We start from the raw sequence: 121,896 nt of genomic DNA on the forward strand, positions 1-121,896 counted from the left end.
TGCAGTCAGAGTTGTCCTGAACTCCAATCCATCAGTCATGGCCAGAAATTATGGAGCAATATGTTTTGACAGTAGAGCAAAAATAATCATCATATCAATGTGCAGATGTGGGACTGATTCACAGTGTGTGTTGGTGGCAAATTGATGTCACTGTCAGAAATTATGCAGCAATTTGTTTTTACAGCTACTCAAGTATCAGACTTAGTATAGTATAAATCATTTTAATGAACTAATTTCCCTCACATTTTTATATAATTTTGAATCTACAACATTTTATTTTGAAAACCGAATGTAGCCAACCCATTTGGGTAGGTTCAGTTGGTTTGACTATGGAGAAAAAAATGACAGGGGGGGGGCCTGTTAGCAGTTCGGTGTTGTCTTGGAAATGCAGCCCTTGGTTGTCTGTCAATTTGGGAACAACAGGTGGCAGTGTCACAAACACCTAGGGGGCCTCGGCTGTTGCAGGAATTCCCTTCTCGGATATCGAGCAATGCAAACGCTCACGACCTCACCATGGCTGCTAGCGAGTGTGTAATGTTAACTTAAAGTTCTCCAAAAAAAGACTTTTGCATAAACTCAAGTGAACTCCGAAGAAGAGCCTGATCTCAAGCCATGTATTGCAATTACAAAGGAAATCCAACCGCTAACCACACATCACATTGGTACTTCCTTCCTTTTCAAAAACCCCATTAGATTGATTCCTTTATTATAATTGCCTCTAACAGTGGATAATGAAGCAATTATGAGCTGTTTGGTTCCTCAACACACCATGGTCTGCCTGTAAACCACTATATAGGGCCGCATATAAAACTGAGGACAGCAGAGAGAGAACAGAGGGAGGGAGACGGGGGGGTGATGTAGAGGAAGCCGCCGCCAAGTGGGCACATGCCAGCACCAAACAAACTGGCCCGCTGATACGTGTCTTTGGTCGGGGAGCGAACAGAAAATGGCACAGACCCTCAACTCTGATCTCACTGACCCCTTATCGTTCTCCCTCCGTTTATCTATATTGTACTCATGTCCTTTTTATTCTGAGAATACTGATCTGGGTAGATGGACTGTATCCGGTGACATGGACAGACCGTATCCGGTGTATCAGGTCGATGTTTGCCTCTTAGATCCAGAGTCATCCCCGGCTGATGGGGTAGAAAGATTTCAGGAGCTGTAGGCAGTGTAAATTGAAAGAAATTGTAGGTATTAAATTTGGGTGTAAGTCAAACCTAATGGTAACATGCTGGCCCCTGGGAATCCAGATTTAATTGAGCCTTAGCTCAACTGCGCTCCATTTCTTTTAATGTGCTGCATCTAATCTGGGAGTTTTATTCGTAGCTGAAATCATTAGTCTATGAATGGATTTGTCAACTCACAGAAGAAAAAAAAAGCAAACTTTCTGGTTCCAGCTGCTTAAATTAGATGTTCTGCACCTTTCATCTGTTTTATATCCTTGCAAAGGGCTTTGGGGTTTGGACTGTTGGTAAAACAAAGCAAGCGATTTCCCCATGTTTTAGTTATTCGCTTATTATGTTGCTATTAGTGGACATTCTTCTGTATAACGACCTATTTTCTATGTGGTACTGTGCTTTCATTTGCATTAAAACCCTTAACCGACCCTCAACTTGTCTAAGCAAACTGGCTATAAAAATTCCCTCCCTCTCTTTCAGTCTGTTCCTTCCTCCTCTCCACTTTTCTCCTTTTTGCATTTTGATGCATGACCAAACACACTTGCACGGATGGCTGAAGTCATTGAATGCACGGATCAATCCATTGCCAGGAGGAGCACTGGTTAGACACGGCGGCTACTACCCTAATATTAGCAATTTCAATGATGACACTCGATGCACGCAACTGAGGGGGAACGTGACTGACAATCAGACGACCGCCGAGGCGTCTCAAGCTGTGCGCCGCGCAGAGTGTGTAAACATAAAAATGTAAATGTAACATGGAAACGCTTTACTTCTCGCTGCTGCCTGATATCGTCATTTAGCTCCGATTGCCCCCGCAGGCCTCTGTGGGTCTGTCTTTACAGGGTTTTTTGGAAATCACTCGCTTGCCTCTTAGTTCATTTTTGTATTCGTTTTTGAATTTTGCCGTCGAGGCTGAGAGAGATGCTTTCCATTAGAGAACACTGTCACCACATCGTATTTCTTCCGCCAAGCTGTAAAACACGCACAGAATCAAACAATGGTGGAGTAGCTGAGGAAAAAGAAGCTGTGGCACCGCTGATTCTCATCTAGACATTATCTTAAAATATTGATTCATATGTCTATTAAGATGCATATATTAATTATTAACTTAAAATGCTGTAAAACTTCATTAAGCACTGCAAGGCTACTAGAGTGTGCACAAATGAATAAAGACTCCATTTAAATGATGTCCTTTTTCCCCCCGAATACACAGCACCCCCTCTCTTTAGCCTCATTTAGTCTGGATGTATTTCCGTATGGGAGATGTCAGGTGATTTTAACAATACCTGATCTGTCCTGTGCCTCCTGCAGGAAGCTTCCTCTTTAGGCTTTTTCCTGTTGAACTGTCCATGTCTATTACAGACCACGTCCTGTAATTTACTCATTTGCCTAAATTGCGAAGGAACGCAGTGAGTATTTCCGTCCCTGCCTCCCCCTGTTACGTTATTCCTATCCAAATTTAGTTTTTGTCATTTATATACCATACCATATGACAGCAGTGCAGCTGAGTGTATTTTTGTACTTATTCCAATGGGGTGATGCATTCAGGGAGGCGTGCACATCCTGCCATCCTTAAGATTAATCGAAACAACAAATATCACCCATATTTCATTCCTTTATTTCACAAGTCACCGCTAATTTGAAAAAGCGTGGCTAAGCAGCTTGGTGTAAAGAAGACAAATAGGGATCCATACTGTCCACCAGCAGCTTCTGTGCAGCGCATCGGACATTCCCACAAATCGAATAAATTACATAAATCAGACGTCACTGCCGCTTTTGGACTTGTAACACACGGATCAATAACCGACTATGTAATAACAGTCTATTTGTCCACAGAAAGACACATTTCAAACGTTACAACAACCTCAAATCCTGCCAGGGAGCCAGTGAATGCAAAATCAGCCCGTCCTGTGTCCAAAGTCGATTGCATACGTCTAATTGCAATCAGTATCTTCTGACGAGCACGGAGTCTGGGAAAATAATTGATGCCGAATCGGTAATTGGACAAGATGTTTGCTGTGTGATACGTGCGAGTGAGCGTGCATGCGTCTGCCAATGTGTTTGCGCGTATGCAGTCGGTGATTAAAGGCTTTGCCGTGTCATCTGGGCCCAGAGGACATTAGCAGCAACACCAGCGAAATGAGAGGGGAAATAATAAACAAACTTCGGTTCATTTCGCATGCATGAGCTGCTGCCTCGCGCTCAAATGCTGCGTTTGAGCCATTTTCACATCTTTGGAGCAAATAAAGCCACAATGCCCAAGTGGACGGAGTTAAGATAACTTTTTGATAGACACAGCGATTGTTCCAAAACCAATGTCCCCAAAATACATACACGGGCATCTCTTGGGTTGATGGCGTCAACAGAGTGAAGGTATCTACAAGCAGACACTGGCATATAGGGCTCAGCGGTATGGCCATGTAACCTTATCATGATACAAAAATGATCATGATCAAATGTCAAATCTCTTTTTCAATTTCAAGTTTAAAGACAGTTTGTTGTGGTTTGAAATAGCAAATCACAAACGTTTAGAAAAGATAAGGTTGAGCATTCAAAATCATTACATGTTATAACCCATTCTTGTCTTATCTCATTTAAGAAACACCAAATTGGAGCAAGTCGTGTCTTGACCACCTGCAACTTGCCCAGAACGCTGCTGCAAGGCTGCTGACCACATCCAGCACGATGACCCACACCATAACCATCCTATACTCTTCAAATGGGCTTCCTCCCATTGAGTTCAGGATTCATTTTAAGGTTCTCGCTCCGTCATAGGGAGCACTCCATGGACAGGCAGCTGTGTACGTCTCTGACCTGCTTCCACCGTCCGTCACCAGCAGGGCACTTTGGTCCTCACTGGTCGTCCCTCACATATGATTTAAAAAAAAGGAAAGGTGATCGTGCATTTGTCATGGCTCCTCTTTCCTTTTAGAATGAAGTGTTCATTGCGTCTAATGTTACTGAGGAAGGCATTTTCAATTCTGCCTGCTTCAAAGTCCCTTACTAAAAATAAGGCCATTTTCCCATCAACCCTTGTCTCATGGGTGGCAGTCTACATTTCATCTACCTCCATTTACTCCGCGCTGGAAAAAAGATGTAGCCTTCTCCATTAAACCAGTAGAAAATACCATATTACAGCCCGAGTGTGTGTTATACAGTGAGACTATGAAATGTGCACTGAGATCAGTGGTTATCTGTGCAGCCTCCAGCTGTTCAATTCTTAACACAGATCGAGCGGTTTGCATCCTCTGGCATCTACAGGGCCGCTCACGCTTTGAAATGTACATTGAAATATTAACATGTGGCTTCACTGAGCGAAAGTGAACTCGCATAACCCCTCCGAAAAACCTCATGACTCATAGGAGCCCTCTCGGGTTTAGACGCCGCTAACCCCGAGCGCTAACCCACCACCGCTTTGATGGTGCGATAGATGCCATGCTGATTGTTGTACGAGGAGAAAAAGCGGTTCCCTTCCCTGTGTGTCAGCAACATTCCCCGGCCGGAGCCAAACCTTCGCCAAGACACGCATGCACACATACACCACAAGTGGTTATGCAAGGAGAGTGACACACACTAAGCAGAAGTGAATCCAAGCACTACACAATACAAATCACAATCCCAAAGCCGGAGCTGGGAGGACTCCTCGGGGACACAGAGAGGATTTAATATTTTCATAATAACATGTCGTATTGTGCAACAGACAAATAAAGTGGGGGCAGATCAGCGTTTCCAGAAGTCGTTGGGGGCTTTGCTACCTTGACATTCTGTGAAAGACAGACAGCACAATGAGGCAACTGGGTTAAAGGAACGTGTTCGCGCGCCTTGAACGCCACCAACAGCCAGGTTCAGCCTCCGAGCGGAGATGTAATTCTAATTGGGACCGAAGCTCCCAGGTGACATGTCAGGAAAGCTTGCGATGTCGAGGAGTTGTGCCTTGAGAGGATAGCGCAGTGCTTTATGTTGGAGACTGCAGAAACAAAGAGGGCCCTGTGAAATGGAAATGAGCTCTCTTGATCTCCAAGGTGGATACAGGTATATGGATATACAGGCCATGTACTGTAAATGTGTGTACAAGTGCAACTCTGAGGAAGTCCCAGCCAGTTTGTAACAGATGTGATAGTAAGGGAGGGTCTGGGTGTTTTGTTTTGGTATTTGTACCGTAGACTATATATAAAGATGGACGACATGACAAAAGTGAAGCCAAAGTGTCTTGATTGCCACCTGGCAGAGGTGGGAAGTACTAAAGTAGAAATACTTAGTTACAATACTTTTAACAAGTAGATTTGTCATCTATACTTTACTAGTACAACCTTTTACTCCCTACATTTTATATCTGTACTTTTCACTGCTTACATTTTCAAAGAAGGCCCGTTCCTTTTTTTATTTTGCATGATCGAGTACATGTCTCCTTCCCAACATCAAGACAGATTTCAACCTAAATGGAGAATAACACAGAAAAGAGGATTCCTTGTTCTGTATCTATCAGTGCAGATCAAGCACAGTAAAACTAATAGTTTTTTCATTTTACTTGAAGAGTTGTTCAAGTGAAATAGTCTTTGAACTATGTTAATGTGACATTAGTCTCAGTTTAGCTTTGCACAGATACAGCCGGAAGAAAACCTTTGACCTATATACCTGGAGTACATTCCAGAACCTGTACTTTTATACTTTTACTTGAGTAAAGAGGTGGAATCAGTACTTATACTTTAACTTGAGTCGTTTTTAACACGTGTCTACTCCTTCCACCTCTGCCACCTGGTGGCTGGATGAAAGATGGCAGCGTTCATATCCAGGAAATTTTGGCTTCATTTTTGAAAAGCGGGAGGAAGTGGAGACGCATCGTCCATCTTTATATAAAGTCTATGGGTTGAACACTGATCCTGTAAGTGTAACTTCAGCTGTATCAAGCCCCTTTAACTTGTGGATCGTTCCTCTAATGGAGGTGGTGGCTTTTTATGTGACTGCTGGCAAAAGTCTGTCTTCATCGCCCTGCAGTCAGCATGTAATGTGCCTACTTCGGTACTTGCATTTCTGCGACAAGATCATTAAACCGCCATGCCATACATCATTTCTGATTCACTCCGGAGAGGGAGGGGAAAAAAACTGTACGATCCAGTCCGAGGTCTCCTTTCTCTGTGTCTAATACGCACCCATTTCAATATTGAGTTCAGCTTAAAATGAGTGGGGAGATGAATGAGTCTCATGTAAATAATAACCGAGCTCGGATATTTCTCCTTACCTAGCTCTCAGCCCGCCACGTTCACGCCGATGCGTTATCAATCTTCCAGCAAATGACGTGAAAATGCAGATTCACGCCATTTGTGTGGTGCACAACAGCGATGTTTCATATTAACACATTAGCATGAGCCAGGGTTGAAAGATGCCCCTTTGGCCCTCAGATGCACTTACTGCACAGGAGAGGAAGTAGTTGCAGATTCTGTTCTCTCTTCCTCCACTGCAGGTTCAAGCCTTGTGTTTGTTTTCATCTCTTGTTCTACTGTATCCTGTTGCTGCCACGTCACGGGCACTTTTATTTATTGGAGTAAAGATCCCATTGTCAGCTCTGATAATCAGAGGGAATGTAAATGCTGCTGTAAAGCCAATGCTCGGCACTTTTTAACAGCGGTAATGAATTAGCATCAGATTAATTCAGGGATCAGCTGGTCTGGATCACAACGGCGGTTTGCCGTTGAAGGATGGAGGCGTTTAGAGCGTTTGACACTTTAAACCTAAAGAGAAATAAATCTACATTACAGCTACAGTTAATCTGAATTACACGCGAAGCCTGCCACAGGGCACCACACTCCTCCCCCCCCCCCGTTCTGAGAAGGAATAAACGAAATCGAAGGGTGGCAGTTTAAATCCCCAGATTGGCAGCGGAAATGTAACAAAAGGGTAAAAAAGAAAAACAAGCCACTACTCAACTATCTGCGTATGAGCTCACTGAAAGTTGAAGAGCATGTTTGCATGTTTGCACTCAGCAGCTTTCAGCAGACTGACAATGTGTGAAGCTTGATGTGGGATGTTGCTGGTGAGGAAAAACATGCACTCGGTTGACTTGCTGTGGACCATTACCAGTCAAAAGAGACACAGGGCAAAGGAAGCTGAGACAGGGACAACGACGCAGGAAGGAGACTCCTCACTAATATGAGTCAGAGTCTCGTCTCATCTCGTACCCTTGTTTTAATAGCAGGTGACTCTGAGGGATATGCAGGGTCCTTCAACACATCTCTTTCATGATTATCTCTCTACCTAAAAGCCCGGCTCCAGGACATAAATACTTCACCCACCCCTCCATAGTGGTGAGTAGATAATGAGTGAATTTAAATTTGGGGGTGAACTGTCCCTTTAATAGCTGTCCAGAGCTTATGTAACCCAACCCAACACTGACGTTACTATGACGACTTTGAGCCTCTATGAGACTTTAAGGATGCTGTGAGGTCAAGTAGCAGCATTGCAGCTTCAATGAAACAGTTCATAACTGTAAATCGGACTTAACTTGATCCAGGGATCCTTGAATGATGGTTTTCTATGAAGTAATTATTCCCTCAAACCTCAATCTGTCAAAAAGTTTTAAAAGTGCTAAATGTTTTCAGTAACTTTGGTTCTCTTGCGTCCCTTCTAGCGTTCTGTCTCAATATTAGTTTGCATTTTAATATTCATCAATAATGAGACAGAACACATATAAGCATCTGGTTTGCTTTGAGTGTGCACAGTTCCTTTACTTTAAAAGTTGCATCTTTATGCCCTTTTTTTTTCACCTGGATTTTTGTAGCTCTGATTAACATTAATTTCACCAACATTAAAAAACAAAAGAAGACGTCCTACGTATAAGTGAATGTCGTTTCATTGACTATGGACGTTTTATACAACCCAGCTATACTGTACCTGGGCATATCCACACTCTGCATACTTCTAGAACACGGAACAAACTTTGTACTTGTGCTGCCACACCAGCAACCGTGCCGACAGAAATCCCAGAGAGAGTTTTTTTTCTAATTTGGTGACAAAAACTGACTTGATAAGTTGGATTTCTTTCAACCACCTGTTTCTTGCCTCCTACCCATTTCCTCCCAGTGCCTCCCCCCCACAGGGAGGACCAGGATCGAGTCCTGTCCTAAATCTTCACTTTCGACACCACCCTTACAATTTCTCGTTGTAGTGGAGAATCTATCCTCAGCTCCCGGCAGCTCAGGGACGCAGCGCACTATCTGTCATGACAAGTTAATTCAGCATCCTCAAAGAGCAGCTTCACAGGCCATCAGTGTCATGAAGCTCTCTGCCCTGAACGCTCACTGGTGACAAATAACCCCCCCCCCTCATAGCCTCCTTTGTGTCTCTCATTATTCTTTATATTCTCTCTGTCTGAAGACACTGAGAGCCTCTGCAGAAAACACACCAATGAGCCATTTGTTTCCTCCACTCTCGTCTCTGTGTTTTGATTACAGGCAGCTTTTGTCTTCTCTTCTCCTTTTTGTGAGGGAATTTAACACTGAATCCTCTGCTGGTTTCAAAACTGCTTCTCGTCAACTCTTCCGCATCCGCAAGTAGAGTTTGCAAACAGTTTTTTTGGGGGGTTTATCACACATTCACTGCTGGTCAGACAGCGGTGCACGGCGTGGCAGAAGAATGTTCAGCTACTGATCAGTCAGCTTTGAGAGAAACAAATTATTTATCCATGAGCGGCGCGCGCCTGCAGGTACTACTTAGGGTTTGATTACTCAAACGAGCCTCCTCCCTAAAACGGCAACTGAGCTAATCGATGCTGATGAGAGCGTGTCACTGCTTTCTATCAAAGCAGTTAAACCCTCGTCTGCGGAGGTTCGTCCGAATCTAATTCAATCTGCCACTTTAATTGAAATATCTTCAGCCGCCATTGATCTCAGTGAGGAACTTCCCTCGTGATCCAACGGAGACATGACACAAGGGCACAGAGAGAGGTTGTAAAATGAAAGCTGTGACATGAAAGAGAGGGAAGGAAGGGAAGCGAGGAGATGAGAGGGGAGAAAGAACGTTCTTGTGTCTGGTGAGGAATGCAAAGAGAGTAAAAAAGTCAGTCGAAGAGGAATAAAGGAAAAGGGGGAAAAAGAAAAGAGCGACAGTCTGATCAAAGCCGTGCACGAGGCGGAAAGGAGCAGACGATGGGAGCGACAGCCTTAATGGAGAGCTGAGCGGAGGGGCCGAGGCTGGAGATGGGGGTCGAGCCCTTTGGGGGCTCACTGCCGCCTCTGTCGGCTTCACGCAGCACAGCTGACTGCTCACAATCAACCCCAAATCAACTGTGCAACCCAAACACACAGCTGCACCGCACAGCCTCGCCTACACATGAATGCTCTGCTCCTTTCTAACAAGTGGGGACACAAATGAGATTTGCATTTCGCTCCTTACGCCACCGAGAATGCTGAGTTACATTTTTCAACACTAATGCATGAACAAAACATGAGTTTTCACCCTTTTGTTCGTAACTAAGATTCAGAATGTGGCCACGCATGGAAACTTTAAGGAGTCACACCTATGGACAGTAGGTGCCAGGAAGTGTTGAAGATAAATATGCGGCATTAATGCTGGAGAGGAAGCACAACAAAGTAACTCAGTAAGAGTTGAAACATTAGAAATTAGCTGAAATTATGCAAAGAAAAACCAATTATCTAATTATGCCAGAAATCTCTGTCTGTCTGGGGAACGCATATCTCGAGAACCGTTCGTCTTATCGCTTCTCACGTTTCGGACGACAGCTCACGACCTGAACGAGGCAGCGTAGCATCTTAAAAGGCCAAACACTGTGGACACAAAGACTATTACCTGACTTGGCAACTGCACAGCCTACCTGCTGCTCTTCAGAGGAAGCATTCACCGGTTAATGACTTCTCTTGGGCTCCTTAAAGTGCTTACTTAAGCAGCCCCATTCACCCTTCCAGACTACATCTAACCCCCCTACACGACCGCAGAGTGCTGGCACGCCGTCACGCCTGCCCACTGGGCTGTTAGTGAGCGAGGCTTAGACAAATCTCTTTGGTGAGGTTATTAGTATTCCCCGGGGGATCAAATCCTGAGCCCTCTCGATTCTCCTGCTCCTGGATGAATGAATGAGGGGGTTAACACCACCAACGGGCCCGCAGCCAGCTCTGGCCTCACACCGCTCCTGTGGGATGGGGACACCGGATGCCGCCGCCTCTCACTTGGTTGCACAATCAAGGAACTAATCGCTGCGCCTGACTTGGGCGTGTGATTCAATTAGGGCAATAAAGAAGCCGTTATTGTTGTCTGGAACCAATACGAAGGGTACAACATGACCAGAGCCAACTGTGAAATCAGAAGAATCTTGAGGAACACACTCATGGGCAACTTCAAGAAAAAAATGTGGATTTCATCAACTCACGACAAAATGACAAATCGCAGTGATTTCCAGATAGTTTACACTTATTTCATGTTGTGTGGCGTGTACATCCCTAAGGGTACTTGGGTTTGCTATGCAATCCATTTTAGAATTTGCAATATGATTAACTATGGATTTTTTTTTGTAAAGGAATATATGCCCCGATTGGTTTCTTATCAGAAAACTTTTTTACAGCCTCATACAGAGAAAAAAAAATCGATGCTGCAAAGCCAGTCAATCTGTTCCGCCATCCATTATTAAAACCGTTTCAGGCATTCAGGAGAGCGGGCCGCCACTGATGCTAAATAGATTAGGATGAGCCCTAATCCAGGCGTGTGTCTCATAAACGCAGACCTCAGACAATGCTCTTCCCCTCAGGGGGTAATTTCAGTGACTTAAATGAAAACCAAGGAGCACCCACATCCCGGGGAGGCACCTCGCAGATGTTATGAAGGAAGCAGAGGGGGGCAGAATGATGGATGGAGCTGGAGGAGGGCATGTCCACAGCACATCAGCAGTAAAGTTTGTTATCAGGGAGGGAGGCACCACATTGATGCCTGGTGATGGAGGGGGACATCCTCTGCCCTCAGTTTGCAGCAGCTTCACTTTCTTTACCTGACAAACATTGTGGCAGCTGCGAGGACTTGTCAGCATCCAAGAAAATGAGATGAAAATGAAGCAGGTTGTTCCTGTTGAGATTATCCTCACCTCTCATTCCCACTTTTCCCCCCACTCCCGGCTCTGTCACTTGCACGGTGTCAGTCTGGGATCACGCATTTTACGCATGGCTTCAGGAATAACGCGCCAGCAGCCCGAAACCCGCCTTGTTGGTCAGGGCAGGAACCTTCTGCAGAAGAGCTTTGGTGTATTTTACACCCGACAACCAGCCACACTCACACGCATCAGGTGCACATCCCTGTGGAACCGAACAGCCCGGCGGCGCACCGCTCCAAGTGGCCGAGGCTGCCGTTCCTCGCAGCAGACCGGTGATGGATGCTCTCACCTGGTTTATGGAGCTGCAGACGGAGGGAGGCTCTCTCCTCTTTATCCACACATGCGGACCCAGGCAGGTTTAGAGAGGAGGCGCAGCGTCGGGGGAAGAAGAAGATGAAGAAGGAATTAAAGCTGTTTCTCTCCTGAAAGGTTGTTCCTGGAGAGCGGAGGGGTGAGGCGGCGGTCAGCCCGGCTGTCTGCGGGAGGAGAGGCTCTGTGCTCAGGCTGAGAGGGGGCGGCAGCAGCCTGCGAGACCCCGGAGCGCCAAGCCCGTCTGCGCGCTCAGCCGGGAGAGTGCAGCTGCTCGGTCCGACGCGAGGTGGCAGTGTTGCACATCAGATAGCCGGCAGTAGAGGCATGTGGGGAGGGTGCTATCTATCTATCTTTCTATCCATCTATCTATCTCTCTATCTATCTGTCTATCTGTCTGTTTGTCTCTCTATCTAATATGATTCCAGGAGTTTTAGGTTTAATGTGCTTAAATGGGACCCTTCTTTCCTGTTTACCCAGTTTGTTACTACATACATATTACAACTGGCAAGCATGCATTGTTTTTAACTGATGACAAATAAAATCATGTTGTAATCAAAGTATAGAAACAATGGAAACACTATAAGGTAGATTTAAAGCAAAATGACACATGGAACAGCAGCAATAGACATAGAGCAACGTTTACCCCAGTGCATGATGGGAAGATGTAAATGTTTTGAAAAGATCAGCACTCAGCCTGACAAACACTCTACAGTCATGTTTGATTTCAAACAGTAACAGTGTTGAGTAGTTTAGGGATTGAATTTATGAATTCAAACTTCAGACTACATGCTTCCTCTTCTAATTTCAATTTAGTGCTTATTGAGAACAGAAATGCTATTTTAAAAAAGCAAAAATCTGTCATTGTTCAATACTCTTGAGTGTGTGTGGTTTCCATGGAGACCACCTTGATGATAACAAAGTTGTGAAATTGAATTTTTTTAGAAGACTGTATTTTCCTGCACACCTGAATACCGAACCAGAAAAAAAAACACACACACACACACGCACACAAACAAACGCACTCACTCACACATCTATCTGGCCTGCTCAAGCATTCCAGTCTAACTGACGAAATCCCACCAGCAGAGGGAACCAAATTAAAGTAACAATTTCTGCCTCTGTGGGTTAGTGTAAATTGGGGTTGTGCATGTGTGTTTATGATTGTTGTCCGGGCATTACTGATGCTGTGGGGACCTAAACCTGTTTACAGTCCCTATAACGTAAATCAATACATTTTAAAGGTAAAGACAGTTTTGGGTGTGAGTGAGTGAGTGAGTGAGTGAGTGAGCGAGTGAATGAGTGACTGAGTGAGTGAGTGTGTGAGTGAGTGAGTGAGTGATGGGTGAGTGAGTGAGCGAGTGAGCGAGTGAGTGAGTGATAAGCATATTCCCATCATCAACAATGTGTGTGATTTCAGTAGATCTCCTTATTGGAAACTTTGCTGACGACCTGGCAACTGCCCCTGTCACCTCATGTCCAGTCATCATGTGTGTCGGCACAGAGAGTTAAAAACCGCTTCGACAGGAACGGGATCACCTTTATTTTGACAGGTATATGACACTGATTTACGTACTTGTTACTTTAACAACTGTTTCCTGACATGTGATATGTGACCTGCAAAAAGACGAGTGCCGTCAATGATAAGGAATGTTAATCGTTGAGATAGTTCCAGTGGGTCAGACACAGGACACGTGTCAAGGTCATCGAGTTGTTGGCTTACATCAGCCAAATCCCCACGAAATGGCAAGAATATGTCTGCACAGGACTTTCATGAGAGGAGGCTTATCTAAAATGCCCCAAAATGAATATGGCTCCTGCTCAATCCGACACCTGTGATGCTTAATACATTTTAATTTCGACTAATCTAGTTTTGCAATGTCCTTTTCAATCTCAATCGGTTTACCTGCCTGGCATCTCTCAAATTGATCTTTTTCATAGTTGCAGAAATCACCACTATACTATTAGATTTTTGAAGTAATAGTAATAGTTCTGCTATCAAACTTTCATTCAATTTCTGGATTTGAGCAATTAATTGAAGGAATATTCCAAACACACTGAAGCTAAAAAAAACAAGAACCAAAGATGCTTTTTCTTACACATTCACAACAGCACAAATATTAAGACGAAGCATGACAAAAGGTCAGATTCAATTGTTTCCATTATCATTTATTGACAAAGAAAGAATTACACCTACTGGCAGGAAGAAGTGAAACATACAGACATTGTGTACAATACAGAAACATCTAGGAGAGAATCACAACATACTAAGCAGAGGAGATAAAGGAAAACTTACACCAAAGATTCTACCTTGAGGATTTTTTTTTTTATGCTCAACATTTATGAATTGTGTGCACTGAATAATCTGAAGACAGGATAGAATTTTCCAGATCGGTGCACATTAAACATCTGCCACACTCATGACATTAGGGGGTGCATGTCATGAGCAAACGAGAGGTGGTGACGACCCAAAGCTGGCGCAGGTCATAGGACACGTGTTTGACGGACATGCACATTGGGACGTAAACCCAAGATGTGCCTTCTCTGCGAGAACTGCTGATGCCACGTCTGATGAGAGGAAAGTCATACACGTGTGTTTATGAATAGACATGAACTGACAATGAAAGATTGAGGTTGACTTCTGATTTTCATTTTTTGCAAGACAGAGACATGTTTAGAATACTGTGCTCTTGTGTTTCTTGGTCTTAAATTATACGTACTGCAATGATGTGTGCACAGTAAAACACATATTTGTATGTAATATATGAGACTCTGAGGACCACTGACTTACCTTTGGTAGAGCTTGCCCCTTGTACTCACTCCAAAAACGTTTCCGTCTGTCGCCACTTCAATCATTTTCATTGCTAGCCCTGACACGGTTGTCCAGCTACTTGTCCTGCAGGTGGTTGGTGATATTGCCTGTCATAAGAAGAACACATACATGGTGATGATGCCATGATCTCTGAGTGAGTACAGTTAATGACAATATGAGATGCTACAGCGACTAACCTTAGAGACATAAACACGGGAACTTGTGTCAACTCCCCAGCATCCGTACAGTGGGCCACAGCTGTAGTACTTCAGCTTTCTTGCAAGGTAAGTCCAGCCGACACTGCCCACTCCAGTGTAGCCCAAAGCATAAGCCTCTCTCAGACAGTAGGCGAGATAGTTGGAGGGCCTTACCCCGACGACCTGCCCATCACCACCAGCATCTACCTGCTGCATAGTCAGACCTGAAGACCAACACATAGGTCATTATATTACCATTACAGTACTATAATACATAGGTACGGGTCAATTAGTCGTCGAGCACTGTGTGAACAGTAAATGTGGAGAATGCCGTAGCTACAATACATTAAACCGTAAACAAACAACATGATGATCATACAAACACAATAATATTAATAGTTACCATTGACTTGTTTAAAGTTTCCAGCTACCAATTTGTGGACCCTGTTTGAGGCGGAAGTCCCCCATGTTCCTGAAGGTCCCACTGTGACATGCTTGAGGGCGGTTGTGCCCAGTCTGTACCAGTTCCGTCCACTCAGGAAATAGGCCCGTTTGTAAATGTCGGTTGCAACCACCTTTCCCATTCCAGCGTCAACCTGATCGGCGTTGAACAGCCGCGGAGCCTCGGTGCATCTCCATGCTGTGAAGACAAAATTCGGTTGCATGTGAGTGGAACCATTATTTTTTGTTCAATGGGAGAAATAAATAAACAGTTTCAACAAACGATTAGGAAACAAACAAGATTTGAATTTTGACTGACCATGACTGACTGCCAGGCAACACAGCAGCAGGAATAAGGCCGCAACAGCTTTCATGTTGTCTTTGTGCTCTGCAGTGCAATTCTGGATCAACTTCTCGCTTCTCTCTGTGGAGCTGTTGTCCTACCACCCATCTGTTTAGAGTAGCGTATATATATACTCTAAACCCATTCTAAATTCCAACCAAAACAGGTTTTCCAGGAAGTAATCTAAACATTTACCAGTATGTTTGTCGAGAAATATTCAACCCGTGTGACATCTTTGGAAGAAATGCTGCTGAGGTACATTTTGGTAGTTGCCCTAGATTGGTTTTCGCTGTCTTCATACCTTGACTTTCCATAAAACCAGGAATGTTGTTTCAATTTGCCGCAGTCTAGTCACACGTGACGACCCAAGAACCCTCTTTTCGGATGAATGCAGTGCTGCAGTTTTTAAACTGGCTGCGGATACATAAAAAGAGCCAAACTTCCACCAAAGTATTAGTGGCTTTAAAAAATATATATGAATTTTGATTGTGAAGTCATAGATATGCAAACAAGTAGCATTTGTTTTTGTCACACATTCACTTGCAGTGGATGACCTAAATACATTTCTTGTTGAATTAAATTTTGTAACAAGGAAATATTTGTTTAAATGGGTGAACCCAAATGCAGAACTGGGTCACGGACTGATGAGGGTTGAGTGAAGCTCAAGACGGGTGGATATGAGCTGGTTATGGAGAGCTGTGTTGTATGGTGAGCTCGGCAGGCAGAGTCCAATAGACAGATATACAAAATAAAGGAGGCAATTTTGAAGCTCAAGGAAAGAAAGATCATTCAGAGACTAAATTAAAGAGAAACATTCAAAATTCTACTTCAATCACAGATGGATGTAACAAGTGGTGTCTTTTTACCTGTCAACTGTGTTGTAGTTCCTGACGCCCAAAATCTCATTATTTTGCCACTCTAGAATGAGAATATTCATTATTTTATTATCACTTTATGATGTTGGACAATAATTAAAACGTTTTTTTTATAAAAATGTACAACTTTAACCCAAAAGGGGAAATAAACCTTGAAGAAAACATTTAAACGCACATATTAGTGTGGCTAATATATGGAAACGATAAAGAAAGTGAAGATTGAAGAAGACATACTGTATATAGGCCTGGGAGATATCAGGAAATGACTTCACAGCTTATCATCATGATAGACAGGTGCAGGTGACTCAAATTAAAGGAAAGATACAGCTAAAACATGTACAGATCTGTGCATTACATGACAGAGACAAGAAGACACATCCTCACAAATCAAAGGACGAAATTATCAATTTCTACTTTGGCTTTAAGTTGGAAAATCCAAAAAGTTTTATGGTTCCACGTGGTGTTTGAGACGACCCCACTCCCCCTCTGAGAGCTAGGGACCTCAACAGCCATGGCCTCCAAAGATTTGGTGTTTGCATGACCAGCCTGTCTGTGATGCGCGGTCAACAGGTATTTGTCATTTATAATCCTAATGGCATCCATTTATTCTTTTCTGCCTTTCGACATTGTACACCTGTAATGTTTGAAATTCATCCCCCCCCCCTTTATTTTTCACCTGCGGCCACTCGGTGTGCTGTCATACTCCTAACATTCATATTCCAGTAACACACGAGACAGGTGTAAAGTTAGAGCCAGAACAGGTTCTGCAGGCTGTTCAAGAAGCGAGAAGAGAACCTTTAGTTTTACCGTTCCCACTCATCTCATACCGACACTTCTAATAAAGGAAACAAAAAGGCTTCAGAGGTACAAGTTCTTCTTTCACTTCGATTTTTCTTTTGTTTTCGGACTGGCTTCCACTAAAGTAGGACTCCTGTGATGTTTTGCAGCAATCCAGTCCAATGCTTGATGATCTGACATTTGCGATGAATGCAGTTGCAGTGCAATGTTCTGTTAGAGCTGGATGTGGGTCAGTGTGTGGTGTGGATACACAGCAAAAGTCAGACTTGCCCATGAAAGCTAAAAAGATCATGTGTTGTTCATACACTGGCTACGGTGGTCAAGTTGGTCGAGGATGATTAACAGTGGAAAAAGTCTTGCTAACCTGTTAAAGCAATTAACCTGGACAAAATAAAAGTGTTTTGAGTGTTTCAAGGTGTTTAAAGTATTTGTAATCGTAAAATTGTGATTAATGGACAGTTAATTAAAAATGTAAAATTAAAAAGGAGCTGCAGATGTCAAGTTTACATTTGATATAAAATGTTATCAATGTGACCATCAAACTTTTCAGTTTCCTCTGGACTGCTGCGGTTTATAGTGGTTTAGCTAAATCAATAAAAAAGAATCTTATTAGTGATATTTGAAATAATGGTTCTTTTATTTCATACAAATCCCAAAAAGCGAATCTCATTTTCTATACAGTTCAATCCCAGTTTTACAGTTGAGGTGGTCCGGGCATCTCAGCAGGTAGACCCAGAATTTGCTGGAGGGATTACATGTCCCATCTGGCCAATTAGGAGCTGGGAGGTGTAGTTGGGGAAAGGGAGGTCTGCTGGAACATGTGGTAAAAAGATTTCCTTAAAGTGTTACTTCTCTAAGTTCTACCCTTAAGTTTTGGCTGACGTGTCTCCCCCTGAAAATGAAATTTAAAAAAAAAGAAACGCCTTGAGAATGCAGTGCGTGGAGGCTGGGCTAAGATCCCCACCCATACAACATACCAATTAGGTTGCTAAAGCAAAATTATCTAGGTTGTCTCGCTGGGAGTGGCAGCCCCAGCAGCATCGCAAACACTTTTCAACAGAAATGTCGTATGAAGTAGAGGCCCCTCCTCGCCTGCTGAGTTTCCAAAAAGGCCAAGGTCACGGCCGTCCCGAGCCGTTTGAACTGCCAGCACAGGCGGTTAACCAGGTTGGCTCCACAGCAGGTTAAAGGTGTGGTTGAGCTGTGACCTTGCTACTCGACCTAAGTTAACTGGTTAAAATCATTGGTTGGTAACAGTAAAAAAAAAGCTCATTCTTGACATGTGGAGGGATGGAATAGTAAATCAGCAGTTCCTGATAACCCTTGTGGTGTTTTGCATGCACAGATATTCTGAGATGTTAACGCACCGTGTGTTTTCATCGACTCACCGGCTGCTGTGTGTTTTGCATTCAGACTGGCTTCGAAAATGTAACAGACAGACACATTCAGTAATTGTTCTGCAATGAAACTTTTATTTGATTTTCCAATTTGAAGATTTAGTTGAAGAAACATTAAAACCACACAGACCCTAAAAGAGAGGTTTTCAGCAAAGTTACAGTTCTTTTGTACATTTTGTTTGGAGGATCCAACAAGGCTTACATTTTTCTTTCTTTAAAATACCACATTCACTACAGCACAAATATTTAAATGCAGGGCAAATATCTGATGAAATTGCTTCAAATGATCCCTAATTAACATTGTGAGTACAATAACTGGCAGGAAGAGGTTCAACATGCATGAAAAAACAACAATGCAACATTTGTTTGTCTCACAATTAAATCAAATAACATTTTGCTTGATTGCAATTTACATTACATACTTGTTTTTGTCACTTTTTAAATGTGCTCATAACCTCCTTTTTTTTTTTTTAAATGCTGATAAGAGATGTTCTGTATTGATGCTGAAATAAGCAGAGGAGATAAATGAAAACTTACACCACAGATTTTTAAATTTCGGGAAAAAAATCAAATCATCTGAAGAAAAGAAAGACATGGATGCGAGCCAAGACAAACAGAGTTTGGTGCTCATTTGTCATCTGCCACACTCATGACATTAGTGGACGCATGTCATGAGCAGACGAGAGGTGGTGACGACCCAAAGCTGGCGCAGGTCATAGGACACGTGTTGGACGGTCATGCACATTGGGACTAAACGCCAACCTGTGCCTTGTGGGCGACGTGCGCTGATGCCATATCTGATGAGAGGAAAGTCAAACACATGTTTTTATGAATAGACATGAACTGAGTGCTGTGATTTTCACTCTTTATATCTAAGGTACAAGTGTTGCATGAGGAACGCCGCACTTTGCTGTTTGTAAGCTTGACACTAAGTGAAGGAGATGACTCAAGTCTCGGCCGAAATCTTTACAGTTTTGAAAGACAATTGTCAATTACACCACTGTAAATATATGTTGACTTCTGATTTTCATTTTTTGCTCTTTCGTTGCCAGATGTAATTCCATTAAAGACAGAGACATGTTTAGAATACTGTGCTCTTGTGTTTCTTGTTCTTAAATTATACGTACTGCAATGATGTGTGCACAGTAAAACACATATTTGTATGTAATATATGAGACTCTGAGGACCACTGACTTACCTTTGGTAGAGCTTGCCCGCTGTACTCACTCCAAAAACGCTTCCGTCTGTCCCCACTTCAACCATTTTCATTGCTAGCCCTGACACGGCAATCCAGCCACTATTCCTGCAGGTGGTTGGTGATATTGCCTGTCACAAGAAGAACACATACATGGTGATGTTGCCATGATCTCTGAGTGAGTACAGTAAATAACAATATGAGATGCAACAGCTACTAACCCTAGAGACATAAACACGGGACTGTCGGTTAACTCCCCAGCATCCGAACCGTGGGCCACAGCTTAAGTACTTCAGCGATCCAGCAAGGTAAGTCCAGCTGAGACCGCCCACTCCAGTGTAGCCCAAAGCATAAGCCTCTCTCAGACAGTAGGCAAGATAGTTGGAGGGCCTTACCCCGACGACCTGCCCATTACCACCAGCATCTACCTGCTGCATAGTCAGACCTGAAGACCAACACATAGGTCATTATATTACCATTACAGTACTATAATACAAATATATAATATAAATATATAATATAAATGTGGAGAATGCCGTAGCTACAATACATTAAACCATAAACAAACAACATGATGATCATACAAACACAATAATATTAATAGTTACCATTGACTTGTTTAAAGTTTCCGGCTACCAATTTGTGGACCCTGTTTGAGGCAGAAGTCCCCCATGTTCCTGAAGGTCCCACTGAGACATGCTTGAGGGTGGTTGTGCCCAGTCTGTACCAGTTCCGTCCACTCAGGAAATAGGCCCGTTTGTAAATGTCGGTTGCAGCCACCATTCCCATTCCAGCGTCAACCTGTTTGGCGTTGTACAGCCGCGGACCCTCTCTGCATCTCCATGCTGTGAAGACAAAATCATGATTTATCTGAGAAGGGTAGAAAAATGGAATAAAACGACGATTCAACGATTAAGACTGTGATAAGTCAAATGTGAATCTTGACTTACCATGACTGACAGCCAGGCAACCCAGCACCAGCAAGAAGGCAGCAACAACTTTCATGTTGTCTCTGTGTTTGTGAGTCTATGGTCTGCAGTGCAACTATGGATGAACTGCTCTGTTCTCTGTGGAGCTCAGTTTGCCTTATATACTTAATCTGGGCTGATACCAAATTCCCCACCAGAACTGGTTCTGCAGGCTGTTCGGGGAATCAAGGAGGAAATTTTTATTTTGGAACGTTTACAAGTATGTTTTCATTCATTTCAAATGTTTAGCCAGTTTGACTTGATCAACACTAAACCAGGAATGTCATTACATTTCGTGGCACTCGAGTCACAGGTGATCATTCAACATTAATGAGATGCCATCTTTTCTCATGAATGCAGTTGTGCAGTTGTTGAAAAGGGTGTGGATACACAAGAAGAGCCACAAATAGAAGAGGCCGCTTGCAATTGTAAAAAATCTCGGATGCAAATACACGAAACATAGGGAGCTACACGTTGTAAAAAAAATGAGTGCAATATCCTATGTCTATTTCCAGATCTAGAAAATAACAGCGGTGCTTGTGTGGATTTATCAACGAAATACATAAGTCTCTGCCATGCCTCTTTCTCCTCTTTATGTTTACTCATCTTGCCCTCTTGTGCACTGGCAGATATTTACTGGCAGCCGCATTCCACTCGTCTCCTCCTCCTTTCCGGCAGCAGGTTTTGTTGTTTTCCATACTCATAACTACACAGTTTAACACAACAACAAGACTGATGTCTTTACTTTTCACAAGTCTAAATATGAGAGGGCTTTTACTTCAGAACTTGGAGAAAACCATTAACAAACTGAAACTCTACTCCTCTGTGTGACTGTCACTGCCTGTCAGTGCCCAGCTCCTCTCTCCGAGTTGCCTTTACTGATGACACATTTGTGAAACATCTCCATGAGCACTTCATTACTTTCTTATACCAACTTGCATAAAAGTTCACTGGGGTCCTTATACTTAAAATACTGGACATCTTTTCATCTTCACAGGTTATTGACAGTTCTAGTAGAGAAGCAACACACAAAAACCAAAGAAAAATGGGCATAAAGTATATGCCCATTAGATTTGGTTTTCCTAAAGAAGCAGATGTGTAAAAGTCGAAAACATTATGAAGCCCGATCCATGAAGACTTAATTTATCTCCAAAGTGATACAGAAAAATGCACCATGGTAGCCATTTTACATGCAAGCGAAAATAATGCACCTAAAACCTAATTGTTTGGGGTAAGTTAATCTTAAATATTATAGGAAAATATCTACATTATCATTCAAAACGACCCACATATTTGTGTATGAGTTTTAATGTAACCAAGCATTCTGTGTCATATATACACATCTGACATTTGTAACAGTGGAAACGACTTGAAAATCGGAAGACTAGTGAACAATGGGGATTGACCTCCTTTCTTACATGAGCTGTAGAAGGCGCAGCTGCACGTACCAAGGTGGCCCGGGTTAGATTCAAGATTCAACCGTGAGATAAAACACACGATGTGTTTATACTGAGAGTTAAAGCAACATGTCAGACACACCCTTTGTTTTTAGTGAACTCTTGAGCTGCCACTTACAGGAAGTCAGTAAACACTGAGATTACATCGCTCTGAGGGAGAGAGAGAGAGAGAGAGAGAGAGAGAGAGAGAGAGAGAGAGAGAGAGAGAGAGAGAGAGAGTGTGTGTGTGTGTGTGTGTGAGGGACAGGGGTTAAGGTAAACTGCTTACAATGCTGGCACAATGAACGTTTGATTTTTATCCTGTCATTTTAAATATTAAAACAAATTTGTCAACGTTTGTAATGCTGTGTAAGTGTGTAGGCAGTGTATTTTGTGTTGCTTTTTGGGGTTTATTTTGTTGCCGTTGGACTAGTTTTGATTAGACATTGGGCCAGTGTGCAGGGTGAGGGAGATGGCATCTGCAGTTGACCTATTTGGCCTGTAGGCAAACTGAAGTGGGTCCAGTGAGTCAGGGAGGGAGGAGGTGATGAAGGATCTGACTAACTACTCAAAGCACTTCATGATGGCAGAGGTGAGTGTTACAGGGCGGTCGCCGTAGGCAGAGGGTTTGGGGTTTCTAGGGAGTGTGTTAATCCGTTGAAGTGATCTACCCACATCGGCCTTTGATATAACAGGCGGGCAGCGGTCCTCCTGGGCCTCTTGTGCCTCCACAGCCGGGGAGCTGCTCTCAAAGCGAGCATAGAAGGTGTTCAGTTCATCTGGGAGAGATGCAGACACTACCTTTTGTGGTCTGTGATGGTTTTTAGTCCAGCCCATGTTCCTAGTGTTGGAGCCCTGGAAGTGAGACTCCACTTTGTCCCTGTACTGTCTCTTTGCACTGCTAGTAGCCCTCCGGAGCGCGTACCTGGACTTCCTGTACTCCTCTAGATCACCTGAGTTGTAGGCATTGGTCCATGCTGTAAGTTTGGCATGATCTGATTTGCCAAATGGGGGTGAAGCCAGAAAGGTGTGTAAGCATGGTTGAGTGGATTCTCACCACACGTAGGACAGCTGATGTGTTAAAGGGGACATATCATGCAAATTCCACTTTGTTAGTGCTTCTACACGTTAATGTGGGTATCTGGCATGTCTACCAACCCAAAAACTCTGGAAAAAAAACACTCGCGCGTTTTGTTATGGTTCCTCTAAGTCAGAAACGTCATGCTTGAGTGACTGGAATGAGCTTGCGCCTGGCTGTTCACACGGGACGCGCATTTCTCCGCGATTCTGCTTTCTCCGCTTGTTGTTGTACCCATTGAATGTCGGGGTTCGGGGGTAAATGATGGTCTTCATAGCCCCCCCCACCCCTCTCTTTCTCTCTCTGTCTGTCTGCTTGTGTGCTTGTAGTGGATGGGCAGAGGGGGACATTTAATTATGTGATTGGGAAAATTAAAACTCCAGGACAACAGAAGGGGAATACAAAGTATGGGATGCATATTTGATAATTTATATCATATAAAATATGTAATTTATATCATTTAAAATCATGGGGGGAGAGGGGGGAGGGGGGAGCTGGCTCACTAGCATTTAAAGGAACAGGCACTCAAAACAGGTCACTCTGTGGAGGGCTGTTTTAGACAGGGTAAAAAGGGTGCTGTTTTAAATGATCCTTGTGGTATTTTGACCAAAGTATGTTACAGACATTTCATTAAGACCCCAAGGAACCATATCAACTTGTGGTAAAATGGGCATGCTATGTCCCCTTTAATAGTATCTCGGCAGGACTTTTCTTCAGCTTGGCGTTAAAATCCCTGGCCACAATAAACGCAGCCTCCGGCCATGAGGTCTCTGTTCTGTCGACAAGTGCATGCAGCTCGCCTAGGGCCTGATTTCTGTCAGCACCTGGCGGATTATACACCGCTGTTATAAAGGCGGTATTCACAGACGTTAATCTGTTCACCGTCCTTTTACATTCATATACACAGCTCTCACTTTATGAAATAACTGTGGATATTGCCCTGATCATCGTTGTTTTATTTCTTGTTTTGACATGCTCTATGTGCCTTAGAATTGAAGAAGTGTTTAAAACTACAGACTGGCTACACAAATAGTACGGGCAGACACAGAACATTCAGTAATGGTTCTAGCATCAAACCTATTTTAGTTCTTGATTTGAACATTGAGTTGAGGGAATGTTAAAACCACACTGAACCCAGAAGAAAAAAGGTTTGCGGGGAAGTTACACTTCCTCAGTACATTTAGTTTGGAATAGCCAACAGTGCTTTACTTATTTAAGACCTCATTCACGACAGCACTAATATTTGGACACAACGTCAGATGAATTTGCTTCAATTATCATTTATTAACATAGAAGAAAGTACAGGAAAAGGTTATCCATGCTGGGAATAATCCATTCAATACACATGTTACTGTCATTTATTTGTTTTACAGTTCAATGAGTTGGAATTCTTTTTAAACAACTTTGTTTCTCAGTAATTGACGGTCTCATTTAAATGCTTATCAGAGATTTTGTGCAGTGATGCTGAATCATTTAAGAAAGAACCACAATATATTTACGAATCAAGTACTTGCAGCAATAGTTTTCACTGATTCCCAAATAAACAGTAGTCTAATGAAGAGAGGATGAATGAAGTTACACCAGAGATTTTAAAAAGATAGGATATAAGTTAAAAGGGATGAAAGCCAAGACAGAGATTGATGCACATTAAACATCTGCCAAACTGATGACATTAGTGTGAGCACTTCATGATCAAACCAGAGGTGGTCACAATCCAAAGATTGCACAGGTCGTAGGACACGTGTCTGACAGGCATGCACATTGGGACGTAAAGCCAGCGTGTGCCTTGTCTGCAACGGTTGGTGATGCCAGCTCTGTTGAGAGAAAAGTCATACACGAGTATTTATGAATCGACATGAACTGAGAGCTGAAATTAGAGGCAAAACTTTACAAATTCACTCTCTATATCTTCGGAACAAGCTGTAGAATTGGATGAAGAATGCTGCATTTTACCACAACACTCTGCTGTTTGTAAGCTTGACACTGACTGAAGGAGGAGCCTTCAATTTGGGTTAAAATGTTTCTTTCTTTGAAAGACAATGGCCAATTACACCACTGTAAATTTATCAACATGTTGAATTCAGATTTTCATGTTGTGCACTGTTGTGCCAGATATAGTGCTGTTAAACACAGAGACGTTTTTGGAATACTGTGCTTTTGTTGTTTATGTTATAAAAACTACAATGACGTGCACAAAGTAAAATATACGTTTGGAAGTAAAATATAAGACTGTGAGGACCACTGACTTACCTTTGGTAGATCTTGCCAGTTGTAGTCACGCCAAAAACTTTCCCGTCTGACGACACTTCAATCATTTTCATTCTTGGCCCTGACACAGCTCTCCAGCCACTAGTGCGGCAGTTGGTTGGTGATATATTCTGTCATAAGAAGCACACATACATGGGGATGTTGTCATGATCAATGAGTAAATGGGTAGAGGCCAAAATGAGATTTCACTGACGCTCCAGTGACCAACCTTTGTGACCCAGATCCTGTAACGTTTGTCGACTCCCCAGCATCCCCACTTTGAGCCACAGCTGTAGTACATCATCTTTCTTGAGAGGTAACTCCAGCTCAGGGTGCCTCGTCCACAGTAGTCCAAAGCTGTCTTCTCCTTCAGACAGTAGGTGTTATAGCTGCCGGATCCTACTCCAACAATCTGACCATCACCGCCAGCATCCACCTGGTACATAGACAGACCTGAAGACGAGTCCAAGAAGAAGAAGTTCAATGCAAACATTGGGAATCTGTCCAAGTATAATTATTGTACTGAACCACCACTGCAATGCATTATACAGTAAGAAAACCAAAATCAATGTCACACACACTGTATTTACTTATGTGAAATGAATAATAATTCTAGTTACCTTTGGCAAGGCTGAAGTCTCCAGCTACATATTTGTACACCTTGTTGGCGTGGCTACTTCCCCACACTCCCCCAGCTCCCACTGAGACATGCTTCATGCCCATTCTGCCCAGTCTGTACAAGGCAACTCCACTGAGGAAGTACGTCCGTTTGTACTTGTCTGCTACAACCACTTGTCCCATTCCAGCATCAATCTGCATGGCGCCATACAGCCGAGGACCCTCCCTGCAGTTCCATCCTGTGTGTGGAAACATTGTATTTCTTTTAAGATTAAAAATCTCACTAAACACTGTTTCAACAACTGTGACATAAAATCATCTGACAGTGACTTACGGACGGGACGAGGACCAGGACGAGGACGAGAGGTAGGACGAGGACGAGGACGAGGACGAGTGGTAGGACGAGGACGAGGACGAGGACGAGAGGTAGGACGAGTATAGGGACGAGTAGTAGTACGATAAATAGGACCAGCAGAAATAGTAGTCCTACTAGTAGTAGTAGTAGTAGGAGTAGGAGTAGGAGTAGGAGTAGTAGTAGGAGTAGTAGTAGGAGTAGGAGTAGTAGGAGTAGGAGTAGTAGTAGGAGTAGGAGTAGTAGGAGTAGGAGTAGTAGTAGGAGTAGGAGTAGTAGTAGGCCGACGGGTGTGAGCAAGACTGACAGCCAGGCTACACAGCACCAGCAAGAATGCTACGACAGCTTTCATGTTGTCTCTGAGTTTGTGAGACTCTGCAGCACTGAAATAATATCTCAGCGGAGCGGCTGTCCTACATCCCATCTGGTCTGTGTGGCTTATATACTCTTAACCAAGGCTGAATTACACCAAAATCTGGTTCAGCAGGAAAAAAGTGTTGCATTTAAAACAATTATCTGGATAAGAACAGTCATGGGTTTAGACATTATGAAAGCCATAATGATAAAATTATGTACGTTTTGCTTGTGCTCACATAAGATACGCTTAAGAAGTGTGTGTGTGTGAGTAAAAGGTTAGTGAACTAATGACACATGTGTGATTAATGGAAATTGCACAGTATTAAGAGCAGAATGTTATGTAACTGTTGACTACACCTGCAATTTGGATAGAACTAGTGCCGTGCCCGTTCTAATGGGCTGTTCTCTTGTCCTAAGGTAATAGTCCGGAACTATTAGTAGTACTTGTTCTTCTTCTTCTCCTCCTTGGTTTATTGGCAGGTGGCCAATATATTTACATAGGGAGTGGGTCTCGCTTCTCTGGTCATTGCCATGTTGCATCGCCATGTTTCTATTGTAGTAGTGAACAGACAAACTACAGATTCCCTTTCGTGATTGAACATTGATGCAGCAGCTTAGATTTGACAGACAAAGAAGAACCAGGTCCCTAAAAAAACATAGAAATTGGATGGGGAGGTTATTAAGTTTGTTGGAGGGGCCAAGTTTAACCACGGAGTAGCTGCTTCACTTCCGTCAGCCAATGCAGGGACAGCCAGTGAGGAGCCACTAAAACCAGTGACCGGCGATGCATCCGCACCCTGATCAATGTCGGGGAATCAAAGCCAGGGAAATGCATATAATGGAACTTGCGGCCATTCGTTCATGAAAGCATCAACTCCCAGTGATGCTCAGATCGTGCAGGGACAAGAAAAGTGGGCACTGCGCATTCTCCACTGACACAAACAAGTGGCCGGAAAGTAACCACATCCAAGCCACTACAGCAGGGGTCTTCAACTAAAATTGCAAGAGGTCCAGACATCAACCATCCTCCCCTTTTGGGGTCCGGATAATTAGAGACATACAAATATGGGCTCTGACTAAATCAGCTTAATTAACATTTTTATTGCACACGGTTGCTTTTGTAACAATACAAAATCAAACACAAACTGGCAAAAATACAATGCCTATTCTGGACAAACATGAAACAAAGTGCAATAAACATTTTTTCTTGGAATTTGCAGATAGGCCTACATTCCTTTTAACCATAAAGATGTAACTTCCTCAAAGACAAACATATAAAGTGCTTTAAGTTGAACTGAGCTTAACAACGACTTAAGGATTGAAGCAAAAACTTCTTAGAAAAAGGAACAAGAAATACTTTTCATAGTTTCATTCACATGTGGCCTCGTCAAGGTGTGTACTGCCACTTTACTGAGACAAGGGAAAACTTTCTCAGTTACAGTCTGTAGCCAGAAGCTGGCAGCATCACTAACTCCACACTGCTCTTTCAGTACTACATTTGCTTGCAGATCAACAAGTTCCATCTGTAGAGATGCCATATCTACCCACTTGAAGGTCATTTTAGCCTCCTGTGAAAACGTGGTCACATTTTTGACAGAAAAGGATGCTGAATGAAAAGGAGGGCCTGTTCTCCCAGGCTGAAGTCATCAAAACGATCACTGAAGTTTCCAATCAGTTTTTGTATGAACTCAACATGAGAAGAAATATCTCTCTCACCCTGAATTTGCTTCATTGCTGGAAAATATGTAAAGTTCTCTTGGAGATCCACTTTGAAAATCTCCAACTTCCGCTGGAAAGACTGGTAATTGCCAAATCACACACAGAGTTGTTCTTGCCCTGCAGTTTTAAGTTGAGGTCATTTAGGTGTGAGGTTATGTCAACTAAGAAGGCCATAAAATCCTTTTTTCTCTCATCTTCCAAAAACTGAGCAATCTGTCTGGCCTTATGATTCTTCTGTTGTTCCAGGAACATTTTTATTTCATTTCGAATGGCCCAAACGCGTGCTAGAACTCTGCCTTTGCTCAACCATCTCACATTGCAGTGCAGCAGTAGGTCATTTGAATTTGCATCAACGTCCGTCAGGAATTCTCGAAGGAGGCGATGTTTATGTGATGACGATGCCCTGAGAAAGTTGATAAGTTTCATCACAGTATTCATAACCTCTTCATACTCTTCTGAAAGAGCAGAACAGACTGATGGATAATGCAGTGATGTCATGGAGGGAGCTCCATCGGTGGTGATGGACACAACATCTTTCATACTGGTACCTCTCTGTGTTAACATTTCTTTTATAGCTAAGTATATGTCTTCCCCTCTGGTGTGTGTTGTAAGTGCTGTGATGCCTAAAATCTCCTCACAGAAATCATTCCTCTCTGCGTGGTAAAATCTGACATATACCAAAAGTTGAGCATTGTCACTAATATCAGCTGATTCATCAACTGCTAAAGCTATGCACGGTGCACTCTTAACAGCAGCAGTGAGCTGTGACTGAACATCCTCTCCTAATATTTCTGCGCGTCTTGTGGCTGAGAGGGGGGGGATTTGTTGAATTTTTTCTGTCAGTTCACGTCTTTCTTTTCCATCCAGAAGTGTTTCGGACACAGCATTCATGCACTCTTTAACGATGCTCCCATCTCTAAAGGGATTTTCATGTTGTCCCAAAATCCACTGTATTCTCAGCGAACACTCGTATGTCCGCTATTGTGCGGAAAGGGAATGAGAGAGGACCCGCGTAGATCGCTCATACTGGGCTTTGAGCTCATTTATTTTCCACGTCCTTACCTCGGACTGCTGCGGGTAGGAGTCTTCAAAGTCTCTGTGTTTGGTTTAATAATGGCGTTTTAAATTGACGCTTTTGACAACCGCAACAGACTCAGAGCAAATGAGACGCACCGGTCTTGTTGAGCTCACTGCAGGAAGAACAAACACATACTTTTCTGTCCACTCTGCTGGGAAGACTCGGGTTTAAACGTCAACTTTCCTAACTTTTGATAACGCCATATTTCGCCTTCATCCGTGTGTCTCCGTCTGCATGCTACACAGTATATGATAGCAACACATAGGGCCCAAGCGGCTCCACTGGGCTGGCGTCATTATGCCTGATTAAAGTCTCTTAAAAGTCAAACAAGGCCGAGGATGTATTTATACTTTTTTTTTTTTAATGGAGAGTCGTGGTCCAGATGGAAACCTCTCGCGGTCCGGATTTGGACCGGAGTCTGCCAGTTGGTGACCCCTGCACTACAGCTTGTGAAGTGTCCACTCTGCGTTACTGGAACCTTTTTGCTTGGTGTGATAAAGGGAGGCGAATAATCAGGAGTCAGAACCTGGTTAGCTAGCTCCAGCGGGAAGCTAGCTCCAGTAGTGGCCACAGGCTCCTGGTGGCGTTAGCTTTCTTCGATTGCTAAATGAACGTGCTAGCTTACAAAATAATTTTAAAATTGTAATGGTGTTTTTCCAATTTGTCGTATTACCAACAAAAAGATTTTCTTTCATTCCTTGTTTGATTCTCTTTCTTTTTGCATCCTGATGTTTTTTATTGGAGGTGCATATTTTTGAAATAGTGAGTGGGAGTCCTCCCCCAAGAATATTGGAATGTACTATTTACCATTATCTCAATTCTTTAAAGGTTTTGTTGTCTTTCATTACAAAATTGAGTGACTCAAATCAAAGGATGCCAGAGAGACGGTTTGTCTGTCCTTTGCAATTGTTATGTTGAGTCTTGGTTACTTAGTTTATTAATTTATTTCTTACCTCAAATCTTTGTGTTACGCCTCAACAGAATGGGTAAAGCATTAAAGAAAACACCATTTATTGATCGACTTCCGGTTATTCGAATCAACAGGACTCTGTATGACAAGCCCACTCAGGCAAAGTGTTGAAACATTTTTACCAAAAAATTCACCATCCACATCAGAATTGGTGCAGACACAAATCAGGAGACGTATATAGATAAATGAGTTTTTTGCTTGTGGTATTTAAACCCAGTAAGTCACAGTCAGACTGGCATCGCCTTTACAGAACTACATAAAGTTGAAAAAATATTATATTTATGATTAATGTGACTGTTTTTAACAGGATCATTATTCCATGCAGCTGGCAAGGTAGAATGATCCAGATGGGTGTGGTTGTATTGTAAAAGTGTAGCCTGTTCTTGCCAGCTTTTCCAGGATTACCAACCCTAGCTTTTGGGGACTGCTGGGCCTTCATTGAGGTATGCTTCCTACTGACTGCCATTCGAGATGTTTTTATCATCAAAGAATACAATTTTATTTGTATATCCCATAGTCACAAATCACAAGCTGCCTAATTGGGCTTAACCAGGTGTGACATCCTCTGCCCTTAACCCTCAACTAGAGTAAGGAGAGTAAAATAAATAAAAACCTTCTGCAGTAAACAAAACTCTCACAGGCAGGGCAGAAGTGCAACAGCTAACTAAAAAGATTTTTAACACCTGAGCCGGGATGATTTACACTGTGGATTTTGATCTCTCATAGAAAGCATTGTGTTTTAATCTCTTACTGTGAGTGAGGACAATTGACATCTAAGGTTACTGCCATGTTCAAGAAAAATGAATCAGTATTTACCATGATGTACAAAGCAGGGTGAAAATGAAATAACATGGTATGATAGTCTGTGACGGCTAAAGTTTATAAACATTGATTTTTCTTGATTCGGGAAACACTTGGAAGTGATTCTGCTATCAAACTTTATCAAATTTGCTGATTTTGAACATTTACTTGAAGGAACGTTAAAACCACACTGAAACCAAAAAGAAAGGTTTTCAGCAAAGTTTCCCCTCTGATTATTATAGATGCAGCATCACAAAAGTCAGATGAAATTGCTTCAATTATAATTTATTGAGAATAATTTAGTAGAAAGTCCACCAACTGGCAGGAAGACGTTAAACATGCGTGAGATTATTCAGACATGACAGTTACAGCAGAGATTTAACACTGTAGAAAAAAATCAAATGCTAATCATTTATTAACTGTGTGCACTGAATGATTTAAAAGAAAATGAAGAACTTTGAATGGATGACAGCCAAGACAGACTGATGACATTAGTGTGAGCACTTCATGATCAAACCAGAGGTGGTCACAATCCAAAGATTGCGCAGGTCGTAGGACACGTGTCTGACGGGCATGCACATTGGGACGTAAAGCCAGCGTGTGCCTTGTCTGCGACGGTTGGTGATGCCAGCTCTGGTGAGAGAAAAGTCACACAGGAGTATTTATGAATTGACATGAACTGAGAGCTGAAATTAGAGGCAACACTAACAATGTTTATAAGCTTTACACTGATTTTAATAGGAGTCATAAATCCTGGAAAGACTATGTTCAATTACACCAATGTAAATGTATCAACATGCTGACTTCGGATTTTCTTTTCTTCGGATTCTGACTTTGCTGCTGTTATTTTTGTTGTTTATGGTATAAATGGTATAATGGTATAAGACTGTGAAGACCACTGACTTACCTTTGGTAGATCTTGCCAGTTGTAGTCACGCCAAAAACTTTTCCGTCTGACGACACTTCAATCATTTTCATTCTTGGCCCTGACACGGCTGTCCAGCCACTAGTGCGGCAGTTGGTTGGTGATATATTCTGTCATAAGAAGCACACATACATGGGGATGATGTCATGATCAATGAGTAAATGGGTAGATGCCAAAATGAGATTTCACTGATTCTTCAGTGACCAACCTTTGTGACCCAGATCCTGTAACGTTTGTCGACTCCCCAGCATCCCCACTTTGAGCCACAGCTGTAGTACATCATCTTTCTTGAGAGGTAAGTCCAGCTCAGGGTGGTCCCACAGCAGCCCAAAGCTGTCTTCTCCTTCAGACAGTAGGTGTTATAGCTGCCGGATCCTACTCCAACAATCTGACCATCACCGCCAGCATCCACCTGGTACATAGACAGACCTGAAGACGAGTCCAAGAAGAAGAAGTTCAATGCAAACATTGGGAATCTGTTGTGTTTTTTTTTATATTGACCAAGTATAATTATTGTACTGTGCCACCACTGCAATGCATTATACAGTAAGAAAACCAAAATCAATGTCACAGTGTATTTATGTGAAATGAATAATAATTCTAGTTACCTTTGGCAAGTCTGAAGTCTCCAGCTACATATTTGTACACCTTGTTGGCGTTGCTACTTCCCCACACTCCCCCAGCTCCCACTGAGACATGCTTCATGCCCATTCTGCCCAGTCTGTACAAGGCAACTCCACTGAGGAAGTACGGCCGTTTGTACTTGTCTGCTACAACCACTTTTCCCATTCCAGCATCAATCTGCATGGCGCCATACAGCCGAGGACCCTCCCTGCAGTTCCATCCTGTGTGTGGAAACATTGTATTTCTTTTAAGACAAAAAAATCTCACTAAACACCGTTTCAACAACTGTAACATAAAATCATCTGACAGTGACTTACGGACAGGACGAGGACGAGGACGAGTGGTAGGACGAGGACGAGGACGAGTGGTAGGACGAGGACGAGTGGTAGGACGAGGACGAGGACGAGTGGTAGGACGAGGACGAGTGGTAGGATGAGGACGAGTAGTAGGAAGAATGGTATAACGAATGGTAGAACGAGTAGTAGGACGAGTGGTAGGACGAGTGGTAGGACGATGGGAAGGAAGAGAAATGGGATGAGTAGTGGGAAGAGTAGTAGGACGAGGAGTAGTAGTAGTAGTAGGAGTAGGAGTAGTAGTAGGAGTAGGAGTAGAGTATAGTAGTAGTAGGAGTAGGAGTAGGAGTAGTAGCAGTAGTAGTAGGAGTAGTAGTAGGAGTAGTAGTAGCAGTAGGAGTAGCAGTAGTAGGAGTAGTAGGAGTAGCAGGAGGAGGAGGAGTAGTAGTACGAGTAGCAGTAGGAGTAGGAGGGAGTAGTAGTAGTAGTAGCAGTAGTAGGAGTAGGAGTAGCAGTAGTAGGAGTAGAAGTAGTCTGAGCAAGACTGACAGCCAGGCTACACAGCACCAGCAAGAAGGCTACGACAGCTTTCATGTTGTCTCTGAGTTTGTGAGACAGCACTGAAATAATATCTCAATGGAGCTGCTGTCTTACATCCCATCTGGGCTGTGTGGCTTATATACTCTCAACCAAGGCGTAACTACACCATAACAGGTTCAGCAGGAAGTGTTTCATTTAACATAGTCATCCAGACAACAACAGTCATGGGAGTTGGCATTATGAAAGCCCTAATGTTATGGAGGACAGTGTTTGTTGTCAGGCAAATTAGAACAATGACATGGCAGTTTTGTTTGCTTTCTTATAATGTGGTAATAGCAATTCATACTGTCCACCCTTAACCATAAATCTGTTTGGGTATTTCCCAGCTAAAAACATAACTACTTTCGAATGTAGGATATTATTTTACTAGTTATGGATTTTACATCAAATGGATGATGAATTGAATTTTCCACAATGTGCGGTGAAATTTGACAACAGCATGATGATGCTGATGATATTTCAACTTTTTGTGGAAATGTGTTTTTTTACCTCAAGTCAGATGAGACAACTGATAACTCTCTAATGTCATCCGCGGACTATGAGCCAGCAGCTGATTAGCCTCGCTTAACATTAAGACTGGAAGGAGGGAAGGGGACATCAGCTAGTCTGGATCTGTCCACTCACCTGCACCTGTAAAAATTAGGATATGTTTTGGGATCCCACCTCTAAGAAAGGGTTTGCTCATAAAGACAAATTTTTACCACATATGTAACACGCATTGGGCCTGATCTACTAAGATCCGAAATAAAGAGTGCTAAATTGCGTGTGCATCATAACAGATTGCACGTTTGGTTGGTGGGCGTTTTTGCTGGAGATCTACTAAAATAATTGTGCATATGATAACAGGTGCAAACATGGTAGAGGCAGTAGTATTTAAATGAGTGTTTTGCATGGGTTACTGGTTTCCGCCATGGAGCATCACGGAGAGCAGAGTGACCGCAAGCGCAAAGCACAATTTGAATGGAATTGGAGGCGTTAGTGGAGGAGGCAAACAAACATGTCGTTGAGCTACAGCAAAGAAATATTAATACAACACAAAGAAACGCGATATGGGAGAGTATCTGCGAGAAGGTGAATGCTGTGGATAAAACAAAAAGAACAGCCGATGAAATGAAGAGAAGATGGCAGGACATAAGAAGAAGAACAAAAGAAAAAATAGCTCATAATGAAACCTCGGCAAATCAAACAGGTGGGGGGGCCGGTGGAAGAGATGCCTCTGACCAATATTGAGCAGCAGGTGCAGTTCACTTTCTGTGGCACGGGGGTTCAGGCACGACACTCAGGCCATTGTAGTGCACACACAGCGCACAGCAGGCAGCTGGTCAGCGCTGTATCTGGTCTGACGATGGCCGTCAGGACCCTGGCAAGTGGGATCGAAGATGGGGTACAGGCAGTGGTGAGGTCTCTTCATACAAGCGGTCCCACAACGAAGCAGCCGGGGACTGGAGAGGGAGAAGAGCGCACCGGAGGAGATGAACGCACTGGAGACAAGCGCAAGAAAACTTGCGAAAAAGAATACCCCCAGTTAAAAATGTAATGTTGGCAAAAAGAAGGAAATAGGAAGACAAAATGAAACTCAATGTAAGTTTTTCTTTCGGCTTGGGGGCAATTTTCTGTTCTTTAGTGGCTGTGAATGCTCAGTTTTGTTTGGCTGCAGCCATCTGTGCGCAACGCTGTGGCGATTAGCGCCTTCCTTTCAAACGTATTAAATATAGATGTAGTCACAATCCCCGCAATTATTTTCAGGCTTTGTAAATCACGATGCGAGTGCTAAATTAAAGTATTTGCATCTACTCCTCCCAATATTTTGCACACTCAGGTAGAAATGCCAGATAATGCATATTCATTGACGCAAACGTACTAAATGGACAACGCGTTTTATTCTGCATGCAGTCCTCAGTGCGCACCGTTAGTAGATCATCTTGCATGTTTTTTGCGGGTGAAATATAAGTTTGCACACGTTTTTACACGCGGAAACATTTAGTAGATCAGGCCCATTATGTTTCGGGTCTTATTTGAATGTCGGGGCTTGCGGACACTTGGATGACACCATAGGAGCAGCATGGAGGCATGTTTGCAGGGCAGAAGTGCAACAGATAACTACAAAGATTTTTAACACCTGAGCCGGGATGATTTACAATGTGGATTTTTTGGGATCTCTCATAGAAAGCATTGTGTTTTAATCTCTTACTGTGAGTGAGGACAGTTGACATCTAAGGTTACCGTCCATTTTCAAGAGAAAACCCTTAATTTTTTCCTATCAGTTTTTACCATGATGTACAAAGCACGGTGAAAATGAAATTACATTTATAGAATTTTACATAAATCTTATGGATTAATTAAACATTATTGTAAAGTTGTGGTGAGGACATTGTCAAAGAACAAATGATGAAAGCCATCACAAATAAACTTCGTAATGGTATGAAATCAGTTTATATATCATAGTCTGTGATGGTTAAAGTTTATAAACATTGATTTTTCTTGATTCGGGAAACACTTGGAAGTGATTCTGCTATCAAACTTTATTAAATTTGCTGATTTTGAACATTTACTTGAAGGAACGTTAAAACCACACTGAAACCAAAAAGAAAGGTTTTCAGCAAAGTTACCCCTCTTCGGTACATTTTGTTTGGAAGAACCAACAATGCTTCACTTCTTTCCTACTTCAAGTCCACATTCTCAACAGCACAAGTACAAGATTATTATAGATGCAGCATCACAAAAGTCAGATGAAATTGCTTCAATTATCATTTATTAAGAATCATTTAGCAGAAAGTCCACCAACTGGCAGGAAGACGTTAAACATGCGTGAGATTATTCAGACATGACAGTTACAGCAGAGATTTAACACTGTAGAAAAAAATCAAATGCTAATCATTTATTAACTGTGTGCACTGAATGATTTAATAGAAAATGAAGAACTTTGAATGGATGACAGCCAAGACAGACTGATGACATTAGTGTGAGCACTTCATGATCAAACCAGAGGTGGTCACAATCCAAAGATTGCGCAGGTCGTAGGACACGTGTCTGACGGGCATGCACATTGGGACGTAAAGCCAGCGTGTGCCTTGTCTGCGACGGTTGGTGATGCCAGCTCTGTTGAGAGAAAGGTCATACACGAGTATTTATGAATTGACATGAATTTACCAATGTAAATGTATCAACATGCTGAATTCGGATTTTCTTTTCTTCGGATTCTGACTTTGCTGCTGTTATTTTTGTTGTTTATGGTATAAATGGTATAATGGTATAAGACTGTGAGGACCACTGACTTACCTTTGGTAGATCTTGCCAGTTGTAGTCACGCCAAAAACTTTTCCGTCTGACGACACTTCAATCATTTTCATTCTTGGCCCTGACACAGCTGTCCAGCCACTAGTGCGGCAGTTGGTTGGTGATATATTCTGTCATAAGAAGCACACATACATGGGGATGATGTCATGATCAATGAGTAAATGGGTAGAGGCCAAAATGAGATTTCACTGACGCTTCAGTGACCAACCTTTGTGACCCAGATCCTGTAACGTTTGTCGACTCCCCAGCATCCCCACTTTGAGCCACAGCTGTAGTACATCATCTTTCTTGAGAGGTAACTCCAGCTCAGGGTGCCTCGTCCACAGTAGTCCAAAGCTGTCTTCTCCTTCAGACAGTAGGTGTTATAGCTGCCGGATCCTACTCCAACAATCTGACCATCACCGCCAGCATCCACCTGGTACATAGACAGACCTGAAGACGAGTCCAAGAAGAAGAAGTTCAATGCAAACATTGGGAATCTGTTGTGTGTTTTTTTATATTGACCAAGTATAATTATTGTACTGAACCACCACTACAATGCATTATATAGTAAGAAAACCAAAATCAATGTCACACACTGTATTTATGTGAAATGAATAATAATTCTAGTTACCTTTGGCAAGGCTGAAGTCTCCAGCTACATATTTGTACACCTTGTTGGCGTGGCAACTTCCCCACACTCCCCCAGCTCCCACTGAGACATGCTTCATGCCCATTCTGCCCAGTCTGTACAAGGCAAGTCCACTGAGGAAGTACGTCCGTTTGTACTTGTCTGCTACAACCACTTGTCCCATTCCAGCATCAATCTGCATGGCGCCATACAGCCGAGGACCCTCCCTGCAGTTCCATCCTGTGTGTGGAAACATTGTATTTCTTTTAAGACAAAAAAATCTCACTAAACACCGTTTCAACAACTGTGTCATAAAATCATCTGACAGGGACTTACCGACAGGACGAGGAAGAGGACGAACATGAGGACGTCTAGGAGGCTGAGTAGAAGGACGAGCGTTAGGAACACGACTAGTACCATGACTGACAGCCAGGCTACACAGCACCAGCAAGAAGGCTACGACAGCTTTCATGTTGTCTCTGAGTTTTTGAGACTCTGCACCACTGAACTTCTGAATAATATCTCAGCGGAGCGGGTGTCCTACATCCCATCTGGCTTGTGTGGCTTATATACTCTTAACCAAGGCTTAATTACACTAAAATCTGGTTCAGCAGGAATAAGCATTAGCATAAAGTGTGCCTTTAAAATAATCATCCAGATTATAACAGTCATGGGTGTTGACATTATGAAAGCCTTAATGTTATAGAGGACGGTGTTTGTTGTCATGCTAATTAGAACAACGAGGTGTCTTGTTTGCTTTCTTAAAATGTGTCAAATGCAATTCATACTGTCCACCCTTAACCATAAATCAGTTTGGTTATTTCACAGCTAGTAACATAACTACTTTCATGTCTATGATATTATTTTTACATCAAATGGACGATGAATTGATGATTTGTCACCGAAGGAATATTTCAACTTTTTGGGTAATGCGTTTTTTTTACCTCAAGTCAGATGAGACAACTGATAACTCTCTAATGTCATTAATGGAATATGAGTCAGCAGCTGATTAGCCTCGCTTAACATTAAGACTGGAAGGAAGGAAGGGGACATCAGCTAGTCTGGATCTGTCCACTCACCTGCACCTGTAAAAGAAAATGTACCACATATGTAACACACATTATGTACGTGTGTTCTTACAAGATACGTAGTTTGTTTGTGTGCGTGTGCGTGTGTCACATTGTCGCACACACATTCTCCTCCTGCAGTAGTCGCTGATGTCGTCTCGTGAGAACTCGTAAGTATCGCAAGAACTCATGATAACTGCAGTTACTGCAGCAGTTACTAGGAGGAGGGTCAGAGCGGACATTTCGGCCAAAAACAGTGTAAATGATGCAATTTCGGGTCAAATTTGAATGTTGGGGCTTGTGGACACTTGGGTGACACCACAGGAGCAGTAAGGTGGTATTTTATGCTTTTTTTATGTTGTTTTTTTATGTTTGAAGGAGTGGTGGCCTACTTCAGTCGTTTTGGATTCGGCAGCCACGCTGTTTTACCCCTGAAACTCAAAACGTGTTTTGTTGACTCAAACACTTCACCCACCACTTCCGTCGGCATAGGAGTGAGTAGATAATTAGGGAATTTAGATTTTTGGGTGAACTATCTCTTCAAGAGAATATATGCTATATTAACTAAGTTTGAGAGATGAGTAAGGAATTAGGTAAAAGTTGCAAATAATAAGGATGAAGTGTAAGCCAAAAGAACTGATGAAGTATGAAAGTGTCCTGAGTCTGTGTGCGACCACGGTTTTTCACCCGAGGGGGTCGGGCGGACGTTCCTGGGGGCGGTCACACTGGGATCTTCTCTTTTGGAGGAGAAGCAGTGATTCTGCTTTGTCTAATTGTGTAACATAATGTCTAGAGGGTGAGGTCACATATTCTATCTCCATCATGACCCAATAACATTCACTGTATGGAAAACCAAAAGATTAAACAATGCAAAACACAAAGTGAATAACACGAATGTAGATCATCTGTACATAACCACTGAAGGATCAGTATAAACAACATTAGAAGTTATTTGGATAAGAGTATAATGAACCATTATAACATTAATAAACATTACTAACATTCAGAAATGCATGCAGCTATATGGTAAGAGAAATAAAACATTAGTATGTTTAAATGGCAAATGTGTAGATGCACGTTAGAATACAGACTTTCTGAAATCTCAAATTAGCTTTCATTAAAGCTGTACAGTGTTGGAATTGTATCAAATTACCTGAAATCAATTAGAAAACAATATTAAACACATCACAGACATTTTTAACATTATTCTCACATTGCTTCAGACATTCAATAAAATGAGCTGGTTCTCAGTTCAGAGTGGAATGTTGGTTTTATGGCCTTTCTCTGTATCTCATCTCCAGATGGGGAAAACCGGAAAAACAGAGGAAAGGAGTAGCTTGCTGACCCCGTTCAGCCAGTTCCATCCAAATATTACACAGTGCCAGTCATAAACGTGCTTTGTCAGGTTAATGGCACTTCGTTTGGACGAACAGCAACTCTTGTTTTTGGTTCCCTGTCCAGAATAGAGGTTTTATGGTACAGTGATTGGGAAGAGGTCGACCTGCAGGTCATAGGATCTGGTTTTCCACATCTTGGCTCAGTGGGGCCTGGAGCCAGACCAGGGATATCTGCAAAATGCAGTTTTGACATCGACAGTCTGTACAAGAGGGAGAACATGGACCTTATAGGAAGTGACACCTCCAGGAAAGGATGGAAACACCTTAATAAAATCCAATAAATGTTCTCATACTCTGCAAATCATCAAACCAGTGTTCTTTAACATTCAGAGGCAGCCGTGATTGGGAAATATGTATTATCTCGAAGTATTAGTCAGCCAAATGTTTGCCTTCTTTCAAATAGTGACATGAAATGAGGGAAAGAGATGCTAGAGAGGTCCCCGGCCGCCCCCGAACTAAGAACTCAGTGGTCCGTGGTCAATGTCCTAACCCTAATGCCGCCCCCTACATTTTCATGGACACCGTTGTTGCTGTGACATGTGAACAACTTGCGCTCTGTTCTTTTTGGCTTTGCATGAAAGGATCTTTCATACTTGGTGCACTTCTTTAAAACAATTGCCAGCTGAGTCCCATTAAGTCCTCAAGCATTTGAAACATCTTGCTCAGCAAGTACTTCCCAAAAATGAAACAAAGCTTATATAAACATGGGCGATGACAGAGCAGAAACAAGGAAGACAGAAAGAAACGGGACCGGTTTTCAGATGTCAGCCGTCTACACACTTGTAGGAAGGCTGATGTGATTTACAACACACAGACCCTCGGGGGTACGCAGATGCAGCAACCATGAATTAGTCTTTAGTCACTTCTAGTGCAGTGCCTGTTCTAAACATGCATACAATCGTCAAATTTGCGGATGACACCACAGTATTCGGACGCCAACACCACCAAGAAAAAAAGAGACCAGAACCTGCCCCCCTCTTCATCAATGGGGACAGAGTGGAGAGGTTCTCCAACTTCAAGTTCCTAGGAACCCAGATTTCCGAGGACTTCTCCTGGTCAGCAAACACATTGGCAGTGGTGAGGAAGGCCCAGCAGCATCTACACTTCCTGAGACTGCTCCGGGAAGAGCAGACTGAAGGAGAAGCTGCTGGTGACCTTCTTACCACTCCGCCATCGAGAGTGTGCTGGCATACTGCATCACAGTGGTATGCCAAAACAGGAGAGCTCTGCAGAAAGTAATTAAAACAGAAGGAGAAAAAAAATCATCTGCTGCTCTCTGCCCTCCCCGGAAGACATCTCCATCTCCCAGTGCCTCAGCAGAGCCAGGAAATCCCCAGAGACTGTTTCTCACCCTGCACACCCACTGTTGACTCTCCTGCCCTCTGCTAGGAGGTACAGGAGCATTCAATCACAGGCAAACCGACTCAAAAATAGTTTTTAATCCATGGGCCATCAGATCATCGAACCACAACATTGACAGTTAATATGCTTTCGAAAACAAATTAATCGTTAGTGCAATACTAAACAAGTGTAAGTAGAAAACAGTGTGAAGTAGATAACATGAACGTAGGTCCGTCAGATATGCGTTCCACTTAAATTCAACTCCATCCAAATCCCACAGTGATTGAATTTCAATATGCAAATCAGGTGGAAGAGGCTGGCGGACTACCTTTCAGTACCAATGCCAGCATCACTTTTAGTTTTAAAAGGGCAACATTTGTGATTTTTAAATGACCCGAGAAGTTTCACGTTTTTACGCATCCATTTACAACCTTCACTAATGTGTTTTGCCTTATGAACATAAGATATCAAGATACTGATACTAAGTGTAAACGGGTTCACACTGATGCCTGCTCTGTTTAATAGGCTCCACTGAAACATGAAATGCTTGATCACATACAACTAGGCTTCAACACATGAAGCATGCATTTATCCCAGCTGTTGACTCTCATTAAAAGACAAAGATGTCTGCTACCAGTCTAGTCCTGGGCAAAGAACATTGCATGTCGTACTACGTGAGGGAGCTCACCCATCTCAGGTATTAAGTTTTGTAATTGTTTGAGCACTTGTTGCCAGAACTGGGTGGATGGGTCAGGGAAAGTCCTGTGTAATGCAAGAGGTGAAAGACAATACTTCCACACCCATGCTTGTTGTTGCACTACTGGCTTGAGGCACCTCCTTTTTACCCTGACTTCATTTTAAAACACCATATTAGTACAATAGTAACGCTACTAAATCCCCTCAAGCCCAAATATCTGCATTGAATGAAAGTAAATTATGAGTGTCACTAAGACCACTAAGGCCAAGGCTCAAGAGTCCCCTTAAATTCAATCAACGCGCATGAAATCGCACACACTCTTAGATATCAGTTGTCTAAGTAAGCCTTTTTTCCCCCCAAACAAGATCTGCGCAAAAATGACATTACACCCTGTCTCGCAATGCTAAACAATATGAAAAGAGATCCCGACTATCAATTCTTAATCAAAATCCACTCCATAAGTGAACAGGTTCTTACTTTGCCCACACTGCACCCTTCCACCAAGTTTCAATGACATCAGTTCAGTCATTCTTCCATAATCCTGCTGACAGACAAAGAGCACTGAAAACATAACCTCCTTGGTGGAGGAACTTAGATATGCCTGTATCAAATTCTTAAAAATACTTTAGCAATTTAGAAGAAAGGTTGGGTTTACATCGAAGGAAAAATCATATATTTTTTGCCATGATAATTTGCTCAAATTCGCCAAGGACCTGTGGCAAGTTTTATGTTATAGGTCTTGACCTTTCGATATTAGATATCAAGACTGTTGGTTGATGGCCATAATGGTTATTTGATTGAACCCATTCATCCCACAAGTATATCTGGGTTCGCAGGTATACCTTCATAACTAAAATGTACAAGCTAAGATTTTATTGAGACAATCCATGAATGTCCGTATATTTTATATGGTAATCATATAGCACTTTTCTAGTCTTGATGACCACTCAAAACACTTCAAAGTAAAGTTTTTGCAATTTACCCATTCACACACACACATTCAAATACAGTGAATCTACAGTATGTGCAGCACTTTGAGAAATTTGGGATTCAGGACTTTGCTCAAGGACACTTCAGCATGCGGAAGGGGGAACTCTGCGATCGAGCCAATGACCTTTTGGTCGCATGGACAACGGCATACGACCGCTCCACAAGACCCTCCACTGGTTTTACACATGTAGTTCAGTTTACCAGTATTGAGCAGTGTTTTGTGGAAACAACTATATAACATTGTCCATGGCTCTAAACAGAGCTGCATTAAATAACCCAGATGGCCTCACATTGTGCCTGAGACTAATACTGAGCGTGCTTAGGAAGCTTGAAAAGTTTGGGGTGGGGGCTGCTGATGAAAGATGCTCTCAAGTTCCTTTATGGTGGATCTACACTGCATCTGTTGTGGCTTGGTCCATGCAAATGAATGGCAGTCAGGACATTTCAGGCTCTTTTTATCCTCTGTCTCTTGGTGTGCCGCTTTGAAAAAATAAAACCGCTTTAAATTAGCTTTGTTTACTTTGCTACAAGCAATACATATACAATTCCAGTATGAATGGACCATGATTTATTATTTTTATTATACGTTGCAGACCATTAGGTAGCAGTTCAGTTCAAGATATTTGTGAAGGCAGTTAAAATGACACACCCACACTGACAAGTGTGTTTCATCATGGAGGAGTTTACACTGTCATTATCAAATTATCCTCATTTAAATTAGACACTAGGTCAATGAGCATTTTTCCACCCATTAATTGCCAGAAGTGGAACAACAGGTACCAGCTGACTACAGTTGAATTATAGCCCATAATTTATGGACTAATGACTCTGGAGTTAGGGTGTTAACTTATGTGGGAACATTGTACCAGTACAATGTGTATCAATACATGGTAGAAACAAACTTAAACCACAACTCACCCCCACCCAAGTAAGTGTATGCTGACTGTCGCACCATAATCACGTAACACATAATGACTCAATCCATTTCGCTTTAGTTTCACCTCTATAGGGCCATTTTAAGATCCAATATAATGGCTATAAAGATTCCCACTGATTGTTGTCATGTTATAATCAACTAATATGCACATCATCACATATAATGATGTACTGTAGTTCATTTTTAACAACTGGTCAACTATTCTTTTATCAAAGGGTATGTATGCAACCTACTAAACTATAACGTGGACATTTCAGAGAAGATGGGGGGATGACTTCTGCATCGCTTAAGAAATTCTATCACCAACAGACAGACACTGTTCCTTATAATGATCCCCCAAACCAGATGTCACTCGGTTAACAGTAAATCCGTTTTTGACAGTTTTGAAGTCACTGAAACGGGGAAGGTGTTTTCCCTCAGTAAGCAAGCTTAGCTTTTTACAGCTCCGTGAGGCCTTCTTGCATTTCAGGGAATATGAATATAGCACAAGATAAAACAGTGTTATGTTTTATTACAGGGTAACTGCAGGGTAAGCAAACTGTAATCTGAATTACACTTCTCCCCTTTTCTCTTTTGTCACAACATATGCTCATATAAGTGGTGGATTTAGTTCATGTTTAGTGAATGATGAACATAGATTTATCAACAACAAAGTGATGTCAATCTTACCATCTTCCTCATGATAGAGCACAGAAGCTCTGGCCATCTTCAATTTAGTATCAACAAAGAGCAGGAGCCACAAATTTTGAAAATAAATCTAGTTTAAAAAACTAGTTTAGTGAACAATCCAAATCTAACCCTTAAGGCATACACCTTGTGGACTTTTTTGGCCATTTCAGTTTTCTTCATTTGATCATTTTGGCTGTGTTAATGTATATATGGCTTGAAATTTCCCATAAATTCATGCATTCCACGTTTTTATGCTTTCATTCTGAGGTCCTGGCTTCAAATTTATATTTTTTACTATTTAACATCAGATTGACCCATTTTTCCCATATTTGGCATATAGGTCAAATATGAACTATTCCCTGGTCTCCTGTAGTGGCACTATTTCTGTTTCTAATGAAACCCATAAACCTAATGTTTGCAACTGAAATGATGTGTGTGTGTGTGTGTGTGTGTGTGTGTGTGTGTGTGTTGCTACTCATTGACATATCCAAGGCTGTGATAATCTCACAAATATAATGCATGCATACACGCATTTCCCCCTAGTATTTGTCATATGGAAAATAATGCTTTTTAAAAAATGGTTAGAATAATTAAAATGAATGAAAACTTGGTATTTATGATCAGGATTGATGTTTACTAAAATTTAAGCATTAATGATTAAGTCTTAGAATTATACTAAACACACGATATAACGCAAACATACACTGCTCTTTCAGACAGCAGTTATATAAATGTGTCAGAGTGAGGGTCACTAACCAGAGCAGGTGGACTTTATCTCAGGCTGACGTCCTCTGGCGTACTACAGTTTCATAATGAACATAAAATAAGTATCAGCCCGTGCTGTCTCCTTCTCACACGGACACACAAACGCATTGCCAACACACCCATCTATACAGTCAGACAGAAAAACAACATCATTTGGTGGGATCTCTCAGGACGGACGTTACCACCAGGTCCAAGACGCCACTTGTCATCACTTGGATTGCAAATCATTGGATCCCTCCCCAGACAGCTCAACACCTAATAAACCCATAACTCATGTGACCCAGCTGACCCAGGTGATGTCCTTGACAGTGACTCTCAGGTGACACCACTGACTCTGAAGGCGGTAACAACCCCACGTGCAGCAGTTGTTCCGCCCTAGCATGGCAGGAGCGCCACCTAATTGTGTTCTGAGTTTTGTCTGTGACTCCGGGATGCCAACATGCCATCCAAAAATCAACCACAGCTCTGCAGGGCAGTGTAGCAGGATCTTCGTGTCGGAAAAGGTTACAGGTGCAGAGCTGTGACATCACTCTCATACGACTTAATTGACGCGATTACTGGATTAATTACCTCAATGATCATTATGCAGGTTTGACTGGTTTTGTTGTGTCCTTAAACATTCATGAGGACAGCTTTTAGGAAGTGATCGGCTCAAACTACAAATTGTATAAAAATATTGTGTGGGCAGGGGGGGAAAAAAGCTTTTTTGGACCAATTACTTGTGTGAAAATCCTGACATGACCAGTAAACTTAAGTCAAGTGAAAGATCGAGGTTGACTTTCCTTTCTTTCTCATTTTCCCTCCTCATCGTTCTTCCGCCTCTTCGGCATCCCAGTCCTACATATGGTTTCATGATGGAGTTTTTGCTCATCCCCCTTTACCACCTGCCGTGTTCACCCTTACGAGTGCAGTGCCCATTCCAAACCTGCCTGTTTGGAATTGGCTGTTTACTTGTTAATGCTTTGGAGCTACTTCAGAAGTCATAAATGAATACTAGTGAAGAATTATTTCGTCAGTCCCCTCTGGATGATGTGAGCATTAGAAATAATGTTGCTTCTCGTTTACCACTGGATGTTTTTCTTTTTTCGGTATATGTCCGACCTGGGCAGATCCATTTCACTGTAACATTAGGCAGAAGTCACTGAGCTCAGCCTCCTGCAGGCCTCCCACTCCCCCCATTAGCCATACATCACACAGGTGAACCCCCCCTTCAAGCAGCTGGCTGGCCAGCTCGGAGCCAAATTGCACCAGATTGCTTTCTCGTGTTGGTGGTGGAATTCAATCACATTACATTGTGGATGAAAATGTAAAGTATTATCATTTTCACTCAAACTGAGGGAGAGGCGTTTCATAGAGGAAACTTCTCCGGTATAAACAGGTTCCAAACTATTTATCAGTGATGATTCATATCATGCGTCATGTCTCAGTACACTAGCTCTTTGTTTCCTCATGTTTTTTAACATTTACAGAGGGAGATAGGTTTGAAAGAGTGTGATGTGGTAATAAACAAATTTGTGGACTTTACCCTTCTACCAGGTTTATACAGTATATCATTCCACTTCGCTATTGATCGTCGTTTTACTCGTCCCTTTTACACAAGGCAGGAATCACACACTGTAAAATGTACGAACAGGAGCGTCTGGATAAAGGGAGAGTCAGAAACCCAAAGCCATTTTGTTACATGCACTTCTCTGATTGAATGTCTGCATTTGCGATCTAACGTAATGGAGACTCAATTCAGACTCGAGGTTTAGTGACTTCACTAAAACACTGGACTTGAACTGCACCTTTCAGAAAATTGGTTTCTTCCATTTGGATTAGATACAAAGAATATCCTGTCATTCTTGTCCTGCTTCCCATCTCTACAGCTCAGGGCTCTGTTTTCCTCCCGTCGCTCTGCCTTGAACCTAAATAGCACAAGACATGGCTCAGGTGAACAGCCTCACGTTTTATGGACTACTCGGCTGGTATGTATTAGGTGTAAAATCATAAATCCTAAACGTTATTAGAAAGTGTGCTGTGGAGATTCAGTGTATACATAGACTGAGTGCATAAACTACATTCCCGCTCTCTCTCTCTCTCTCTCCCTCTTTCTCTCTCCATGAAGCTCGGAGGTAAATCATAGCTCTCCGACAGCCCCGGCTTAAGACTGATGGTTCAAGGTGGCAGACGCCTGAAGCATCGTCCGGGGCTGGCGTCCTGGGAGGGGACAGAGGCTGATGGAAGGGGCCTGCGTGACTTGAGGCTCAGCAAAGGTCCTCGGGGGACATAACAAATACCTGCATACGGGCTGTTTGTCCATGTCCCACGAGTCTCCAGGCGCCCTCTGATGTCAGAGGCCATCTATCACAGCAGCAAAGGTCTAGCTGTGCCAAGTATGTAACTGTGCACAGCTTCTTTGTCAGCCACCTCTGTAACTCACACACCTACACATTTACATTTCATCTTACCTGCCAGCCATTTATTCTAAACACACTGAAGAAAGAACATTTATTAACCACTAAACATACCCAATAAAAAATAGTTTGGTTACACACAAATGAATCATGTCTTTTCAAATTAAAAGGTAGCAATTGTGTGAACTAGTGCAGTGGCCATTCTAAACCTGTTTGGTTGGCCCGTGTTAATCGTCCGGAGCCATTTGAGGATCACTCCTTCATTCAAAAGTGAGTCCTCCTCAAACAGTTCTGCAATATACTGTCACTTTGTATTGTTTAGGTGCAGGACGTTGTGCGCAGAGCTTTTTATAAACACTCTATGGTGCGGAGTGAAGTTAGAAAACTTTGTGCTCATCCTACCTGGTTTAGAAGATGACTGAAGATTTTATAGTCAATTTTTTTACAATATGAAACTGAATTTGCTTTATTACTGGAGCGGCTGTGGCTCGGGAGGTAGGGCGGGTAAGGGAGTATAGCGGGTCGTCTTCTAACCAGAAGGACGGCGGTTCGATCTTAGTCTCCCCCACCACACACGCTGCAGTGCCATTGGGCAAGATACTGAACCTTAAATTGCCCCTGACAGACTGATCTGTAATAGAGAAAGTGCTGCACATAGATGCACTGTATGAATGTGTGTGTGAATGGCAAAACTGGTACTGTAAAGAGCTTTGGGTGGTCAGCAAGACTAGACCAGAATCGGGCTCTTTGTGAAAGGGTGTGTCTCTGCACATGAAACTCCTCACAGTTCCTCATAGCATCGGAGCCACTTGTCATTAGGCTGCAACAACAAGGAAACGGTGACTTCTCAGTAAAGGTGCGAATTTAATTCTTAACTTTACACGTCTCGGCTCTCGGAAGTCATGAGGCGAGGCTGGGAACCTTTTTCCTCTGTAACAAACAGAAGGTTCACGGTAGAGAGGTAGAATGAAAATTACCATATGGAGTTTCATTTAGGATGGAGGCTCTTAAAGACGACAGCAAGACAAACAGTCTGGACTGATTATCTATTTGTTTTTTCTTATGTATCATAATAGCAATAAGCTGCCCATACCTCTCTTCCCTTCAGATTGATACAGATTGTTATATGGTATGATTTTTTCTACATATTTCCCAACGCTTCCTGATTTAACTGGACATTCATGTAGAGAACTATTCAAAAAAAGTCCACGTAGAGTTTCTGTACGTGTTAAAAAACACAGAAACTTCTGTTGGACTTAATGACATCATTTTACCAGGCAAATAAACTTTGAATATTTATTATATTTGTCAGAAAGGCAAAGGATGGAGAGCCGAAAAGTTGACATTGCGAAATGATAACTTGGCGAATAGTTTAAAGGGTACTCTCTCCTACTGTGGGTAATTATACTGCCACCAAGTGGTCTGGGTGGAAACTTCTCTAGCAGAGAACGAGTCTAATCAGGAACCGAGGGAAACTGACTTCTTTAAGTAAAACGGTAAAGCTCTTGCAGAGGATGAAACAAAGATTACTGTAAATACAATGATCCCACACCTTGGTGCAGGTGCACAGATTCTGTCGGGCTTACTAATAAATGTCGGATTGTTATTCTAGGATTAAAGATTTATAAGCACAAACAACACCATTTAAACTATTATTTAAAAAAATCTAAGTAAGGAATCCATTTTCACAACAGATATTTTCACACACACACACAGAGAGAGGGTAAAGATGGATTCATGCTTCGATGATAATAATTTCTATTTCACATAGTATCTATTGTACATGGAGCATCGGCTAAGTTAAATTAAATACTGGTCATTCTTTTGCTTTTGGCTCAGAGGTGAACAAAATGTGTTTACAGAGAAACTTCTTGGATGCGACTCTTCTGTTTTGCTGAACTTGAACACGTCAAAAAACACACTTGCTGACCTAGATGACAGATGACTCTTTTGTTTTTGTCCCTCACATAACTCTGTGAAGCTGCTTGACGGCTATTGTAAAAGGAGGAGGAAGTCGCAGAAGTAAAATACTTTCATTGTTTGTGTAAAAATCTCGGTCACCAGGACTGGATTTTCCAACCCACTTCTGAGAAACGCCACGCCGAGGCAGTTCCCGTCAGGCCCTTCAAATTTGCATTTGAATCATGATATCTCATAAAATGAATTTACAAGTCTGAAAACATAATCAAAATCAATGTTGCATGTATGCTGTCATAGTTGTATGAAATTGACATTGTAAAGCTAAAAACAGCCCAAAATTGTATGTAGGTCAACTCCACTTCATACAATCTTTAGTAGAATACAAGATTTGTTTAGTTTTTTTTGGAGATTTGCATCAACACGACACAAGAATAAAATAATGTTTTTTTCCCCATTGTCATGAAACTCTTGAATAATTTAGCCCAAACCAACAAATTGAAACATGATAGAATCGCATGTGAGATTTGAAATAGACATTTTCCTGAAAGTCTTTCTATTGATTTAAGAAAACAGCAGAATTATCTGTTGAAACTATCGCAAAACATTAAAAGTTTCTAAATTCGTATTTTATTTCATTTCTTGGATTTATATGGGCTTCTATGTCATTTTATAGAAATACAGTACTTATTTACATATTTATATGAGGTTAGATTTTATCATTGCATTGTACCTTGTTACTTTTACTTAAATTTCACCTGCTGTTTTCTCCTTTATTTATCTTGTTCACCGCTTTATTTGATCACATTCATGACAATATTACACTTGTGTTTATTGATGTATGGGCTCAATGCTTTTCATATGCCTGCTGTCATACATGTTCCAAAATTTGTTTGGAGAATTCACACGTTTGTGAATTTAATTTCTACCATCTTTTATCACTTGGAAAGAATTTTGTGCTTAAGCGTGAAACAAGTTGTAAGAGCAAACACTGAATGAGGAAAGAGATATTTTAAATCATCTGCCAAAAATAAAAATAAATGCTCAGAACAAAGAAGAAATGAAAGCTACACCCTTGAGTTACAATAGGATCATTTAATTCACAACAACTTCACCCTTCTTCCCCTAATGACAGACACACCCACACCCACATGAACTTGTCCACGTCTGCTGAGTTTTGTGCCTTCAGGCTATGACTGAATGCTTCATGTGTCACTTGGCAGTCAAAACAAAGAACAACAGTGTCTTCCTGGTTTCCGTGTTGATGGATTGGTGTTGACCGCAACTTGTGATCTTTTGTTTCTCCAAAGCCGGTTGATGACAAGTGAAGCTGTTTTTGCACTGCACCATTCTTTCACAGAACGAGAGAGAGACCTACATGTGTCGCCCATAAACAGTTGTGTATCTGTGCTCTGGTGTAACATAAAAACAACTGTGTCAATAATATACAGCTCAGCTCAATGACCTGCTCATTTCCTGAAACCATAGCCTCATAACCACGGCCCGGCAGACCGGCAAAGATTTGATATTTATCAAACGTCACAAGCCAACTACAGCCGCCCAAATATTCAATCACATTTCCATTAGTCACAAGTGGACGCTCTGGGCTGGAAAAAAAAAAGCCAATGGAAGCAAAGACAGAAACATTTGATATTAAACTGCTAATGAATATTTGAACATTTCAAATCCACTCCAACTTATGGCACTGAGACATTGAACTTTGAAATCCAACCGGGTTGACTTCAGGCCATGTGAATTCCCCTCAGTGACACTAACCCAGAGGGATCTTTCACGCAAAAGCTGAGTGGCCGCATTCCTCGTGGGTGGAGACTGACTGGAAGTTCGCGGTTCTTGACCTTGTGAACCTGATGAACCCTTAAAAAAAACCATACAAATAAAACATTTGCTTCCCAAGCCACAGTTTGGTTTAATTTCAACTTTCGTGGACACAAAAATTCAAATTATCTTGGCTTCACTTTACTTCCTTTAAAAGACATTTATAAAGTAGCGTGCAGCTAAGTGCACTGTATCAGCCCGTGGCATTCTAATTCTAAGCATAAGGTGGTCTCATTTCTTGCTGATTTCAAAACACTCAAATCTCTACAGTTTATGGCTTGATTTCTTCGGTGCTGCTGCTTTTTTCCAGTGTCTTGTTCCAAGCCAACGCTGTGGTGTCGGCTCAGCTTGTTTTCTCCTCCTTAACTCTGCAGCTACAGAATGTCACACACATACTGCAAAGTTCCAAACTTCAACCTTTACTGGGTTTGAAAACCGGACTGCAGGTTTACACTAGATTGGCGAGAGCGAGTGAAGTGTGCAAGAGAGCCCCCCAGTGGTGGTTCAGCTTCAGATGTCAAACTGGTTTACAGCTGAGGTAGAGTGCAGACCTCCGCAAAGGCTCAACAGTCCCCTAATGAAAGCACATGTAAATTCACTAGCTCTGGATTTTTATTTGGATCTGCACCAAATTGCAAGATACATGAATTATTCCCTGAGAAATTAAATAGACATACATTTTAATCATATTTAATATTATAAAAATGATTTAAAAAAATCCTGGATCCATCCCCTGATCCGGATTTTGCGCCAGAATCTGTTCTTCCCTGACCCATCTTAGCATCTACAGACAAACACAGGCCAATGAAAACAAAGACAAACTCACAGTGTGATGTTGATGTACTTTTATCCTTCAGTGTATTTTAGAAATGAACCCGGGGAAGCGGTGGCCAGTGGATCCACCTCTGTGATAACAGATCTTTGCCCTTATTGGCTCAAGGCATCACTGACACATGTTATTTTTAGTCTAACAACCTCAGATCTGACTCCTCTGGAGGGGAAGGGATGCAATTTATTAACTCTCCTCCTCGTGACACACTAAAGTGTCAGTGGATCTGAATAAAAAAAGAAATAAAACATTGCATCATTGCTCTGGCAGGAGTTCTATATGTGACTTTACACATCTTAACCTGGACTAGTGTTGCTGCTTTTGAATAGATTTTGCCTTTAAATGCCACATTAAGAAAGGTTTACCATGCCAATGTTTAGTGCGTTTTTTTTTCAACTCAACATACAGACAATTGACATTTATATCAACACCAAGTTGCATAAATCTCCCAAACTATATATATATATATATATCCATCACATCTAAATAAAAGTTTGTATTATTTACAAAGCACTTGATTTAAAACAATCCTCTAAGTAGTAAGAAGAACTGCTTCCAAGTGTTGTTGTGAACTTGTGTCTCTGCAGCTGCTTCCTCATCAGCTCCGCTTTAACTGCTGCTGGAATCTACATCAGTTAACATACAGGAGCAAGGATTCAAGTTGAGCTGTGTTGAATGAAAGCTGCTAAGTCTCATACCTGCAACACTGACGCTCCCTGGTGACTGTCACTGGTAGAGCAGCGTTAACATGACCATGAGCCACTCAACTACACTAGTTATTAACGGCTATTGTCAGTTCTATACATCAAAAGGTCGGGTTAAACATTTTAGTTAAGATCTGCAGACTCTCTCTCACTGCAGCAAAAATATATCATACTGTAGAATCTTATTTTCAAAATAACATTACATTAGAATTTGAAAGAAGGTCAAGGGTCACAGTGGCCCGTCTAGTCCGTCCTCACCAGCATCAGAATATAAATCCATTCCCGTCAGGAGAACTCAGAACCCTGATGCTTCCCCGTATGTTTTGATTAGTCAGTAGATTATTCAACTTTTGGTTGAATAACACTTTTAAAAGGCTTCCATCCATAAAGTGTTATGGCCAATAAACACTAGAGGGCAGAATAGGTCACAAATTGCAACCTTCAGCCTTCAGGAAAATCTACATTTAAGAATAAATTAGTTTTAAATATGGTCTGATTGGTATAAACAAAATATGTCAACACCCGAGGCGAATGATGTCAACAAATGTGAATCATCACCGTGCACACAAAGGCACACAAATTCTACACAACCAAACACCCTCTCTTATACACAAATCAAACGCATTTACTTTCCATCTTCTGCGGTGCTGTTGCATTGTATATATCATTCTGTTCTGTCTCGGTCATGTCACATTTCATGACCACACCGCAGCAGCTGCCGGGGGTTTGGGATGCAGCATGGAGACCCTGTTGAGTAAATGTGTTGAGTTTGGCGTCCTGCAGGCTTCCAGCTCTCTCGCCATCAGCTGCACATCGCACACATGAACCCTAACAAGCAGCTGGCTGGCCAGCTTGACGCCAAAATTGCACCAAATTGTTTTCCTCTGATGTCGTTTGCTTGCCAGGTGAAATCAAATCACATCGCACCGTGGACGAGAGGGTGCGGCGGCGGCATCATCCCGCTCAAATCATTTGATAGAGGACGCCTCTCAGATATAAACAAGTTTATTTCCCATCCAAGCTATTTATCTGTGATGATTCATGCGTGTGTGAATGTAGCATCTCTCGGGCTTCCAGCCTCCCTGTGTTTTCATTCAGAGAAATGGATGTGAAAATGCATCTGGTGCCAATGTGGCCGTAACTAACATTTGTGGCCTCCAGTGATTTGCAATGTGGGTATGGTTATACGACTTTCTAACAATCGGGGATGCATCAGGCCCGTGAATGTAAAAGCTCACAACAGTTTTATTCCTGGGAAAGACATGCTGGTGCCAGGAATACGCGGTCGCATCTCCAAAAATGAATATCACTGAGGTTATTCCGCAATTTGAAGATGGAGGTTTCCATAGTAACATTGTGGTACTTAGAGTTTTGTGTGTTTTTCCCTAACAACAAAAGCCTATTGACAGACTTTTACTTGATTCATAATTATAGGTTCGTAAAGTACCTCCTTATACAGTTTGAGGGTAATTTATAGACAGCAGCAGCAGCACCTGATGCAATGATCTCATGTTGAGCTTGTGCAGACGCCCCTTTATGCCTGATGGAACAAAATATCTGGAAAAAAGGGTGAAATTACACCCCCCCCGTTTTACCGTCAGCCGTGGTCACGGGGGACAGACACGGAGGGAGCTGTCCTCCCTCTGCACGGCATCTTTTTCAATTTCACAGTGCGCTGCCGTGACACCGCGGGGATCATCATTCCACCACCGCCCTCCGATCAATGCTCATCTCCCCGTCTGTAGAAAGTGTGTTTGTTTACCTCTCACAATACGTCTAATCAATAGATTTACATTTGGGGCTTGTTGTTTGGGGCTTGAGAGACGATTTCCATTTCATTTTCTTTCTATAGATATGAAAGGACGGCTTTAGGTAAGGTCCTGCATGGAAATTATGGTGGGGGGGTGAATGATAGGGACGGGGGATTTGTCTGTGTGTGCTGAAAGAAGGGTGGGTTACTCTCTTCTGGGGAGAGCAGGACGGCCTCTAACCTTTTCATCGTCCCATATTTATATTTTTCAGTCATTTTAGGGCTGACTTGAAAGCATTGAAGCTTCGATTGTTGCCATGGTAATCAATGTCAAAATCAGTTTTTTTGTTTTTATCATTATTACTTTTACATTACCACAGAAATCCCAGTGAATCCCATAAGACAACATTACTCTTCATTCAATTAACAATTAACGTTTCATCTCAGTTTTAGCTTTGTGTGTTTTTATGTGCCACATCTAACATTAACAGCACCGACACACGGGACAGGGACACCTCACAGACTTAAAGGTTTCTACGACACTAAAAAAGTCAAGCATTGACATTTGTCCAAAGGACCACCGCACAAAATTGCGTTATGTCTCTATAATTACATTTTTCATTTCATCATTAACAAGTTAAATGCTTGTCTATGATGCAAGATTAATGTAAATGATGCCCAGAAAGCAAACTGTGTTACGGTGTGGGCAACAAAAGGTAAAACTCACATTTTATTTATGTCTCAGCAGTTTGTCTGGGAGCTCGTCAGGCTTCTGTCTGATAATGTCAGTTTGTTAACTAACCAATATATATTAGAATAGCCAATACGTATAATAAAGCCTGCCCTGACTGGTCGGCCGGCGACAAACCAAGTCAGCTCATCACCGCAAACAAGTTTACATGATCAGAATATTTTAAGAATTTCCATGGAGGTATGAAAAAACCCAGAGTTTTTCCAACGTGTTGTTTTTAATAAGAAAAAGAATCATAGTTGATTGAATTAGAGAAGAGATGAGCAGCTGTCCTTCTCATCGAAATCTATACAACAGCATTTCAAGTTGATTTCACCAACTATCCGTCTGCGAGTAATGGAACACGACATCAAAACATCATCAGAGGCTTCTCGGAGTTATTGATCCTCCGTCTGCTTCATTAGAAAAAAAGCGTTTGGAGGGTCAAGAACGAGTAAAAAGGGCGGAAGGGGCAGCGGAGCCGTGCTGCCGAGTCTCCCATTAATCAAGCGGAGACACTCGGGGATCCAACATTCACGTCCACGACATAAAACAGATTGACTCACTTCATTAAACTTTCTGTTGGATGAGCACAGCTTCAGTTTCAGAAAAGTGGAAATAATTGGATGTTTACAGATGTAAGAAAATAAAAAATGTGTGCGCTCACGTTGCTGCTTAGGCCTGGGAAGCTTCTCGTCTCATGAATATCAAATCCAGTCTCCTGCAGCAAACATCCTTTCAACTGAGCTGTGAGGTGTTCCTGACCTGTGGCCCCACTTTCTTTCCGTTGCCTCCCTATTGATCTGCTGCATTATGTACACGTAATGTCAGCCAACACTGAAACACTACTCATACAGCAATGAGCCGTGTGGAAATTTATAGAGTTGTGCTTTACGTTGTTTGCCAACATAGCAACGTGCTCTCCTGTTCTCCTGAGGTCAACTCTGACCCATGATGTTAAAGCTACTCCAGTTGCTATGGTGACTGCATGGGAGTTATAAATGTAGGCAAGGAGGATCAAGATCCAATCCACAGGAATCCTTGCGGCTCTATACCTTTAAAACACACAACAGTGTAAAGAGAGTTTTCTAGGATTCATTTATAATCGTCTGCCAAAAATGGTTAGAGATACGTTTTTAATACATACACAATAATCTAGAATGAGATCCTGTGATGGCCCCTGGTGCCCTCTCGCACATTACTGTATAAACCTTTGTTACGCACATCAAACATTCATATGATACTGGACGGTCAAATCTGAAGCTACTGATTTGTAGTAACATCTTGCTCTTTCCTCCCCTGTCCGCTTCTCTCTAGTGTATTCTGTTTTGTCTTGCCGACTGTTCCTTTATTTTTGTATTTTAATTGTAATGTGACTTTACTTGCATGTGTTGCAATAACTAATATGAAAAAACGGCCTGGTTTTAATCACTCTTGTCTCCACTGGGAACAGCAGGCACAAAGCTGCCGTTGGTTCCCTGTTGGTTCTCTCGTCTTTTCCTGCTAAAAGATTAATCAAATGAAAGAATTTATGAATTTTAGTTGTGGAAGGTATCGAGTCATGCACTCTGTGCAAGTGTTTAAATGTTCTGCTCAGGAAAATGAAGAAAATTGGATTCCAACACATGTTTTCTAATAAATAATGATGCACTGATACTGATTAAACTACTTAACAGTGTATTTAATTGTTATTAGCTCAATCTCAAGCAACATTAAAATTCTGGTCACACTGGTAAAGGTAATTCAACTACAAGACAACGGTAATAATAATAACACAGTAACGCGGGATATCTATCACATTTTTAGCCCTCAAACATAGTTTTGTAAATGATTCTTTTAAAAACCAAAAGCAAAAATGGAAATATCAAAAATAGTTATAAAACGTTTTGCCTGCATATCAATACTTACATATATTCATTTTTTACTTTTGATACTCTTGAGTACATTTTGGATGATTCTTCTTCCATTCTTAACATTTTGCCTTCAGGACTTGTACTTCTTATAATATCATGGTGTATTTTTCTTCTTGAGTAATACGTTTGACTAGGAGAAGGATTCAAATACTTCCTCCACTGCCATGGTTACAGCTGAGCTGGATAAACAATGTCACTGCCATTTATCCTGCAGTCCGACCTTCTGTTCAGCTCGGAATTAATTAAATAGGAATAATTAGTCTATCAGCTTTATTTAGCTGATGTGAACTGTTGGTGATACCGACATGTGTTGTGGCCTGGGAGGTGCACCACACCCAATACTCAAAATACCCGATACTCAGTTCAGAGGTCTACAACCAACGCATGCCAAAAGAAAACAACAGTCAAAGCCGCCAGCACTGTTTGACAGATTGGTATCTTAGGACTCACAAAGCGTCAGTGACCTATCAGAGGTGAGCAGTCAACAAAGCTTTGTTGTGACATTCTAATGTTAGAGACCAGTGAAAGCAGCTGGGGGACCAAGCAGCTTCAGCTGACTCCCTCACAACCTGACAAGTCGCAACATGCCCGACACACACACACACACACACACACACACACACACACACACACACACACACACACACACACACACACACACACACACACACACACACACACACACACACACACACACACACACACACACACAAGTTTTATGTATATGGGGCCAAATCACAACAGAAATCATCTCAGGGCACTTTTCATATGGAGGAATCATCCCATAATCAAGGACTCCAGCACATACACCCAGCCCTGCAGTCCTGAGGCGCACGCACACAACAAATTACACATCCCATAGTCTCACACACCACAACTTTAATACTAATTTCCTTTTGTCTTTTGGTCCTTCACGTGGGGGTGCTGTCAGACTCTACAACAAATAAAATACTGCACTGTTTTTTTCTCACGTCACTCTACTCATACTATTCACGCTATTTCTAATGGAAAATAACTTTTTGCACATTTGTCTCATCTGCACATCACAATATTTCCTTATGTTTATGTACTAACGTTTTTTCTACTTGTGAAAGGTGTATATTGTGTAATGTAATATTTTTTTTATTATTATTGTATTGCCTTTTTTTTATTTTTTTATTCTCTTGTCACCTCATTCTGACCGGCCTGCTGCTGTAACAATAGAATTTTGATCTTATCTTACCTTATAACTTCAAACTTCTATTTGCCTTATAAGCAGACTGTAAAACCAGCGGACACACGTGAGAAGTCGTATTGCACAGGGCCAATATGTCTCAGCCAACTTCTGCAGCGACACACTCAAGTGACAGGCAGTGATTACGTGACCTCTAAACGTTATTTGAAAAAAAACAACTTCACTCAAGCAAATTTCAATTGGTTACTGCATTATGATCATAAAGAATTGTTGTTTTTTTTATTATAGCTGTGGATTTTTGTGTGTATCCCTGCTCTATGGTGTTAATAGGGGAAATGACGGTGAAAACAAAAGCAACAAGACAGGTAGATTTGCAGCTTCAGGTTGAGAAGAAACACAATGAAGAGACTGCAAACTGAACAGCAGTTTTACTGTGGAGTATTAGACTAAAACGAAGATTCACATTAACCAAAAAACGAACTGGTTAAAAGGTGTTTAGACATTTTTACAAGATTGATACATAAGTTTTGTGATATGGAAAGTATCTAAGTACATTTACAAAGTATGTGAAATCTTTACTTGCACTACAAAAGTGTTTCACCTTTAATTGTCTGCACCTCTGTATATCTCCTCCGCTACATTTCAGATGGAAATAGTAATTTTAAACATTAATAGAATTAATGATGATGAATGAATTATGTATGATACATTGAAAGAGATTAAACTATTAAACAGGGTATGAAATTGTTATTAGCTGAAACTCAAGCAAAAACATTAGAATACTGATTACACTAGTAAAAAATAAAGCATATTACATAATTACCCCTCCTTTTTTGGGGGGCGTCCCCTGCCCAGAGGTTATAGGGCACATTTGTTTTATATATTTGTTTGTATAATTAGAAGTCAATGCAATGAAGAAAGGAATCTGGAAAACCATGAAGCCTCCTGAAGTGTATCGCAGATATCTTATATGAATACTAACCCTAACCCTCCAGATCTAAATAACATTTGGCGGGAGATTTGGTGGATTTGGGGCCAAAACTGAGGCTCTCTGTTTACACGCAGGGCGGGTCTGTCTGTCGGTCTCCCCCCCTTCCCCCCGACTCTCTTCCACCCACCATAAGTTTTCGCGCTGAGGACCAGGTGATATTAGCGCCACTGCTTTTGTCACCCCCACCCACATCTCCCGGGGGCCTCCAATCTGTCTGCTCCAGCCGCAGAGCTAATTCTGCATTACACTGGAGACAAAGGCCCGGGTGATTAGCTTCAAGGTAGATTTATATTCACAGTGCTGTTGCAAGGTGTCACTGTGGGAGAGGAAGCAGGGGACAGGCCTCAGCTGGAAGTTACACACATCGTCCTTAAGGAAGAAGGAGTCACTCGTTTGAATAAATCTATCTAGTCGGTACTTTTCTAAAAGTGAAAGTCAGCACGGTTGACAGTCAATATAGAAGTTTGCATGATAGCTAAATATCACAAATATTAAAAGTAGGTAGTACAATCTCGAGTGGGCTGAAATAATTCAAGAAATGTAAAAAAAAATGTTATCAGAATCTGAAATAATCTTTGTTTAGACCCCATTTCTTCTTTCTCCTCTTTTTGATGTTATGTTAGAACATTTGGTTGCATCTTCATCCGCACCAAGACCAACAGGACGGCCTTAAAAACATGAATGTGGGGACAATTATCCACTTTAAAGATTTCAAGAAGCAATCGCGAACATGTAGGGCCCCCGTCTGTCGTCCCGTTCTCTGCACCCAAAGTGAAGTGACGTCCAAAGTATTAGTTATTCCATATGCGTCAGTAAAAACATATTGTGGAACTATGAAATTCCTTTAAATCTCACACACATGTAACCAATGATGTACAGTCTCCTCCACAGGTCTGTGTGGCTCTGTTTTTTGGGGAATAGACAGTTTATTACACAATCCTTTCAAAGTCCTGTGATGGAAATTCATCTTGAGATTTGAAATAATGAAATTCTCAGACTGGAGTTGCCTTTGAGTGTTTATAATAGTAAGCTCTGCAGAGTTTACACAACAAGCTGGTTGCTCAAAATGGAACTGGCCGCAAGTTCACAAAAGCCAGAACTTATACAAAGAGGCGTTTCATAAAACATAATATGAAAAAAGACATGAAAGACATGAGATCATCTGTGTCTGTCCGTCCGCTGTAGCAGTTGGAAGAAAAACATCACCAAATAAGGGCATGCACCCTGTTGATCAAGGTCATAGCAGTGAGACACCGCCAAATAAGGGTTCCATCCTGTCAGGTAGACAGTATCACAGCAGTTAGACACCTGGTCAGGGGGATTTTCCACTACAGTCCTGATACTTGTAACATGCTGATTAGCCGAAATAGGAAGTATTATATTATTTGTGAGACGTAGGCTAAACCATAACATAACAAGATGCTAAATATTCCTCATTTTAATGCAGACAACAGGCTGAACTTCTGATATCCTGATGTTAAATGACATTACGACTATATTATCATGAAATTACAACTTTTTTCTTGTAATATAATGATTTTATTCACATATTACTTTCCTTCCGCATCGCCCTAAGTATTAAAGTTATTCCATATGCATTAGTAAAAACACATTACCCGTTATGTTTTTTTCAACTATCTTTGTCGGATTGTTTTTCAGATTGCTACATATTTAAAGAAAAGCCCAGTTTCTGAACTATAAAGCTTTCTGTGGTGGTTGTATTACGGTATATTATGTTCAAATGTAGCATATAGTTTTACCAGTGCTCATTATTAATGAATCGCTTTAAAAAAACAAGTTCCTAAAACTGCTACTTTCCCCGTTTCTGATCCTGCTCCGGAAAACACCCGCAGAGTGGGACCTCTGTCTCCTCCTCAACTCTTTTTAGTTTCCCCCCGGAATCCTGGACGGAGCGCGCCTGTTGCCCCGCCAACACCACTCTGGGGGCGTGGTGCGCACCCCGAGCACAACCACGCTGACTGGCTGGAGCCGAAGGACGCCGCCCACCGCCCGGGCGCTGATTGGCCGGAGCGGGCCCGACGCCGAAGAGCGCCAGAAAACAAGCTTGAGCGGGTGATGCTGTCTCCAGAGGACAGATCAGAAGTGTCCCCTCCGCAGGACACGGCCGCGCAGGACTGGACACACGGAGCACTACCCGCTTATTTCTCACAGGCCATGTCGGCGTGGAGGAACTGTACGTGCTGACAACGTGTGTGTGACACGGAGCCATTACAGGAGCATTTCATCCGTTCAGCGGAGAGCACCGAGGTATGGTTCTTTCCCTCCAGCGGTTTCCTGTCTGATATTACACCGAGACGCGCCGATCAGCTGAGCTAGTCCCGTTAGCAGCTAATCTAAGTATAAACCCGCTGCCAGTGTGTCGGTTAGGGACCAGTCTGAGTCTGTTATGTAACAGCACTGACGCTCCATGTTGTGTCACAGCTCGTTATTTACCTGCGTGTTAATGTCTGGCAGCGACCCCCTCCCCCCTCACTAATGTGTCTGTCACCTCTGCTCCAGTGTAATGGGGGGACGGGACGTTGTGTTAGCGCTGAACCAAACTGCAGTAAGTAAAAGACACCGGTTGTTAGCTTAGTTCCAGGTGCTAGCTTGCTAAGGGCTAGTTAGCTGATGTTCTTTGCGCCAAATCCAGCTGCCCACTCCTCTTCGAGTTTTCTGTCCAGACTGAAACTTCCTTAACTTCACCCCCTCCCCCCGCCAAATGTATTAGTCCTCTGATCCGTCTTTGCTTTACTTGTCTTACACATCCTCGCTGTTTTCCTTATTTGTGGATCTACAGGTTTCCCCCATGGAAGCGGAATGTCTCGCACTGAGAGACCTCACAAGTCCGAGGAAAGGTTTCACGGTGGTGACGGAGGAGGATGGAGACCGGGCCGAACAAAAGGTAAAAAAGGGGGTTTACAGCTGGAATCCTCAGGTCTGTGAGGGTCTGATCACTGGAGCCGGTTGCCAGGTTTGAGATCATGCGACTGAGGGCGAGCTGCAGAGTCAGGCTGGAAAGAGGGAAAACGACCAGGGGAGTGTGATGGCATCCCAAGTTACAGGGGTTATATGATGTGGGCTTAGTTATGGAGGGGGGGGGGGGGCTCCAACAGCAAGATGACAGAATGTCGGAATAGTTTGTGGATTAGATAACTAAAAGCCAAACAAGGTCTTGGAGTCTTTTAAAAACAATCTGTGCATTGCCTTGTGTAGTGTTTGATTTCTTCTTTAAATATAAATTCACCACTGTGCCTGTGGTAGTGTTCACTTTTTAATTTTCGAAATAAAAAAACTGCTTTGTAATGTCACGCGTGCGCCATAATCATTTTACTTTATTTGTGAGACCTGTGCTAAATCATAACGTAACAAGATGCTCAATATTCCTCATATTAATGCAGGCAACAGGCTGAACTTCTGATATCGCCCTTGTTAAATGAGATTAGGACTTTATTCTAATAAAATGACAACTTTTTTCTTGTAATAAAACGATTTTATTCTCATAATATTACGCAGCTATATAATGCAGCTCCAGAGGAGGATATCAGAGGAAATTAAGGCCTAAAACACGGTTTAAATTACCTCGTTCCGAGTCGAACTTCAATGTGGGGAGTTTGTCTTTTAACCCCACATCTGTCTCCGTCACAGGAAAACATCTGCACAGAGAGGAGGAGATGGTCTCCGCTGAAATCGCCAGAGTCCACCATCCCTCCTCTGCTGACCCACAGAAAAGGTGCAGCCGCTGACCTGGCACAAATCACACCCATCAAGCACGCCGCCCTGGCCGAGCCCTGGTCCCCCACGGCCAATCTCAGGATGCTGATCAGCGCGGCGAGTCCGGACATCAGGGACCGAGAGATGAGGAAGGTGCTGTTCAGGCCCATAGAGAACGAGAAGGAGAAGCCGGCGAGTCCAGATACCGTGACGGAGGACACGGAGGTGGAAGACTCTTGTCAAGTATGTGAAATGTCTCCAGAGTAAATCGATAACCCCTTTTAATATTGTCTTAATTTTTGATAGTTTACTGAGGAGAAAGCCAGTTTATCACGGTTATTGTTTTAATTAGAGAAGTGCTCTCCAATGAAGCCAGAATTTCCATATTTGAAAGAGTAAACACTTTTTACCCTAAAGTACAAATAAAATTTCTTAGCCATGACCGATGAAGTAAGTTGGTATACAAGCAGCAGATGGAGCCTAAATCACCCCAAGCTTTACAGTTGGTAGTTTAATCCGACATCTGAATATTTTTCCAGTTTTAATATCTTTCCATGGATTTTAAGAATTGATTCTGTGAAAAATGAGCCCCTGGAGGCATGTTGCAGAAAAGCTATTTAAGATGTGTGTTATCTTACTGTAACAGGATGATGGGGATGCACAAAGCGTAACCAAAACCTCTTTACCCAATGTAAATGTATTTTAGGAATCATCCCCAATATTTATCCATGCATGTTTCTGTTCAGTTTGAAGCTGTGGATGAAGAGGATGAGGCCGAGAAAAAGCCGAGCAGGAAGCAGAAGAGTCTGGGTCTTCTGTGCCAAAAGTTCCTGGCCCTCTACCCCGATTACCCACCTCCTAACAACCCCATCTGGATCTCACTGGACGAGGTGGCGACCAGTCTGGGTAAGAGCCAGCAACTTAACAAAAGATTGTGTTGACAGGGGAGATGGGCGGCTGCGTCTACGTCCCCGCTCATTCCTGTGCTGTTTGTGAACACTAATGGGAGCTTAATGGTAATGGAAGCAGCTAATGTCCATTTCATGAGCGTTATAAGGCTTTTATGTTATTGGATTTAGGTGCAGTTGCTATGGTGATCCCTTTTGATTCAAAAGCACATCACTATTTAAATCAAGAATAGGGCTTTCATTCATTTTAAAATCGCAATACTGACTATTCAGCGAGGTTTTTAATGATAATTAAGCTAATGCTTCCCTTCTTGCACTTGTCAGGAGTGGAAAGGCGGCGTATTTATGACATCGTCAACGTGCTGGAGTCTCTGACGATCGTCGGCCGTATAGCCAAAAACAGCTACACCTGGTATGGGCGCCAGCAGCTGGAGGCCACGCTGGAGGAGCTGCAGCGGAGGGGCCGGCAGCAGGGCTACCACCTCCAGATGGAGCTGGCTGCAGAGGCCAGGGAGGCCGGGCCAGGACGCGAGGATGACGGAGGGGACGTCGGCAACGGTAATGGACAGACCTATAAAACTTTAAGTGGCTGGATAACAGTGTCACCAGTGACAAAGGGTAGTTTGTGAAGGTAAACCCTGGTGACGGGATCTGTTTGTTATATTTAGGCATTTATAATCTCATGATTAATTACTTATAATCATTTTACGTTGGCCCAGAATGTGATCACGTACACATTAGCATACCTGCTTTGATTGATTAGCATACCTGCTGTATTTTCTTCTGGAAACAATTAAAAAGCATACCTCAAGATGGTGCACCTCCTATTGCATAGCTGCTGATATTCAGGTTTAACTGGTGCAATTTAACATGAGCTCATTACAGCCTCTAACCTTTAGAAGAGGCTCTGATGTAAACCATTTCATAACAACACAAAACAGCCAACATTTTTATCGTAAAAAAATTTGAATCAAGGCCATAATTTCAGGCCTAATCACATCACCAATAGAGCTTTGACGAGTCGGACAGTGATGTCTCGTGTTTATATTCCTGTAGTTGTATTTACTGCCACTACTCTGATGACATAGTTAACATAACATACATTTGCATTTCATAGCTAGGAAATTGGTGACGTTGCACCACAAGTATGCAAATGCTGACAAAAGCACAAAGTCTGCCTTCGTCATGTCTCTATTTTGCTTATGGGTGTATATAATAAAATATAAAAAGTCAGTCTCATGGGTAAGAATAAACAGATATTCAAATATGTTAGTCGATGGAGAGGGAGCTCATATTGTCAATTGTTTGATATGTTAGTTCTATTGCTGGAATGAGTTGGTTTTGCGTGGTGAATTAATGTTAATCTTATACCTGATGTACACATTTCTGTGTCTGCAAAAGACATTTGATAGCTCATTTCCTCTTCTTACATACTATATGCACCCATGTCGTTTGCAGCTGGTGGCAACAGGAAGGACAAGTCTCTGCGGATCATGAGCCAGAAGTTTGTCATGCTGTTCCTGGTGTCCAAAACTCAGACGGTTACCCTGGACGCAGCAGCAAAGATCCTGATTGAGGAGAGTCAAGACTCGTCGAGTCACAGCAAATACAAAAGTAAGAAATCCAGCAAAACCAATGCGCTGTGATCGGAAAGCTGAAATGTGGCATAAGGACTCCTTCCGTCTGTTGTATTAACTAAACCTCCATGTATCTTTAGCCAAGGTGCGGCGACTGTACGACATCGCCAATGTCCTGACCAGCCTGGGCCTCATAAAGAAGGTGCATGTCCGCGAGGAGAGAGGCAGGAAACCGGCCTTCAAGTGGCTCGGCCAGGTTGAATTCAACAACTCTGGGAATGCCGGTAAGAATCAAAGTCACATTCTGATATCCACGTGAAACTATGGAATTAAAGAAATGTAAACTCATTCAGAGACCCCTGAACTCACACCACTGTCATCCTGCTGTTTGTCATTATTGCTGTCATGCTAACTCAGACCTTTACCTTTAGGAAATACTTTCAACGTGGCAGCTGTCACTCCTCACGCCACACAGCCAATAGCAGGGCAGGACCTCAGAAGAGCCAAGATGGCACGCCACGCCTCCTTCAACATCACACCAAGGTCTGTGACCGTTCAACGGCTGGTCAACTCTGCCCCCAGCAGCCCACGACCAGAGCTAACGGGTAAGAGACGCTGAATTTTACAATATAGTCTGCTTGTAGTCACTTAGAAAAGTCATTTAGAGTTGAGCATTTGTATTTTCCTGTTTAATAAAGACAATTTGATTTCTCACAACTCAGGTCTGCCAAATCAGCCCGTGGATTATTCCAGGAAGACTGCAGGCCCCAACGCAGTTTGTCGACTGCAGTTTGGAAGCAGCTCTGAGTGAGTTCGCACGCGCACGCACACGCACACACACACACTTCTATCTTGACACTCATTGACAGAATGCATTCATTAGCCCCTTACTCTAATTTATTTCCTAGCCCCATACCTTCACCATCACAAATAAATAAAAACCGTGAAATCGTCTTAACCCATAAAAAGCATATGCACAAAATATCTTCACTGTCTAGACTCGGATGTCTGTACAAGTACATACACACAGTTGTGTCTCCATGACGTCAGAGGACATAACTTGCCAACCTAACCATAAACTTTACCTAACCGTAAAACACGCGTCACCTTAAAATGTAACAATTTACATAATGGACGAGCTTTTTGTCCCCAGAACGTGACCGTGTAAACAGATTTACACACACACACACACACACGCACACGCACGCACGCACGCACGCACGCACGCACGCACACACGCACGCACACACACACGCACACGCACACGCACACACGCACGCACGCACGCACTGGCCTTCTCTTGGTTCAGATTTATATCGCACACCTCCGATTTACTGCCGAAGAATTTACAGCACACAGTATTTCTAACCTTTGTCAGGAAAGGAACGGTGCAGGAGCTGTTTATAGAAACGGTTCATCTCAGAATGTATCCGCTGTCAGAGCGAGGCTCCGCAATTACTTTCAAATGGATAAACTCGGTTTCCATTTTCACATCAGGCATTAATAGCTATCGACTGTTTTAGTTACAAGGAGGTGAGAAGAAATCTCAGTCGCTCATACATAACACAACACACTCCATATGTTTGCATTGGCTGATGAGCTTAGCTTTAGGCTACATGTAACACGAGCCGGCTGCTGTGGATATGAATAGTTATGGTCTCATGAATGTATATGTTGGCGTCTTCAGACACAGTAGTTTACCACAGCCGCCCCAAGGCTGTGGCTGCTTAAGTGTTTTTTGGGGGGGGAGGGAAATAATAAGACAGGCAAGTGAGTGTTGAAAGAGGATATTTAACACACAAGGCTGGGTAAAATCCACCAGGGGCAGTGGCAGCCCACAGGAAAGTTAGAAATCTGCACATCAGCAAGAGAGATCAGAGGGGCTTCTGCATCCATCTCTACCAACAGGGCCTCTGCAATGCTGCAGGAAAGTACCCTGTGGTTTTACTGGAGGAAGCAGGGACTAAAGCTACATCCATATAAAAGACATTTTGTTTTAAAAATGGCTGAAGACTAAAACGATCTCAATCCAGTGGAGCATTTTAGTGCAATAGGAGGAAAGTTATCTGTGCACATACCAACACACTTGAAAAAAAACCTATCACATGACCATTCGCATACACTGGGCATGTATGTGTCTGCCGGGGTCAGCAGAGTCTCCGAACATCATTTATCAGGCTTGAAACCCTTGGAGCAGTGTGGATGCCGCTTTAGTTCCTGGTTCCGACTCAAACTCCTCCCTGGGAACAGCTGTCAGAGCTGAATGTTACAGATTTGTCTTGTTCAAGAGTCACAGCGGCTACATTGTTGCAAACCTCCATTCACACACAACATGGAAGCACTGGATCCCACTGGTATCACGAATAAGGAGTTGCCTTGTGTTTAAGTGTGACAGAGACCGGGGATGTGAGAACAAGTAAAAGAAAAACTATATATTTTTGTTAAATGGCAGGTGTGCAAAAAAGCTGAATAACTGTAGAATAACTACACAACACAAATAATCTTCTTCAGGAAGTTTTCAGTCTCCTTTAAATCAATTCATTAGGTGTATTTAAGCGCAGAAGCGCCACAGTAAATACAAAGAAGACATAACTCTTGTTTCCTCAACTGTGGAAACTGTTGCTCTAACCCAGCTGTATTTAGCTTTTGGTTTTTAATCTAATGTCAAACAAGTTTTCCTAATTTCACAGACAAACGAGACTGAATGAGCTCCGTCCCTGGGTTTAGTTCCACTGATCGCATTGTTCCTTGAACTCTTGGTGTTCAGTACTTATTGGGAGGTAACATGAGCCAGAAATGGACCTAAATGTTTGACATAAGAAAAACGGGGACCTAAGCCTAAACCACAGCTGTATTTACTAAATTTAATATATCATCTTGATACCCTTGGGGATAAATGCATTCTGATTGGATGGTGAAGCCTGCATTGCTCAATCAAGTCAAATAGTATTCCCAAAAATCTTTTAACAGGCTCGTTTTTCCTCATTTCTCCTCAGTAACCGTCCCAGTGCGGCATTGCAGCCTCACTCCCACAGCAGCCTTCAACCTCCGTCCTCCACCCAGTCCACCCGGCTGACACCTTCCCTCCCGCCCGAGTACCACTTCACGTCCACCTCCTCTCCCCGCTGCTTGGCCTACCTGCCCAGCCTGTCGCAGCCGTCGGTGGTGATGCTGTATGGGCACCCCATGCCCGAAGGTCAGAGGTCACCCGGGTTGGAGTCTGAGGAGGGGAGGAAGAGGAGGAAAGAAAGAGAGGAGGAGGAGGAGGCGGCAGTGGTGAAAAAGAAGGGAATGTCTGGATTAGAGGAATGTGACAAGGTGAGGGGATACTTGATGTGTTTTGCTTCTCTGGACTTTTACTCCACCACTTTATTTTCTGTTAAAGTTGACTGAGAACAACAGGATTATTTGAGATCAGTGCAGTAATATGATTACACGGCATTAATAAGTTCTGTTATGCAGAATTGGATTTTTTTTATTAAAAGTCTATGTGATGTAAAATTTCCTTCCAGCTGAGATTTGAACCTCGGAGGGAAGCAGAGGAGCGTTCCACAGGCTCCGGCAGAGCGTCTGATGAAGGTCTGTGTGACAGCAGCAGCAGCAGTGAGCCCGCCCAGCCGTCACACTACCTCTACGTGCCCAACAATGCAGGTATATACAGATTCATGAAAACTCTTAAAAAATCTATAAATCCAAAATAATCTTTTGGGAAGGGGCGGAATCTTCCCTCCTTAAAATGAAACTTGACCAGGTAAGGAAAATTACAATTTCATTACTAATGTGCTCTTTGTACATAGATGATCATAAACGTGAGGGAGTGGTTGGAGTTCTTGTCCTATAGAGATTGTATTAACGCTGACACACTGTGTAAGAATATGTGGTGAACAGGTTTCTATGGTCATGACCTTCCAGCAATGAGGATTATTATGAGTGAAAGTTGCTGAAACTGTCAAATCCAGTTTTAACAAAAATTACAAGTGGTAGAGGAGTAATTTAATCAACTCTGTCACTAAATATACAACTGAAAACCAATAGGTTGATATCAGTTACAATGAAATACATTTGGTGAGTATAAAAGAATATATATATATAACTGCCATTGTACTTGACTCAGGACACACTGAAGTTCAATGAGAAGAACGATTGTTGATCTTCGGCTGGGATTTTCTCTCTGTGTTGAACAATCTATCGTGAGATGATCAATAATCAGTCATCAAAGTCCAACAATCAGCAATTACACTGAATTAAGTAAATACTCACTGAGATGCATTCAGATGAGAACAAAGGATCCACTTCACAGGAGACACACACTGAATCAAGACACCTGTGTGCTGAGGGAGCGCTTGATTTCCATCACCCTGTCTCATTGTAGGTCACGTGACTTCTATCACATGACTTGATTTAATCACCATGTCAGTTTATTGATAAAACTAGAAGGACAGAGCACATACTTCCGCCAAAGACCAACAGCCCCCCCCACCCCATGAAACAATATCGAAATTCACGGCATCTAGATTTTTCATTTGGCTCGGCATCAAATTACACAAACGTAAAGTATAAGTCCCCTAAACATGATTGTTTTCATCAAGATCCATGAATTATTCAAGAAAGGAGGAAATGTTGCCCCGTCTCATAATATCAAAGAAAGTGAAATAAAATCCTGAATCCGCGAATTGTTACATTTAAAGGTTTCTTCTTTGAGTGGTGCCGTACTCCTTCACAAAATTTCGGTTCGGAAACTAGTCTAGTAGTTTTTGTGTAATCCTTCCAACAATCACAGATGAACACATAACCTCCTTGCACTTTTGTTTACATTTTCTCCTCCTCTGTCTCCAGGTCTGAACAGCCTCAACTTCTTCCTCTCTGCGGGCCAGAACCAGGCCAGTCTAGCACTTCCTTCCAGCGGTGTTCCCACCCTGGCGCTGCCCTACGTCCTGGTGCCCTCCTCCGCCCTCTCCCACTACCCCCTGGTTGCCGGCGGGCTACAACAGCAAGGCTCGGACAGCCACGCCAAACTTAGCTTCAGTCTACCCGCAGTGATGTCACCTGGCCACTTTACGCCTTACAGCCTGGCGGCGGCAGCCGCACAGGACATTAGCTGGTCGCCGGTTCCATCGCCGTCCACTCCGGAACAAAGCAAGCTGTACGGGTCAGCACTCTGCGCTCCACATTCACCACAGGGACCCAGGCAGACGGTCAGCATCAGCACACCAGAACCACTGGTAAGAGTCGCAGTCCCTTGGCAACCCCAAATGATTACAGCTGAAAATCTTCACATCCTCATCGATCTGTGCTCTGAAAACATTCATTTAGACATCATTTCCCTTCACATTGATACATGAGCTTTCTGGTACAACACAGTGTGACGTGAGCATCTGTTCTGTGGAAGGTTTCCCCTCATTTACTCATTCAGACCATTTTTTGTGGGGCAGCGGTTCGAGCTGATTAATCTCAAGGTCCTTAAATAGGGTTTAATGTTCCCGTCGACACAGAGAACCCAACACAGCTCTGCTGGCATTGGTCTCATTGATCAGAGCAGAGGCACTGGATGGGAAATGAATGCAGCATTATAAACAATAGGACAAATCAATGACCAGGCTGTGATTTGGAACGAGTGATACCTTCCTGAAAACAGCAGGAAAGGAGAAGCAGGGTCTGGTGCTAGTTACTGAGCAGAGCTCTCTCATTGTTTTCTTGTCAAATTGCACCATAGAGATGAAATAATTCATCATCATTCACAAGTTGATTGACCGAAAAGTGGTTTTGATAATTAAATATCCTTAAATAAGGACAAGCTGGTATAGCCGAGAGGTGGCTTTTATTATTTTTTAGGGTAAAAAAAATATTTTAAGGAAGATATATATTATATATATATATATATAATGTAATTGTTAGGATACTGCCACCTAACAGCAACTTTTTAAACAAAGGAACTTGCTTCACTCTTTTACGCCTTCCAGTGTCAATCCATCGTTTTTATTTACTGACACAATACAATCGTACAGAGCTTTTTACAGGGAGCTCTTGAAGGCACAACAAATAAATATATGAATGAACACTTCCCTCTTCTTCCTCCTCAGTCTATAGCAATAATGTAGCTTTAACATAAAACCAGGGAGCAGTTTGCTGATTATTATAGTCAAGTCTCTCTCTTTCACATCCTCATGAGATTAAATAAAGCTACAGAGATCTGTAGGAACAGCAAACATTTCATTACTGTGATGAACTATAATAGGATTTTTCTCAAAAACTTGCATCTCTCTCTCTCTCTCCTTCCTCAGACTCCTCATACTCCAAAGGACGCCCCAGCCTCTGCTACCAAGGCCTTCTTCCAGACGCCGGGCACCCTGGGAAGTGTAGTCAGCGCTGTTCCAGCTGCACGAAAAAGAGGCTCAGCACAGAGGAGGCTGGACATCGGCCACCCACCGACCACTTAAAGATCTGTAGGTGGCTCGGATACTATTGTAACATCCAGGTCCTGGTTCCTACAAGGGGAAAAAATGGTTTAAAGCCATTGGTGCTGTTTTTAGTTAATTGATCAATGAATTCAGGTTTTCCTTCGGAAGTTTTTAGCAAAATACTGTGTGATGAGGCCTAAAAGAGTCCAACATTTTTTAACGACTACATTTCTACCAAACTCTTCCACTATTGGTCGATAAACAGTTCAAACGTGCCCTGCGGTTCTGGTTCCTTTTGTTGGAAACTTGACTTCAGAGAACAGGTGAAGCAGTATTGCCAATGTAACAGTGCCCTCCTGTGGTGGGAGTCAGCCATTGCTGTATTTTGTATTTTCAGACAGTTCTCCCTCTCAGATGTGATCAAATCTAAACAATCCCCCATCACTTGTGTATTAAAGCCCAATTGCTATTTATAATTTAGCTAATATATGTCGATTACAGGAACTGTAATGGAACGATAACTCTTTTTGTAGCACTAAATCTTTTGATGAATGTACGTGTGTCATTCTTGAAGCGATCATCGTTTAGTTGCCCCCCCCCCCCCTTTCGTGTGCTGCTGCTGCATTATCATGGTGTGACAGGAAGTGTATCTGCTGCTGGTTCACACTGACCGCAGCAGGCACTCCTCTCTTGGTTCAGTTCAGACATTACTGTGAGGAGAGAATCACTAAAGCCTTAAATGTTTACAGGCAGAAAACTGTTACAGGACAGTTCTTCCACGTCTTGATGCACAGAGAATGCTTTGATCGGGAAGTGAAGCGATACTGGAGCTGAGGATTTGCAACCATAGTGCTTTATGGTTCAACACCAACCCCTCTAGCTGTGTTACTAAAGGACTGTGACATGGGACGGTGCTCTCAGGTACTTGAATACTAGATATCAGAGTACTGTAAAGACTTTTATTTTAATCCATTATTTATCCAGGGAAAGTCTTTTTTTTATTTTCCCTATCATATAATCAAACGCATTTTAGAAGATCTCTCCAGCATGGCCACAATCTGCTGTTGGCTGGTGCCGTTGGGGTTTAAGTGCCTTGCTTAAAGGCACCTCGCCGAGAGAAGGTTTTGCAGGGATTTGTGTGGACAATCCTCTGGGAACAGACCCGCTCACTCGCCTCCGGAACAGTCCAGCCTAAAAAAAAAACCACAAACAAATAATGGTGCTTTTGTACGGGAGTCGTTCAGGAGAGCTGAGCTCCGTCAGGCCGAAGGGTGCACAGGGAATCCACTGGGACTGGTGGACGCGTCGTCTTCGATGTACAGTTACATGTCCATAATTATTTCTGTTTTTTATTCATGTCATAATTTCACAATGCGGAATGATAACTGCTGCTTGATTGTTTTGAGAATAATGAGAATTGCACTGCTTGTTTGAGTAGGTCCTGTCCTAACTTCACTGCAGCGCCGCCCTGTGGAGGTTTTAACTGCTTCTCTGTTTCTCACTTTCCACAAATTAAAAAAAGATACGATGCCAAAACTTTTTTTTGACGTGTGCTCTTTATTTCGACAAACGTGTGGCGGTATTTTTTAAAGACTTTGACTGGGTTCCATTGAGATTTATACTTTGAAGAAGAACAACAAACCATGTAGGATGGGGGGGGGGGATCCATATGTCGACACATTTACAGATGGCCCAGCAGATGGAAGCGAGTCATGCTAATGTGGCGGGGGTGACATTCTTCATCTGTAACAGTTCATATTGCTGCAAACTGCTCCGTGCACTGTCGCATTAAACACACATTAGATGAGACTGATGATATGGGGGTGAAGCTTTATAATAGATATTTGTCACAAATAATGAGTCACATGTCCCAGCCGAGGGGACGGTTCAAATACAAATTACACAAGCAGTAAACTCCTGTGATCCGAGGTCGGGCTCTTATTTAAAGTGAATGAACCCCCCATCAGTGAATTGACACATTCATCAAGTGGGCTCTCTGGGTCAGGTCAGGCTAATTGAGTCACTTTTAAAAACACACACACCATCTGTCAGAGGACATAAACATTTAATCAAGGCTGTTTTTTTTTATATCTGCATTAAAAGTGAGCCGAGGGAGCTGCCAGTGGATGTGTTTGGCCAGGGCGAGGCATCTATAACACTAAATCCTCAGCAGATGGGACAATTAGCTTTATATAGACGCACAGTTTCGCCAAGTATCTGCTGCTGTGACCAAAAACCACTTCGGTGACGGATGCTGCTCCGGCTCTACTGAGGAGAGAGGCTTTTATAAATACAGTACATAGTAATATCAATGTAATCCTGATATGAGACATATATATTTACACCTGTATAAACCAAAATCAGTGTGCACACACACTCAGATATACACACTTACAGAGAGTCGTGTCCCCACAACCCCTCAATTCTAAAAGAGGTGCAGAAAACAATCTAGAAATTTTGAATGGCCCTCAATAGAGCAAACAGCTCCACCAAGGCCCGACACATTCTATAGATTGAAAGATATTGGTCTCCTGAATAGGCCTCGATTTGTTTCATCTACATACATGAATTGTTCCCAGGAGCAGTGGAACTCGACTCCTCGTCTTTTTGGATTCTTCTATTTATTTTGTTGATTCAGCTCCTCTAATACGTCTATAATAATCAGTCACTCAGGACATAACACAATCCCCATTGAAAGTCATCACAACACCTTTTTTTTTTTAAATCCCACTTCAGCATAAAATCATACATTCTCCTTCGTTAGGTTTAAATTCTGGAATTCTGGCTTTACTATATGAAAAATACAACAATGGTATTATGTGTAGACAAACAAGGGTTGAAGTGAGAAAGCCCTTGAGCTTGGGCAGATTGCAATGACATTTGGAACAACTCCATGACCTTGCATCCAGCGTCCACTGGCAGGTCAAACTTTCACTCATCCACTGAAATATCTCAGCAACTTTCTGAGTATTGATATTGTACATCCTATTCCAAAAGCATGGATTCTAAAAACCTTTATTCTAGAACTATAATCAAATCTAAATGTCAGTTTGTGCAACACTTTGGTTTATAACTAAGCTAAGATGGTAGAAAATACCTGGTTTTCTGTTTGCATCTGTTTACACTGGGGCAGCAGAGTATCCCCTGCAATCCCACTAATACTACTACTGAGGCCCTGTACTTTTTTTTATTTACTGTACTTGTTGTAAGCAGTGGTTTCCACCTCCCTCTCCCTCACATGTCATCTGTGCCTCTTTCCTACTGTGGAGCCCTGAATGCAGCTGGAGAGGCCCTGTACTCCCGTCAATGTTTTCTCTGAGACTTTTTTTCCCCATTTGCCGATGTCAGCTCTCACCGTGACTCAGCACAGCCCCAGAGCCTGAGAATGATTATTTCTTTCATTTTGTCTTCATTATACTTCAAAAGCGACCAACTGTAAATAAACCACATAATTGGAAAATAATGAAGCGGAGTCTGTTTTTACTGAGTATCAAACCTCGGCAGTGACTGAAGTCGTCTCACTGTAGATTACATTCTAACAACAGGAGACTCGGATCAATGAAACAAGTTGGTTTAACTGAAAATCGGACTGTTCCGCTAATTCTTCATGAATTTAAGACCTTCAGTTAAATGGAACTACTCACGCCAGAGTGCTGTGGGGGCTTCCATGTTTCACTGAGGGGAGACTTGTAGCGAGGCCATGACCAAAGGTCACAAACAAGCTTTCATAACCAGCAGATCTGTGTGGGATATTTACACATTTAACCTGTTTGCCCCAAGAACAAGGTTCAGAGTATTATCCTGCTGAAGGTATTAGGTTGTTATCAGGTGGTCTGTGGAGGCTTAGTGTGCTGGACGAGTGAGTGTTGTGGCAATGCAACTGTAAACTCTGTTATTATTATATAATGTAATACCACGGAAACCTTTGTGTTGCAACTTGGCAAAGACAGCAGGTATTGCACTGTGTGTCCAGAAGGGGGCAGAAAAACTGCACGTTTGGACAAATGACAGACATAGATAGATAGGTAGATAGAGAGAGGTAGATAGATAGATAGGTAGATAGGTAGATAGGTAGGTAGGTAGGTAGGTAGGTGGTAGGTAGGTAGGTAGGTAGGTAGGTAGATAGATAGATAGATAGATAGATAGATAGATAGATAGATAGATAGATGGGAGATAGATAGGTAGGTAGGTAGGTAGGTAGGTAGGTGAGGTGGGTAGGTAGGTAGGTAGATAGATAGGTAGATAGACAGACGGATAGGTAGATAGGTAGGTAGATGGATAGGTAGATAGGTAGATAGGTAGATAGGTAGATAGGTAGGTAGATAGGTAGGTAGATAGACAGACAGACAGACAGACAGACAGACAGACAGACAGACAGACAGACAGACAGACAGACAGACAGACAGACAGACAGATGGATAGATAGATGGATAGATAGATAGATAGATACACAGTGTAGAGAGCAGGTAACTCAATACTTGTTACATTCACTTCCTATAAATATGAAATGTTTATAAATAAAACTGTCTCATTTCCTTTTTATAACCATTGAAGCTGCCACTGACTGAACATATGTTTCCATGGTGATATGAATGTATTTGAAATTGATCAAATCAGGTAAAAACAAATCAAATACAAGTAACCACCGCAACCATGCAAAAATTAAAACACTCAACCAGCTTATACATTCTAGCTCTTAAACACTCTCTCATGTAGCTGCCCAGGTTAAATTCTCACCCACGTGTGTGATAGAAACGTAGTTCAGACATTATTGACATTTTTGACACAATGACATTAGTGTTATTCCTTTTTTTTCCCGACAGCGCCTGAAGGCAGCAGTGGTGAGTTCACGCCCCTCGGACCCTCTCCTCCTCCCACACGCAGTATGTGCAGTGTGTGGCGTTCAGGGTCAGTGTAGTAGGAGTCTGCAGAACAGTTAACACACGTTCATCTGGAGCCAGGAGACTTCCACAGCCGGACTTTACCTGCTTTTTAAAAACAGACGCTCAGGTAAACCTGTTATTCTTTACACATGATGCTGCACGTTAACCTGAATAATGTTTCAGACGGGTTTACTGAAGATAAACAGGTTCAAATAAACGTTTTGTTACGTTTATAATCACCTTTATATGTCGTGTTATTTGTGTTGAGCGTTAAAGCTTTAAAGCAACTTCTGTCCTTTATTGCAGGTTAAAACATTACTGTATTTACTTTCCCCACTGGGTTCAGATAAAGTGCAGTTTAGTAAAAAAAAAAAACTTTCAGCCATTTAATACTTAAACTTTAGCTGTGAAGGTTTTTTATTCGCTGCTGTTTGGTTAAAAACACACAAAACTTTCAATGTCATCAAGCTAAGAAGCTGCAGGTCATAGAAAGTGAAGAGTGACGTGAAAACATGTTAAATAAATATAGAACTTTTCCTTTTTTTAGTATAAATGCTGTGAATATGTAATACGAGCTGTTTCTCTCTGCTTTGTGCGGCAGTGTCATTTGCATCTGTGATTGCAGCCAGATTTCACAACTTCAAATCTACTGTCCAGTGTTTACGGCTCCGGGAAAGATGTTGTGGCGTCAGAATGACAGAATTTAAATCTAAAAGACTGTCATTGAATTTCATAAACAACTGAAGACGGCATTGAATTAGTAGCCTTTGGCAGACATGGTGCAGCAGCCACTGATGAGGTTGTGAGGGTCAGAGAGGTCACCGCCCAAAGACAGATGAAATGATGATGTAACAAGAAGCAGGAGAACAAACAAAGATGTTTTCGTTGGACTTAATGCGTCATGCAATATCAGATATAAAGTTATTATCGGCAGTAATGTATTCCTGAGGATTTCTTTAAAGGTCCAGTGTGTAAGATTCAGGTGAAAGGGATCTACTGGCAGCAATGGAATATAAAGTAATCCAGGTGATGTTTTCACTCATGTGTTTCATCTGAAATGTACGAATTGTCGTTTTCTTTACCTTTATATTTAAATACTTTGTAGTTACATCAGGAGCGGGTCCTCTCTACGGACGCCGCCATGTTTTTTTACAGTAGCCCAGACTGGACAAACTAAACACCTTTTTTGAGTTTTTATGACAACTGAAGGCTGCCGAAGCCTTCGTCAAAGTTACAGAGTGAGGAGCGGGAATAAGAGCGGCTCCGTTCTCCGTATTCCAAGTCAATGAACTATCAAACTAATTTTGAAGCTGCTAATTTCGGGTAAAAAAGTAGCATAGTGTTGCTTAATGTAGACTTTGTCATCACACCCAACCCTTGTGGGAACTTAAAGGGTTTCACAGTCTCTAATTCAACCGGGAGGAGAACTCGAGCGTCTGACAAGATTAATAGTTCATGAAGTGTTATTTCTTTTCACTTAAGTTAATAATCACAGAGCTTTTTTTACATTTCAATCTCCGCGGTAGGACGTCACGGCTGCTTCGCTCCGCGGTGATACGCAAGGAAAGCAGAGCATCTTAAAAACCGTTAAATGAGTGAGCGTGTAATTACAGACAGACGCGCATGTGAGTCAGGGAGGGGCTGGGTGCGTCTCGTGGGCTCACTGCCATCACAGCAGAAGTTACTTCACACTCTGATTTACTCCTGTTTGTGCTTTTACACCCTGCAGCCACAGCCACGGCCCGTCAGACAACAGTCAACAAAAGCCTCAAGGCTCGGCGCTTTAAAACATTCCTCTGGGTATTAGCCTGCCCTGTTATTTGGGCTGACCTCCTTTTGTATTGTGTGCGTTTTTTCTGTCAGAGTGGTAGTTATGGCCTGGAGCACTGGTTTTCAATTCAAACATGTGTTACTCCGATATCCAGCCAAACAGGTTCTCCGAGGCTGATGCAGATATACAGTAACTGTATGGAGAGAGAGAGACTGCTTTATGCTTTAAATACCTAAATTAGAGCTCTTCAGGTAGTATGATTACAGCCGTCTTCATTCATATCCACACGCAGCTCTACCTGGAGGATGCCCCAGGTGGAACTGTGTGCGGATATGAATGAAGAAGGGTGGTGCTGGAATGAAGTTATGCTCAGTTTCCCAGTCATGCTTCCTTAGTGAATGGGACTGAAGGAATTGGTTTGTTTCCAAAGTTTGGGTGAGGACAAATCAGAGTGGAACAAATAGATCTGTGCGTAAATGTCTCACGTCTTTTCTCTGTCTCCCGTTAGGACAACACACACACAATGCCAAACTGGGGAGGAGGCAACAAATGCGGCGCGTGCCGTGGGACAGTCTACCACGCCGAGGAAGTGCAGTGTGACGGAAAGAGCTTCCACAAATGCTGTTTCCTCTGCAGTAAGTGTTGCCGTTTGGACGCCGCCGGCCACGAGTAAACAAGAATGACAATGCTTGTGGTTAATGCAGGATTTGAACTACACACACATCGCTGCTTTCAAAGCATTCCACAGATTTATAGATTACGTCTAAGCCAGTGAATTGTATGTCTCCAGTTAAGCAGTGTGAAGTTATGTCCTCATGCTATTAAATTGAAATGATCTAATTGAAGTGCATGCAAGGAGGTATATGTGACAATAAGAGCCCTGGCATTGGATCTGCACTGTACAGAGATGAAGTAGTGGAATTGGGTGTATGAGGTAGTGCATGACTGATGCAGATTTATGGGGGGGCGATACTGATACTAGCTAGAAAGTAATTACCAAAATATCAGCTTCATGTAGTCTTCATATATTTGAAGATATGAAGACTCTTATTGAAGAATAAAAAATAAAAACAAAATCTGAGAATTGAGGGTTGCCTGCTGAAGTCCATCTCTTTTTCTTGATTAGAAAAAGTACAGGTCGCCAAAAGTTGATGCTTGAGAGCCAACTCCTAAATCCCATGATTGATTTTTTTACCTTCAGCACGTTGACAAACCCATTTGGTTGAAGAAAACATCTGACAGCTCAGACTTCAGAAGCTGCTGCCAGCCGTCTGAAAAGTCCTCATGTTAATGAAAGACCTGCCAAGAGCAGATACTCCATCCACCTCCACAGATCGCTTGTATTCATCATATATTACAGGGCGTCTGTGTGATGTTACGTCCTCGTTCCAAGCTGCAAAGGGTCTTGAAAGATCATTTCACAGTAATTCTTCCATGGGCGAGAATGAGAGCGCTCGGTGAACTCTGCTTCAACTCACCAGCGCTCATCAGAGAGCCGCTGCTGACATTTCTCTCTCTGGCCATTTGCTTGTTGAGTCCACACTACGTTATTGTCAGTCTGCTGGATGAGTGGGCGGCCCGGTCCCGAACCGTCCTTGAAATGTCAGTGAGGATGTTCCAGTGAGGACCCTGCATGGAGAACAGGATTACACGGACACTTTCATTTAGCCGCCCGCCATCAAGTGGAGACCAGAGCAGTTTGAGCCACAAAAGATGAGTTTCTTCTTCTTTTTTTTTACAAAGGGCTGCTTTGTCTTACACTGAGGAGACGAGGAGCGAGCCGACGTGGCGTCCTCCTTTCTCCTTTGGCGCTTTCTGACATTGTCTGACATTCAACACTTTCCATTTCAGTGTGTAAAAGGCAGCTACAGACAATAGAGACACTCAGTTGGAATCAAGCCTCACTTGACTCTACTTCAGTGACTATGTCTTCATTATTTGTTAAAGTGGGTTTCTGTCGGGTCTTAAAAAGTCTTAAACTCTAAATTGTGGGCTTGAAAAGTCTTGAATATTGTTAGAATATTATGTGCGTTTATGTCGATTTTAATTGCGTTAACGTGCATTTAAAAGTTTTTAAGAGAAATTGCGGCTTTAATCGTTTTTAATGTCTCCATGTGTTGTACTTCTTTCTCAGCGATACAGTATTATCACGCTGCAATACAACTACAAACAAAACCAACATGGAACTGATAAGTACTCGGCTACTTACACACCTTATCTTCAGTTATGGGTATGTGTAAGGGATTCTGGGACCCTGATATTCCGTCACATGCGTCATACATGACACAGGTCTTAAGATTTCATTCATTGTCGTAAAAAAAGTCTTAAATTGAACTCGTTGCAGACCTCCTGTAATTGATAGCAGTGGTAGCGCACAATGAATGATGTTACCGTGGTGGAGAGGAACTGGAAATATGTGTGAAAAAAGTTGCAGAACAACTGCAACAAGTGAGGTTGAGGAAATATGAGGATTCAGGAGTCACACAATTGGACCCATAAATCTTCTAACATGCTCGTGAAAGCCTTTATTTTTTTAAAGTGCTGGCCTCGAGATCAGAGGGCCTGGAGCGGAGACACTTTCCCAGCCAGTCGTGTGAAATGTTAGACCGGTGTCAGATGGTCACACAGTACTGACTGGTGTGTGAAGAATTTGTGTGCAAGTCATGAGCAGCCGCAATTCCTTTGTTGTATTTTCCCCTGATATTGAGTTCTTAGGTTAACACAAACCTGCTTTTCAAACAGCTACTGCATTCTGCTTGAATAAATCCAAGACAGACGTCAGGAAAACCAGTTAGGATGATACAAATCTGGATAAAGAAAATACATTTCCTCTGCTGCTTAAATTCATTTTCCCTCTCTGCATGTCAATATTTTGACTCTAAAGGCTTAAATGGTGTGAACATTCAGTGAGAGTAACAGGGATGTGATAAAGAAATCCCACGGGCCTGTGAAAAACAACCCTCTGAGGGGGAAAAAATCACCAGTGACAGACATAAAATTATTATTCTTGTTTCGTTCGAGATGAAAAATGAAGGGCGGCAACTTCCCCAAGTATCTTTCCCTGTTTGGATTAAATCTCTCGCCTCTCGTCAGAAAGAAGGTTCACGGGATAAAGATCTCTGTGTGGGACTGGAACAGGCGAAACCTCCCAGAGACACATGTTGTGGGCTCACTGCTGGAAGTTTGCAGTTGAAACATTTAAGAGTTGTAATGGTCACTGTCAAATTGTCGCAGAATTTGTTAGCGCCATTTCAGATGTAAAATGTTTCCAGTACACATTTCCAGCAGCAAACACAATGTTAATTTTCTTCCAGAAACCCGCAGACACTATTTCTATGCTGCAGACTGCCAGCTGCTGGAGGCATTTTAGTTTTTTCGAGTTGTCCGTACTGTCTGTCCCATTCTTGTGAACACGATATCTCAAAAACATCTTGAGGGAATCTCTTCAAATTTGGTACAAACTTTTAGTTGGACTCAAGGATGAGCACATCAGGGTCACTGTGACCTCACCAAACCCGTTTTTGGTCTCGAGAACGCAACGTCTCTGGAATACCTCGAGGGGATTTCTTCAAATTTGATACAAATGTTCATTTGGACTCGAGGATAAACTGATTCGATTTGGGTGCTCACAGGACCAAGAACGTGAAACATCAGGAACCCCGTGAGGAATTTATTTGCATCTGGATGATCCTTTCAGCTTTGGTACAAATTTTCACTAGACTCTTAAATGTATTGATTAGATCTGGGACAGAACAGGTTTTTTGTCGAACATATGTTTGTTTTGAACATATCTTTCTAGTCTGCCTTTCGGGAATTTTCTCAAATATTGACCAGTTGTCACTTGGATTTCAGTGGTCAAAGGTCAAAGGTCACAGTGACCTCATATGAGTCTTGGAAAAATGTATAAAGACAGAAACTGCACTGGTTGGCGAAGACGTAGAACTGCAGGCCGGCAGCTTTCTGATCACCAGAATGTACTGTGTCTCTTCGTCATCTGACAAGATTACTACAACATTGTCCTTCTTTGTGTCCACAGTGGTCTGCAGGAAGGGCTTAGACAGCACCACACTGGCCATTCATGACCAGGAGATCTACTGCAAGTCGTGCTACGGTAAAAAGTACGGCCCCAAAGGCTACGGCTACGGACAGGGGGCGGGCACGCTCAACATGGACCGGGGAGAGCGGCTGGGAATCAAACCCGAAGAGTGAGTCGGGCCGACGCTTTTGTGCCGCATATGGATGCTGTGTGTGTGTGTTTGACGCAAGTGTGGCGCAGTAATAATCATAGATGAAGTCATTCGATCTGTCACTACTCTACATGCTGCTGTTCAGAGTTGTGTTGTTCATCCTGCTGCGTTTCATCAGAGCTGTGTTGACATTCATTCCATCTAACAGGAGGATTGATAAAAATACACCGACTGTGTTCATATCGCTGACCTTGAAATATGTAGTTCCCCTGGTACATAAAGCTGAACAAACATTGGTCCAAATGCAACATGATGAACACGAGCCAAGGCAGCGTAAATGAGCCTGAACCCCCAGTCCTTATCCTGACCTGAATCTAACTAAACCTGCATCTTAAAACCAAATCAAACAGACGAAAATGTCCTCTCCTCCCCAAAATGTCCTCCTATAAGGTCCAATAGTGCACAGAAATGCAGAGTACTCGTCGTAGCTCAGGTATGTGATGTGTGTTAGCAGCTTGGTGGCCACACACACACAGTTAACATATACAAACAAGAGTTAATGGTTAAATGAAAGCATTATCCAGCCTATTGTTCAGGTCGCGTTCATAAATTCCGTCGGTAATGGTCAGAGAATGATTCTGTTTCGGTTTCAGATCACTGAGCAGGAGTGGTTTTGTGGTTTAGGGGGCTGCAGACAAACTACAATAAAAATACTGTCAAAGAAAAAGTCCAAAAAGAGCTGATAAGAGCTGTTAAAGTTCAGAATGGATCAACAAGCGGAACCAGTAAGAGAAGTAGTACCATTTAGATGTCCTGATAGCCATACCTCCTCCTAGCCTTGTCCAAGGTTTTGGTTCTGGAGCCAGTAAACCTATTCCAGGTCTTAGGAAGGATTACCAGATGGGAGCACGATATAAAAATGGCTACAGCGAGGTCAGTGATAAAAGATTATTACATGACTGATACTTACACAGCAGTCAGATGCCACTTACAGTAAAGATCAGCGGTCCTGACACTTGGAGATAAACAAGGCTCAAATGGCCCCAGTTTCAAGATGTCAAACTTTTTTGCTCTGTTTCTCACTGACTGAACCACAAGGTTTTGAGAGAGGAAGGAAACCTTGACGGGAATATTGGCAGTCGGCCTCTTGATCAAATCCAGCTGCGGCTGTTTCCAGCTGCTCTGGTGGACGGTGTAACTCCAGCAGCAGAAAAGTCAAAGCTGATCTTTGAAATATTTAATATGTTTAAACTTTTTAAAGTTAATACATCACCTATTAGCAGCTTGTAGGCTTCTGGGTTTTCTGCACCCACCTCTGAGACCTAAGAGTGTTTGACTGCGTATTTGTCACTTTGTGGGCACCAAGAAACAAACCAGAAAATCCACCGCCCCTCCCACACACACATGCACACGTACCCAGAAGGTTTATTCCTGCCCCAGATGTCAGATGACTGTAGTTGTCAAAGAGTTCATTATGTGACCAGCAGGATCACCCTCCTCTCAGTCTTTGGCCACAAAGGGCTTCATTCAGGGGGCCACTGGGGCTGCCAGTCACCCTCCGATAAGCACCGCTCGGGGGCCCCAGGGGGCCCTGCTCGCTTTCCCACCACTGGCTAAAGACACAAGAGTAGATGAAGAGGGTGTGTCGCTTTAAGGAAATTCTGACGATAGTTAAGATTGGAGTTTGTGTCAATCGACATTATTGAAGCATAAGTTATTGTTTAACTGACACTGGCACTGAGGTATTTTTGAGAGATGTTGCAATGTGGGGTCATACTTCATTCAATATGTCAATTCATTAATACTTTTGAAAGAAAATAGGTTTTGGCATTAGAAAACTTTGAGAATATTTAACCTCTCTGAGCCTTAAAATGTCAATGTTTTGTTTCCCTGCAGAAGCAGGTTTCATTTCTAAATAATTCTCTCTAAAACTGTATTTTACACAAGAATTAATAAATGTTTCATCTGACTTTAAGCCCTTTAATTTATAAAACAATAGAGAGCTGAATTAACGTTTTATAAGTAAACAATCAGTCATTTCCTCATTTGCCTGTTTCTTGTCTCGTAGGACGCAGACTCACAGACCCACCACCAACCCCAACCCGTCCAAGTTTGCCCAGAAGTTTGGAGGTTCAGAGAAATGTGCGCGATGTGGAGACTCTGTCTATGCAGCTGAGAAGATCATGGGGGCGGGCAAGGTGGGAGATTTATCTGAAGCTTCTTCTGAATACAAGACAATGTTTTTTTTTAAACATTTAACAGCTTCATATATTAACAATTGATCAATTAACAAACAGGAGTTATTATTCAAAATGGACTAAGCAGCTAATTGTGCTTCTTCCGGCTGCACCTCGGCAAACATGCTGCATTCAGGAGGCAGCACAATAGTGGCAGTGTGTGCCTAACCTGCCTGGCAGTGTTGGATCGGTCAGTCAACATGCTCGACACACACAACCCATTGTTCAGGTTAGGAGGGTGTATGCATCGGCTCCTCTATGATCCTGCTAATAACACGCTTCTCTGAGCATTTACATGTGAGTGATGACTCCACAGAGAATGATCACTCGAGGAGGGAAGGAAAATGTCCGTCATAATTTTCCACGGACTTAAGGCCATTACACATCTGGGAAATTACGAATAAACAGCATGCGAAAGGAAAAACAAGCAACAGGCTTCGAAAAATATATTTGCTCCATCGAATTATTCAGAGAGAATGATCCCTTCAACAATATCCTGTGATGAAGCTCTTTTCCTCTTCACTCGACAAATGGAGATTTTGTGTGCATCTCATTTTACGAGGTAGAGAAAGAGAGTTCATTGTTTCACACAGGAGCTGTAGCTCCACTATGGTCCCAGTTCAGGACCTATTGCAGGATATTGGTCAGTTTAAGGTCCTCATCTGAGCAGTTAAACAATCATCAGAGCATCCTGGCAACTGAAGTGAGTTGTAAAACCCCAAATACTATAGAGTATGTTGAGGGGTTTATGCCCTTATACACATTGCGACAGTTTGGAAAACTAAAACAAAGCGCAAATGAAAATGTACGGAAATGCCCCCATTGTGAAAACCTGCAAGTTAACACCCTTAAAATTATAACTTTGTCCAAGATATTTAAAAAAAGAAAGAAAAGAAAATCCTACATTTAAAAATGTGAGAGAGAAACAGTGTGTGTGTGTGTGTGTGTGTGTGTGTGTGTGTGTGTGTGTGTGTGTGTGTGTGTGTGTGTGTGTGTGTGTGTGTGTGTGTGTGTGTGTGTGTGTGTGTGTGGCATTTTTGCTTGATAAATTACTAAATAGCACAAAATTATTAATGGTTCATATTTGACCGTTCACTTAATCAACTAACTAATTTATTTTACCAGCCAGAAGTGACAGTAGAGCCAGACAGACGTGTTTGCAGAGTGAAAAACACTCTGGACACTGTCTCACTGTCTGGCAGATTAAACTGTGATGTCTGTCAAGATATGAGCCAACTTTTCTTTCGGCTTTCACTCGTTCAGCCAAGTTACAGAAATAACGTCTCTTGGCTCAGGTGAGGATTCATGAGGTCGTCTTGACAACACTGAGAGAGACTCCATGAACAGGCTGTGCCCGGCGCTCCATCTTACACCACAGACTAGAATAAATGTGTTCCTACGACTTACGCTGCAGTGTGAACTTAATGGGGTTATAACACAACTTTTGAACGTGTAGTGTGTATTCATCTTCACAGGACTATCATTACACACTGATTTAGCATCCAACAGAAATCAAACCTCTAACCGGGGGGCCGTGTCCTCGAACGCCACAGGACCACGGTCCACATCGCAAAACCAGCAGGGAGGAAACTTAAGTGACCGAATTGAACGCACATGGTTTTATTTTACAGCGCCGAACCACATGCAGGAGGTTCGGTGCAGCGTCCCCTAATGAGAGAACACGAACCCTGTTTCTTTCTGATTGAAGCTTTTCCACGAAGATGCGATTAATCACGCCTCGCTGTGCGGACACCGGGCTCCTGGCAGATGTTGTTGACACACAGATTTACGAGCAGATGAAGCCGTGAAGCTCACACTGTAATGGAGATCTGTTGGCACGTTGTGTGTCCCGAACAAGTCTCAGAGTGGCTGCTCACATGAAAACCCCGTCCACAGAGCAGCCCAGATTTGTGTTCCCTCTAAAAGGGAGTGGACCGCTCTCCTCCCGTCGCTGATGCACATGTGGGTTCACGCACGTGCTGATTTATTGAGGGTGATGTCATTGGGCGGGCAGGAGCTGTTAATGTGTTTCCTAATGGGACCAAATCTATTTGCGGCTCCACTGACTCTCAAACGTAACCTGTAATTTTCGAAATAAAGAAGATGTTATAAAAAGCTGCGATTGGATACGATGTAGGAAGTGAAATGTGATCTGCAATGATCAGCTGTAGAAAAAAAAAAAAGGATGTTGTTGAATGTTGGAGGATTTTCTTTTTTTTTTGCACAAATCGTAACAATTCAAGAGACTTGAGCATCTGCCACTGTACATTAACATCCTTTCTCTTCGTAGCCGTGGCACAAGAACTGCTTCCGCTGCGCGAAATGTGGAAAGAGCCTGGAGTCGACCACCCAGACGGAGAAAGAGGGAGAAATCTACTGCAAAGGTGAGAAGAAACTGAACATGTGCAGTGGCTGTAACAAAATGTTTCTGTGTTTCCTGATGGATCTCTGCCATCGCTGAGATCTCACAGAGAGCCACAAATAACACAGTGTAAAATAGCATTAGCTGTAGCCAACACGTGCGCTGGCAAAAAACAAGAGGGGAATAAATCAACCACTTGAAAACAGATAAACACCCATTAATGCAGAGTATTGTTAGTACGCCGAGAGGTTTCCAGATTCACCCATTTAAAATAGGACATGTGGGCATTCTGTGGTGACATGGGGAAAAAGGTTGTTGATCTTTCTCATAACTAAATAGTTAAGTGTTAAAATTACTCATTGCTAATTCTTCCAAGGGACATACATGAGGGGGCCCCCAGGGATATTTTCTATCTCGAGCCTCGGCTGTGAACATGGTTAACACTGCACCAGGAGCAGCTTGAGGGTGTTTGCATTGTCTCTGTGAACATACTGATGTCATGTGAGTGAGACATCTGCCAGGTACCAAGTATTTTGCGCTCAGTTCTTCAACCAGGAAGTAAGAACACATGGCTCAAGTGAGGGTTTGTGTATTATCAAGTGATCTTATACACAGCAGCTCTTAAAGCTCGGCTGCTATTGACAAATGCTGTGATCATATCAGCGTAAACAAACCTGACTGGCAGGTATGTAACAAACCTAGAACACACGTACGCAGACTGTTGTACTCACTGTCGTCCCGTATGAGGGTGACTTCCTGTTTGGTGTGTGTGTGTGTGGGGGTTTGGATGGACGACAGCGGCCTTGTCCAGCTAACTGAGCCACTTCCTGTCCACATCTGCAGCCTGACCTCCACTGTGATTTCCCTCTCTCCTCATTAGCACCGTGAGACAGGATGGCTTGGCCGTATACACACACACACACACACACACACGGGCAGATGGATGTTTGCTGAGCGTCATAATGAAACCATGTGCTGATGAGCAGGAATGTTGCCTCTCGGTCTCTAAACCCAACACAGGCCAAACTCTGCCGCTGCTGCTATCAATCAGTGGTTTTGTCTCCGTCCTCTCAGAGACATCCCGACTCTGTCTACTGGATATTGTTACTCATCATGGACATTTTTGAAGACCGATGCCGCCAGCAGACCTGCACTTTGCAGCAGAAACAAAAATCCAGGCGGGATTTAAAGAGAGTGAAAAATTCCACTCCTCATTGTCTGACCACAATCTGAACTGTGAGCGCGTTTCAAACTTATCACGCTGGTGTGAGATAAACAACTGAGGGTTGGAGCTGGGAAACTGGTTTTCTGTCTTCAGCTACTGCCAGTTGAATGACCCACACACACGCACGCACACACACAGAGGGGGTTGCATTCTGTCTGATGACACCCCTGCTCAGTTTGACCGTAGACACAGGAAGTGCAAGTGCAATTTAACTGGGAGACATTTTGACCCATCAGTGGGAAAAGGAACAAGTCTATATATCGTGAAATCAATTATGGCTGAATTCCTTTTCGCTGCTTCATTTCATGAGTCCTTGTTCACGCTAACTAACATGACTTCCTACTGTGATCAATTTTAAGGCCTTTGGCAAAAGACTCCTGCTGCTCTGAGTAACTACTGACTGTAAGTGTGACTGACTAAGGGTGGAGATATAGTTACTTTTAAAAGAAGGCATCATGGCTGCCATCGGTACCCTGCGTCCGTTTGGCGAACGTCCTCCGAAATGCATGCTACTCATCCACAAGATGCATTACAGACATGATTGGTCGGGGCTGTACCTGATCTCCAGTTAATTTATAGGTTCTGTACAGCCCGAGTTCTGTGGTGGGGCCTCTAGTGGAACACTCATATTACACTTCACAGCAAGCATGGGAACAATCGAGCTCCCAAGCCATTTGGTCGTCTATGCGAACACGTGGCTTAACAGTATATCCACGGCCTGAAGGTTAAAGGGACATTTCAACCAAAACACAGTAAAATGTCCTTGTATCCATCAGTGTAGAGTTAGTAATATTATTATTTTGACCACCTAATCACACTGGAGCAGTACAAAACACTACCATGGACACATTAACCATGAATCCGTCTCCTTACAAAGCATCAAACTTGCTGCTTTGTTTAATTTAAATGAATCATAAGTGAAGTTTCATTTCTCCCTCTCCCTCCACATTTTAGCCGATGAATAAAAAAGTTACAGGATGTGCTTTGGAACAATGACATCTGCATCTAAAATCTCTCATTTTAATTCTTTCCTCCCTTTCTCTCCACAGCGTGCTACGCCAAGAACTTCGGGCCCAAAGGCTTCGGTTACGGCCAGGGAGCCGGAGCTCTGGTTCACGCTCAGTGATGAAGCTGAAGTGGATCGCTCAGACAGAACATCTCACCCTCACACATTCCTCTGTGCTACTCTTGACTTCGTTACTCTGTGTTTTCTACCCTCTGTGCTCCCACGCTGAAACGGCGTAATAAAAAAACATTTACAAACCAAACCACCATTTCACATTTGACTGTATTTTATTATTAAAGCCATTAAAACTGAACCATGCCCATATGTTTACATCTGAAGCGGAGTTACAGTGATGTCTGAAGGTGGGCAGAGAGGCACTGGAGATGATTATGTGCTTTATCTTTTTTTTTTCCTTTTCTTTCTTTATTCCACATGGTGAGGTGAGAGGGTAGAAGGGACGGGTTTGCTGGAAGAACTAGTGAGGACTGAAATGGCTTTGAGTTGATGATGAGCGGGGTGGGGTGGGGTGCTGACCTCTTTAGAAAACACCATTTACCTCCTGTAACTTGTAAAGGCATCATCAGAACACACAAGTGGCTAATTCCTGGGAGCATGTTCCGCTGATATGAGATCTGAACAGCCGGGTCGTGATTTCGGACCTTTTAAAGCTCACAAACTGCGGCTGCTGCGTGGCGTCTTCGTCGGGCAGTGGTTTGTATGGTGGTGGGAGTGAAATGATGACACACACACACACTGTCCCCTTCTGATGATGCAAACATGAGGCCCAAAAAGTTTGGGAGGCCTTAATATAATATAACCTCCCTCTATCCTTAAAACTATTGCATGGTCACATTTCAGCTTTAAGAAAACAAACCCAAAAAAATGGCGTCTGCCTTAGTTCTCTAGTGTCTTTGCTTTACAATTTGTACATCCAGTGGTATAACAGACCCAGCAATATATGACAGAAAATATAATAATAATAAAAAAACTTTTAGGATGACTACAGAGTCCACAAGCATGGAACATTCAAATATATTACACACTTGCACAGGAGGGCCCGACTGGGGATCTGGCCGCCCTGAAAGACGACTTCCACTAAACACACTGGATTTGAGAGAAAGAAAAGGAAAAGAAAAAAAACCAGACAAATGGATGAAACGCAGAAAAGTACTTGCAAATACTTCACATTCACTATATACAGACACGTGGCTTGCCGGGCTGTCACCATGGTGATGAGAATGGGGTCGGATTGACACAGCGGGGAGGGGGGAGCAGCGAGAGCCCAGCTGTCCCAAGCATCGTACATGCAGTGGAAATTTAAGGGTACCTAGGGGTTAAAATGCCTATAGACAGCAGTGTCAGACATCACTAAAAGCTACAGTCATACACTTGGAGTACAGTCACTTCGTTTTCTTTCTTTCCGTTTAGTTGGAAGAAATCCCCCAAACTGAAAAAAAAATAAAAAATTTAAATCCAGGGGCACCCTCGACTAACACTGACGGGAAAAAAAAAAAAAAGGATTTCGTTTATGTACAGATGCACATTCTTTACACTTCAGTCCATCCTGCTGCTGCTGCTGCTGCTGCTGATGTTGCGGAGCCGACCGTGCGGGGGTCCAGACAGGAAGTGTTGCAAGGGGCGGCCATGTCTGTTGGGCCCCATGTCTTCCTCACTGTAAACAACGGGAGCTGCTGGGCCTTTCTGTTCAGTAACGGCAACAAAAAACAAAACAACTAAAAAATAAAAAAAATCAGTGCAATGTTGTGGGCAGACAAAAAAAACACCAAAAACAAATAAGACTTTACAGCTTCTTGAGAAAAACACATGGAATGAACCATTTACATAAACTCGTCCATCTTTCTGCTGCGCTCTCCTTTTTCCTCGTCTTTACACTCGTCTCTGCTGTTAATAAATACACTTGCTGTACCTGTCTGTGGAGTTTCCATGTTCAACAGCCACAGGTACTTCTTTAATAATTCTTCTCATAAAAACCTATTCAGCTAAAATGATGTGAAATGTAAAAACGATGGTGCTAGAGGATAGTTACTTTATCTATAAATAGTTTTAAAATAAATATACCTGTATCACATTGTCTGTAGGATATCTTCGGTCACTTTACAGTGATTTGCAGCTGGAGACGTCCCAGTTCTTGCATTTAATCCTGCTCTAATACTGCATAACAACTGTCTCCAGATTATTTAATAGCAAAAGAAATCTTATATCTTCTAAAGTTTTGTCTCCAGCGGATGCAGCTTTGTTTGAGCAGGTGAGAAGTGGGACTCCTCCAGCGGCTCCGCCTGTAACCCAACGCTTTCCTCTGATAAGATCAACAATGTTGGCAAATCCTCATCAGAGCCACGCACAAATCATCACGGTGCAAAATCAAGACGTTAAAAAGACATTCCCTTATCTCTATCATACTGAGAAACAAATACATGATTTAAAAAACAAAACAAAAAACAAGAGAGCAACTTTACTTTAGCTTCCACGGCCACCACAGTTAATTTTCACGGGAACGCCAGGGTTCCCGAACCAATCAAAAACAGGAAATACATACAGGGCACATCAACAGGGACACCATAAATAAGGGTTTAAAGTGGGGGGGAAAGAGCGATACTGCCACTTCATGGCGCTGCTGTCTCTGCAGCATCGCATCTCCAGTACAAATAGAAGAGCTTTTATTTTGTAATTCCTCGCGTCCGTCTTCCTCCCTCCCCTCCGCTCGTGCCTGGCAGCATCACACCGTCCAAAGGGCTCGGGAGAGGAGACGAAGCGGAGGGGCGCTGGATAGCGGTGAAGGTACTGTAATGACATCTGATGTTGTAGAATAGTAGTAGTAGTATTAATAGTAGTAACGGTGGTGGTGCGGGCAGAGAGAGGGGGGTGTAGCTGTGGTGTTGCCCTGTAACAGCATGCGAGTCCTGGCTGATTATTTTTTTCTTTTTCCCCAAAGTGTTTTGATCGGTGAGGGAGAGATGGTCCAAAAAAAAAGCAAGCGCTCCCGAGAACAGCATCACTTCGATATAATCGCATCTGTGAGGGGGGGTTAAGGGAAGAGGAGGGGGGGGGAGCAATCCTTCAAAGCTATTCATCCGTCCAGCCGCACTCAACTTCCACCTGCCCCCTCATCCCCTCCTTCCTCTTCGGCATCGTCCTCTTCCTCTGTCTACACCAGCTGGTAGCCCGAGCCAGACGTCTGGTCGTATTCTATTGTGTACTGCGTGGTCCAGTCCACCGCCACGGGCCGGATCAGACCACAACAGCGGATCTCGAAGAAATCTATTAGGTTCCGGATGCACCCGTGGCTGTAGAGAGACAGAAAGAGAGAGAGACAGGGGAGTGGCTTCAGTTAGTGGCAACAGTGTCACGACTCGTCACGAGTGCAGTTCTGCAAAAACAACTGATAGCACCACAATGGACCTTTGGTTCAGATATTATAGATTTAAATGTAAATTACTGAAGAAAAGAGACACAGTCATCTGGAACCTTGCACAGTGTTTGGTCGAAACTGTGGCCGGACAAATTAGAATATGATGGGCTTCCACAGTCTGGATAATTAATGGTAAACACTGATTTGACAATGCGAGATAGGGTATTAGCCTTGGTGGAGGTATGTGCCCATCTAGTCTAGAAGATGTGTCAGGATGCAGAAATGAATAACAGAGGAGCATTTACTTGAATGGGCTTTCGATGGACGTGGCGGTGACTTTAAAGTGCTTGTATCTCCGAGCGTTCATCCTCTCGTTGGTGGTGATTCCCAGAGCAGCGATCTGACAAGAGGGAAAAGCAAAGAGCACAGAGACATTTTTGAATCAAGAGACGGAAATATCGATTACAATCCAAACCGATACGAGTTTATATCACTGATATTGTGGTAGCTAGACTCAGAAGAAGAAGAAAAAGTAAATTCGGACCTGGTAGAGCTGACACATGATGAGCACCGCCACCCACATGAAGTGGAAGATGCTGTTGAGGAACATCCAGAACATCCAGGGGGAGCAGGAGGCGATCTGGGTCAGGTAGAGCCAGAAACCATCCTTGGCGTAATTGGTGGCACAGTGGATCCTCCAGTCTGAGGGCAGAGAAGATGAAGTCAAGAGGTCAGCAGAGGAACAGGAAGATGTATGTGTTGAGCTGATGCAATGAATAAAAAAAAAAGAAGGCCTTTTTGACTCACAGGAGATGCAGCCGTATATCATCCAGCAGATCATGCAGAGCAGGAAGAACAGGTAACCCATGAAGTAGCGGTGATTCCCACTTCCTGCAGAGGAAAGGACAAAAACATGTCAAATTCTGTGCTCCTCATATCAGTTTGTGGCTTTGGCTGCCTCTGCCAGCTGAGGTGAGAGTTAGGTCCAGTTTTTTATGCTTGGACAAATCCAGAAGTCACTGGGATGAGATCACTTCATTGTCACACTGCTGTGTTGAACAGTAGAGAAGGGAGACATACAAAATTCAGTACAAATAAAATCTTACAGCATTTCAAGGTGTGAAGTGTTTATAAAGGTCCTCATCCATAACAAAACTAAGAGTCTACAGCAGTACTAGTGGCTCTGTTGCTTTGAGCTGAATGCTAACATGCTAATCGGTTTATTTACAATTTGAGTTTAATCCATACACTATGTAAAGATGGACGACTTGACTTCTTCCCTAAAGTAAAGCCGATTGGTGGCTGTTTGCAGCATAGTCTATAAACGCTGCCTCCTCTATGTTAGTGGACGGGACACGGACCAAAATAAACACACAAAAAAATCGAAGTAAACTAAAGTAAACTGGAGTACTAAAGGACTCACTAGAGTACACATTGGATACATTTCCCTCAGAGATTGTTTCTGTCCAAATGTGGATTTTTCTGGTAAGTTTGGTTTAAATTTGTTATTTTATGCCATAAAAATGGGGAGAATCCTCATGACTGACAACTGAGACTGAAACGAGATTGGTCGAGTGAGTATCAATGGGTGCATCAGTACAGCAGCTCCAGCCACCCAATCACTAGTCTCCAAATGAAGTACTCAGCTCAAGATGGCAGTGTTCATGTCCAGGATATTTTGGTTTAATTTCTGGATAGTGGGAGGAAGCGGAGACACAATGTCCATCTTTATACACAGTCTTCCAATATCAGCAGCAGAGGGAGGATGGGTGAAAAAGGAGACACTGCCAACAACAGAACCACACCTCTGCGCTAGCATGGTCAACAAGAATCAGCGCCTTATGGGTGCATACCTCCGTCCCTATCTCCCTTCTGTTCCTGAGAATAATGAAGAGCGTTATGACTTCAGAGTGAACTCGACTTTTAATCTTTTGGATATAAAATGTCATTGTTTATTTTATCCTGTTAGACCTTTACATTGAATTTTGCCACAATCAGCACATGAATGAGGCGCTCCTGCAGTACCGTCTATTAACTCATTAAGAGGCCTTATGAGGGAACATAACATCATGATATTACCTGTTGAGAGACAGTCAGTGCACCTGCTATAGATTTACCCTCTAAAACATAACATGCAGTACAAGGAAAGCTCACCCTCACCGCATCATAAATTGCTTCCAATGTTTGAACACGTCTTAAAAGCTTTTTGTGTCACTTTTTTTACTGGACCGTTGTCCCAGTGGTCATGAGGCCAAACTTTTTGTTTGTTCAGACAGTTTCCTCACGTTTAAAGCTTCATCCTGAGCAACAGAAAAATGGAAGTGCTACAGGACCCCTGCCCGCCTTCCTTCCACCAATGTCTCCAGAGTGCAGACGACACACCTCCCCACACACGCACACGCACACACACTAGTACTTCTATTTGTGTAAGGACACTCACTGACATAACGCTTTTCCTGGCCCTTTACACTAAACTTAACCATCACAAATAAAACCCAGATTTCACCAAAATGATCTCACTGTAAGGCCTAATAATCAAACTGGTCCTTACAAAGACAGAAGTACATACACTTCACTTAGGTTTTTCCAACGGATGAAGGACTTAATTGAATAATTCTCCACTGCATTCAGGTTCTGTCATAACTCATGATTTTAAGGATGTGGTCTTATTTAAGTCCCACTGGAGGTTTTTATGTCATAAAGCTTTAATTTTTTACAATCAAGAAGATATTACGTAGTGCTTCCTGTGTTAGATCATGTTTTTTTTTCCCCTCAGCTCTTCTTTGTTGTGCATAAAAAACAGAATAAAGTCCGAGCAGAGCCTTTAGTGAGGACATGTGTTGCTAAGGGAAATCTGAAGCTGTGAAACAATAGAATCAAAACTCTCCACCTGAGGAGTAAAACTAGGAGCAGCTGGTTGTTGGCAAGTGAATGTGTTGCTGTGGTTGTTGACATGCTCATAAATCTGCAGTGGTGTACGCCGACGTACCGACACAGTTCCCCACCCAAGGGCAGTGGTGGTCGAACTTGGCGATGCAGCGGTTGCAAACGGCGCAGTGTTTGGACCTGATAGGCTTCCGTATCTGTCAAGAAACACAAACAAGGAATCCTTAAAATGAAAAGTCGGCTTATTGACATAATCCCTCATATGCATTATCAGTTCTTGTGGGGCGGGGGGGAAGGAGATAGACTTTACCAAGCAGGTGCTGCAGAATATACTCAGATCCAGGCTGCCCGTCTCTGCCAGCTCCACGATCGTCTGGAGCAAAGAAACGAGAATAAAGAGCAGGATTAAAAAAAAAGAAAAGAAAAAAAAGAAGAAGAGAAAGACATGGCAGAAAAATGAATCAACAACTGAGAAACTCATCTCGCTGAGGTCTGTTTGGCAGGGCAACAAAAGACCTACTGACAGTGCACAGGCTGAAGCTAGGGTTTCCAGCTGGATGATCACTCTGGAAAGTTGGCTGATTCACGGTGAACTGGGACAAAGGCCACGATGAGATTTACAGTATGACTCACTTGTGTGTGCGTTTTCTTTTTTAAAAAGGCAATATACCTTTAACGGGATTTATCTAATCTGTGCAAATGAGACATTTGCTCCTCCTGTGTGTTTTTTATCATCTTGTTTTTACAGCTCGTCTCTGTGCAAATAAATTGAAGTTAGAAAACTCCTTATGTGCATGTGTCAAAGGAAAACAAGAGGTGGGAGGAGATCCTCTGCAGCGGAGGGAAGACTTTGAAGCTTTTGATCAGAGGTGGCTGACTAGCCTGCACTGTGCTAACAATGCAGGGTAAATTTAGCTCATCATCAATCACAGGACACAGGACAATCGGGTCCTGGTAAGACGCTGAGTCCCTGTCGTTGTCGATCAGAGTGTGATAATGAGGGACGGAGGCCGGAGGAGGGTACAGAGAGGGACGACCACTGTGGGCAGCGGACCGGAGAACCCACCGGTCAAATGTTCACAGCTCAATTAACATCACACGTGATATAAGAAAACAGTGGGAGTGGGAAAAACACCAAACAAGTCATAGTGATCACAAAGTATAACTCAACCTTTTTCTTCTGCTCCTCTGACGCTTTTATGATTCCTGGGTCCGACTTCCAAGATTTCCCAAAGTTGTAGAACAGAAACAGGGTGTTTATCAGGAAGGGCACGTGGACGGTGGCAAAAGGTAGATGTGCAGCGAGGTTAAGGAAGATGGTGGACAAACAGCTGTTCTCTGGACACTTTTAGTTTGTTACTTTCACCACAATAAACTTCTAATCATTTTAAAACACACTGCTGCTACTACTGGACCGATGACAAGCAACTGCTGCATTAAAACGATCAACGTCATTTAAAGCTGCAGCGTTATTACAGGTGCTAGTGTAACCTGCTGCTGCCTGGAGCTTCATCTGTCCTTTGTGTAACACAGCACAACCATTACTTTCAAAGCTTCCTGAAATGGAGGGACTATCTATGAAAGTAGCAATAATTCCTTAACAGTCAATGTGATGTTTTTGTTAAACCCCTTGAAATAAAGTTGAAAGTCTACATTTCAATCACATCTTGATGAATTTATAGAAACACGCTTATAAGACTGTAGTTTTAACAGCAGCAGGTAAAATACTTGATTATAAATCTCTATATTTATTCTATAACCAGTGACGATCTCGTGATGGGAACACAGCAGACACATGCCAACCCATGAGTGCTCAGTAGTCATTACTACGTTACCACATCAGTGCTCAACATTCATGGGTAGGACCACGTCCACCTCTTCATTGTGATTTCAATTACACACCTGTTTACATCCGGTTGTGACGCCATCGTGTTGATTAAATCTGTTCAAAGACTTTTCAGCACCTGCCAAAATACACAAAACCACTTCTGTGGTCGTTCCTGCAACAGTAGGTGTGTCCAGGTCCACATGATGACAAACTCACACCAACACCTGCTGTTGCGTCCCGTAAAGACTCAGCTGACGTCGGCCGAACATGACAAAAACTTGTGTGTTGTGTCAAGTTTCTGTGTATTTTATTACAATGACGTCAAAGTGAGTCAGTTATTCTCGTCATAACAACATGACAAACAGACAGACTGTCTGAACTCGACTCACCGCGTCAAGGCGGGATCTTTTCAGTCCGTCACAACAGCTCAACATGACTTCCTTCCATGAATACACACAGGAGACCATAAAGCATTCCTGCTTCTACAGAGGAAATGCTGTTCTTATATATATATATATATAGATTCTTTGTTACACAAACACTGCTTGTGTGAAGGTGTTTCACAGTCAATGTGTAAATGTAAAGGAGGAAGGTTCAAGTGTGCACATCGATTTTAACACACATAACAGACATGCGATTACTAAGTTATGGAAAAAGATGTGTAGGTTCAACAGCCTGGTGTCTAACCATGGAGAGATAAGATCATATGTTGTGACAGCTGTGGATTAGCCTAAGTACAGTCAGTGCTGCGTGTGTGTATGTGCGTGTGTGTGTGTGTTTCCCAGAGGAAACCAGCCGAGTGACACACACTGCAAAAGCATCAACACTTGCTAACGTGTGACTCAACATTTCAATTTGTAAGGCAAAACTATGAGTCAATCATCATGATGGGATCCAAAAGAAAACAAATCAAGAGCAATATTGTCTGAAATGAAGTGTTGCGTGTGACAGTGTTCGGTCAAACATGCTGAGTGTCACTGGAAGGCAGCAAATGACTGACATAAAAGGGTTTTACGTCGTCCATGTTGAAAAAAGTTTAAAAGGCATTTTACATATGGTCTTGTCCACTAACTTTATGAGTGTGCAATATTTATTTACTGGAATAATCTTTCCCAAAAAATGTTTCCACACCGCAAAGCTTCTATTTGGGGCCGACGTGTTGCATAAATGTGTCAGGATCATATTCCAGACTTAAAATGAAACAGGTTTTTACAAAGTGAAAAACCCATTTGAATCCCAAGTGCCTTGAGTAAGAAACACCGTCAGTACGGTTGGGTCGCAAAAATGGTACCAACTTAAAACGCCATTAAAACAATAACAAGTTGTGTTGACTGTGCTATTGAACTATCGCTAACAACTACCATGGAGGTTACTCTCATTTTTCCAATAGCAAAGGGGATTTTAAAAATGGCAACAGTCTATGTTAGTTTGTTAGGATCCCCATTAGCTCCAGCACTGCAGCAGTGATTCTTCCTGGGGTCCGCAACACAATGGTGGGAGAATGCTGCCTGAAATGTGTGCGCAAAGGCAGGAGTCTGCGATCTGCTTTGTCAAAACACACTCGATGTTAAAACCAACACCGACAGAACCACAACAGATGACCGAATAAATCCTGTGAAGCAGAAGCAAAGGTTTGCAGCCCTTGAGGTCCGTTGGGAAATCAGCTACTAGTAACTGTGAGAGACACTGCAGGCACAGAAATAACGTGCCTCAACAACTACTGTGGTTTGTTGCTGACAAGGAACCAAACCACTGAGCTTTGTGGTCATCCCTGCAGCGCAGTTATGATTTCATTCATAGGCACTTTCTGACAGAGCGAGAGAAGCTCCTACACATCCCTGAGGACCACATGGAGATTGATCTTCTAAAGTATCTCCATAAAGAAGAGGGGGTTGACAGAACAGAACTGATAAGTAAGAAACTCACTGGAGTGCCTCATTGGTCTAGTAACTCAATGACCAGTGGAGTGGCAGAGGTTGAGCCAGGGATCGATGCAACTCCTCAGACAAATGGTTTCAGTGGGACAGAGAGTCAGCGCCTTCCCATTAGTATCCATTTATCTGTTGAAGGGCTGCAATGGACGCAAGCATTTTTGGCTTATTCCCAGATCAATATACTGATGACGGATGGTGGATAAAACTGTTACGGTATGTAGGCACTGTGGCAAAATAAACCATATGGTATTGGCAATACATCTAGCATGGCCACACATTTGAAGCTACATCACCCTGACACCCGGCACATAAGACCAATGATTCCCACACAGTTGATCCAGTCTGTGGCTGTACCACAGGGGCACATGCCCGCGCAACAGTGCCTGAATGACAGGTACAGACTACTTGCACTGCACTGCATGTGTACACACAGCTCCAGCTGAAACTATGATGTCTGAGTGCCTGTGTGGACGGTAAAAACTTAATGGACCATATCACGAGCATGCAAGAGGGAGAGACGGGGCGAGCATGAGATAAATAGGGCTGCACACAGCTCTACATGAATCAAAGGAGCAAAATATCAGAGATCTCTTATGTTATTACAGGAAGTGTACATATTTCTTAAACTGTGAGTTTTGTGATCCGTTGCACCCTTAATAAGGAGCAGATATAATTTCGGTTCAACTAAAGTTAAACTGATACACATCAAAGCTCTGTGTTTTTATTGTTTCTACAAAGCAGTCAGTGTCGTCTTTCATCAGTTCTGCACTCTTGCTTAATTCCACACATCACAAATCTGTCTTTTTCAAATCTTCAACCCCGCTGGTAAAGCATTTTATGAGCAGGTCTTCCCCCTCTTTTTCACTTGAGACATAAGGAAAATATGATCTGGGCCGGGGGAAGGACAAAAGAAGTAGCATCGCTCAGCTCATACCTTTGTCATTTGATCTGATTTCCACCACAGGCCTGGGGAGGATAATAAGCTCACATTATGAGAAAGTGGGTCAGGAATGGTAGACACACCGTTTGAAGGTAGAACAAAGACGTGCAAAATACCAGGCAGAATAATGACACTGCCTAACAGACATTGGGGCTGTTACGAAACCAACAGCAGATCAGGTCCTTGTGGTTATCAGTTCTTTGCAACTTAAATCATTCACTGAAAAGTTTGAACAAAAAGTAAAATGTCAAATGAAAACGTATCCTTTTCATATTTGACCATGAAATCCGGACAAGACACTTTAAACCACATGTTGGAATCTTCCAGCCCTTCGCACAAATGAAAGGTTTGTATCCTATCTACTAATCCAAGTTCAACCGAGGGTCACCAGAACTGCGGGCACGTACAGAATGAATGTTAACCCGTGCTGGGCCCCAGGCCACAGTTTACATAACCAGGCTCTGAAGGGTCAGACCGAGTAAACCGATTCCTCCCTTGACATCACAAAGGAGGAGGTAAAAAGCATTGCTACGCTTCAACTGCAGTGCTGTCGGATGATCAAAATGGGGCTGAAACCCACACACGAGAATTTCAGAAATCCATCAATCACAAACACTTCCCGCAGCGATTAGTTTGGACTATCATGAGGAATGATGTTCTCTCTTTTATATTCGTAACTATGTTTTTCCCTTCCTGCGCATACAACTAGGCAGAGCCGCAACTATTACATGATTGATTAGTCAATTCGAATAAATTAATCAGAAATTGTCTAATTTCAAGCAAAAATGTTGCTTCTCAAAAACAAGTGACAAGCAAGTGCAACTCTATGCGCAACTTTAAAAGGAAGGACTCGCTTGTGCAGTGTGCGCTGATATCCCCCTATTCAAACGATTATTTCATCTTTACTCTCTAGGACAGCAGATGTTTCATCCAGATGTTGAGTGTGGGCCTGTTCACAACAGATGTCAGCACCTGGATAACGCATCATACTTGACAACACACTTGGACCTTAACTGGACATTTGTTCCAGTGGGGTTGAAGTATCAAAACGATGTGGAAAAAGCTGGATGTGCGTTTAAATTAAATATTAACGTCTCGTCACAACAAGCACAAAATCCTCCGGTCTCACGGTGCTCTTGAGAAACATTACACTTGATTAAAAAGTAGACAAGTGGACAAAACCAAATGTCAACCCAAAATCTCCTATTGAGCGGCGGAACAAAACAGAATAGACCACGACTGCAGCCTTGTAGGAGAAATATCTAATGTCTCGATGATGTCAGAGTCATGAGCCAGCACGTCTGTGGACTGAAAAGGCTGAGGAGAGACACCATTAGAGCAAAACGATTCCTGACACACACGCACACACATACCTAATGACAGGCTTGATAGCTGGAGGACAAAAGAGAAGTCTGAAAGAAGCAGTGTTTTTCTCAATCACATGTCTTCATACGAGACCAGACATGTCTGTTGTCAAAGGGACAACTTCCCACGTGGTGAATGATCCATGTACGAACAAACATCTAACAGTGCACGGGATGTTAACTTCATCAAATCTTTGCCCTTTGAAGATGAATGCACATGAGCAGGTCAGGGCACTTCACTGTAGTGAGGTCCCATCTATTTACTGCTGAGTAGATGCCACGCATCCATGAAAAACATGTTCAAAACACATCTCCAGCAACATGAAAAATGAAAAGACCCTTAGAGCACAGTTTTCTTTTTCAATAACCTCAGGTCAAAGACCCTCTCCCTTCCCATTAGTCAAGCAATGAGGCATTAAATTAAAAGCTTTCCACAAACGAGAACTCCCCGCTCACCTCCTGCAATTAGTGGCTCCGGAAAAAGAACAGCCATTCTTCCACGAACAAAATAACATGAGAAAGCAGCCGTGCTGTGGCCAAGAGAAACTCTTTGGAGTCGCTTTGTCAGGTTTCACCCAGCAGCTGCTGCACACTAAACACACTGTTCCCGATTATGAAACACAGTAAAGAAGCGGCGTGTTCATTTAGACACGTAACTTATTCTGCTTTCTTTTTTTAACAAGAGAACATATCAGCTTCTGGTGCCCTAATTTCCATTAACTCCTCTTTGTACACAGCTTTCTCTCTTCCAACTCCTTTAATCCACTGAAATTGGCCTGAAACACAAGGACTTATCCTAGTAGTGTTTTGTCTTATTCTAGCAAAATACGGGGGGGGAATTCAATTTTACGAGCCCTTATTTTATTGAGATCTTCCTGCTTAGAGATAACATTTGCCAAACATATATTGGTTGACCCAATACATAAAAGCACTTGGCTTGTATTGCATGATTGCAAGATCTATTAAGCCAAGAACAAATCCATCTGAGGAACATGGAACGGAACTGCAAGGTTTTTAAATTGTTGTCTTTACTCCGGTAATGAGATGATGTGTGTGCCAGGTCTCAAACCTCTGGCAACTCACTTCACACACACAAGTGGATTGTGGGTGAATACAGATATGTGACTTAATGTGGACACAAAAGCCCATCTGTCACTCTGAGTGGCTGGAAAGAGGTAGAGGTCTATACGAGTGCCAGCTAAATGCCAAAACGTTTTGATTCAATGTCACTCATCTATCACTGAGATGGAGTAGTATGTGCCAGCAAGGGGGTTAGGAACACAATAATTCAAATGTCATTTTGTACATAAAAACTTAATGTATATGGTATTACCTGTGAACAGAGCCAGGCTAGCTGTTTCCCCATCCCTAGTCTTTATGCTGAGCTAAGCTAATTGGCTGTAGCAGTAGCTATATTTTAACTGTACTGACATTACAATGGCATCAATCTTTTTAAGCATTTCCCTAAATGTCAAACTCTTCCTTGAAAAAAAAAAAAAAGCCAATACGAATGCAGTCTAAAGAAAGAAAAGGATATCATTCCAGAACCAGTAGAACCAGGTGGTGTACATCCAGAACTTGGTGGCCAGGTAGATTCCCAGAGGCAGGGCGCTGTGCATGGAGTGGTCGAAGAAAGCCCTGCACACAGAGAGAAGAGAAGACAGAAGAAGAGGAATTAAGTGTTGTTGTTTTTTTAAATCGCCCTCATTAACCCCTAACCATCATCTCATTTCTGCACTGCACTTCCTGCTAATCAAATATTGTTCACAGTAACACTTAATTAATGTGTTCAATACATCAAGGCATTCTTCCTGCACATGTGAAACCTGCTCACTGCAGCACATGTGGATGAATATGAAGCCGACGCTCTGTTCTGACAGCAGCAGAAATAAACCAAACCATGACCTGGTGACACGCTGCAGCTGCACTCTACACCTCATGTGGACTTTTCACTGGGAATGTCAGTAATTATACAGCGAACACTCTGGTAAAAGTATGTTATTGTAGTCAAAAGGTTAACAGCAGTGACAACAAACTGCAACAGCAGGACCTGATGGCAGGAGTAAAGGGGTTTAAAAGCCCAGTGTAATATTTAGGTGTAGGGGATCTATTGGAGGAAATTGAATGTAACATAATCCTAGCAATGTTTGCATTAGTGGGTCATCATCAAAATAGTTGATAGAATTTTTAGAAAGAAGTTTAACCAACAAAATCAAGCAACAAAACAAAAACAGTGTATAATCAAGCAAGAACAATGAATTATGGATATTTATGTCTTCCACCCATTATGAAGCAAGAACATAGCAGACAGAAATCTGTGAGGTGTGTGTGAGTGTAAGTGTGTTTATGTGACTGACACGTACTTGGAGAGGAACTGCACGGAGATCCAGACACCGGCGTACATGAGGCCTTTGATCAGCCACGAGTCGATATCCAGGTCAGCAATGAAACCAACTAGCCAGATGACCAAGAAGGGCGTTCCCAGCATCACCTTCTGCCTGAACTCCTGCAGGAGGAGGCCGGATAAAAAAAAACAAGTGAGACAAGTAGAGAGAGACATGACATAAAAAGGAGGGGGGGAAGCAAAGTATTGAGTTCAATGTGGAGAGCATTACATGAAGATTGATAAGAGACGGATGTAAGTCTGGGAGAGTAAAGAAAAATCAAAGAGAGATGAAAACAAGACAGAAAATGCAGAAATGGAAAATACATGAGACGTGAACCAGGGGGAAGGAGAATGTTGTAGCACTTTGTAGCGGTTTATGGTTTTAAAATCTTTTGTAAATGTAAAAATATTATCTTAGAGGTGACTCTTAACCCTTGTTTAGAATAATTAGACTAAATGTGCACGGTTCATGAGACAAATCCACTGGCGTAAAAGTCAAAAATCAATAAAACATGGACTTCATTAACTGTCTAACATATAGGTTTAAGATTTCACCCTATGAGGGTTTTCTGCAGTTATTTTAGAGCAGCATTGGGGATTTTTGTAAAAACGGCACAAGTGACGAACTATACGTTAAGGACCGTGTGTACAGAGCAGGTTTAGCTTTGCGGGTCGTCTATAGTGCAACGTGCCATCGGTGTGGACGCAGCCGAGCAACAGCCCTTCTTCAACCGCCTCTACAAGGCAATGAAAGATGGTGTTGGTGTATCATTAAGTCCCACACATGTACAGACCTGCCTTGAGTTCACTTTTATTTTAGGGTTACTACACTACTTCATACACTGATTTTTTCGTTTTTTTATAGATATATTTTATTGAATTTTTCATTTTCCAATTAACAAATGAAAAACAGAAAAGGACAATTCAAACTAGAACATTGTACTAGAAAGATTGTAATTAAAGCTTCATTTGCAAGTTAACCGTGATGGTTAAAATCTTCCGCATTTATTTATTGTCTTTATTGCAATAATTGACAATGATAATTTCAAAATTCCTGTGTTTAAAGAATGAGGTGTCCTGACCCTCAACAAGGGAAATGCAACCTATTTTGTCTTTTATCTAGTTTGGGTATTATGTCTTTAACAGCCCTGTGACATGAAGAGCAAGGAAGGAAGCAGCAGGTGTATTTCACACTTATGGCCTATGAAGCTCTACTCACTAAAGCACTGGGCCTGACAGTAGTGATCTGGACCAAAGCTGAGGCAAACAACAGACTTCAATGGGATGTGCATATAATAATCTACAATCCACTAAATCTATAGTGACATTGTCAAAGAATAGGCATTGATTTTTCTATCTTTAATGCAATTTTTGTGTAAATCTAAAATGTACCTTCATTAACTTATTATGTCCCAGCAGAAAAGAAGAAAGACAACACAAGCTGAGTTAAAACACGTATTCAGTTGCAAAAATTCCCCCCCCAAAAAATCTACAAAGTCAAAATAAAAACATTCAGACAGTAACAAACAGAAAGCAATACACAACTTCTACCAGGACAGGAAATAACTGACCACAGATGTTTTGAAATCACCCACTCTGTCAGGAAACCAAGTAAATATCGGAACATCCCGTATTCCGGTACCAAGTTCATTGTATTCCAGTTGATTATCAGGACGCATGTGAATGACCACCCTCTCTGCTCAGATTAGATGGTTTGCTTCCTGCTTTGTTCCAATTTCCCCAGGTGGTCACATTGTTAAATGCAACAGGTCATTTAAAGAACCCTCTACTTCCTGTCAGACTGTCTCTCTGAAACTGTTAAAAGTCCGACACATTAACCAACCCCAGGCATGCTGTTGCACTTGGGCTGTAAAGAAGTTCAACCTGGACAAGCTGGTCTGAGCATGTCCGCTTCAACTGAGATAGAAAATGTAAGGTTGCCCCACGAACATCAAAACTGTGTGTTTCTTTTTGTTTAGACAGTGAGACTTGATAAGCAGTGACTCTCTTATATGTGTGTATGTGTTTGTGTGTACCTTGTCCATCTTCAGCCTCTTCAGGTAGGACGGGCTGTCGTAGCCTTTTGCCTGCCGCGCTTCCTGTAAGTGATTGATCATCCAGACGTTCTTCCTTTGCTTGGCAAGATCAAGCGGCGTTTCCCCCTGAAAAGGGACAGAAGACAAGTCTGTGCACATGTACCATCACGGAACTAAATATTACCATCATGAAACAGCTAGGACAGAGTACCAAGCCATGAGGAAGTCATTTACCTTGATGTTCTGTGCATCAACGTTAGCGTTGGCATCCAATAGCAGGCTGATGACAGTGGTGTTGCCGGCCAGCACTGCCCAGTGCAGCGCTGTGTTCTTGTGATATTTGTCACCAAGGTTGACAGAAACGTTGAAGGTTAGTAGCAGCCGGGTGGGATCCACACTATCACATAGAGGCAGAAATCAATCAAGTTATGAAATCCACCTAATGAGATGACTGTGCCATTTGCTAGGATTTAAAACCCAAAAATATATTTTGACTCAAAAAAAAATTGTAAAATGAAGAAATACTTGTATATTGTTTTCTATAACATGTCATAGCATTGTTAGTTCTAACAATCTTCCATTTTCAGTTTTTAAAGTAACAACACATTTTTCATAAATTTTAAGATACTGTGTGAAATTGGACATTTAATCGCTAATTGGTTTAGACAGATGTGAGCCAATAGAATTCAGTAAAACATTGTTGCTGTTCGAGTTCTAACATGTTCTTCCAGTGGGTGTATCTCACTCAGGGTAAAGAAACCCACCTAACCAAACAAATACACGTCTGTGGTCAACAATAGATGTATAACAGACGTAAAAACATTTTTACAAGTGCTCGAAAGACAATGATGTCATATGAAAACTGTCCTTTCTTTCAATGCATTTTCATTTACATAACCTCAAGACGTTTCTCCTTTCTCCATCATCTCCATTTTATCCTGCTAATCACCCACTATTGTAATATATTTAATTGCTGAATATATAAATCAGAGAAAAATTGCTTGTCAGGATTATTCATATAGAGCAGAGCAGCAAGACTGAGACTCGTTTCCCTGTGTCAGCAGTTTGTCTAATGAATTACTGGTCATTCACACGAGAATGTTCCATGTGTGTCTGCCGTCAGCAGAAACATGCTCCGGCTTGTACATGGGCTTAAGTGGACTTCAAAATGTAAGTGTTGCACACCTGTGTGTCCTGTAAGCCGCCCACATCAGAGGAGTCATGCCGTTCTGATCCATCATATCCACGTCCTGTTAGAGAGGGAAGGTTCAGTTACACGCTGGAAAAAGCTGAGGAGCCAGTGAGAGGCGACAGGAATACAAGAGAGGTGGTAGGGCTCCCCCTGATGGAGAGCGACGGTAGAAAGTGGCTCACAAAGCCCAAACAAAACAGATAAACAGGGAAAAAACATTTGAGGAAACTGTGTAGAGTGACAACTACACTTGCTGTTGTGTTAAGGACCATTACATACGTTTATTTTTTTCTTTTTGACAAGTAGGGGTGTAACAGTACATATATTCGAAGTGAAAAATTCCGGTACGGGCCTTTTGGTTCGGTACGCACGGTACCGACTCGTTGTAATTGGGCATTAACAGAGTGATGACATTGTTAGTACCAGCAGGGCATCAAACCCTCTCTGCAAACTATGTGGACAGGTACATTTTTTTTTAAGGGAAAAAAAAGTGTTTATTTTGTTATTTTACTTTGTAAAAATTACTTAGGTAAGAAAGACACAGCCATAGTTAACCAGGGTTGAATAAAAAGAAATAAAAAAATCTGTTTAATGTTTTCTGTTCCTTGTTTCTACTGTACCGAAAACATAGCGAACCATGACCTCAAAACAGAGGTACGTACCGAACCGTGATTTTTGTGTACCGTTACACCCCTACTGACAAGAGACAAAGCTTCAGCCTGCTGGAAAGAGTGTTTCCTACCGCTCCTTTGGCGATAAGGTAGGCTACGATGGAGGTGTGACCGAACTGGGCGGCCAGGTGGACGCAGCTGCAGCCCTCGCCGTCAATCAAAGATGGATCTGCGCCATATTTCATGAGCTGCACCACCATGGATAGATGGCCTTGTCTGGAAGAAGACAAACAATGATTTAAAAGAGATAAAGACACTCCCTAAGATGGCTCATATATCGTGAAGACTTTGAGGGAATATAAATAACAGAAATAAGAAACAAGATATTTAATAGAAAAGTGTATTGTGGGGGGATTCTTCCGGACAGATGTGTAGCTGTATATACATATGGAGATTTGTGCATATGGACAGTCACCTGGGTTTTGGCAGCAGTGGGAATGGGTTTGAAATGGAGAAAGGCAGAGCCATTAACACTCGCTTACCCACTTAGATGCTGACTGGGTGATCAGGGCAATCTCATCAGTCAAAAGATCAAGTTCTTATAAAACCTTTACTGCTATTAAACCATTATATCTGCACATTATATGCTGCTCCATTATATGAGAGAACTGTCCTGTCTTATTATGAAATGCCTCCCTTGTGATTTGTAGCATGTTTTAAATCGCATACAGGATATGAGGCTTTCAAATTGTAGTTTTATTACTAACCATGTCTGAAATGTAAACTTCTCCACACGGGACAATATAGGAAAAATGACAGAGAGAAGAAGAAGGTGTGTGTGTGTGTGGTGTGTGTGTGTGTGTGTGTGTGTGTGTGTGTGTGTGTGTGTGTGTGTGTGTGTGTGTGTGTGTGTCTCTTTCATCACACAAAACCCGTAATTTGCTCTGTGTATACTTGAGTAGACAAAGCCAGTAACACCCAACACACCTAGCTCGGTTATGTGTGTGAATAACTGAGGGCATATAGACAAGAGTCGATGAGGGGCATTTAAAGGTCATTGGTAGGTGGAGGGGATGGGGGTGGGGGGGTGGGTTGGAGACCGACACAGGACTCCTATGCCTGTTGTCAAACCAATCAATAATTCAGAAGGAGAGAGCTTCATGTCCCCCCCATGTCTGCTAACTGGGGGTCACAGAGGCGACTGTGGATCACTTGCAACCAGTCCCTTCACCTCAGTTTACAGCACAACTGAGTGATCGTTACAAAAAGGAAGGAGGAAATAAAAAAGCCTTCAGACTATCAAGATAAGATAGAGGATCTACATGTAAAACAACAGCGCTGATGAGTGTAAACAGTTAACTTTGCACTGCTTGATTGCGTCAATGCTAAAATAAGCCTACAATTGACTATCAACTGGACGAGAGAAGCTAAAGTAGATCTCTCTTACGCTGTTTTCCAACAAACTCCAGAAAATTTCCAAAATATTCAGGTGGGTGGTGTCGTCTGGGTAGAGCAAACAGGAAATCAAATCTCATTGTCTTTCCAAGTTGATATCTTGTGTTTCACCCTGAAGTATTTGCACCTCCTTCATGGGTTAGAAACGTCCTCAACACGCCCACTTGTTGGTGTGAATTGTCCTGCTGTATTCTCACTTGGACATGTTCCAGAATTTTTACAAGAGGGCTGGCAGGAAACGTTTAGGAATAAATTCCAGAGCGACTTAGTCGGACATCTGCGTTCTTACTGGAAAATTACAGGAAAATGTGCAGGATTCAGTGCATATCGGAAAGCAGCTTTAGATTCAGTTGCTTTCTGTTATAACCTTGGACCATCGCAAGGAATATATATGAATCAAAAGAAGCATTTCAATTACAATAGTCTGAACAAAAATGATAGAGAAAAGTGCATGTTCTCAGGTCAAAAAAGGTGAACACGCTGTGGGGGAAATGTGTCGATCACATGGCAGACGTGTTATCTGTTGTGAGTTTCTGTTACCTGGTGGCCCAGTGCAGAGGTGTGGAGTTCAGGTCTCCTCCCAGCTGGTCAACTACGGCTCCCTTTGATATGTAGTATCTACACACAGGAACACAATTATCAGGTTTAATTGTATTTTACATCTACACAAGATTGTGAACACTTTTTATGAATCTAATCTGGGTGTGAGCTGTGAAACTGGTGCAGACTTTAATAAACTGTTGGCATTTTTTCCAACAAGGAAATGAAATACTAGACGGATGTTACACACAGAGAGATCTGGTGAAACTAACTGCTAGGAGAGAAAGCTTGGTGGATTCATACAGGACATTCTAGATTACAGCCTTACCAATACTGAATTTTTAGTTTCACTTTTATAACTCACACCTGAGAACTGACCAGTATAACCACATATTTTTAGCCAGTCCTGGAGTTCAGACTCACAACCCTCCAAGCACAACCTGAAAATCTCGAACCTCAAAGCTACAACCAACGTCAACATCCTACACTATCGCGCTGACTCACTTGACCAAGTCTATCCTGTTGTTGATGGCGGCCCAGTGGAGGAGGGTAACATTTTCTTTGTCTGGCTGCCGAACGTCGAAGCTCGCCTCCACCAACTCCCTGCACCGCTCGAAGATGCCGTACCTGAGGAAGAGGAGTGGGGTGGGATTAAGGTCTCCTCACAGACAAATATGTGTGCATACACAAATAAGTACAGGGTGAAGCAAATAGAACATAAGACACACTGACAAAATGCACACATGCATAGGAGCACACACACAAACACAGACTATCTGTGTCATAGCTTGGCAGTGGTTGTCTTAAAAAGGGGATATCCCAAACCTCAAATCAAAACAAGTCAGACAAAGCTTTCATTGTCTTATCAGGAACACATTTACACATTTCTTTTCTTCACACCCAGGAATTCTCTCACCAGCCTGTGACTTCTTTCTTTAGCACAGACTGAATCCGAAAACCACAGTAGAAAACAAAGTGGTGGTTCCGGATTTAAAATGAATGTAGCTTGGTAGCTTTTGTAAATGAGTAAACATGTTGACTCCGGAGATGCTACTGCTTTAATTAGGCCAATAACTTGGAAGTCGTAAACAATGTCCACCTCCCTGTGACAGAACAGTATGAATTCTGACAACACACATGTACATATTATCCACTCACTGTGTGGCTTTGACAATGTCCCAGGTGCTGTAGTCGTCCACATGGTTTTTACGGCTGACAGTCTCGCTGTAGCCGTGGTTGTAATGACTCTGGGGTTTGATTTCCTGAAAAGACAGAGAGAGGAAGGATTCAGAAAAGGCCTGCAATATTTTTTCATAATCGATTATTTTAGTCCCTTTTCAAGCAAATTTGACAAAAAATCTCCACTACAAGTTTATCAGAAGTGAGCGTTTCCTGCTTTTCCTTGCAACACATGACAGCAAATAGAATATCCTGAGGTTTTAGACTGTTAGTCACACAAAGTAACCTAATTCGAGACATCCCCATGACCTGAGTGATTGTGAATGACATTTTTAACAAAACAATTACTCAATTACATGAGGCAATAAATTGGCACAGTGTTTCCCACAGAATTAGAATATATATGTAGCTGTAACTGCTCTGGGTGTCCTGCTGGTCTGTAGAACTCTATGGATTTTTTGACGGTTCACTGAGCCACCGATCTGTCAGGATTTTTCCCGATGCCCACGACTATGAGAGGCTGGTCTGTTAATGTTTTACTGAGAGAAAGAGCAATAGCACATGTGCACAGCTCTAGAATGAATCAACAACACAAAACACAACAATAGGGATCTTTTGTGTTATTATAGCGAACTTTCAGACATGGACTGAACTCAGGAGATCATCCAGAACGCAATTGTCCGAGTGAGAGCCTCCAGAGTTTCTGTGAACCTTCTCCGCCTGGCCCCCTCGCATAAAGCCTGCACAAAAGTCAGGAGAAGCCGATGTGAGAACACAGCAGGACATCCCCCGGTTGTGTTGATGACGTTTCTAACACACGACAGGCGGAAAAATAAACATTAAAAAACAAACATCTCAGGATGAAAAAGCGGTGCCATCCATTTGGAGGACACCAAAAAAGATGCCAAGAGAGTTTGTGGCGATAAGAGCCGATGCCGGTGTCAATGTGCTGTAAACAAAAACACGTGATCTCTGCAGCGGAATTAATACCTTACATCCAGCCTCTGCCTGGTGCACCACCCCTCACCCAAATCCACCAGATATGTTGCTGTTGTGAAGTGCAGAGAATCTCCTGCTGCGTTGTTCATGTTTAAAAAGAAGCCTCTAGAGATAGTCCAGACCTAATCCTCCAGGGTTCCTGGCTATGACTATATCTGATTAATCTAGGGACAAATATAGAAATTAATAAACAAGGGTGCTCCAATGCTTATGAGGATATCAAGATTTCGGTTGGCAAAATTTATTAAAAATAAATACATTTAAAAAAAGAACACGAGGGACAGGCTTCTAAGGGCAACATGGCAGAAACACGTTTTTAGCCTCTGAACAGGAGAGAGGCTCGGGTGATGCAGACACACAGCGCCTTGCTGCAGGACAATTACATGTTCATATTAATAGCTGATAAGGCAACAGGAAAGACATAAAGATAGGCTTGTCGAATCCTGCTGCTCCTGCTGAAGATCTAATCTGTCACACAGATGTGGCAACTGTGCTACTCACATTCAATTAGCCTCCATAGTAACACCACAGAAACCACAACTAGCCTCCATTACTCAGAAACTAGCGCTGCATCTGGTAAACACAGAGCCCTCACACTGGCTTCTGAAATCTGATTTTGTGAAAGGGAGCTGTGGCTCAGGAGGTAGGGCGGGTCGTCCACTATCCTTGGGCAAGATGCCGAACCCTAAACTTCCCCTGAGGGCTGTGTGTGAGTGACGTGTGATAGAGAAAGTGCTGCACGTAGATGCACAGTATGAATGTGCACGTGAATAGCAAAGCTGTACTGTAAAGAGCTTTGAATGGTCATCAAGATGAGATAAGCTCGATACAAATACAGTCCATTTACAATTAAACATGTAACCTGTACTTTATTTCTACAAACTAAAACCACCCAGAAATTGAAATAACAATTTCTGTAGAGTTCGTGTCAAAACTGGGATCTCGGCGACCATCAACCTCGACTCAAGCCCAATGTTTGTGTTTATTTTCAGGCAGGCCCTTTGAGCCTTTTTGGCTGTGCTGCTACTTTCATTTATGCGACGATGAGGAATACAGAGGCAGCCTCTGGGGTGGGGGGGCAGAGGACATGGCAGGCTTGTGCAGAGTTGCCGGGCAGCCTGAAGTGAGAGCTCAGGGCCACAGAGATTTCAAGCTGTACCATCCTGCATCCGAGTTTAGCTTGGGCCTCCCTACAGCGCCCGGGGGATGTGCTGAGCCAGCATCTCTGACATCATGGGGAATGGTGGTGGGGAAACAAGATGGAGAAGGTGCATTGGGAAAATCTAACACAAACAGGCTGTGTTTTAAACTCCCACTCTGGCTGAGAAATGTATAGATAATGTCCATCAACCCAATAACAATTAACATTGTGATTATTCTCTGAAAATCTAACTATGAGATACATTGTAGTAAAAAACAAAAACAGCAAGCCTTCTTACATTGCCATTGTGGCATGTTAAAGTAGGAAAGGCAAACATGCAAATATAGGAATGAATGATGGTTGAATTCCATTTCCTGGTTCCTCCACTGTCACACTAGCTGCTTTCAGACATGCACTGGACTCCGCAGATCCTCCTTGTACAGACACTGACATGCAGAGTATTTCAACCAAAGATTCCTTCGGTTTCGTGCAGAGCTGATGTAAATTAGCTCCAGTTGTAGGCTAAAAGTGTAAATTTTGTGCGAATAAAAGTTTTGATTATGTTCAGTGTAAAAATGGCTTTTCAGAATGCGGTTTACATGGCAGTGTCTTATTCACTTAATTTCCGCAAGAAATTACGTTAATTATGGAAGCCATGTACTAAAACTGAAATCAGGTTTCTGTGTGGCCACCACAAGCATGACCAACATTTAATGTCACGAACAGCAGTGGAGGGGATTGTATTTTTGAGAGTACAGTAGACTGAGGAGGAGGAGGATGGAGGAGGAGAGTGCGGCTAAGATGAAGGTGACCAGCTTGTATTTCTATTCCTGTATTTTAAACGTGTCAAAGCTGGTAGGAGGCGTTTGTACTTTGCACTGCCAAGATTTGGTCATTTTACAAATCCATACGACTTGTTTCAACGGCCCAGTGTGCTATTCAGACGAGTTTAACTGCCAGAGAAAAGGTGGGCGGGTGAGAGTCACTCGGTTACGATCGTGACTGAGCCGAGCGTTATTCCTTCCTACAGGCCGGCAAATAGAAAAAGTGGAACTCCAGGACTCTTCCTCCACTAGGACTTTAAACTGAGGGAACGTGATCCCGCCGTTCAGCAGGGAAAGTGATTTCCTGTCAGTCGAGGGACAGGGGTAAGAGGACTCTAAACCCTCAGACACCAGATGTTAAGTAACTTTCTCCATCTTAGCCCTCCGTGGAGATAACCTCTGACCCCCCCTGCCAATCGCACTGGCCTGTTCCCTCTCTTCATTCCCTCCTGCCATCTTAAAAAATGGGAATGATGGCATTTGTAACTGCAGTGATAATTGCAGTTTGTGCACTTTCTCACCTCTTAATTATGACTGGAAACCCATACAACTGTAGAGAGGGCAGTAACGATACTATCAATTAAACATATTCGGCATTTTGTGCTACCCATTGATTTTAGATTGGATCCTCTGTTCAGAGAGGCAACCGGCCTGGCTTTTGTCGATGGAGCTGGTCAGTGGGACATATGGCGACTTCTCCTTGGGGAGTGGGAGGTCATGTGCCTTGAGCTAAAAATGGTGGACAGCAGGACCTCTGAAAATGCATTTTTAACTGCACCATTTACTACAGCAGAATTATTCGGAGCAACAGGACAATAAGCATTACCAATTATTAGTTTGAGACTAGGGATGTCACGATATGAAATTTTGGTGCCACGATTATTGTCAGAGGAAATCACTGTTTCATGGTTTTAACTATTATCGATACTATAGAAGGAAAGAGACAGGACAACCAATATATAACTAATAATATAGGTAATGGACTAAAAAATGTATTATTATCATCAACTATATCCAGTTTTTTGTTAATAGTGTAACGGCTATTTAAAAGTAATTTATGTAAGCTCTTTTATTTAGTTGCCTTATTGTGGAAGGTTGGTCAGTGACTTTGTGTGAATTAAACTCTCGGCTACATTTATAATGGTTAATAGGAAGAGAGCGAGCTGGGGGTGTCAGCCACTCTTTCGGTGCTGGTCAGAAAACAAAAAGTAAACAGGGATTTCTCCTTTTATTGTGAACTGCTCCGACAGCGTTTTTTGTCCAGCGTTGATGGAAATAAGGATGTTTAGTTGGTTCCCTCTTCTCAACTGACATTTCAGTGGCTCGCACACACAAATCGCAAAAATTACGTGACTGGCGAGAGGCAGGACACCATAGTTAAATATCGTGTTTTTTACAATTCTTACGGTGACATTATGAAACAGCGGTTATGGTAAATTCGGTTAATCCAGACATCCCTAGTTGAGACCCACATTTATGTAGATTTCCGTCTGGAGAATTCACAGCAAACACTAACTATAACCGTTTCCTAAGTGCAACAGCAATGTAAACTGCATTGCTACTGTGTTCCTCCTCATGCTGGCTGTGCCCAAAGCTCACAATCAGATTCAGGCAGAAATTAGATCCATTCCGAGGGACTAATTCAATATTCGAAGCACAGTTTACATCCACAGATCTGGAGGAAGCAGGGGGGGAGCACTTTGTTTGTAAAAGACATAATGAGAATGCTCCACGCAAACAGAACGTGCGTTTTCCACTTTGCACCACAACCAAGAATGAAATCAAGTGCCTGACCATGTCCCAGACCTATTTGTTCCTTTTGTGCAAGAAAACTGATGCAATTTCAAATAAGATTGGAAGCCAAGGACGTTATATCTTAGGTTCCTCAAAATGAGGAAAAGTTTGTATTCAACATTTTTTAACTCATTCCAATAAAAAAAGAAGTGCATGGCCTCTGAAATTCAAGTTCAGATGCTCTAATTCAGGTGCTTTGTGCATTCAGCTTCACTCTGCTCTCACTTCAGTTTCCGACATGACACAGATAACAGGCAGCATCATGTTGAAAGGAGGAGCAACTTAAAGCCAAGCCTGTGCGGGCACAAACAGAAAATAAACTACATTTATGAAGAAGATATGCCCATCAGACAAATCCCTCAACATGACAGGTATATGTGCATCCAAAAGGTCATATTGTCAAAGCTTCTACACAATGATTTAAAGACGCTGGAGGATGTGGCACCTCTCAATGAATGGAAGACAGTTTGGAGAAAAGGAAATAAGCTTTGGAGAAAGCACGAGCACAGGTGGAGTTCTTGTGTTTATTTCCTTTAAGTGCCAAAAATAAAAAATGTCTGTTTCTCTCATGCAATTGTGTATTTATTGCAGTAATTACTGAGGCGACTGGACAACAGGGGTCAAATAGATAATAAAACTCAAATTCATAATAATAAAACTAATATTCAACATGCTGTACCATCAGAGGTATTTTTTTTTACCGTTTTTGAAAAATAAATCACCATTACTCTGCTGCTGGTGCTTGTGTGTGTATTAAACTTCAGATGACAGGTTCTCTTACTGTATTTTTCCAGGCACTGGCTCAGCCTCCAATACTGAATCCTGACTGACAAGACTTAAGTCGGTTTGATGTCTCTCAAACGTCACCATCAGGTCAAACCATAGACTGTATATAAAGATGGACATCATGTCGACACCGGATATAAGCAAAGCCATCTTGCGCATTTGGAGGCAGGGTATGCGCAGTAGTGATTGGGGGGATGGCGCAGTATTCTTACATGTATTTCCTCAAATTACAGTGTGTAATAGAATCATTTAAGGATTTGCTTCTTTTTTTTTTCATATAGGAAGTTGTTATCTAGCATTACTTTCATGACTTCCATGTGTGTATTTGTAGTTTTCAGAATACCTTGAAATAAGTACACAACGGTTTCAAACAGAATCTGTGCATATGACAGCGGTTAGCACTGTCACATTCCATTACCATACAGTAAAATTACTGAATATTTTAATACCAAATTACTACATGTATGTTTCAGCTCTCAATGAGATATGTGTGTTTATAATCATTTAAATCATCATTAAACAAAGCCAAGAAAACTCCAACATGCATTACACCACATCTGAGAGATGACATAGGATGACCGACTCAGATCAACTGTCAAGATTGGTGTGAATGCAACTCAACCGTTTCAGACTGAAAGTGATAGTCCAGGTTTCACTGCAGCATCTAAGTGAGATAATTGTCTCAAAATCTCCAAAAAGAATGAGGCTTAATCTCTGCTCATAATCAAGAGCCTTGGTGAATAATGAGCTGGAGGATTACATTCCAAATTACTGTCTTCCTTTGTCTGCTCTTCTTTTCTTTTGTGAAAATCAAAACCAAACTGACAAGAGGACAGGATTAGCATATGGTGCCTGTTTACACAAATGCAGCTGTTATGGTTAATTTGACCACATTTTCCCCCATTATAGGATTATTTATGAACACGGAGCAAGTACTGAAATGGAAGCAAATATATTAGTGGCAATATGACAGATCATGATGAGGCAACAACCGCAGTTTCATCTTGGCACAATGTGTGAACAGGACACTTTAAATGTTTGAATTAAACATTTTGTGGTGTGGAACTTGTTAGTTAGTTATTGTCCCGAATTGGGGAAATTCTGTTTTATCAACAGTGCACATTCACCCCTACAAACAATGTCCTATGAAACAAACAACAGAGCAACGCCGAGCAAACAGTACACTTATACAATAATAATAGCAACAGTAACCATCAAGAACATCTCATCAACATGAAACATTGACAGACAGTAAAGTGCTGGGTTAGTGGCAAGATGGCAAGAATACCTCTTTTACACCAAAGTTTGTGTTTTTATGTGGATAAACTTGAGAAAAAGAGGGTAATGCCTCCTTTTCCATTGCAAGTAGGAGTTTGTCTTTATGTTTTCATCCCTGGTGAGTCATGTTCGACATCACCAACGTGCCGAAAGCTGAGAAGCTCACCTCGGTGATTTGCCAGTTACAATTTGCATGATATGGAGAGAAAAGCATCAGCAACATGACTACCAAAATTAAGATGAAATTAGCATGTTCATACAGGTGTCATGTTTCCATCACTGGCGATCAGAGTTTAAGCAGATAAAAACCTGTGTATACTGCAGAGTCATTTGACCCCACAGTGAATGTCGATTGTATCCATTCCCATTGCAGACGCAAGCCACGTTAGCAGGTGTTACTGGGTTTTTTGACCAGTGGAAAAGAGGCTATATTTCGTGACACTATGGCTACAGGTACTAGGCTTTCGCCAAAGTGGGCCCTGTTGCACCTTGTTGACGTGCACCTGAGTCCTGATGGCAAAAGTGTGAGTGAGTTAGTGACTGATACTATTGAGGTTGCGATACGAGTAAAGGCTGATTGATGCTTCTATATCGAAGCTACGCTGTAAATCCACACATAGCCTACGTAAGGGGCTGAGAATTCATAGTAGTCCTTGGGGGTGTGTGAGTAGCTCTGCACTTCCACCACAGAAACGCTAGTGGCATCGTGACATTTTTGGGGAGGTGCACATCAGGGTGCAGTGTAGGGCTCTGCGTAGGGTGCACAACTCCACGTAGGCTACAGCGTAGCTTCGACGCAGAAGAATGAATTGGGCTTAATAGTCTTGGACCTATCATGTTAAGCAGCATGGGTCTTGTCTCGTCTTGTAACAGCCATAAGCCCAGATGATAAACAACTATCTGAACGTTCAGGGTACATGTACGCATCTGCCTGCATCTTGGGGACTGATAGAAAGGAATCATCTGAACTGCACCCCTTCACGGCCATTATTGACAATTACAGGCCGACGCTGAAGGTAAATTAGCTGATTTGACCATCTGGCTACAAACCAACCATCAAGACAGGACTGGTGGTAAAACAGCAAGTCAGCTGTCAATAGAACAAACCGTATTAAACTCAGCTCTTCTTGATGTTTAAATCACACGGCAGGCAATGATAATAACAACCAGGATATTAAGTTAAGGCCTACAAATTTTGATGCAAGATACTACAGTATAAAGGGAATATATGAAAATAATACAAATTGATGACTTGGCCTGAAATAGAGAGGAGCACTCCTGTCAGGTTAGCTTATGTCTGAAGCTACCTTTGTTGAAATGAACCTTATTTAGCTGCAATTCTAATTACTTCCTAACCTATTATGAGGCTAACATGGCAGATGTTAGCCTTTGTGGCTACTTAAGCATATATACCTGTTAAAGCGTGGGGTTCACGGTACGTTTAAAGCGACCATTACCAAATAGATGAGCGATGTAGAAACAACAGATGCTACATGACAAATTGACAGATAACGTTGCTAGCAATCCCAGCCGAGTGGACCTGCAGGGGAGGGGGTGGGGGATTCATGATAAGAAACCAATGGGGTTGACATGACAGTGAAAATAAGACTTTAACCAACATCCCTGTCTGCTAGCATGATCTAAACGGAACAGACCGCACCACCGCGGCAGCTTAATGTACGCTTACATATTTGACACCAGTGGACATCAGCGCAGCTAAGCCTGCCTGCACTGGCAGTTGAGCTATAAAGCTAACATCGGATGACTGCAAGGATTAAGCGTTAACTGTGCCCTCTCCCCGCTACACACGCACTGCCATGTCGTACACGGTGTCACCACGGCGGCGAAGACCACCGAGCTTAGCGGGGACATTAACGCGAACACATCTGCCTGGCGTCTGCTTGCTATGCAGCAGCAGGGGGGCTAGCGTTAGCACCTTTAGCATCGTTAGCTAGCTGCCTGCTTGCCTGCCTGCCTGCCTGCCTGCCACCCCCCCACCGGTGGTTCTTCTGCAGGGGGCATCGCAGTTTACCGAGAAAAACACAACGCACGACAAAAACCCGCCACACACGGACCGGGCGAGACGCGTTTGGTGTGTGTCCGTGTGTGCGCGTGGCGGCGAGGAGTCAACACAGCGTACCTCGGGATGGAGAATGGGGACGCAGCCAGCTTCTTTCTCATATTCCTCCATAGCGTCGGCCATCTTGGTGGTGATGTCCGCTGAGCATTGTGGGAAACAGGAGGCTGTGTAGTAGAAACAAAACAAGAGGAGGAGGAGGAGGAGGAGGAGAGAGGAGCTGTCAAAATGTGAGAGATGAAGGGCAGGTCTCATCACACAGAAGGTCACATAATCACATCACGTTACCAGGAGATCTAATGTACATTAAAGGATAAACTACTAGTGGACTTCCGGTTCTAAACCTGACTGTTTATTATGGGCTGTTTGCTCTGGAGCGACTTCAGAATTACTCCTTGTCATTAGTGGGTCTTCCTCAAACAGTTCTACAACAAACTGCCACTTTTTATTGTTTGTGTGCTTGAGCTTTTTTATAAAAAAGTCTATGGTGCGGAAGTGAAGTTAGAAAACGTTGTGCTCATCCTACCTGGTTTATCTGCAGTGAAGATTTGATTGTATTTTTCATCAAATGAAACTCAGTATGCTTTATTACTGTTCATGTGTGTGGTTTATATATAAGTTTGAATGATTTACTTTATGCTGTTTATATTTTTCATACATTGCATGTTGGCTATTTCAGAGGTGTGTTAGGCAACCAACAAACCCAAGTGCTACAGAACACTGGTCACCTATCTGTCCACATTTTATTGATATTGAACATTTGAACTATTATTTGTTTATTACAAAATACAGAGTTGATGATGGGTTTTCTCATATATCAGAAAACAAAATGACAGCTGCTGTGTGCCACTGCTCCTTCACCACAAGTCTGTGTCCGAAAGGTGGGACTTCATTGTGGTTAGCTGTCACTATAAATAGTTGGATAGATAGATAGATAGATAGATAGATAGATAGATAGATAGATAGATAGATAAATAGATAGATAGATAGATTGATAGATAGATAGATAGATAGATAGATAGATAGATAGATAGATAGATAGATAAATAGATAGATAAATAGATAGATAAATAGATAGATACATGGATAAATATATACATGGATGGAGGGATAAATAGATACATGGATAGAAAGGTGCACATTGAAGTCATTCCTTGTTTACTGTAAGCTCTAAAGCTTTGAGCAAAGCCACACATCATTTAATACATCTTAGAAAAAAAAATCTTGACAAATTTTCATATTGTTATTAAGTGACTAGTTTATTTAAAAAAGACAACTGAAAGTTGGACAT

General features: G+C 42.5%; 7 protein-coding genes across 9 annotated transcripts; 2 read left to right on the forward strand and 5 right to left on the reverse strand.

The window, feature by feature from the left end:
• Positions 1 to 13,937: 13,937 nt before the first annotated feature.
• LOC124851102 (fish-egg lectin-like) lies at positions 13,938 to 15,444 on the reverse strand. Its single transcript, XM_035148107.2, has 5 exons — positions 15,353 to 15,444; positions 14,996 to 15,232; positions 14,593 to 14,816; positions 14,375 to 14,502; positions 13,938 to 14,151 (listed from the first exon to the last, which is right to left on the reverse strand). Exons 1-5 carry the CDS (start codon positions 15,405 to 15,407, stop codon positions 14,010 to 14,012), a joined length of 786 nt encoding a protein of 261 aa, XP_035003998.2. The 5' UTR covers positions 15,408 to 15,444; the 3' UTR covers positions 13,938 to 14,009.
• Positions 15,445 to 18,498: 3,054 nt separating this feature from the next.
• LOC118101985 (fish-egg lectin) lies at positions 18,499 to 20,746 on the reverse strand. The gene is made up of 5 exons (XM_047338649.1): positions 20,592 to 20,746; positions 20,250 to 20,486; positions 19,863 to 20,086; positions 19,645 to 19,772; positions 18,499 to 19,243 (listed from the first exon to the last, which is right to left on the reverse strand). The coding sequence occupies exons 1-5, from the start codon at positions 20,644 to 20,646 to the stop codon at positions 19,102 to 19,104; spliced, it is 786 nt and encodes a 261-aa protein (XP_047194605.1). The 5' UTR covers positions 20,647 to 20,746; the 3' UTR covers positions 18,499 to 19,101.
• A 3,637-nt stretch (positions 20,747 to 24,383) lies between these two features.
• Positions 24,384 to 33,480, reverse strand: LOC118101578 (fish-egg lectin-like). Its single transcript, XM_047338648.1, has 5 exons — positions 33,132 to 33,480; positions 32,799 to 33,035; positions 25,600 to 25,823; positions 25,374 to 25,501; positions 24,384 to 24,937 (listed from the first exon to the last, which is right to left on the reverse strand). Exons 2-5 carry the CDS (start codon positions 32,995 to 32,997, stop codon positions 24,796 to 24,798), a joined length of 693 nt encoding a protein of 230 aa, XP_047194604.1. The 5' UTR covers positions 32,998 to 33,035; positions 33,132 to 33,480; the 3' UTR covers positions 24,384 to 24,795.
• A 2,957-nt stretch (positions 33,481 to 36,437) lies between these two features.
• On the reverse strand, positions 36,438 to 38,159 carry LOC118101904 (fish-egg lectin-like). Its single transcript, XM_035147989.1, has 5 exons — positions 37,951 to 38,159; positions 37,618 to 37,854; positions 37,213 to 37,436; positions 36,987 to 37,114; positions 36,438 to 36,806 (listed from the first exon to the last, which is right to left on the reverse strand). Exons 1-5 carry the CDS (start codon positions 38,084 to 38,086, stop codon positions 36,665 to 36,667), a joined length of 867 nt encoding a protein of 288 aa, XP_035003880.1. The 5' UTR covers positions 38,087 to 38,159; the 3' UTR covers positions 36,438 to 36,664.
• Positions 38,160 to 61,778: 23,619 nt separating this feature from the next.
• On the forward strand, positions 61,779 to 73,850 carry e2f7 (E2F transcription factor 7). 2 transcript variants are annotated; one of them, XM_035148121.2, is made up of 13 exons: positions 61,779 to 61,985; positions 62,518 to 62,622; positions 63,366 to 63,674; positions 64,178 to 64,337; positions 64,664 to 64,897; positions 65,798 to 65,953; positions 66,057 to 66,200; positions 66,348 to 66,521; positions 66,639 to 66,723; positions 68,913 to 69,234; positions 69,429 to 69,567; positions 70,753 to 71,138; positions 72,198 to 73,850. In XM_035148121.2, the coding sequence occupies exons 2-13, from the start codon at positions 62,527 to 62,529 to the stop codon at positions 72,351 to 72,353; spliced, it is 2,361 nt and encodes a 786-aa protein (XP_035004012.2). In that variant the 5' UTR covers positions 61,779 to 61,985; positions 62,518 to 62,526; the 3' UTR covers positions 72,354 to 73,850. The 2 variants fall into 2 exon arrangements, with proteins under 2 accessions (XP_035004012.2, XP_035004011.2); XM_035148120.2 differs by lacking the exon at positions 61,779 to 61,985 and adding an exon at positions 62,123 to 62,283.
• Positions 73,851 to 77,206: 3,356 nt separating this feature from the next.
• csrp2 (cysteine and glycine-rich protein 2) lies at positions 77,207 to 90,247 on the forward strand. The gene is made up of 6 exons (XM_035147392.2): positions 77,207 to 77,324; positions 79,477 to 79,603; positions 83,005 to 83,173; positions 85,224 to 85,353; positions 87,683 to 87,776; positions 90,029 to 90,247. The coding sequence occupies exons 2-6, from the start codon at positions 79,492 to 79,494 to the stop codon at positions 90,103 to 90,105; spliced, it is 582 nt and encodes a 193-aa protein (XP_035003283.1). The 5' UTR covers positions 77,207 to 77,324; positions 79,477 to 79,491; the 3' UTR covers positions 90,106 to 90,247.
• A 2,337-nt stretch (positions 90,248 to 92,584) lies between these two features.
• Positions 92,585 to 120,775, reverse strand: zdhhc17 (zinc finger DHHC-type palmitoyltransferase 17). 2 transcript variants are annotated; one of them, XM_035147390.2, is made up of 18 exons: positions 120,669 to 120,775; positions 111,686 to 111,789; positions 111,032 to 111,154; positions 110,528 to 110,605; positions 108,664 to 108,808; positions 107,915 to 107,979; positions 106,964 to 107,126; positions 106,730 to 106,855; positions 106,086 to 106,094; positions 104,671 to 104,813; positions 103,845 to 103,945; positions 97,413 to 97,537; positions 96,552 to 96,614; positions 96,345 to 96,438; positions 94,163 to 94,246; positions 93,900 to 94,057; positions 93,661 to 93,755; positions 92,585 to 93,290 (listed from the first exon to the last, which is right to left on the reverse strand). In XM_035147390.2, exons 1-18 carry the CDS (start codon positions 120,729 to 120,731, stop codon positions 93,152 to 93,154), a joined length of 1,878 nt encoding a protein of 625 aa, XP_035003281.1. In that variant the 5' UTR covers positions 120,732 to 120,775; the 3' UTR covers positions 92,585 to 93,151. The 2 variants fall into 2 exon arrangements, with proteins under 2 accessions (XP_035003281.1, XP_035003282.1); XM_035147391.2 differs by lacking the exon at positions 106,086 to 106,094.
• Positions 120,776 to 121,896: the final 1,121 nt, after the last annotated feature.

The sequence above is a fragment of the Hippoglossus stenolepis genome, chromosome 22 (assembly GCF_022539355.2).
Source record: "Hippoglossus stenolepis isolate QCI-W04-F060 chromosome 22, HSTE1.2, whole genome shotgun sequence".
NCBI lineage: Eukaryota > Metazoa > Chordata > Actinopteri > Pleuronectiformes > Pleuronectidae > Hippoglossus > Hippoglossus stenolepis.

Coding starts and splice junctions, on each gene's coding strand:
- LOC124851102 (XM_035148107.2), bottom strand. CDS start 15,407: ATGAAAGCTGTTGCGGCCTTATTCCTGCTGCTGTGTTGCCTGGCAGTC. Junction 14,503..14,592: donor CCCGTGTTTATGTCTCTAAG/GTTAGTCGCTGT, acceptor TTCTTATGACAG/GCAATATCACCAACCACCTG. Junction 14,152..14,374: donor AGGGGCAAGCTCTACCAAAG/GTAAGTCAGTGG, acceptor TCCTCTCATCAG/ACGTGGCATCAGCAGTTCTC.
- LOC118101985 (XM_047338649.1), bottom strand. CDS start 20,646: ATGAAAGTTGTTGCTGCCTTCTTGCTGGTGCTGGGTTGCCTGGCTGTC. Junction 20,487..20,591: donor TTGCCTGGCTGTCAGTCATG/GTAAGTCAAGAT, acceptor TTGTCTTCACAG/CATGGAGATGCAGAGAGGGT. Junction 19,244..19,644: donor GCGGGCAAGCTCTACCAAAG/GTAAGTCAGTGG, acceptor TCCTCTCATCAG/ATATGGCATCAGCGCACGTC.
- LOC118101578 (XM_047338648.1), bottom strand. CDS start 32,997: ATGCAGATTGATGCTGGAATGGGAAAAGTGGTTGTAGCAGACAAGTAC. Junction 25,502..25,599: donor ACAGGATCTGGGTCACAAAG/GTTGGTCACTGG, acceptor TTCTTATGACAG/AATATATCACCAACCAACTG. Junction 24,938..25,373: donor ACTGGCAAGATCTACCAAAG/GTAAGTCAGTGG, acceptor TTCTCTCAACAG/AGCTGGCATCACCAACCGTT.
- LOC118101904 (XM_035147989.1), bottom strand. CDS start 38,086: ATGAAAGCTGTCGTAGCCTTCTTGCTGGTGCTGTGTAGCCTGGCTGTC. Junction 37,437..37,617: donor AGACTTCAGCCTTGCCAAAG/GTAACTAGAATT, acceptor ACTCGTCTTCAG/GTCTGTCTATGTACCAGGTG. Junction 36,807..36,986: donor ACTGGCAAGATCTACCAAAG/GTAAGTCAGTGG, acceptor TTCTCTCAACAG/AGCTGGCATCACCAACCGTC.
- e2f7 (XM_035148120.2), top strand. CDS start 62,242: ATGGGGGGACGGGACGTTGTGTTAGCGCTGAACCAAACTGCA. Junction 62,623..63,365: donor GAGACCGGGCCGAACAAAAG/GTAAAAAAGGGG, acceptor TCTCCGTCACAG/GAAAACATCTGCACAGAGAG. Junction 66,201..66,347: donor CAACAACTCTGGGAATGCCG/GTAAGAATCAAA, acceptor CTTTACCTTTAG/GAAATACTTTCAACGTGGCA.
- csrp2 (XM_035147392.2), top strand. CDS start 79,492: ATGCCAAACTGGGGAGGAGGCAACAAATGCGGCGCGTGCCGTGGGACA. Junction 79,604..83,004: donor CAAATGCTGTTTCCTCTGCA/GTAAGTGTTGCC, acceptor TTGTGTCCACAG/TGGTCTGCAGGAAGGGCTTA. Junction 85,354..87,682: donor AGATCATGGGGGCGGGCAAG/GTGGGAGATTTA, acceptor TTCTCTTCGTAG/CCGTGGCACAAGAACTGCTT.
- zdhhc17 (XM_035147390.2), bottom strand. CDS start 120,731: ATGGCCGACGCTATGGAGGAATATGAGAAAGAAGCTGGCTGCGTCCCC. Junction 103,946..104,670: donor TCCGTGCAGTTCCTCTCCAA/GTACGTGTCAGT, acceptor CTCTGTGTGCAG/GGCTTTCTTCGACCACTCCA. Junction 93,291..93,660: donor TCCATCGAAAGCCCATTCAA/GTAAATGCTCCT, acceptor GTCTCTCTACAG/CCACGGGTGCATCCGGAACC.